At 42.7% G+C, this 144,179-nt stretch overlaps 1 pseudogene; it reads right to left on the reverse strand.

The window, feature by feature from the left end:
- Positions 1–132,238: 132,238 nt before the first annotated feature.
- Positions 132,239–132,589, reverse strand: LOC132476407 (small nuclear ribonucleoprotein Sm D2-like; annotated as a pseudogene).
- Between the last annotated feature and the right edge of the window lie 11,590 nt (positions 132,590–144,179).

Genomic DNA, 144,179 nt, shown 5'->3' on the forward strand with positions numbered 1-144,179 from the left:
TACTGCTAAATCTAGTCCTCAAGGAGCACAGCACTCAGAACATTTAATACACAATTTCCTAGCTCTAAAACAGAAATAATAATACCTGCTTGTTGTGTTTGGAAGTTATTTCAAAAAGTAATGCTAATATCAATAAAGCCCTTTATAAATGAGCTAAAGGAACTCGGTAAATATTACTTTTTTTTTCATCACTCTTCATAGCTGCCAAGCAGTAATGGCTCTATTTGTACTGAATCCCGGAAGTGTCTCTGTATCCCGGAAGTATTGCAAAGATCGTCTTCACACCTGCAAAATATTCCTGCACCGTGTACGCAAATGATTATGGCTCTGCTCTCGGGCCTCATCTAGGAACTACTGCATGTGAGGATCAAACTGATACACATTAGGGCATACTCAGCGGTCTTTGGCAAAGGCCTATAGATTACTTCGCTATCCAATTTGTTAATTGGACACAGCAGAGCCTGAGTGGAAAGAACAATGAGCTCGTCAGTTGGGAAAAGCTCCTCCAAGTATCAACAGATAAAAGCAAGGCAATCTCACTGTGCAGGTTGATTAGAACCGGGTTTGTATTTTGGACAATAAACTCCATGATAGTTTCCCAGTCATTAAGTATCTCTACTGTAAGAGAAAACTGGGGCTATTAACTTCTCCAGATAGAACCCGAGGGAAAAGTGATCATTTCTTTTATAAGCAGAAGGGAAGGTTCTGCTCAATAAAGATCAATTAAACATCTCTGTTAGGGCTTCCCTGGTGGCGCAGTGCTTGAGAGTCTGCCTGCCGCTGCAGGGGACGCGGGTTCGTGCCCCGGTCAGGGAAGATCCCACATGCCGTGGAGCGGCTGGGCCTGCGCGTCTGGAGCCTGTGCTCCGCAACAGGAGAGGCCACAACAGTGAGAGGCCCGTGTACCGCAAAAAAATAAGCAAAGCAAAACAAACAAAAAAACATCTCTGTTAAAAGACTGCTTGGAGCTGGTGCCAAAGGAAATTCCACTGGATTAACCCGTGCTCCCTCCAGCCCTCCCCACCTCTGTAGCTTGCACTGGGGAAAATTTTAAGAAGACACTGGCTATTGTAAGCTTTATAAGGTGACCGTAGCTCTCACATCCGTGGCTGAATGATCTCTGATGTTGAGTGAATTTTCATGCATTTAGCAGGGGTATTCCCAGAGGATGGCAGGCAAATCAAACGCTTCTCTGAATTCAGCTGAGCATCAGTTATCCTCATGAGGGAGTAAAAAAAAGAATATAACAGTAGGTACCTGGAAAAATGATATGGTGGTCCAAGCTACTAATTCCCAGGATGCAGGAAGAGGTTGGGGGGCCCTTGAAGATCCACTGCATAAAGAAAACCCTCCACAATCTCCACCAGCATCTTCTAGTTACCACCTCATTCTTGTCCTTTAAAATACAGTGTGTCTTGTACATTAAAATACAGTGTGCTTCTACTCTCTGGCTTAGACTGCATCCTCTCATGTAAATTCCATCTATTCTTGCTTTCTGAGTTCCCATATGGTTTTCTTACACTTCAATTATAATACCTGCCTGGCAGTTAATTTTCCAAACATCTGTCTCTCCTCCAAGATGTAAACTCCTTGTCTATCTTTTCATTCCCTAAAACCCATCCACCCCCAATATCTGGTTTGATGTTTTGCATATGACAGATGTGTTGAAATAAGCCTGCAAGTTGGTCTTGGGTAAACATTACTGCAGTTGGTAACTTGATAATCACAAACCTGAAAGGTGGGCTGTGCACACTGGCCTGAGCCACATGAGAATTCAGACGGAATGAATGAATATGGATCTAAAGGGACACATCCATCTATATTTAAACCCAGAAGTTATTGGAATTAAAAGTCCCCAGCAGTAATTCTGACATCAAAGTCCTGGGCCTCTCTGTAATAGTTTTCTATTGCCTTGTCACAAATCAGTACAAACTTAGCAGTTTGCCATATGTAACTTTATTATCTCACAGTTTCCACAGGTCAGAAGTCCAGGCATGGCATGGCATGCCCAAATTCTGTGCTGAGCTAGGAGTCTCATCGGCTGATGTCAAGGCCTTAGCCAGGGCTCCAGTTCTAACCTGGGGCTCAGTGTCTGCTTCCAAGCTCATACTGGTTGGAAGAACTCAGTTCCTTTTGGTTGTAGGACTGAGCACCCCTGTCCTTGCTGGCAGTCAGCAGGGGTGCTCTCAGCTCCTAGAGGTCATCCACCGTCCTTGCCACATGGCCCCTCCATCTGTAACTCCAGGAACGGAGACTCGTCTTCCATGTTGAAGCCTCCTCTTTGTTTAACTCTCTCTGACTTCTCTACCTCTGAATTCCAGACTCAGGTTCAAAGGGCTCCCTTGATTTGATCAGGTCCATCAGGGTGATTCCCCTATCTTAAGGTCAACTGATTTGGGACCTTAATTGCATCTGCAAAATCCCTGCAAAGTAGCACTTAAATTAGTGTGATTGGGTCATTGGAGGAAGGTGTGTATTCAGCAGGTGATGACGATCCTAGAGGCTGTCTTAGAATTCCACCTACTGCACTCACTAATGCCAAAGTGAAAGCTTTGCTTATCTGCTGGTGCCTGACTTACGTCCTCCCCTATGTGACAGAGGATGTCACAAGCCTGCATCTGACATTAAAAGTGCTGCTTCCTAAAGAGGGAGGGAAGATACAACCTTGGCTTTATCCTCTTGATGAGAGTGATGTTTCATGGTGTTGGGAAGATTTTCATTGGGTCAATTGCCTGATTGAGACATAGCCTTAGTGAGGTGACAAATAGCAGGCATTAATGTCTCTTTTTTAATGGTATGATGAATGGTCTAAGAGAAGGGTCAGCAAACTGTAGCCAGCTGCCTGTTTTTGTAAATAAATTATTGGACCACAGCCAGGCCAGTTCACTCATGACTTTTCTCTGGCTCCTTTTGCATTGAGTAGTTGTGACAGAGACCTAACGGCCCACAAAGCCAAAAATACTCCCTGTCCCCGGCCACCCCTGACCTAAGACCGTTCCCACAGTCCTCTGATGATAAGAATCACCTGGATCATTGGTTAAAAAGACAATTTCTGGGTCCAGGTTGGAGCCCCTGAGTCAGAATCTCCAGGGTAGGGGCTTTGGGAAGTAGAGTGAACAAGCTTCCCAGGTGATTCTTATCCCCAGGGAACTACTGGTCTCAGGCGTGCCTGCCTACCAGGTAAGGAGGAGGTTTTAAAAGAGGCAGTGGGGGGTGGCCTTATGGGGGGAGTTTACCTTGGAGAGCACAGGCCTCGCGATTTCACTGTTAGGATTGCATCCCAGCTCCGCTTCTCCCTGAACTTTGCCACCTCAGGTAAGTGACTTTTAACCCTGTTTCCTCTGCTGAGAAATGAGGGTAACGGTGCCCGGTTGGCAGTGTGTGTATATATATACACTGAGAGCCTAATACAGTGCTCGGTAGTGGTCACCCTCACTAAGAGAAGCAGCGCCGTGTGAACACAGAAGACCCCACTGTGGAGACACCTCCTAAACAAGACAGGCCCAGCAGGGCTTCTCAGCAGTCCACGGTGTGTAGCTGTTTTCCTCAGAAGGAAAAACTCCCTTAAAGGAATCTCCCATTATGTTCAGGACAGTATAAGGTCCTTTAGAAACTCAATTCTCCACAGAATGCTGAGTATTGCAAGAGGTTATCATTGGCTGTTTTAGGATATAGCTGAGTTTGCAAAGGAATATTTAATTTCATGATTGAAAACTCTGGTACTTAGCACGAGACATGCATATATATATATATATATATATATATATATATATATATATATATATATATATATATATATTCTGTTTCCGAGGTTAATGTTTTTAAAAACTCTTTGCCTGATGAGATCAAGCAATTTCAGCCATTCGCATAGCTGTTGAAAGACAGTTTTTAGATAAATTGCCCATAAATCCTTGCAAGATACAGGACCCAATGATACTTCAGCTTACCAGGGAGTTTCATCTTTTACTAAAAGGGAGAAAAAGTCAATCTTGAATCTTTTAGTCCGATGACCAAAGAATTGCTCCACTGATTTTGTTCAGCTACTCAGGTGGGTGTGCAGTTGATCCTGATTTGATCTTATTTAAAGTTTACTTTTTTTGGGAAGTATTAATTCGAATGTAGTATGGGTAATACTGGAATGCTAGAGCCTCTTTAAAGCCACTCTACACAGCTTGTGTAAACATCCTAGGGCAGTTTCCTCTTAACGTTTTCACAAATATAGAACTTGAGTTTGCTGTATGTTTTCCTCTTTTTAACAGAAGAGGGAGGTAAAGGCTTGGCTAAACAGTGTACCTAAAACCCAGGCTAGAGGGAAATGGATTCATATTCTTAGAGGAACAGGTAAACAAGAACAGGGTGAATTCTGCCAGGTATGAATCAGGTTTGTGAAGGAAGGAAAAAAGCACAATTGGCAAGTGAGTGTGCTTTGCTGATTTCTTTTTCTTTTTTCTTTTTTTTTTTTTTTGTGGTACACAGGCCTCTCACTGCTGTGGCCTCTCCCATTGTGGAGCACAGGCTCCGGATGTGCCGGCTCAGCGGCCATGGCTCATGGGCCCAGCCGCTCCGCGGCATGTGGGATCTTCCCAGGCCGGGGCACGAACCTGTGTCCCCTGCATCGGCCGGTGCACTCTCAACCACTGCGCCACCAGGGAAGCCCTGATTTCTTTATTTTTAAACCTAGTTTTAAAATAAAGTACCAGTGGGACCCAAGAAAAACGAATCTGCAGAGGGCAGGGGGAGGGGCATTCTTCATTTTTATCACATGCAGTGTTGGAATCGTGCTGTGCCCTGAAACACAGCTGGATGAACAGGGTAGTTCAGGGTCTGCCTGGATTAACTCCCTAAGCAAATTTCTAGGTTGCCGGGCCAGCTGGTTGAGCTCCAGGCTAGTGGCTAGTGATGCCGTGTTATTCCTTTCCGCTCACCTCAAGGTGAAAACCCGGAAGTGCCGACCACCAGTAGCTGCATGTACCCCTTTTGGGATGTCCAATGCTGAGAGATTCTCTTAGGCTCATGCCTCCTGTGCAGATGCTCCCCCCTCACACCCCCGCCAAGCTCCCAGAGTTCCCATGGCTCACACCTGGTGCCAACCAGCAGCCACGGACCTGCCTGTAGGCCCTCGTGAAGGCCTGTTGCTCATCCTGAAAACCTGCTGCTAGTAGAGAATTCAGAGGAGCTGCTCCTAATGGGGCGCCATCTTGGCTAGAGGCTGCCTGTATCTTCTGTGGGCTTTGCCTCCATGGTTTCCAAGGGGACAGATGGGAGCTGCCGGGCCTTATTTGATGGGAGACATGAATATCTGGGCTAGGTTCACTTCAGAGATTCATTATTTTCTGGATAGGTATGAGTGATAATTTTTGTTTGCTTTGATTTGTATGTGGGTGGTACCGTGGAAATACTTGGGGATGGCAGTAATTAGAGTCAGCTGAACTGAGTTTGCTGTCACTTAGCAGTGTGATCTTGGACAGGTCGTTTAACCTTTCTGGTCTCCATCTGTAGAATGGGAATTATAATACTAGTCTCATTTTCCTCTGAGATTGTCATGAAGAGACAGTGAAATACATATACAAAAGTGCTTTCAGAATGGCAATGTACTCTGTATACAGTGTGTGGCAGATAGCATCCCAGTTTGAATTTCAACGAGATTCTGAACTGTGATTAACAAGGCAAGCAGAGCCAGGATGGGGTGAGGCAGGCAGGGTGGGTAGGGCACTAAGTGAAGGAGGCGCTCCCTCATGGGGGTGTTTACATATGGTTCTGAACCAGCATGATGCTGAGAGTCGTTGTCTCCTTAAATTTTGCACTGTAGTCACCCTGCTTGCCTCAGCCAAATCCCTGTCCTGAGTGAAAGTAAAATACATGTCCATGAAAATTATACATGTGATACATTTTTGTTGTAACTAAGTCCACCAGTACCTAATTAACCTTGACAGATGTCACCGCTTGGACAATTTCTGGGGTGTCTTTCCTGGTGTTTTTCATACATGTACAACCTTAAACTAGCTTTTGTTCTCACCTCATGGGCAGCACAGAAACATGGGGGAGAAACACCAATCTGATCTGAAAACTTCATGCTGTTCTAGGTCTTTGTCATGGGTGTATTTGTAGACTCTGTGGAGGGGTCACACAGCACATGACACGGCAGAACATGTGGAACCTACATCACCCAGCTTTCCCTCCTGTACACCAAGTCTTCAGTAGCTGCTCCAGGGCCTCCCCTCCCCCATCTTTAAAAACTACAGGTACTTCTTTTCTTCCATCTCCTGGTTGGCTGGCTGGCTGGCTGCCTGCCTCTCTCATCCACTACTTCCTCTTTCATCTCTTCTCATGAAGACAAATCTGGTCATTTGAGGACTCTTTATCTCTCTTACTGTCTCCCAGATCAGCTCCATAAAGGATCTGGGTGGTAAAAAAAAGACTCCCCTTCAGGCATGGGTATGAGGGAGAAAGGTTGTCAATAGCTCCATAGGTTTTGTTCCTGACATATAATATCCATATGTACCTCTCCCCAGCCCCTCCTCCACACTTTTGAAATGTGATCACGCTGTCTCTAATGTCTTCTAACTCAGCGGCCTCTCACCTGTTCGGCACCAGGGACTTGTTTCGTGGAAGACAGTGGTTCCACGGGGGAGGGGGCTCAGGCGGTCATGCAAGTGATGGGGAGTGGCAGATGAAGCTTCGCTGCCCTGCCCGCCGCTCACCCCGGCTCCCAGCAGGCTGTGGAGCCCTGTTCTAACTGGAACTGTGTCACTTAACGATGCATCGCAGAGATCTCCAGTGGTACTTCCAAGCCAACGTCATCATTTTTAACAGCTGCCTGTATTCTACCCTGTCAGTGTGTCATAATGTAACCCCTTCTGGGCTAGGAGATGTGTGTTTCTCCTTTTTCACCCTTGCAAATAATCTGCATTGAAAATCCTCCTACACTTTTCACTTCCTTGTGTGCTTAAAAGTTTAATTTGCTGGATCAAACATGACGATGTGCATTTTGATAGCACATTATGGGAAGGTTGATTGTGAGCACAGCATGGGCTCTTTCCCTGGTATTTTTCTTCCTGTCCAACCTCCGCTAGATTCGCCTTCACATACAGTTTTCATTTACAGCTTGAGGGCTGTAACAACTGTAAGAGTTGTTTTACTAAAATACCCTCGGTAAGATATCGTGTATGGCACCAGTGTGACTGCTTTGGGAATGGTAGCTCCCAGGAGGAATGAGATGTTTCCCCCACTCCATATGGACCATCCTGCAGTTTGGCCTGCGGAGGCCTCAGGGTGCTTGAAGGCGCAGGAGACGGAGCTGTGTGGACCCAGTGCCACAGAGTGGCCGCTGAGAGGATGATGGCCTTGTTTGCAGGCTCAGGTACCAAAATCCTGGGAACTCCTAGGATTGCTTGAGGGGCATTTTAATGGAGGCTGAAGTGTGCACGAACAGCAGGGAGATGGGAGCTAGTGACATTTGGGCTACTGTTAACACTAACCCTTACCCTAGCCCATACCCTAATACTAACTTGTACACTAACACTAAAACGTACCCTAACACGTACCCTAACCCATTGTCGTACCCTAAACTGTACCCTAAACCATACCCGTTCCCTAATCTTAAACCTTACACTAACCCGTACCCTAATCCTAAACCATAGACTAACATCCATACCCTAACAAGTACCCTAATCCTAACCCATTGTCGTACCCTAACCTGTACCCTAAACCGTACCCATTCCCAAAACCTAACCCTAACCCCAACACTAACTCATACCCTAATCTTAACCCTTACACTAACACTAACACATACCTAACATGTACCCTAATCCTAACCCATTGTCATACCCTAACCTGTACCCTAAACTGTACCTGTTTCCTAAACCTAACCCTAACACTTACCCTAATTTGAACACGTACACTAACACTAAACTGTACCCTAGCACGTACCCTAACCCTAATGTGATGTAGTACCCTAAATTGTACTGAAAACCATACCAGATCTCTAACCCCAATCCTAAACCTTGTCCTAACCCATACCCTAAATCTAACCCATACCCTAACACATACCCTAACCCTAAAGCGTTGTCATACCCTAACCTGTAACCTAAACCGTACCCATTCCCTACCCCTAACCCTAAACCTTACCCTAAAACGTACCATAATCCTAACCCATACACTAACACTAACCCTTACCCTAACACATACCCTAAACATAACATGCTGTCGTACCCTAACCTGTACCCTAAACCGTACCCATTCCCTAATCTTAACCCTAACCCTAACCATTACCATACACTTAACCTAATCCTAACCCATACACAAACACTAACCTATACCCTAACACATACCCTAATGCTAACGTGTTGTCATACCCTAACTTGTAACCTAAACAGTACCCATTCCCTAACCCTAATCCAAACCCTAACCCTAACCCTAAATCGTACACTAACATGTACCCTAACCATAACCTGTTGTCGTATGCGAACCTGTACCCCAAACCATTCCCATTACCTAAACCTAACCCTAACACTTACCATAACCCGTACCCTAATCCTAACCTGTACACTAACCCTAAACTGTACCCTAACACGAACCTTAAACCTAACCAGTTGTTGTACCCTAACCTGTACCCTAAACCGTATCAGTTCCCTAACCTAAACCTTACCCTAACCCGTACCCTAATCCTAACCCATACACTAACACTAACACATACCCTAACATGTACCCTAAACCTAACAAGTTGTCATAACCTAAACTGTACCCTAAACCGTACCCGTACCCTAAACTAACCCTAACCCTAAAGCTTACCCTAAAGCTTACCCTAAACCTAACATGTACACTAACAACAACCAGTACCCTAACAGGTACCCGAACCCGAAATCATTGTCATACCCTAACCTGCACACTTAAATGTACACTAACACTAATCCTAACCCTAAACCTTACCCTAAGCCGTAACCTAATCCTAATCCATACACTAACAGTAAGCCGTAAACTAACACGTAACCTAACCCTAACCCGTTGTTGTACACTAACCTGTAGCCTAAACCGCACCCATTCCCTAAACATAACCCTAACCCTAACCCTTAACCTTACCCTAAACCTTACCCTAATCCTAACCCGTACACTAACACTAACCCTTACCCTAACAGGTACCATAAACATAACTCGTTGTTGTACCCTAACCTGTACACTAAACCATACCCATTTGCTAACCCAAACCATAACCCTAACTCTAACCATTACCCTAACCTGTACCCTAATCTTAAACCTTACACTAACACTAAACCACACCCTAACACATACCCTAACCCTAACGGGTTGTTGTATACTAACCTGTACCCTAAACTGTACCTATTCCCTAAACCTAAACCTAACACTAACCCTAAACCTTACCCTAACACTTACCCTAATCCTAACCCATACACTAACACTAAACTGTACCCTAACATGTACCCTAACCCTAAAGGGTTGTCATGCCCTAAACTGTACCCTAAACCATACATGTTCTCTAAACCTAATCTGAACCCTACCCCTAATCCTAACCCATACCATAAATCTAACCCATACCCAAGCACGTACCCTAAACCTAACACGTTGTCATACCCTAACATGTACGCTAAACCATACCCTAACCCTAACCCTTACCCTAACCTGTACCGTAATTATAACCCATACACTAACACTAACACTTACCCTAACACATACCCAGAACATAACACATTTTCGTACCCTAAACTGTACACTAAACCGTCCCCTAACCTAACCCTAAACCTTACACTAACCTGTACCGTAATTATAACCCATACACTAACACTAACACTTACCCTAACACATACCCAGAACATAACACGTTTTCGTACCCTAAACTGTACACTAAACCGTCCCCTACCCTAACCCTAAACCTTACACTAACCCTTACCCTAATCCTAAACCGTACACTAACACTAACACGTACCCTAACACATACCCGAACCCTAACACGTTGTCATACCCTAACCTGTACCCTAAACTGTACACATTCCCTAACACTAACCCTAAACCTTACCATAACCCATAACCTAATCCTAACCCATACACTAACACTAACCCATACCCTAACATGTACCCTTACCCTGACACGTTTTCGTACCCTAAACTGTACCCTAAACTGTACCCATTCCCTGACCCTAACCCTAACCCTAAACCTTACCCTAACAATACCCTAATCCTAAACCATAGACCAACACTAAATCATACCCTAACAAGTATCCTAACCCTAACCTGTTGTCATACCCTAACCTGTACCCTAAACCATACCCATTGCCAAAACCTAACCCTAACCCCAAACCTAATCCGTACCCTAATCCTAACCCTTACACTAACACATACCCTAAAATGTACCCTAACCCTAACCCATAGTCATACCCTTACCTGTATGCTAAACCATACCCGTTCCCTAAACCTAACCCTAACCATAAACCTAACCCTAACCCTTACACTAACACTTACACTAATTCGAACCCGTACACTAACCCTAAACTGTACCCTAACATGTACCTTAACCCTAACGTAATGTCATACCCTAAATTGTACCCTAAACCATACCTGTGATCTAACCTTAACCCTAACCCTAAAACTTACCCTAACCCGTACCCTGATCCTAACCTGTACCCTAAATCTAACCTATACCCTAACACATACCCTACTCCTAACATGTTGTTGTACACTAAGCTACACCTTAAACCGTACCCGTTCCCTAACACTAAACCTAACCCGAAACTTAACCCTTACCCTTACCTTAACACATACCAGTTTCTGGCCTGGAGGAAGATGGCGGAAGAGTAAGACGTGGAGATCACCTTCCTCCCCACAGATACATCAGAAATTCATCTACACGTGGAACAACTCCTACAGAACACCTACTGAATGCTGACAGAAGACCTCAGACCCCCCAAAAGGCAAGAAACTCCCCACATACCTGGGTAGGGCAAAAGAAAAAAAAGAATAAACAGAGACAATAGGATAGGGACGGGACCTGCACCAGTGGGAGGGAGCCGTGAAGGAGGGAAGGTTTCTACACACTACAAGCCCCTTCGCGGGCGGAGACTGCAGGTGGCGGAGGGGGAAAGCTTCGGAGTAGCGGAGGAGAGCACAGCAACAGGGGTGCGGAGGGCAAAGCAGAGAGATTCCGGCACAGAGGATCAGTGCCCTCAGGCACACACCAGCCCGAGAGGCTTGTCTGCTCGGCCGCCGGGGCGGGCGGGGCTGGGAGCTGAGGCTCGGGTATCGGCTTTCAGTCGGAGCGCAGGGAGAGGACTGGGGCTGGCGGCAGGAAGAGAGCCTGAAGGGGTTAGTGCACCACGGCTAGCCCGGAGGGAGTCCGGGGAAAGGGTCTGGAGCTGCCGAAGAGGCAAGAGACTTTTTTCCCTTTTGTTTCCTGGTGCACGAGGAGAGGGCATTAAGAGGGCTGCTTGGGGAAGTGCTGGAGACAGGCGCGAGCCGTGGGTAAGGCGCGGACCTCGGAGACGGGCGTGGGACGCTGGGGCTGCTGCTGCCGCCGCTGCCGCCGCCGCCGCCGCGGGGCCTGTGTGCGAGTGTGGGTCACTGTCCGCCCCGCCTTCCGGGGGGCCTGTGCACCCCGCCACTGCCGGGGTCCTGGGACCCGGGGATGGCTTTCCCGGGAAAGCGCACGGAGCGCCACGGGCTGCTGCAGGCCCGCCCCACACTGCGCGCCCCTCCCTCCCCTCTGCCTGAGTGAGCCAGAGCCCCCGAATCAGCGGCTCCTTTAAACCCGTCCTGTCTGAGCGAAGAACGGACGCCCTCCGGCGACCTACACGCAGAGGCGGGGCCAGGTCCAAGGCTGAGACCCGGGAGCTGTGAGAGCAGAGACAGGGAAATCTCTCTGTGCAGCCTCGGAGGCAGCGGATTAAAGCTCCACGGTCCATTTGATGTGCCCTGCGTCTGTGGAGTGCATGAATGGACAGCGAAACATCCCAAATTGAGGAAGTGGACTTTGAGGACAAGATTTAAGACTTTCCCCCCTTTTCCTCTTTTTACAACGAATTATCCCAAATTAAGGAGGTGGACTTAGAGAGCAAGATTTCAGACTTCTCGCCCTTTTCCTCTTTTTACAACGAATTATCCCAAATTGAGGAGGTGGACTTGGAGAGCAAGATTTTTGATTTTTGCCCCTGCTCTCTTTTTGTGAATGTGTATGTGTAATCTTCTGTGTAAGATTCTCTCTGTATAGCTTTGCTTCCACCATATGTCCCAGGGTTCTATCGGTCCGTTTTTTTTCAATAATTACTTTTTAATTTTAATAACGCTACTATATTTCATACTTTATTCTATTTTACTTTACCTGCTCTTTCTTTTTTTCCTACCTTCCCTTCCTCCCTTCCTCCCTCCGCTCCTCCTTTCCTTCTTTCTTTTTCTTTCCTCCCTCCCTCCCACCCACCCTTCTTCTTTCCACTTTTTCTTTCCTTCCTCCCTCCCTCCCTCCCTCCTTTCTTTCTTTCTTCCTTCCTTCCTTCCTTTCTTCCCTTCTTCCTTTCTCTCCCTCTCTCTTTCTTTCTTCTACTAATTCTTTCTTTCTACTTTTTCTCCCTGTTATTCTGAGCCGGGTGGATGAAAGGCTCTTGGTGCTGCAGCCAGGAGTCAGTGCTGTGCCTCTGAAGTGGGAGAGCCAACTTCAGGACACGGGTCCACAAGAGACCTCCCAGCTCCACATAATATCAAGCAGCGAAAATCTCCCAGAGACCTCCATCTCAACACCAGCACCCAGCTTCAGTCAACGACGAGCAGCCTACAGTGCTGGTCACCCTATGCCAAGCAACTAGCAAGGCAGGAACACAACCCCACCCATTAGCAGAGAGGCTACCTAAAAACATAATAAGGCCACAGGCACCCCAAAACACACCACCAGACGTGGACCTGTCCACCAGAAAGACAAGATCGAGCCTCAACCACCAGAACACAGGCATTAGTCCCCCCCACCAGGAAGCCTACACAACCTACTGAAACAACCTTAGCCACTGGGGACAGACACCAAAAACAATGGGAACTACGAATCTGCAGCCTGCAAAAAGGAGACCCCAAACACAGTAACATAAGCAAAATGAGAAGACAGAAAAACACACAGCAGGTGAAGGAGCAAGACAAAAACCTACCAGACCTAACAAATGAAGAGGTAATAAGCAGTCTACCTGAAAAAGAATTCAGAATAATGATAGTAAAGCTGATCCAAGATCCTATTTCCAAGATCCAATTTCCAAGATCCATAATCTTGGAAATAGAATAGACAAAATGCAAGAAACAGTTAACAAGGACCTAGAAGAACTAAAGATGAATCAAGCATTGATTAAAAACACAATAAATGAAATGAAAAATACTCTAGATGGGATCAATAGCAGAATAACTGAGGCAGAAGAATGGATAAGTGAGGTGGAAGATAAAATAGTGGAAATAACTGATGCAGAGCAAAATAAAGAAAAAAGAATGAAAAGAACAGAGGACAGTCTCAGAGACCTCTGGGACAACATTAAACACACCAACATTTGAATTATAGGGGTTCCAGAAGAAGAAGAGAAAAAGAAAGGGACTGAGAAAATATTTGAAGAGATTATAGTTGAAAACTTCCCTAATATGGGAAAGGAAATAGTTAATCAAGTCCAGGAGGCACAGAGAGTCCCATACAGAATAAATCCAAGGAGAAATACTCCAAGACACATATTAATCAAACTGTCAAAAATTAAACACAAAGAAATCATATTAAAAGCAGCAAGGGAAAAACAACAAATAACACACAAGGGAATCCCCATCAGGTTAACAGCTGATCTCTCAGCAGAAACTCTACAAGCCAGAAGGGAGTGGCAGGACATAATTAAAGTGATGAAGGAGAGAAACCTGCAACCAAGATTACTCTACCCAGCAAGGATCTCATTCAGATTTGATGGAGAAATTAAAACCTTTACAGACAAGCAAAAGCTGAGAGAGTTCAGCACCACCAAACCAGCTTTACAACAAATGCTAAAGGAACTTCTCTAGGCAAGAAACACAACAGAAGGAATATACCTACAATAACGAACCCAAAGCAATTAAGGAAATGGGAATAGGAACATACATATCAATAATTACCTTAAATGTAAATGGACTAAATGCTCCCACCAAAAGACACAGAGTGGCTGAATGGATACAAAAACAAGACCCATATATATGCTGTCTACAAGAGACCCACTTCAGACCTAGAGACACATACAGATTGAAAGTAAGGGGATGGAAAAAGATATTCCATGCAAATGGAAATCAAAAGAAAGCTGGAGTAGCAATTCTTATATCAGACAAAATAGTCTGTAAAATAAAGACTATTAGAAGAGACAAAGAAGGACACTACATAACGATAAAGGGATCGATCCAAGAAGAAGATATAACAATTGTAAATATTTATGCACCCAACATAGGAGCACCTCAATACATAAGGCAAATACTAACAGCCATAAAAGGGGAAATCGACAGTAACACAATCATAGTAGGGGACTTTAACACCCCACTTTCACCAATGGACAGATCATCCAAAATGAAAATAAATAAGGAAACACAAGCTTTAAATGATACATTAAACAAGATGGACTTAATTGATATTTATAGGACATTCCATCCAAAAACAACAGAATACACATTTTTCTCAAGTGCTCATGGAACATTCTCCAGGATAGATCATATCTTGGGTCACAAATCAAGCCTTGGTAAATTTAAGAAAATTGAAATTGTATCAAGTATCTTTTCCGACCACAATGCTATGAGACTAGACATCAATTACAGGAAAAGATATGTAAAAAATACAAACACATGGAGGCTAAACAATACACTACTCAATAACGAAGTGATCACTGAAGAAATCAAAGAGGAAATTAAAAAATACCTAGAAACAAATGACAATGGAGACACGACGACCCAAAACCTATGGGATGCAGGAAAAGCAGTTCTAAGGGGGAAGTTTATAGCAATACAATCCCACCTTAAGAAACAGGAAACATTTCGAGTAAACAACCTGACCCTGCACCTAAAGCAATTAGAGAAAGAAGAACAAAAAACCCCCAAAGTTAGCAGAAGGAAAGAAATCATAAAGATCAGATCAGAAATAAATGAAAAAGAAATGAAGGAAACGATAGCAAAGATCAACCAAACTAAAAGCTGGTTCTTTGAGAAGATAAACAAAATTGATAAACCATTAGCCAGACTCATCAAGAAAAGAAGGGAGAAGACTCAAATCAATAGAATTAGAAATGCAAAAGGAGAAGAAACCACTGACACTGCAGAAATACAAAAGATCATGAGAGATTACTATAAGCAACTCTATGCCAATAAAATGGACAACCTGGAAGAAATGGACAAATTCTTAGAAATGCACAACCTGCCAAGACTGACTCAGGAAGAAATAGAAAATATGAATAGACCAATCACAAGCACTGAAATTGAAACTGTGATTAAAAATCTTCCATCAAACAAAAGCCCAGGACCAGATGGCTTCACAGGTGAATTCTATCAAACATTTAGAGAAGAGCTAACACCCATCCTTCTCAAACTCTTCCAAACAATATCAGAGGAAGGAACACTCCCAAACTCATTCTACAAGGCCCCCATCACCTTGATACCAAAACCAGGCAAGGATGTCACAAAGAAAACTACAGGCCAATATCACTGATGAACATAGATGCAAAAATCCTCAACAAAATACTAGCAAACAGAATCCAACAGCACATTAAAAGGATCATACACCATGATCAAGTGGGGTTTATTCCAGGAATGCAAGGATTCTTCAATATACGCAAATCAATCAATGTGATACACCATATTAACAAATTGAAGGAGAAAAACCATATGATCATCTCAATAGATGCAGAGAAAGCTTTCGACAAAATTCAACACCCATTTATGATAAAAACCCTGCAGAAAGTAGGCAGGGAAACTTTCCTCAACATAATAAAGGCCATATATGACAAACCCACAGCCAACATTGTCCTCAATGGTGAAAAACTGAAACCATTTCCACTAAGACAAGGCTGCCCACTCTCACCACTCTTATTCAACATAGTTTTGGAAGTTTTAGCCACAGCAATCAGAGAAGAAAAGGAAATAAAAGGAATCCAAATTGGAAAAGAAGAAGTAAAGCTGTCACTGTTTGCAGATGACATGATACTATACATAGAGAATCCTAAAGATGCTACCGAAAAACTACTAGAGCTAATCAAGGAATTTGGTAAAGTAGCAGGATACAAAATTAATGTACAGAAATCTCTGGCATTCCTGTACACTAATGATGAAAAATCTGAAAATGAAATCAAGAAAACACTCCCATTTACCATTGCAACAAAAAGAATAAAATATCTGGGAATAAACCTACCTAAGGAGTCAAAAGACCTGTATGCAGAAAATTATAAGACACTGATGAAAGAAATTAAAGATGATACAAATAGATGGAGAGATATACCATGCTCCTGGATTGGAAGAATCAATATTGTGAAAATGACTCTACTACCCAAAGCAATCTACAGATTCAATGCAATCCCTATGAAACTACCACTGGCATTTTTCACAGAACTAGAATAAAAAATTTCAAAATTTGTTTGGAAAAACAAAAGACCCCGAATAGCCAAAGCAATCTTGAGAACAAAAAACGGAGCTGGAGGAATCAGGCTCCCTGACTTCAGACTATACTACAAAGCTACAGTCATTAAGACAGTGTGGTACTGGCATAAAAACAGAAAGATGGATCAGTGGATCAGGATAGAAAGCCCAGAGATAAACCCACGCACATATGGCCAACTTATCTTTGATAAAGGAGGCAGGAATGTACAGTGGAGAAAGGACAGCCTCTTCAATAAGTGGTGCTGGGAAAACTGGACAGGGACATGTAAAAGTTTGAGATTAGATCATTCCCTAACACCATACACAAAAATAAGCTCAAAATGGATTAAAGACCTAAATGTAAGGCCAGAAACTATCAAACTCTTAGAGGAAAACATAGGTAGAACACTCTATGACATAAATCACAGCAAGATCCTTTTGGACCCACCTCCTAGAGAAATGGAAATAAAAACAAAGATAAACAAATGGGACCTAATGAAACTTCAAAGCTTTTGCACAGCAAAGGAAACCATAAACAAGACCAAAAGACAACCCTCAGAATGGGAGAAAATATTTGCAAATGAAGCAACTGACAAAGGATTAATCTCCAAAATTTATAAACAGCTCATGCAGCTCAATAGCAAAAAAACAAACAACCCAATCCAAAAATGGGCAGAAGACTTAAATAGGCATTTCTCCACAGAAGATATACAGACTGCCAACAAACACATGAAAGAATGCTCAACATCATTAATCATTAGAGAAATGCAAATCAAAACTACAATGAGATATCATCTCACACCAGTCAGAATGGCCATCATCAAGAAATCTAGAAACAATAAATGCTGGAGAGGGTGTGGAGAAAAGGGAACACTCTTGCACTGCTGGTGGGAATGTGAATTGGTACAGCCACTATGGAGAACAGTATGGAGGTTCCTTAAAAAACTAAAAATAGAACTACCATATGACCCAGCAATCCCACTACTAGGCATATACCCTGAGAAAACCATAATTCAAAAAGAGACATGTACCAAAATGTTCATTGCAGCTCTATTCACAATAGCCCGGAGCTGGAAACAACCTAAGTGTCCATCATTGGATGAATGGATAAAGAAGATGTGGCACATATATACAATGGAATATTACTCAGCCATAAAAAGAAACGAAACTGAGCTATTTGTAATGAGGTGGATAGACCTAGAGTCTGTCATACAGAGTGAAGTAAGTCAGAAAGAGAAAGACAAATACCATATGCTAACACATATATATGGAATTAAAAAAAATGTCATGAAGAACCTAGGGGTAAAACGGGAATAAAGACACAGACCTACTTGAGAATGGACTTGAGGATATGGGGAGGGGGAAGGGTAAGCTGTGACAAAGCGAAAGAGAGGCATGGACATATATACACTACCAAACATAAGGTAGATAGATAGTGGGAAGCAGCCGCAGAGCACAGGGAGATCAGCTCGGTGCTTTGTGACCGCCTGGAGGGGTGGGATGGGGAGGGTGGGAGGGAGGGAGATGCAGGAGGGAAGGGATGTGGGAACAGATGTATATGTATGACTGATTCACTTTGTTATAAAGCAGAAACTAATAAAAAAAAACTCTTAGAGGAAACCATAGGCAGAACACTCTATGACATAAATCACAGCAAGATCCCTTTTGACCCACCTCCTAGAGAAATGGAAATAAAAACAAAAATAAACAAATGGGACCTAATGAAACTTAAAAGCTTTTACACTGTAAAGCAAAACATAAACGACAAAAAGACAACCCTCAGAATGGGAGAAAATATTTTCAAATGAAGCAAATGACAAAGGATTATACTCCAAAATTTACAAGCACCACATGTAGCTCAATATCACAAAAACAAACAACCCAATCCAAAAATGGGCAGAAGATCTAAATAGACATTTCTCCAAAGAAGATATACAGATTGCCAACAAACACATGAAAGGATGCTGAACATCACTAATCATTAGAGAAATGCAAATCAGAACTACAATGAGGTATCACCTCACAGCAGTCAGAATGGAAATCATCAAAATATCTACAAACAATAAATGCTGGAGAGGCATTTATTGGAGAAAAGGGAATGCTGTTGCACTGTTGGTGGGAATGTAAATTGATATGGCCACTAGGGAGAGCAGTATGGAGGTTCCTTAAAAAACTAAAAATAGAAGTACCATAGGACCCAGCAATCCAAGTACTGGGCATTTACCTTGAGAAAACCATAATTCAAAAAGACTTATGTACAACAATGTTCATTGCAGCTCTATTTACAATAGCCAGGACATGGAAGCAACCTAAGTGTCCATCGACAAATGAATGGATAAAGAAGATCTGGCACATATATACAATGGAATATTACTCAGCCATAAAAAGAAACAAAACTGAGTTATTTGTAGTGAGGTGGATGGACTTAGAGTCTGTCCTACACAGTGAAGTATGTCAGAAAGGGAAAAACAAATACTGTATGCTAACAGAGATATATGGAATCTAAAGACAAAAAAAAAAAGATTATGAAGAACCTAGGGGCAGGACAGGATTAAGGACACAGATGTAGAGAAAGGACTTGAGGACACGGGGAGGGGGAAATGTAAGCTGGGACGAAGTGAGAGAGTGGCATGGACATATGTACATTACCAAATGTAACATCGATAGCTACTGGGAAGAAGCCACATAGCACAGCGAAATCAGCTCGGTGCTTTGCGACCACTTAAGGGGTGGGAGGGAGATGCAAGAGGGAGGGGATATGGTGATATTTGTATATGTATAGCTGATTCACTTTGTTATAAAGCAGGAACTAACACTCCATTGTAAAGCAATTATACTCCAATAAAGGTGTAAAAGAAAAAAAAAAGCCCAGAGATAAACCTACACAACCATGGTCAACTAATCTATGACAAAGGAGGCAAAACTATACAATGGAGAAAAGACAGTCTCTTCAATCAGTGGTGCTGGGGAAAATGGACAGTTACATGTAAAAGAATGAAATTAGAACACTCCCCAACACCATACACAAAAATAAATTCAAAATGAATTAGAGACCTTAATGTAAGACCGGACAGTATAAAACTCTTAGAGGAAAACATAGGAAGAATACTCTGACATAAATCACAGCAAGATCTTTTTTGATCCACCTCCTAGAGTAATGCAATAAAAAAGAAAACTAAACAAATGGGACCTAATGAAACATAAAAAGCTTTTGCAAAGCAAAGGAAACTACAAACAAGACAAAAAGACAACCCTCATAATGGCAGAATATATTTGCAAATGAATCAATGGACAAAAGATTAATCTCCAATATATATAAACAGCCCATGCAGCTCAATATTAATAAAACAAACAACCCAATACAAAAATGGGTAGAAGATCTAAATAGACATTTCTTCCAAGAAGACATAGAGATGGCCAAGACGCATATGAAAAGCTGCTCAACATCACTTATTATTAGAGAAATGGAACTCAAAACTACAATTAGGTATCACCTCACACCTGTTAGAATGGGCATCATCAGAATATCTACAAACAACAAATGCTGGAGAGGGTGTGGAGAAAAGGCACCCTCTTCCACTACTGGTGGGAATGTAAATTGATACAGTCACTATGGAGAACAGTATGGAGGTTCCTTAAAAAACTAAAAATAGAATTACCATATGATCCACGAATCCCACTACTGGGCATATACCCAGAGAAAACCATAAATCAAATGGACACATTCACCACAATGTTCATTGCAGCACTATTTACAATAGCCAGGCAATGAAAGCAAACTAAATGCCCACAGACAGATGAATGGATAAAGATGTGGTACATATATAAAATGAAATAGTACTCAGCCATACAAAGAAATGAAATTGGGTCATTTGTAGAGACGTCGATGGATCTAGAGAGTGTCATACAGAGTAAAGTAAGTCAGAAAGAGAAAAACAAATATTGTATATTAATGCATATATGTGGAACCTAGAAAAAGGTTACAGATGAACCGGTTTGCAGGGCAGAAATAGAGACACAGATGTAGAGAACAAACATATGGACACCAAGGGGGGAACGCCATGGGGGGGTGGTGGTGGGATGAATTGCGAGACTGGAATCGACATGTGTACACTTATATGTATAAAATAGATATCCAATAAGAACCTGCTGTATAAAAAAATAAATTTAAAAAATTAAAAAATAAAATTAAAAAAAATAAAATAGAAAAAAGTTCTTCCCTTCACATAGATGTATTTGTATGAATGAATTATTTCCATACTTATATATATAAATACAAAAAAGAGGAATAAAATCTACCTTGAACCAAAAAAGAAAAACGAAAAAAAAAAAAAAAAGAGCCCACCAGTTATACAGAGGAAAACCCTATCAGGGCACTTGCTCCAGTGGTAAAAAATTCTGAAGTTGGTCAGAGGTGGGAAATCATCTCCCATGCAGCCAGCAGCCCACCCCCCCACAAGGAGCGTCCTCATTGCAAACCTGGGGGACCGTGCCAAGGCGTCTGTGAGTCAACGTGAGCTGAGCCCCAGGCCAGCTGCTGCTGTACTGTTTCTACCCTTCCCAGGTAAAACACCTGAATATGTACAAGGACTTGAAAGCCTAGAGGAAGGGCCGTGGGGCCACACCAACGACAGCACACAGGCCGACTTGGTGCCTGCAGGTCAGCCAGGATGATCCTGGCCCCAGAGGTTCTTCTGGAAGCTTTCCATTTCCCTGCCTGAGATACCCCTCCTGTCACGACCCCCACTGCTTTTTTACTTCCTCACCTCTGCTCAGGGAGAAATTCCAGCGGAAGGTATGTGTGACACATCCTCTTCTTTAGCAGGTGGCAGCCTGGCAACTCCTGCAGAAAGTCCAGCAGAGACCCACTCACACCGGGCCACCCAAAAAGCCATGGCCCCTCACTCCCTCCCACCAGCCCAGCCCCGACACTGCTGAAGGGGCAGAGAATATGGCGTCAGGAACAGCTGCAGGGGCTCTTGTTGCCTGGAGAGTGTTTGTATTGACCTCAACACAGGCACAGCTGGGGAGGGCTGGCAGGAAGGGTCAGGTTGCCCAGGTCAGCCAATCCTCACCCCTCAGGGTCTCACAGTTGCAGAAAATGGACTTTGCCGAACTGGCCAGTTCCAAGGAACAGGTGTGGGCTCCTGAGAGTCAGGATAGACAAGGGGCTGCAGCTCCGGCTTGTTTTCTAATCATTTTATCTGGCCCATGAGTGGGAGACAACTTCAAGAAGACCCTATCCTAATGAGAGGAACCCAGGAGTCAGGGAGAGGAGGGATGGTGGGTGGAGACCGAGGCCTGGTGTCCCGGCTGCAGTGGAAGTCTCTGGAAGACCAGGTGGAAGGAGGTCACACAGAGTGATGTCCAGATTCACAGACCTGTCAGAGCTGCTGTTTGTTAGTTCAAGTCCTGCTTTGAGGTGCTCTGTGTCAGCTCTGAGCGACAGGTGAGCTGGGGGTGCTCTACAACGCGGGCTATGTGCATGGTTCCTGTGTGCCCAGCCTTGCTGGGGTACTTGCCCGGGGGAGCTCCATATCCTGGGACGGGCCTGACTATGAGAGCCCCATGGGCTGCTGGGTAGCTGCACAGGTGAGCTCCATACCCTGGGAGGGACCTGACCATGAGAGCCCCATGGGCTGCTGGGGACCTGCCCAGGTGAGCTCCATATCCTTGGAGGGGCCTGACCATGAGAGTCCAGTGGGCTGCGGGGGCGGGGGAATCTGCCCAGGTGAGCTCCATATCCTGGGATTGACCTGACCAAGAGAGCCCCGTGGGCTGCTGGAGACCTGGTAAAGGATGTCAGGACAGTTAGTGAAGCCACCGAGGATATACATCCAGTAGTTCCTAATTCCGACACCCTGCTGGTCATTCTACCATCCACCAGGACATGGTATTCTGTATTAGACTTCAATGATGCCTTCTTCTGTATTCCATTAGTCCCAGAGTCACAAGAAATTTTGGCTTATGAGTGGCAGGGCTCAACATACAACAAAATCAATACTGCTGGGCCGTCCTGCCCCAAGGGTTCAAAAATTCCCACACCATCTTTGGGGAAACGTTAGCTAAAGACCTAAAACTTCTACCTCTGGAAAAGGGAACCCTCCTTCAATATGCAGACGACATTCTGATCACCAGCCCTAGTAAGGATGCCTCTGAACTACCTAGCCAAGAAAGGATAGAAGGTGTCCAAGAAAAAGGCTCAAATATCACAGGCTAAGATGAACTACCTGGGCTTCATTCTCACAGGAGGACGGAGAAGCCCATCCCAGGAAAGGGAAGAAGCCATTTGCAGCCTTACCTCTTCTAAAACTAGAACACAGCTTAGGGGTTCCTGGGGAGGCTGGGGTTTGCTGCATTTGGATCCTTAACTACAGTCTAATAGCTGGGCCTCTATATGAAATGCTGAAAGGAAAAGATGACGAACCTTTTGAATAGAATCCAGAAGCAGCCTTTCAAGAATGGAAAGAGCAGTCAATTCAGACACTTGCCCTGGAACTCCCTAATTTAGCTGAACCCTTTGACCTTTACATTCCCGGTCAAAGATGAATCGCCCTTGTAGCATTAGTGCAAAACCTGGGACCACTTGAAACGGAGCAAGGCAAGAATGCCCTCCAGGTAGGACAAACTATGGTCACCAAGGGCTTTGCCTGCTGCCCAATCAGGGCAGGATACTGGGGGTATCTAAAAACCTGGAAATCAGCAGCTCACAAGGACAGCTCCCTCCTAAGGGAAAAGGACCCCACGTGGTGATCCTAACCATCCACCATGCCCTGAAGTTGCAGGGGTCACTCCGTGGACACACTGACCTCGAGTGAGGAGGCCCTCCAACTCCAACCTCCAGAGAGACAACCCGGGGCAACGGGTCCCCATGACGACTCGTGTGACCATCACTTGACCTGGAGTTTCTCTCAGAAAACAAGACTGTGCCCTGAAAGAGCAGGCTACTCCTTGCAGGACTCACTGCACCCAGAGGGGATATAATAAGCTTGGTGGGGGAACGGTATATCACGCTTTCCCCATAGAAAAGCCTACAGACGCCGCTGTGACGGTGGCCAATAAGACCGGCTGGACTCCTGGCTACTTCAAAAGGCCATTGACTCAGTGGCCGTCATGGTCCTGGATCACCATCGACCCTGGACTGTCTGGGAGTTGAGCGGGCAGGGCTGTGACACCTGGTGCTGTTTGTACGTTAATTCAGGGGCCTAATTGAAGAAAGCGCAGACTACTGGTCAGAGCATCTAGGCTGGCAGAAACCGTCAGCCTAAGGTGGCCGAACAAATGTGGAGCATGGTAAAAGCTGCCCCTCCTGTGTCTCTGCGCATCTTTTTCCTGGACCCTTAAAGGTCATTAGAATCTATAACACTTCCAATGCTGGTGCTCAGGCGGACGAGCAGTGAGGCAGGAGGCCTGGGGACAATCAACCTCACCTGGAGGCTGCTGGGGAGAAGTTCTGCCCCTCCCCCCAGGGTATGAGGACTCCCAACTCAGCACGAAGCAGTTACAGAAGAGGGGTCTGCACCCTCAGCACCCCAAGAATGAGGAATGGGACAAAAAGCAGAGGAGGTGTTTGTCACCGGCAAAGCCCATTAAAAATTCCTGGGAGATAAAAATAGAATCTGGGCAATAAAATAAAGTCTAACCTTTTATTCCTTTGTGCTTCATCTAATTTCATGTGCTCCTAGGGTACCACATGCAGAGGTCCCACAACCAGCACTTCAGACCCGATTTCCTAGTGCAGAATGGCTGGTTCGACACCTCAGCTCATGGGGTCCCATGCAGACACCGCGACATAGAGCCTGAGCTGCAGCCAACCTGGCCCTCGAGAGCTCCGTCCCCTCCCTCCCGCTGTCCCTGCCAGGATCCCTACACAGCAGCCCAGCCCACAGCCCGTGGGGCAGCGCACACTCTCACATCTCCATTGTCTGATCAAAATATAAAGTTTCCTTTGCTTCTGATCCAAACTCCATCTTGATCTGTTGGCTCCATTGACACTGGGCAGGGGGACCCTTGTTGGGGCCCACTCTGGAGGATCAGTAACAGAAATTGAGAACATTGTAACTTCAATGAACAGATGTGTGAGCCAAACTAATTAACATAGAGCAGTGTATAAGGCTCGGGTAAAATAAGATGTTTTTAAGACTTCCATTTGATATTTCCATCACATTATTATAAGCAAGTCCAGTGAAGATGTTTGTCTCATTTGTCAGGTCAACATTAGAGAAATGAAGTGATTTCTTTCCAAGGATGTATATCTGATACTCTTGGCTGAAGCTTCAATCTTTTTTTTCTTTAATCTTCATTTTTATTTTTTTAAATTTATTTTATTGAAGTATAGTTGATTTACAGTGTTGTATTAATTTCTGCTGTATGGCAAAGTGATTCAGATATATATATATATATATATTCTTTTTTATTTTCTTTTCCATTATGGTTTATCACAGCATACTGAATATAGTTCCCTGTACTATACAGTAGGACTTTGTTGTTTATCCATCCTATATATAATTGTTTTCATCTGCTAATCCCGTGCTCCCTATCCATCCTTTCCCCCTCCCCCTTGGCAACCACAAGTCTGTTCTCTATGTCTGTGAGTCTGTTTCTGTTTCATTGATAAGTTCATTTGTGTCATATTTTAGATTCCACATATAAGTGATATCGTATGGTATTTGTCTTTCTCTTTCTGATTTACTTCAATTAGTATGATAATCTCTAGGTCCATCCATGTTGCTGCAAATGGCATTATTTCATTCTTTTTTATGACTGAGTAGTATCCCATTGTATATATGTACCACATCTTCTTTATCCATTCATCTGTGGATGGACATTTACGTTGCTTCCATGTCTTGGCTATTGTGAATAATGCTGCTATGACATAGGGGTGCATATATGTTTTCAAATTACAGTCTTGTCCAGATATATGCCCAGGAGTGGGATTTCAGGATCATATGGCAACTCTATTTCTAGTTTTTTAAAATTAGTTTCTGCTTTATAACAAAGTGAATCAGTCATACATATACATCTGTTCCCACATCCCTTCCCTCTTGCGTCTCCCTCCCTCCCACCCTCCCCATCCCACCCCTCCAGGCAGTCACAAAGCACCGAGCTGATCTCCCTGTGCTCTGCGGCTGCTTCCCACTATCTATCTACCTTATGTTTGGTAGTGTATATATGTCCATGCCTCTCTTTTGCTTTGTCACAGCGTACCCTCCCCCCTCCCCATATCCTTGTTTTGAATGCTTTTCAATTGATAATGATACCTCTCTTTCAGCTCCCCCATTTCTGAGAAGTATAAAATCTTATAATTTATTATTACCAAAGCAGAATGGTAGTGGGAGGGATAAATTAACATTTTGGGATTAACACATCCACACTCCTATGTATAAAATATATCATCAACAAGGAACTACTGTATAGCACAGGGAACTATGCTCAATATTTTGCAATAACCTATAAGGGGAAAAAATCTGAAAAAGAATAGATATTTTTTATCAACATCATCTATCAACGACAGATAAAATGTAACCTAAGGGAAGCTGATGGTGAGCACTTTTGACCCTGAAGACTTCAATCATCTAAGGTTTGGGCTCCGCCTACTTCCCAAGGCCCTTAATGAACATACGTGTAGCCGTAGCTTAAAAATTCCCCAGTTTGGGGTTCGGGGAGACACTGATTTGGAAAAATCCCTGGTGTTCTCCTTACATGCACGGGACCCTTCCTACTGCTAAAACATGCCTGTCACAACCAGAGAATGGTACACCGTTTGATTGGGAAGAGTTTCGAAAAGGCACCTCACCTCCTCATCTCCTGGTGCTCGGGTTCAACCCTCCAGCATCTTTCCTAACAATCTCCTCACTTGCGGATGTCAGCACCGTCAACATCCTGTTGTGCACAGTTTGGAACTTGTCCAGAGGATGAAGCGGAAGGATGAGAAACAATGAGAGAAAAGTCCTAGGTGTTCGGACAGGCACATGTCACTCTAATTTCCAATCAGGAAGACGAATTCACCAAACGCTAGGATTGTCCATGGAAACAGAATAGGGCTTGAGGAAATCCTGCTGTTTTGTGGCCAGTTTCCAAAAACACAAGTTGAAAAATGGAACTCAGGGGCATGAAAATTCAAGAAACTGCAGAGTTGAAAATATCTATCATCGAAAAATGTCTTGAGGTAAGGTACGGAAAAGGACTTGTAAGCAAGGGAGAATGGCAGGACTTGGATTTGAAGAGGTAGAAAGGACTCGCCATTGAAGCACAAGAAAACGGGCTGAACATCGCCAATGATGCAGTGGGCCAAAAAGGGCGTATGCGTTTTTTTTCTGAATATATTCAAGAAAAGAGCATACACCCTTTTTAGCCAACCAAACAGGTGGGCACTAGAAATCAATACTACAAAATGTATCCCTTCGCATCAGTCTGAAGAGCCATCCTCATAAAGTGTAAACACCAGAAATGCAGGACAGGGCGAGGAGAAAAGGGAGCACTGTGAGGCTGATAGTGGAAATGTAAATTGCCAATGGCCACTCTGGAGAAGTGTATTGTGTTTACTAAACCATCTAAAAAATGAGCTACAGAGCATAGGGCACTTGCACTCATGGGCGTGTATCTTGGGAAAAACAAAATTTGACAGGACACAGTCACCCCAACGTTTACCACCTCTCTGTTTAAAAGAGCCTCGACTAAGATATAACCTAAATGTCCCTGGAAGGAAAAAATGAATGTAAGAGATCTGGTACTTATATAGAGTGGAATATTACTCAGCCCAGAAATCAATGAAATAAGGCCAGTTGCAACAACTCTGGTGGAGATACATACGATCATTCTAAGTGACATAAGTCAAAAAGAAAAAGACACATATCATAAGATGTCACTTAAAGGTGGAATCAAAAATGGCTACACGTGAAATAAATTACAAAACAGAAACATAGTAAAATACGTAGAAAACACACATAAGGCTGCTAAAGGGGAAAGGTGGGGAGGGGTGAGGCATTATCCAGGAGGTTGAAATTAGCAAAGATACAATTCCAAATACCAAATTGATTATCAACAAGGCCTACACGGTAGCTCAAAGAACTTCACTCAGCACACTCAAGTCAACGGAAAAGAATATATATGACTGGTAAGAATCTGAAAAAGAATTTATTGATGTCTCTCAGTACGTGAATCAAGTGGATGTACAGCAGCAAGAAACAGAGCTTTGAAAATCAGCTGTAACCAATATAATAATAAATAAAAAAAAAGACTGTGAGACAGAGAAGAATTCTTACATCTTTTGCTCAGGGGCTGTGATGCAACATGGATTGAACACATCTAGACCCACAGCAGGATGAGACATAAGTCTGGAAACTGTTCACATTAAGAGAGTGAGGTTGGGTGAGGAAATGCAGACCCTTTAAAGTAATACTGCCTGGTAGTCATTCCATGGGTCCCAAATCTGCAGGTTCAAAGGAATCTTCCTACAGCTAAATGATGCATGGGAAACCCAGAGGACTGGACACCATGTGATTGGGAAAGGTGTCTAAAATGCACCTCATTTTTCATCTACTGGTGCTCGGGTTTGCCATTCCAGCCACGTTACTAACAATCTCCCCACTTGGAGAATCAGCGTCTTTAACCTCCTGTTTCGCACAGTTTGCAATTTGTGCAGAGGATGAACAGAAAGAGGGGGAACCAATGAGCGACTAGCTGTAGGTGTTTCGAAAGGGACATATCACTCCAATTTCCCATCGGGAAGAAGAATTAACCAAAGGCTCAGCCTGCTGCCCCAGAACAAGAATAGGGCCTGAAGCAATCCTGCGGTATTGCAGCCAGCTCACAAAAAAGCGAGTTGAAAAATGGAGCTCAGGGGCAGTGCAATTCACAAACCTGCAGAGTTATAAATGACAACTAACGTCCAAAAATATATTGAGGTAAGGCAATGAAGAGGATCTGAATGCAAGGCAGAATTGCAGGAAACAGATTTCAAGAGGTAGATTGGACTTGCATTTAAAGCACATGAAAAGCAGCAGAACTTTGACAAAGATGCAGTTGGCCAAAAAGGGCGTATGCGATTTTTCCTGAATATATTCAGGAAAAAACGCATACGCCCTTTTTGGGCAACCAAGCAAGCCGGCAATGCAAATGGGCACTACAAAGAAGTCTCATTTCACACTGGTCGAAAGGGCCATCTGAAAAAAGTGTAAAACCCAGAAATTCAGGACAGGCCATGGAGAACAGGGAGCCTTGTTACGCTGATGAGCGGGGTGTAAACCGCTGAGAGCCACTCTGGAGAAGTGTATGGTGTTTCCTAAAACATCTAGAAAACAGAGCTAAAGAGCATAGGGCACCTCCACTCACGGGCATATATCTTGGGAAGAGTAAAAATCAGAAAGACACAGGCACCCCAAGGTGTAGGGCTGCTCTGTTTACAAGAACCACGACTTCGGTACACCTTAAGTATCCCAGGAAAGAGAACAATGGATAAAGCAGTTGTGGTACTTATGTACAATGGAATATCACTCAGCCATGAAATCAATGTCATAAGGATAGAAGAAGCTTAATGAGTGGATTTAGGTACGATGGTTCTAAGTGAAATAAGTCACACAGAAAAAGAAACTTATCATAAGATATCACTTATAGAAGGAATGTAAACATCGCTCCACATGAACTGAATTATAAAACAGAACAGAGTCACACATTTAGAAAATACACTTATGCCTGCTTAAGGGGAAAGGTGAGGTGGGGTGATGCATAAAACAAGAGTATGAAATTAGCACAGATACTGTTCTATAAACCAAATGTGTAATATACAAGACCTACTCCTTGCTCAATGAACTGGACTCAACACCCCCTATTCATCGCAGGAGAATATATCTGACTAGTAAGAATCTTAAAACCTATGTATTGATATGTTGCTGTAGGTGAATCAAGTGTGTGTAGAGTGGCAAAAACACAGCAGTGAAAAACAGCTAAACTCCATTATAAAAATAAATTTCAAGAACAAAACACAAAGACAGCAAAAGAGAGAGAAATTCTTACAAAAATCATTCATGGGCTGTGATGCAACCTGGATGGTCCACATCTACACCCACAGCTGGATGAGACATAAGGCTGGACACGTGGGGCTGACAGAATTGGTGAGGTTGGGTGAGCAAATGCAGACCCTATAAAGCAACACTGCATGCTATCCATTCCATACGTCCCAACTCTCCAGGTTCAAGGGAATCTTCCTACAGCTAAGACATGCATGGGAAACCCAGAGGATGGTACACCATGTGATCCAGAAAGGTTTCTAAAACGCACCTTATTTTTCATTTCCTGGTGCTCGGGTTCACCATTCCAGGCACTTTACTAACAATCTCCCCAACTGGAGAGTCAGCGCCTTTAACTTCCTGTTTCGCATAGTTTGCAATTTGTGCAGAGGATGAAAGAGAAGAGGTGGAACGAATGAGAGACTAGGTGTAGGTGTTTGGATGGGCACATGTCACTCTAATTTCCCATCAGGAAGAATAATGGGCTCAGCCTGCCGCCCTGGAAACAAAATAGGGCCTAAAGCAAACCTGAGGTTTTGTGGGCAGCTCACAAAAAAGCCATTTGAAAAATGGAGCTCAGGGGTACTGCAATTCACAAACCTTCAGAGTTATAAGGGACAACTATCGTACAAAAATATGTTGTGGTAAGGCCACGTAGAGGATTTGAGAGCTAGGCAGAATTGCAGGAAACAGATTTCAAGAGGTAGATTGGAGTCACCTTTAAAGCACATGAAAGGTGGCTGAACTTAGACAATGAAGCACGTGTCCAAAAAGTGTGTATGCGTTTCTTCCTGAATATATTCAGAAAAAAATGCATACGCAATTTTTGGAAAAACAAGCAAATGGGCAATGCAAATCCGCACTACAAAGAAGTCTCAATACACACCGGAACCCTAATCCTAAGCCTGACCCTAACCCTTAACATAACCTGTACCCTAATCCTAACCCATACATTAACACTATACTATATGCTAACACGTAAGCTAAGCCTAACATGTTGTCGTACCCTAACATGTACTCTAAACCGTATCCATTCCCTAAACCTACACTAACCCTAATGGTAACCCAAAGCCTAACCCTAACCCTAAACCTTAACCTGACCCGTACCCTAATCCTAACCTGTACCCTAACACTAACCTGTACCCTAACACGTACCCTAATGCTAACACGTTGTTGTACCCTAACTTGTACCCTAAACCGTAACCGTTCCCTAACACTAACATGAACCTTAACCCGTTCCCATATCCTAAACTTTACCCTAACTCATACCCTAATCTAACCCATACACTAACACTAACCCATACACTAACACGTAACCTAACCACAACCCGTTGTTGTACCCTAACCTGTACCCTAAACCGTAACCATTCTCTAACCCTAAAATTAAACCAAAACCTAACCCAAATGCTAACACTAATCCTAAACCTAACCCTAACCCTAACCCTAACCAATTCTCTAATCCTAACCCTAACCTTAACCCTAAAAGTAACCCTAAACCTAACCCTAAACCTAAACCTTACCGTAACCCATACTCTAATACTAACATGTACACTAACACAAACATGTACCCAAACATGTGCCCTAATCCTAACCTGTTGTTGTACCCTAACCTACACCCTAAACCGTACCCGTTCCCTAACCCTAACCCTAACACTAAACCTAAGACGTAACTTAATCCTAACCAGTACAGTAACACTAACCGTACCCTAAAACATACCCTGACCATAACCTGTTGTTGTACCCTAACCTGTACCCTAAATCTTACCCATTCCCTAACCCTAACCTTAACCCTAACCCTAGCCCTTAACCTAACTCGTAACCTAAACCTATACTGTACACTAACACTAACCTGTACCCTAACACATACCCTAACCTTAACACGTTGTCATACCCTGAACTGTACACTAAACCTTACCCATTCCCTACCCTCACCCTAACCCTAAACCTAACCCTAAACCATACACTAACCCGAACCCTAATCCTAAACTGTACACTAACACTAACCTGTACCCTAACATGTACCCTAACCCTAACGTGTTGTCATACCCTAAACTGTACCCTACAACTTACCTGTTCCCTAAACCTAACCCTAACCATAATCCTAACCCTAACACTTACCCTAAAACCATAATACTAACCCATGCACTAACACTAATCCATACCCTAACACGTACCCTACATGTAAAACGTTGTTGTAACATAACCTGTACCCTAACCTGTACCCATACCCTAACCCTAAACCTTACCCTAACCTGTACCCTAATCCTAACCCATACACTAACACTAATGTGTACCCAAACACCTACCCAAACCCCAAACCGTTGTCACACCCTAACCTATACCCTAAACCATAACCGTTCCCTAACCCTAACCCTAAACCTTACCCTAACCCTTAACCTAATCCTAACATGTAGAGTAACACTAACCCGCACCCTCACACGTACCCAAACCCTAAAACTTTGTCATACCCTAACCTGTACCCTAAACCGTAGCTGTTCCATAAACCTACACCTAACCCTAACCCTAACGCTAACCCTAACCCTACACTTACCCTAACCTGTACCCTAATCCTAACCTGTACACTAACACTAACTCGTACCCAAACACGTACCTTAACCATAAACGTTGTTGCACCCTAACCTATACCTTAAACCATACCCATTTCCTAACCCTAAACCTAACTGTAACCATAACCCTTACCCTAAACTCTACCCTGATCCTAACCTGTACAGTAACACTAACCCATAACCTAACGCGTTCCATAACCCTAACCCATTGTCATACCCTAATCTGTACCATAAACCTTACCCATTTCCTAACCCTAACCCAAACCCTAAACCTAAAACTAACCCTTACTCTATAACTTACACTAACACTAACCAGTAACCTAACAGCTACCCTAACCCTAACCCGTTGTCATACCCTAACCTGTACCCTAAACAGTACCTGTTCCCTAACCCAAACCCTAAACCAAACCATAACCCTAACCCTAAACCTAACCCTAACCCGTAGCTTAATTCTAACCCATACAGTAACACTAACCTGTATCCTAAAACATACCCTAATCCTAACTTGTTGTCATACTGTAAACTGTACCCTAAACCTTACCCGTTCCCTAACCCTAACCCTAACCCTTAACCTAAACTGTACCCTAATCCTTTCCCGTACACTAACACTAACCCATACCCTAACCCTAACATGTTGTCGTACTCTAAACTGAACACTAAATGGTACCCGTTCCCTAACCCTAAACCAAACTCTAAACCTACCCCTAAACCTAACCCTAACCGGTACCCTAAACCTAACCCATACACTAACACTAAACTGTACCGTAACACATACCCTAAGCCTAATGTGTTGTCATACCTTAACATGTATCCTAACCCATACCCGTTCCATAACCCTAACTCTTACCCTAACACTAACCCTTAACCTAACAAGTACCCTAAACCTAAACCACTATCACACTCTAACCTATACCTTAAACTGTACCCATTTCCTAACCCTAACCCTAAACCTAAATCTTACACTAACCTGTACGCTAATCCTAACCCATACACTAACACTAACACATACCCTAACAAGTACCCTAACCCTAACCCGTTGTCATACCCTAACATGTACCCTAAACTTTACTCATTCCCTAACTCTAAGCCTAATCCTAACGCTACCCCTAAGCCTAACCCTTACCCTAATTCTAACCCGTACACTAACACTAATGCATACCCAAACATGTACCCTAACCCTAAACCGTTATTACACCCTAACCTATACCCTAAACTGTACCCGTTCCCTAAACCTAAACCTAAAGCTAACCCTAACACTTACCCTAGCACGTACCCTAATCCTAACCCATACACTAACACTAAACCATAGCCTCAAACATACCCTAACCCTAAACTGTTGTCATACACTAACCTGTACCGTAAACCATAATCGTTCCCTAACCCTAACCCTAAACCTAATTCTAACACTAACCCTAAACCTTACCCTAACACGTACCGTATTCCTAACCCATACACTAACACTAACCAGTACCCAAACACATACGCTAACACTAACCCGTTGTCATACCCTAACCTGTACCGTAAACTCTACCCGTTCCTTAACCCACACCCTAACCCTAATGCTAACCGTTACCCTAAACCTTACCCTAATCCTAATACCCTAACACGTACCCAAACCTTAAAGCTTTGTCTTACACTAAACTGTACCCTAAAGCTTACCCATTCCCTTAACCTAACACCTACCCTAATCCTAACCTGCAGAGTAACACTAACCTGTAACCTAACACATCCCCTAAACCTAACCCATTGTCATACCCTAAACTGTACTCTAAACCTTACCCGTTTCCTAACTATAACCCTAACCCCAAACCTAAAACTAACCCTTACTCTAAAATGTACCCTAGTTCTAAACCATACACAAACACTAACCTGTACCCTAACAGGTACCCTAATCCTAAAACGTTGTGGTACCCTAACCTGTACCATAAACTGTACTTGTTCCCTAACCCAGCCCTAACCCTAATCCTTACACTAACCCCTACCCTAGTCCTAACCCTAAACCTAACACTAACCCTTACCCTAACACAAACCCTAACCCTAAGCCATTGTCGTACATTAACCTGTAACCTAAACCTTACCCATTCCCTAACCGTAACAATAACCCTAATGCTAAACCTAACACGAAACCTTACCCTAACCTGTACACTAAACCTACCCCTTACACTAACACTAATACAAACCCTAACATGTAGCCTAAGCCTATACCGTTGTCATACCCTAACCTGTACCCTTAAACTTACTCGTTCCCAACACTAACCCTAAACCTTACCCTAACCCATACCCTATTCCTAATCCATACACTAACACTAACACTTATGCAAACACGTACCCTAAATGTAACACATTGTTGTAACCTAAAATGTACCCTAAACCGTGCCCTTTCCTTAACCCTAATAGTAAACCTAACCCTAATCCTTACCCTAGCCCGTACCCTAATCCTAACCCATACAATAACAGTAACCCATACCCTAACACGTATCCTAACCCTAAACCCTTGTCGTACCCTAAACCGTACCTGTTCCCTAAACCTAACCCTAACCCTAAACCTAACCCTAACCCTAAACCTAACCCTAAACCGTATCTTAATCCTAAACTGTACAGTAACACTAAATCATACCCTAAAATGTACCCTAATCCTAAATTGTTGTCATACCATAACCTGTACCCTAAATCATACCCGTTCCCTAACCCTAACCCTAACCCTAAATCATACCAGTTCCCTAATACTAAACCTAAACCTAACCCTAAGCCATACCCTAACTGTACGCTAATCCTAACCCGTACACTAACACTAACCTGTACCCTAACATGTACAATAAACCTAACGCGTTGTTGTCCCCTAATCTGTACCCTAAACCTTACCCATTCCCTAACCCTAACCCTATACATAACCTTAGCCCCAATCCTTACCCTAACCTGTACCATAATCCTAACCTGTACATTAACACTAAGCCATACCCTAACATGTACCCTAACCATAACACATTGCCGTAACCTAACCTGTACCCTAAACCGTACCCATTCCATAACCCTATCTCTTACCCAAAACCTTAACCTAACATGTACCCTAAACCTAACCCATACACTAACACTAACCTGTACCCTAACAGGTACACTAAACTTAATGTGTTGTCGTACCTTAACCTGTATCCTAAACCTTACCCATTCCGTAACCCTAACACGTACCCTAACCCTAAACCGCTCTTGCACCCTAAACTATACCCTAAACTGTACCCATTTCCTAACCCTAACACTAAACCTTACACTAAACCGTACCCTAATCCAAACCCGTACACTAACACTAATGTGTAACCAAACATGTACCCTAACCATAAAGTGTTGTCGCACCCTAACCCATGCCCTTAACTGTACCCTTTCCGTAACCCTAACCCTAACCCTTACCCTAACCCATACTCTAATCCTAACCCATACACTAACACTAACCTGTACCCTCACACTTACCCTAACACTAAACCTTTGTTGTACCCTAACCTGTACCCTAAACCGTACCCATTCCCTAACCCTAAACATAAACCTAATACTAACACTAACCCTAAACCTTACCCTAAACCGTACCGTATCTGTAACCCGTACACTAACACTTACCCGTACACAAACTCGTACCATAACCCTAAACCGATGGTGCAGGCTAAACTATAACATAAACTGTACCCGTTCCCTAACCCTAACCCTAACTCTAACCCTAACCCTTACCCTAACCCATACCCTAATCCTAACCCGAACACTAACACTACCCCATCCCCTAACACGTACCCTTACCCGAAGCCATTGTCATACCCTAACCTGTACCCTAAACCTTACCCATCCATAACCCTAAGCCTAACCCTAACCCTAATCCTAAACCTTACCCTAATTCTAACCCTAAACTTAACCCAAACACTAGCACTAACTTGTACTCTAACTTGTACCCTAAACCTAATGCGTTGTCGTACCCTAACCTGTAACCTAAACCTTACCCATTCCCTAACTCTAACACTAACACTAAACTTTACTCTAAACCTTACCCTAATGCTAGGCCATACACTAACTCTAAACTGTACCCTAACATGTATCCTAACCCTAAAGAATTGTCGTACGCTAAACTGTACCCTAAACCTAAGCTGTTCCCTAAGCCTAAGCCTAACCCTAAACCTGAACCTAACCCTTACCCTATCCCATCTTCTAATCCTAACCCATACACTAACAGTAACCCGTACCCTAACACGTACCCTAAGCCTAAACCATTGTCATACCCTTACCTGTACCTTAAACCGTATCTGTTCCATAACCCTAACCTAACCCTAACCCTATTCCTAACCCTAAATCTTACCCTAAACCTTACCCTAATACTAACCCGCACACTAACACTACCCTCTACCCTAACACATATCCTAACACTAATGCATTGTCATACCAAAAACTGTACTGTAAACTTCACTGGTTCCCTAACCCTAACCCTAATCCTAACCCGAACCCTAAACCTTACACTAACCCTTACCCAAATCCTAACCCGTACACTAACATTAACCTGTACCCTAACATGTACCCTTAGTCTAAGCCATTGTTGTAGCCTAACCTGTACCCTAAAACTTACCCTAACCCTAACCCTAAACCTTACCCTAACACGTACCCTAGTCCTAACCCTTACACCAACACTAAACAGTACCCTAACACATACCCTAACACAAAACCGTCATCACACCCAAACCTATACCCTAAACTGTACCCGTGCCCTAACCCTAACCCTAACTCTAAACCTTACCCTAACCTGTACCCAAATCCTAACCCGAAGATTAATACTAACACATAGCCTAACATGTACCCTAAACCTCACCCATTGTCCTACATTAACCTGTACCATAAACCTTACCCATTCTCTAACCCTAAAGTTAACACTAACCCTAAACCTAACCCTAAACCTTACCCTAATCCATACCCTAATCCTAACCCGTACACTAACACTAACCTGTACACTAAAACTTTTTCCTACCCTAACCTGTACCCTAAACCGTACCCGTTCCCTAACCCTAACCTTAACCCTAACCCTAACGCTAACCCTAACCCTAACACTTACCCTAACCTGTAGCCAATCCTAACCAGAAGAATAACACTAACCCATACCCTAACACGTACCTTAAAAATAACCTGTTGGCGTACACTAACCTGTAACTTAAACCTTACCCATTCCCTAACCCTAAAGTTAACCCTAACTCTTAACCTAAACCTAAACCTTACCCTAACCCATAACCTAATCTAACCCATACACTAACACTAAACCGTACCCTAACACGTACCCTAACCCTAAACCGTTTTCATACCCTAACCTTTACCCTAACACAAACCCGTTCCCTAACCCTAAACTTAAACCTAACCCTAACACTAACCCTAACCCTTAACCATACCCTAACCCATACCCTAATCCTAACCCTTACACTAACACTAACATGTACCCTAACACGTACCCTAGCCTTGATGCTTTGTCATACCCTAAACTGCATCCTAAACCATACCTGTTCCCTAACCCTAGACCTACACCTAACCCTAAACCTTACCCTATCCCGTACCATAATCCTAAGCCATACACTAACACTAACCCATACCCTAAAAAGTACCTTAACCCTAACCCATTGTCATACCCTAACCAGTACCTTAAAACCTTATGCATCACCTAACCCTAACACTAACCCTAAATCTTAACCTATCCTGTACCCTAAACTTAAACCATACACAAACACTAACCGGTACCCTAACATGTAACCTAAGCCTAAATCGTTGTTGTACTCTAACCTGTCCCCTAAAACTTACCCGTACCCTAATCCTAACCCTAACCCTAAGCCTAAGCCTAAACCTTACCCTTACCCTTACCTAATCCTAAACTGTATAACACTAACCTGTACTCTAACACGTACACTAACCTGAACACGTTGTCATACACTAAACTGTACCCTAAACGTTACCAATTCCATAACCCTATCCCTAACCCTAACCATACCCCTTGCCCTAACACTTAACCTAATCCTAACCCATACACTAACACTAACCTGTACCCTAACACATACACGAACCATACCATGTTGTCATACACTGACCTGTATCCTAAACCTTACCCACTCCCTAACCCTAACCCTAACACTAATCCTAACCCTAAACCTTACCCTAACCTATACCCTAATCCTAACCATAGAGCAGCATTAACCAGTACCCTAACACGTACCCTAACCCTAACCAGTTGTGGTACACAAACCTGTACCCTAAACTGTAACTGTACCCTAACCCTGACCCTAACCCTAACCCTTACCCTAACTTGTACCCTAATCCTAACCCATACACTAATACTCACGTGTCCCCTAACACGTACCCTAAACCTAACCCAATTTCGTACCCTAACCTGTACCCTAAACATTACCCGTTCCCTAACCATAACTAAACCTAACCTTAAAAATAATCCTAGGGCTTCCCTGGTGGCGCAGTGGTTGAGAGTCCGCCTGCCGATGCAGGGGACACGGGTTCGTGCCCCGATCCCGGAAGATCCCACATGCCGCGGAGCGGCTGGGCCCGCGAGCCATGGCCGCGGGGCCTGTGTGTCCGGAGCCTGTGCTCCGCAACGGGAGAGGCCGCAGCAGTGAGAGGCCTGCGTACAGCGAAAAAAAATAATAATAATCCTAACCATTAGCCTAATGCGTACCCTAATCCTAACCCATACACTGACACTAAACTGTACCCTAACACGTACCCTACGCCTAAATGGTTGTGGTATCCTAACCTGTACCCTAAACCTTACCCATTCCCTAACCCTAACCCTAACCCTTACACTAATGCTTACCCTAATCCTAGCCCATACAGTAACACTAAACCGTACCCTAACATGTACCCTAAACCTAACGCATTGCCGTACCCTAACCTGTATCTTTAACCTTAGCCATTCCCTAACCTTAACCCTAACCCTAATCCTTACCCTAACCCGTCCCCTAATCCTAACCCATACACTAACACTAACCCATACCCTAAAACGTACCCTAACCCTAACCTGTTGTCGTACCCTAACCTGTATCCTAAACCTTACCATTCCCTAATCCTAACCCTAACCCTAAACCTAACCCTAATCCTTAACCTAACCCATACCCTAATCCTAACCCATACACTAACAATATGCTAACATGTACCCTAAGCCTAAACCATTCTCATACCCTAACCTGTCCCTAAACCTTACCTGTTCCCTAACCCTAACCCTAACTCTAAACCTAATCCTAACCCTAAACCTTACCCTAATCCTAACCCGTACACTAGCACTAACCTGTACCCTAACACGTACCCTAACCCTAAACTGTTGTCGTACCCTACCCTGTACCCTAAACCGTACTGTTCCCTAACCCTAGCCCTTACCCTAATCCATACTCTAATCCTAACCCATACACTAACACATACCTTAATACGTACCCTAACCCTAACCCGTTATCGTATACTAACCTGTACCCTAAACCATACCTGTTCCCTAAACATAACACTAACCCTAACCCTAACCCTACCCCTACCCTAAACCTTATTCTATCCTAACCCGTACACTAACACTAATATGTACCCTACCATGTACCTTAACCCTAACACATTGGCATACCCTAACCTGTACCCTAAACCTTACCCGTTCCCCAACCCTAACCCTAACTGTTACCCTAACCTGTACCCTAATCCTAACCCATACACTAACACTAACACGTACCATAACTGTAACACATTGTCATAACCTAAACTTTATCCTAAACCATACCGTTCCCTAACCCTAACACTAACCCTAACCCAAACACTTACCCTAACCCGTACCCTAATCTTAACCTGTACAATAACAGTAACCTGTACTCTAACACGTACCCTAACCCTAAGCCATTGTTGAACCCTAACCTGTACCCTAAACCGTACCTGTTCCCTAACCCTAACCCTAACCCTTACCGTAACCCGTACCCTAATCCAAACCCGTACAGTAACACGAACCCGTACCCTAACCCGTACCCTAAACCTAACACTTTGTCATACCCTAACCTGTGCCCTAAACCATTCCCATTCCCTAATCCTTACCTTAACCCTAACTCTAACCCTAACCCTAACCCTAAGCCTTATCCTAAACCATACCCTAATCCTAACCCATACACTAACACTAATCCATACCCTAACACGTACCCTAAGCTTCTCCCATTGTTGTACCCTAAACTGTACCCTAAACTGTACCAGTTCCTTAAGCCTAAACCTAAACCTAACCCTAACCTGAAAACTTAACTTTTTCCCATACCCTAATCCTAACTGGTACACTAACACTGACCCGTACCCTACCACTGACCATCACCCCAACCCTTTGTCTTACCCTAACCTGTACCCTACACTGTACCCATTGCCTAACCCTAACCCTTACACTAACCCATACCCTAATCCTAAGCTGTACACTAACACTAACCTGTACCCTAACATGTACACTAAACCTAACCCATTGTCATACAATAACCTGTACCCTAAACCGTACCCATTCCCTAACCCTAACTGTAACCCTAACCCTAAACCTTACCCTAACCCGTACCCTAATCCTAACCCTAACCCTTACCCTAACACGTACCTAATCCTAACCCATACGCTAACACCAACCCATACCTGGACAAGTACTCCAACTGTAACCCGTTGTTGTACCATAACCTGTACATTAAACCGTACCCGTTCCCTAAACTGAACCCTAACCCTAACCCTAACCCTAAACCTTACCCTAACCCTTACTGTAATCCTAACCCGTACACTAACATTCACCCTAACATGTACCCTAACATTAACCCATTGTCGTACCCTAACCTGTAGCCTAAACTGTACCCATTCCCTTACCCTAACCCTAACCCTAAACCTTACTTTATCCCGTACTCTAATCCTTACCTGCACACTAACACTAACCTGTACCCTAACACGTACCCAAACCCTAACCCATTGTCGTAGCCTAAACTGTACCCTAAACCGTACCCGTTCCCTATCCCTCACCCTAACCCAACCCTAACTGTAACCCTTCCACTAACCCATACCCTAATCCTAACCCATACACTAACACTAACCCATACCCTAACACGTACCCTAACCCTAACCCCTTGTCATACCCTAACCTGTACCCTAAACCGTACCCATTCCCTAACCCTAACTGTAACCCTAACCCTAACCCTTACCCTAACCCGTACCCTAATCCTAACCTGTACAGTAACACTGTGAAGAATTTGCAATAAAATATGTGAAATACTCTTGATCTGTGAAAAATGAGCAGTGTACACAAGAGTACATCGTCTCAAACACACTCTTGTTTCTACTTTATGGTCCCACCATTTTCTTCATTCTCATATACTTAATAGAAACATATTTTGTTTTTATGTTTCTGAAGTCAATACATTTACATCATGGAAACTTGGAAAGTATCAAAAAGTATGATAAAAAAGGACCCACTATCAAGAGATAGTGACACCTCTTGCCAATGTTTTGGAGCACTTCCTTTAAGCTTTTTATTTTTTTTCTTTTTTTCTCCCTGTATGTGTTACCCTAGACTTTTCATATCTTCAGAATTTATGGAAACACTCTTGCTTTGCAATGAACATAGCTTGAATCTCCACTTCTTAATCTGGGGGCAGTCCAGGGCTTTATAAAGATATCTGGGGATTTAGTGAATTCACTCTATTTTCTCCCATTCTGACTCCAGGGATCTCTCACCCCAAAGGACACATTGGCCCCTTTCCGTGCATCTTCTCAAAAAGGCTGTGGTGTGAAAAACGGCTGGGATAAGCTCGGGTTAATTACAAAATATGCTAAATATCACTCTTCTTGGAATTCATCAGCAATTCTGTACCACTGGGAACTTCTCACTGTCATGCTCTTCTGTAAGTTCCAGGCTCCCACCAACCCAACTACTATCTTGATCAACTAGCATTCAATTAAATAATCCTATTAGTATATTCAGTGGTTTAATTCTCATGTCATTTCATTTCATCTAGACATATATAAAGATCCTTGAATTTCAAATTCAAAAATTACTATCCATCTGTACTCCCACCCTAAAGAGAAATTAGTTCTTTAATATATATTTTTATGTATTCTAGAACAACCAAAATTTAGTTTTTGAAGTGACATATATGAATATATATATACACACATACTTGTATACACACAGCACACATAAAATATATATCTATAAAATGCACACATATTTTATATATATATATATATATATATAAAGAATATATGTGTATAAATGAATTTTAATGGTCAAGCACTATATGTATTAATTTACAACTGATTTTTCACCTATTAGTTTTCATAAAATCTAGGGTATTATCAAATATAATAAATACCATTCCTTTACCCACCACTAAGAAACTAAAAAAGAAAAACCTTTGCCAAAAAAATTATGGCATGCCATTGATTATAAGACATATCCTGGCTTCAAGGATGTTACCATTTGAAAACATGTTTATCTAAGAATAAGTGAGAAAGGCTATATATCAATCAACTGTTGCCACAATAAAATGACATTAAAAACTACCCCAAACTCAACTCAATATCATACAATAATAAGGAATTTTTATTGCTTTAGCATCTGCTGGTTTGCTTGGGTGTGGGAAGGAGTCTGCTCCATGTTTGCCCTTTTGGGCCCTAGCTGAAGGGGCAATGGCAGATCACTGGAGTATAAAAGGGTGAGTCAACAAAATAAGCAGATTTTTCACCTCTGTTTATATCATCTATTGCTAACATCCCATTAGCCAAAGCAAGTTACACGGCCAATTCCAAAGCCAAGGAGTGTGTGTGGGGATATATATTCCACCCACAATGTTAAGGATGTGTATATATAATCCACTACTGAGGAGTGAAGCATTGAGACCAATAATTCGATCAATATGATATTTCAAAATATTTCAAAATCATTATGTCTTGTATCTTGCCCTTTTGTATCATATACTTGTTGGAACAAAGTAGATTATACATACATACAAACATAAAGTGCAAGAAGAAAAAAAAAAGGAAGTAAACATACCAAGATGTTAACCATGGTTGTTACAGAGAGGGGGGATGAAAGGTGGTTTTTGTTTTCTTCTTTGTCCTTTTGATTTCTCTAAGTTTCTATGATGAGTAGGTGTTACTTTTAAAAGTCAGACAATAGGGAATTCCTTGGTGGTCAAGTGGTTAGGACTCAGTGCTGTCACTGCAGGGGCCCTGGGTTTGATCCCTGGTCACTGAAATAACATCCTGCAAGTTGCATGGTGCAGCCGAAAAAAAAAATTCAAAACAAAAGTTAGACAATAAATCTACACCTTCATAATTCTTTATTTCCTTTAAGGAAGTCCACGTAGGAAGGTAGTTGCAGATAGACATAAGCAGTTATTTCAGAGGAAATTCAGAGGAACACATTGGTCTTTGGGGATGATGGCATCAGTATATACAATTAGGGTCCCCAATTTTAGAGAAAATTGGGGGTATGAGGCAGATGATTAAGATAAGAAGTTCTGATCCTGAAGAATGACAACAGGACCTGACCAATGTCTGTTAACAAGTTGAGTGTGGTCCAACACTGAGGACCATCAGAACAGTGGTTCTTAAACTTTATTGTGTATCAGCATGTACTCCAGTGATCTGGAGAGTGTGTGAAAATAGATTGCTGGGTCCCACTTCCAGAGATTCTGAGTTACTAGGTCTCAGATGTACAGAGAATGTACATTTCAAATAAGCACCAAGGGAAGGTTGTTGCTGCTGGTCCTGGGACCACATGTTGAGAACCATGTTAAGTTGCTAAGGCAACTATTTTCAGCTTGCTTGCAATTTCTACCACCTAGAGAGCTTTTAAATATCCTGGTGCCTAGGCTGCACCCCAGACCAATTAAGCCAGTATCTAGGGGTGGGACTCAGTCATCAGTAATTTTTTTTAAAGCTCCCAAGGTGAATACATTGTGCAGCCAGGGTGGAAAACTGCTGCTCTGAGGAGAATTAATTTAGTCTGTTTAACTACTGAGTACATTGGCAGAAGGTACTAAATTAGCTCTTCACCAACCACCACCCCTTTCTCTGTGGACCCAGTAGTTTGAAATTTTGCCTGTGGAAGTTTCTTGGAAGAGTGAAGCTCAAACTTGGAACTCAACCACCTTCCTGGATCCCAAGGGAAACAGACAAAACTCTTGATACTCGGTTGAGGAGAAACATGGTGAATCTTGACCTGGATATGTCCTCCTTGGAGAGGGACAAAGGTCACAGTCAGATGCAGGTTGCTTTAGTTGTAAAGGAGTGTTGTGAAGATGCTGAGGTCTTAAACACCATGTGGTATGTACCTAGCAGGTGAAAGGACTCTGTCATCCTTCTGAGTCATCTCCTTAAGTCTTCAAAGTTGCTGTGGAAGTAGTTACAACTGTGTCACACAAGATGCTTCTAGAGCTACAGCTGGAAGGAGGTGAAATTTGCCTGAAGTCCATCTTCTTTATTTCTTATTTTGTTTCCATGACACTTTCTTTCTTCCAACCCAGGCAACCACCAAATTGCATTCTCTAGAGTGGTGTTTTTGTTTTTTAATCTAAGATAGCAGCCAGCTCTTTTCCAATGAGGCATTAGCTTAAAGCATACTTCCACTCATGGGAGAAGTCTTACACCCTTTTACCTTACATCTTAATAAAGTACACCCTGGAAATCAAAGTGTCTTAGTGTGAGGAGTGACTCTCTAATGGTGAGATTACAGGCTTGGGGGCAGAAGAGGAGCTGTCTTCAGAGACTTTGTGATGGGCTGAACTGTACCCCTTCAAATTCATATGTTGTAGTTTTAACCCCCCAGTACCTTGGAATGTGATTGTATCTGGAAATAGGTTCCTTATAAAATGAGGTCATATAGATGGGCCCTCATCCAATACGACTGGTGTCCTTATCAGAAGAGGAGATTTGGACACAGACACGTACAGAGGGAAGGTGATGTGAGGACACAGGGAGAAGCTGTCCATCTATAAGTCAAGGAAGAGAGGCCTCAGAAGAAACCAATCCTGCTGACACTTCGCTCTCAGGCTGCTATTCTAAAGAACTATGAGAAAATAAATTTCCATTGTTTAAGCCACCCAATTTGTGGTACTTTGTTATGGCAGCCCTAGGAAACAAATACAGATCTGAATGGATGATTTGTTCGGGGGGATTCAATTTGTTTTCCATAGGACTGAGCTAAATGAGTGGAAATTAGAGGCAGATGGATTAGGCTCAAAATAAACATAATTGAACATTCTTGAATGGTTGCTGCTAACATAAATAATATCCCCCTTAGACATTGTTTGTCTCCATTTATGAGTATGGGAGTTTTGTAAGTGGGAGAGTAAATTTTTTTTTTTTGGTGGGAGAGAGCCATAGTGTAGGAAAGGAGAACTGAGAGGTATGGAATGATGTTTGTTCTTCATGGAGTCCCTTGGGCTTGTTTTGAACCCCTATGGAAAGAAGCATTTAGATGCATAAGTTGAAAAAATATGAAAAAGTTGATGTAACCTATTTTAAGTCCTTCCTTGGCACAATTCCTGATACACAGAAACACTCAAAAATGTTATGTAACAGCTTGTTCACTGTCCCCTTCTCCTCCTATATTTTTTGTAGCAGACACATTTTGGTGGGTCTTACCTTTTGACAAAAGTCACTTTTCCTCTGAAAACTTCCCATCTCCATCCAGAGAATCATAAGGGCAAATCCTAATAGCCTGATGGTGCTGCTGTGTGATCTGAGTCCTCTGGCTGTGGCTGATTGGACCAGGAGGGCTCACCTGATCCCAGCTGGGCCAATCATGGACTCTTCACATGGAATTTGGAGTTGGACTTAAAAAGGCTATAGTCTCTATCAAGCTGGTCTATAGAAGCTCAGGGACTGAGGTGTACCTATTATTATGGTTGTTGTTGTTGTCAATATTGTTGTTATTATTATTGTTTGTAATGCGTACTGTAGGTGTGCAGGGAAAGAATGTCTCTGAGAACTGTCTTTTCGACTTGTTTATGTTTTCCTTTGCTGTGCAAAAGCTTTTAAGTTTCTTTAGGTTCCATTTGTTTATTTTTGTTTTTATTTCCATTTCTCTAGGAGATGTGTCAAAAAAGATCTTGCTGTGATTTATGTCATGGAGTGTTCTGCCTATGTTTTCCTCTAAGAGTTTTATATTTAGGTCTTTAATCCATTTTGAGTTTATTTTTGTGTATGGTATTAGGGAGTGTTTTAATTTCATTCTTTTACATGTAGCTGTCCAGTTTTCCCAGTACCACTTAGTGAAGTAAGTATTTACTTACTTCACTTATTGTATTTATACATTGTATATTCTTGCCTCCTTTATCAAAGATAAGGTCATCATATGTGCATGTGTTTATCTCTGGGGTTTCTATCCTGTTCCATTGATCTATATTTCTGTTTTTGTGCCAGTACCATACTGTCTTGATTACTGTAGCTTTATAGTATAGTCTGAAGTCAGGGAGACTGATTTCTCCAGCTCCATTTTTCTTTCTCAAGATTGCTTTGGCTATTCGGGGTCTTTTGTGTTTCCATACAAATTGTGAAATGTTTTGTTCTAGTTCTGTGAAAAAATGCCATTTGTAGCTTGATAGGGATTGCACTGAATCTGTAGATTGCTTTGGGTAGTAGAGTCATTTTCACAATGTTGATTTTTCCAATCCAAGAACATGGTATATCTCTCTATCTGTTTGTATCATCTTTAATTTCTTTCATCAGTGTCTTATAGTTTTCTGCATAGAGGTCTTTCGTCTCCTTAGGTAGGTTTATTCCTAGGTATTTTATTCTTTCTGTTGCAGTGGTACATGGGAGTGTTTCCTGAATTTCTCTTTCAGCTTTTTGATCATTAGTGTATAGGAATGGAAGATATTTCTCTGCATTAATTTTGTATCCTTCTACTTTAACAAATTCATTGATTAGCTCCAGTAGTTTTCTGGTAGCATCTTTAGGATTCTCTATGTATAGTATCATGTAATCTGCAAACAGTGACAGTTTTACTTCTTCTTTTACGATTTGGATTCCTTTTTCTTCTCTGATTGCTGTGGCTAAAACTTCCAAAATTACGTTGAATAAGAGTGGTGAGAGTGGGCAACCTTGTCTTGTTCCTGATCTTAGTGTAAAAGGTTTCAGTTTTTCAACATTGAGAATGATGTTGGCTGTGGGTTTGTCATATATGGCCTTTATTATGTTGAGATAAGTTCCCTCTATGCCTTTCTGCAGGGTTTTTATCATAAGTGGGTGTTGAATTTTGTCAGAAGCTTTTTCTGCATCTATTGAGCCGATCATATGGTTTTTCTCCTTCAGTTTGTTAATATGGTGTATCACATTGATTGATTTGTGTATATTGAAGAATCCTTGCATTCCTGGGATAAACCCCACTTGATCATGGTGTATGATTGTTTGGATTCATGTGCTGTTGGATTCTGTTTGTTAGTATTTTGTTGAGGATTTTTGCATCTATGTTCATCAGTGATACTGGCCTGTAGTTTGTGACATCTTTGATTTTGGTATCAGGGTGATGGTGGCCTCGGAGAATGAGCTTGGGAGTGTTCCTCCCTCTGCTGTATTTTGCAAGAGTTTGAGAAGGATAGGTGTTAGTGCATCTCTAAATGTTTGATAGAATTTGCCTGTGAAGCCATCTGGTCCTGGGCTTTTGTTTGTTGGAAGGTTTTTAATAACAGTTTCAATTTCAGTGCTTGTGATTGGTCTTTTTATATTTTCTATTTCTTCCTGGTTCAGTCTTGGCAGGTTGTGCTTTTCTAAGAATTTGTCCATTTCTTCCAGGTTATCCATTTTATTGGCACGTATTTGCTTGTAGTAATCTCTCGTGATCCTTTGTATTTCTGCCGTGTCAGTTGTTACTTCTTTTTCATTTCTAATTCTGTTGATTTGAGACTTTTTCCTTTTTTTCTTGATGAGTCTAGCTAATGTTTTATCAATTTTGTTTATCTTCTCAAAGAACCAGCTTTTAGTTTTATTGAGCTTTGCTATTGTTTCCTTCATTTGTTTTTCATTTATTTCTGATCTGATCTTTATGATTTCTTTCCTTCTGCTAACTTTGTTTTTTTTTCTTCTTTCTCTAATTGCTTTAGGTGTAAGGTTAGGTGGTTTATTTGAGATTTTTCTTGTTTCTTGTGTAGAATTTTAATGCTATAATCTTGCCTTTGGAACTTCTTTTGCTACATCCCATAGGTTTTTGGTCGTTGTGTTTTCATTGTCATTTGTTTCTAGGTATTTTTTGATTTCCTATTTGATTTCTTCAGTGATCTCTTGGTTATTTAGTAGTGTATTATTTAGCCTCCATGTGTTTCTAGTTTTTATAGATTTTTTTCCTGTAACTGATGTCTAGTCTCATAGTGTTGTGGTCAGAAAAGATAGTTGATATGATTTCAATTTTCTTAAATTTACCAAGGCTTGATTTGTGACCCAAGATATGATCTATTCTGGAGAATTTTCCATAAACACCGGAGAAGAAAGTGTAATCTGCTGTTTTGGGATGGAATGTCCTACAAATATCAATTAAGTCCATCTTGTTTAATGTATCATTTAAAGCTTGTGTTTCCTTATTTTTTTTCATTTTGAATGATCTGTCCACTGGTGAAAGTAGGGTGTTAAAGTCCCCTACTATTATTGTGTTACTGTCAATTTCCCTTTTTATGGCTGTTAGCATTTGCCGTATATATTGAGGTGCTCCTATGTTGGGTGCATAAATATTTACAATTGTTATATCTTCTTCTTGGATTGATCCCTTGATCATTATGCAGTGTCCTTCTTTGTCTCTTATAATAGTCTTTATTTTAAAGTCTATTTTGTCTGATATGAGAATTGCTACTACAGCTTTCTTTTGATTTCCATTTGCATGGAATATCTTTTTCCATCCCTCACTTTCAGTCTGTATGTGTCCCTAGGTCTGAAGTGGGTCTGTTGTAGACAGTATATGTGTGGGTCTTGTTTTTGTATCCATTCAGCCAGTCTATGTTTTTTGGTTGGAGCATTTAAACCATTTACATTTAAGGTGATTATCGATATGTATGTTCCTATTACCATTTTCTTAATGGTTTAGGGTTTGTTATTGTAGGTCTTTTCCTTCTGTTGTGTTTCCTGCCTAGAGAAGTTCCTTTAGCATTTGTTTTAAAGCTGGTTTGGTGGTGCTGAATTCTCTTAAAAATTTTTTTGTGTGTGGTATACGGGCCTCTCACTGCTGTGGCCTCTCCCATTGTGGAGCACAGGCTCCAGACATGCAGGCTCAGCGGCCATGCCTCACGGGCCCAGCCAATCCACGGCATGTGGGATCTTCCTGGACTGGGGCATGAACCTGTGTCCCCTGCATTGCCAGGTGGACTCTCAACCACTGCGCCACCAGGGAAGCCCTCTCTTAGCTTTTGCTTGTCTGTAAAGGTTTTAATTTCTCCATTGATTCTGAATCTGAATGAGATCCTTGTTGGGTAGATTAATCTTGGTTGTAGGTTTTTCCCTTTCATAACTTTAAATATGTCCTGCCACTCCCTTCTGGCTTGCAGAGTTTCTGCTGAAAGATCAGCTATTAACCTTATGGGGATTCCCTTGTATGTTAATTGTTGCCTTTCCCTTGCTGCTTTTAATATTTTTTCTTTCAATTTAATTTTTGATAGTTTGATTAATATATGTCTGGTATGTTTCTCCTTGGTTTATCCTGTATGGGACTCTCTGCACTTCCTGGACTTGGTTGACTGTTTCCTTACCCGTATTGGGGAAGTTTTCAGCTATAATCTCTTGAAATATTTTCTCAGTACATTTTTTTCCTTTTCTTCTTCTGGGACCCCTATAATTCAAATGTTGGTGCATTTAATGTTGTCCCAGGGTCTCTGAGATTGTCCTCAATTCTTTTCATTCTTTTTTCTTTATTCTGCTCTGCAGTAGTTATTTGCACTATTTTATCTTCCAGGTCACTTATCCGTTCTTCTGCCTCAGTTATTCTGCTATTGATTCCTTCTAGAAAGTTTTAAATTTCATTTATTGTGTTGTTCATCATTGTTTGTTTGCTCTTTAGTTCTTCTAGGTCCTTGTTAAACGTTTCTTGTATTTTCTCCATTCTATTTCCAAGTTTTTGGATCATCCTTACTATCATTACTCTGAATTATTTTTCAAGTAGACTGCCTATTTCCTCTTCATTTGTTTGGTCTGGTGGGATTTTACCTTGCTCCTTCATCTGCTGTGTATTTCTCTGTCTTCTCATTTTGCTTAACTTATGGTGTTTGGGGTCTCCTTTTCACAGGTTGCAGGTTCATTGTTTGTATTGTTTTTGGTGTCTGCTCCCAGTGGGTAAGGTTTGTTCAGTGGGTTGTGTATGCTTACTGGTGGAGGGGACTGGTGCCTGTGTTCTGGTGGATGAGGCTGGATCTTGTCTTTCTGGTGGGCAGGACCACGCCTGGTGGTGTGTTTTGGGGTGTCTGTGACCATATTATGATTTTAGGCAGCCTCTCTGCTAATGTGTGGGGTTGTGTTCCTATCTTGCCAGTTGTTTGGCATAGGGTGTCCAGCACTGTAGCTTGCTGGTCGTTGAGTGGAGCTGGATCATAGCATTGAGATGGAGATATCTGGGAGAGCTTTTGCTGTTTGAAATTACATGGGGCTGGGAGGTCTCTGGTGGACCAATGTCCTGACCTCGGCTCTCCCACCTCAGAGGCTCAGGCCTGACACCCGGCCAGAGCACCAAGACACTGTCAGCCCAGAAGAAAACGGAGGAAAGAAAGAAAGAAAGAAAGAAAGAAAGAAAGAAAGAAAGAAAGAAAGAAAGGGAGAGAGAGAGAGAGAGAGAGAGAGAGAGAGAGAGAGAGAGAGAGAGAGAGAAAGGGAGGAAGAAAGAAAATGAAATAAAGTTATTAAAATAAAAGAAATTATTAAAAATAAAAAGTAAGGAAAAAAGACAGAGAGAAAGAAAGAAGAGAGCAACCAAACCAAAAAACAAATCCACCAATGATAACAAGCGCTAAAAAGTTTCCAAAAACAAAATACAAAAAAAGGACAGTCAGAACCCTAGGACAAATGGCAAAAGCAAAACTATACTGACAAAATCACACAAAAAAGCACACGCATACACTCACAAAAAGAGAAAAAGGAAAAAAAATATTTTTATAAAAACGAAGAGAGCAAACAAATCAACAAACAAATCTACCAGTGATAATAAGCTCTAAATACTAAACTAAGATAAACATAAAACCAGAAACAAATTAGATGTGGAAAGCAAACCCCAAGTCTACAGTTGATCCCAAAATCCACCACTCCAATTTTGGGATTATTCTTTGTTTATTCAGGTATTCCACAGATGCAGGGTACATCAAGTTGATTGTGGAGATTCAATCCGCTGCTCCTGAGGCTGCTGGGATAGATTTCCCTTTCTCTTCTTTGTTCCCACAGCTCCTGGTGTTCAGCTTTGGATTTGGCCCCACCTCTGCGTGTAGGTTGCCTGAGGGCATCTGTTCTTCGCTCAGACAGGACGGGGTTAAAGGAGCAGCTGATTAGGGGGCTCTGGCTCACTCAGGCCAGGGGAGGGAGGGGTACGTAATGCTGGGCGAGCCTGTGGCGGCAGAGGCTGGCATGACTTTGCAACAGCCTGAGGTGCACTGCGTATTCTCCTGGGGAAGTTGTCCCTGGATCACAGGACCCTGGCAGTAGCGGGCTGCACAGGCTCCCGGGGGTGGTGTGTTGTGGATAGTGACCTGTGCTTGAACACAGGCTTCTTGGTGGCTTCAGCATCAGCCTTAGTGTTTCATGCCTGTCTCTGGGGTCCCTGCTGATAGCTGCAGCTCACGCCCATCTCTGGAGCTCGTTTAGGCAGTGCTCTGAATCCCCTCTCCTGGTGCACCCCCAAAACAATGGTCTCTTGCCTCTTAGGCAGTTCCAGACATTTCCTGGACTCTCTCCCAGCTATCTGTGGCACACTAGCCCCCCTCAGGCTGTGTTCACGCAGCCAACCTCAGTCCTCTCCCTGGGATCTGTCCTCCGAAACCCAAGCCTCAGCTCCCAGCACGCACCCATCCCAGCGGGTGAGCAGACAAGCCTCTCGGGCTGGTGAGTGCTGGTCAGCACTGATCCTCTGTGAAGGAATCTCTCCGCTTTGCCCTCTGCACCCTTGATGCTGCTCTCTCCTCCGTGGCTCCAAAGCTTCCCCTCATCCACATCCCCATCTCTGCCAGTGAAGGGTCTTCCTAGTGTGTGGAAACTTTTCCTCCTTCACAGCTCCATCCCAGACGTGCATGTCCCATCCCTATTCTTTTGTCTCTGTTTTTCCTTTTTTCTTTTGCCCTACTCAGGTACGTGCGGAGTTTCTTGCTTTTTCGGAAGTCTCAGGTCTTCTGCCAGCATTCAGTAGGTGTTCTGTAGGAGTTGTTCCACATGTAGTTGTAGTTTTGATGTATTTGTGGGGAGGAAGGTGATCTCCACGTCTTATTCCTCCGCCATCTTGAAGGCGTCTCCTCACTGGTGGATTTTCATTTTACAGCTTCTTCCCATGGCCTCACTAGATTCTTGCCCTTTGAACCTATAGCAGAACCCTGAGCACTTACAATACAATACATTCCCATTTGACTGAAGTCCCTCCATCATGACTCTTTACTGAACTTTTGTAAAACTTTGCTTGATGGGTATGAAGACTATCATTTATTCATCTTCTTATCTGCATGATGAGGTAGACCAGATTACTGTTCTCTGCAACTTAAGAGCACTGACTTAGAATTCCTCTGTACCCTCCTGACCAGGCTGAGATGGCCTCCACTCATTCCCAGAAGCGCTACCTTTGCTGCTTCCTCTACTGAAGACTGACCATAGATTTGCAGAGTAGCTCAATAATCACATGTATTCTTAGTAAAGAAACTGGGGAAACTGGGGGTCCCTTTTTAAAATTAGGGATTCGGGGGCTTCCCTGGTGGCGCAGTGGTTGAGAGTCCACCTGCCGATGCAGGGGATACGGGTTCGTGCCCCGGTCTGGGAAGATCCCACATGCCGCAGAGAGGCTGGGCCCGTGAGCCATGGCCGCTGGGCCTGTGCGTCCGGAGCCTGTGCTCCGCAATGGGGGAGGCCACAACAGTGAGAGGCCCGCGTACAGCAAAAAATAAAATAAAATAAAATAAAATAAAATAAAATAAAATTAGGGATTCGGGGTGCCCTTTCAGTCATGGACTCTGTTGCAATCCAGACTTAGACCATAAGTCACTTGATTTGGCCTAAGAGGCTAATTAGGTTTGATTCATAATTTATTCCAATCTGTAAAGTTTAAATACCCAACTTGACCCCACAGCTGGATGCTCCTAAACTTTAATCCCTCCTGGTGGCCAATTAGCAATTTCTTTGTAGAAATACCTTGTGGGTGGCTGACTCACACATCATGAATCACATGATGTTAACTCATCTGACTCTCATTGTGTTTCTGAATCTCTAAAATGAGGCTATGATGTTATGGGACTAGAACTCCTTGTATGAGTTAAGTTAGGTGAGGCCACAAAGAAGACATCCCAGGTTTGCCACCACAGATCATTCTTCCCCACTGTCTTGGTGCCAGGAGGGAGCATAGAGGATTGATGGATAGACCAGGTTGGTAGATTTTGTCTGTCCCATTTCCAAAGCTGAGGATTAACTGGACCCACAAGTTGGAACCTGACATGAGGCTTTATATCTCCTTGCCTGGGGAGGTGGTCATATATTTAAGTCTTCTGGCCAAGGAATCTTTCAACGTCAGTTATTCAGCTGCTTCCTGTTGCACTGAATCAGCTATTTCCCAAGAAGAGCAGATGGGCCAGGTGGATGGGTTTGTAAGAAAAGTGTGTTTGTAGCTGTGTATGTCTCTCTCAATTTGTTTATCTCTGTATCTCTTCTCATGTCTCTGTGTGTGTTTGTTTTCTTTTTTCTCTTTGTCTCTCCTGTGTCCATTTGGTGGGCTCGTGAATATTCCTTGAGTGTGTCTGTGTCCATGTGTATATGTCTCAGTGTGTGAGATTCTTTGTTTACCTATGGTGATCACATCAGACTTGTGAAAATAAAACCCTTATCCAAAATGAGGACCTAGTACCCTCTCTACTCCTTTGTAAAGAAACATGGGAGTTCTCTGGCGGTCCAGTGATTAAGACTCTGTGCTTCCACTTCCGGGGGAGTGGGTTTGATCCCTGGTTGGGGAACTAAGATTCAGCATGCTACGTGGTGTGGCCAAAAAAGAAAAAGAAACTCACATGGTTAGGGGATAGATAAATTAGGAGCTTGGTTTCAACATATACACACTACTATATATAAAATAGATAACCAACAAGGACCTACTGCATAGCACAGGGAATTATACTCAATATTTTGTAATAACCTATAAGGGAAAAGAATCTGAAAAAATGTATAAGAATATACATATGTATATACATACATTCTTATACATATATACCTATATGTATAACAGAATCACTGTGCTGTACACCTGAAACTAACACGGCATTATAAATAAATCAACTATACTTTGATAAAAAATAAAAATAAATAAAAAATTTAAAAAATAATAAATAATAATAAAAAAGAAAGAAACTCATTTGTTTTGCCACCTTCTTCATCTTTTTAAAGACTAAATAAGGTAGTTATTTCTTTGCTGGTGTAGGGATTTTGATAAAGATTTTTGATAATCACTTTCCCGAAAGTTCTTTTAGAAGAATGCTTTGAATCTTCCCATTCTAGGGTTTCCCTTATAGCCAGAGATAAAACACCTTGATCAAGCTTCCATAAAAACACACATCACATCCATTAACAGATATTGCCAGGGGCAGGCTCCTTGTTCAACATCTGCTATTTTATTACCAGCAGCACCAGCAGAATATATTATAGAGAGCGTGTCCACGGGTTTCTGCTGGCCTCCGAGAGTGCACAGAGATTTCCACTAGGCCTGCTCACTTTTGAAATGAACCACACTGACACTCCATGTTGAACACATGGGTGGCACATTTTCCTCTCCCATTCTGGCAAAACCATAAAGACTAATGTTATTATGGTGGTGGTGGAGGCTTGGTCTATATCTTCTAGGAGCTTGTTTTCACAAAAGTCATCAAGACCAAGAAATAATGATAATGAGTGGTAGTGAGGTGGAGCAGGTCCTTATGGTCCTTGCCCCCCATGTCCTCCACCTGCCTGTGGAAAGGTTTAGCCTTAGGTTTTAGGTTTCTGTGGAAAAACTTTAGCCAAAGAATAAGTTTAATCAGAGAAGTGAGAGAATGCAGAAACAAAGGAAAACAGTCCAACAAGACTAAATAATAATAGTTTAGTCAGTAAGCAAAGTCAAGGACATTTTCGTTCCCTCTCAAGGGCTATAGATAATATTCTGAGCCATACCCTGTGAGCTGTCTTACAGATACTGAAACCCCCACCAGGTGGAAGAAGTTTACTACATGATGACTAGACTGCAGCCACAATTCCGAGAACTGGCCTCAAAGAAATGGGAACAAAGCGACCCTGGAACTGAAGATTAACTGTACTTTTAACAGTCAAGATAACGCTGATCAGCCCACTGCATTACCCATTTCAAGATGACTGTCAGAGCTGTCTGTGCTGTTTCTGCATGTAGCCCCCTCCCTCCACTTGTGCACCCCTGAAACTCCCCTTTAAAAGCTCTTGTTCACTGGTTGTCAGTGGGGGGTGGGGGAGTCAGCCTTTGGACGGAATCTGCCCTGCCTCAGAGGTTGCCAGCCTCTGAAATAAAGCTAACCTTCTTTTCCACCAACCTTGCCTCTTTATTGGCTTTTGAGGGGCGAGCAGCCAGACCCCTGCTTTTGGTAAGAGTAAGAGCTATATTTCTTGAGCATTTACTGAATGTTGGTCACTGAGTTAGGTTCTTTACATGCATCATCTCACTGGACATTAAATCAATCTTACAGGGAGGCATTATTATTCATTTTGAAGATGAGGAAGCTGGGCATAGAAAGTTCATGTATGTTCCTCAAGGTCACATAGGTAGTGAGTGGCCATAGTGGACAGTGAGAGTTCTTTGTTTCCATGCCCCCTTCTTTTGGAAATGAGCCTCGCCTTTGGACCTGAGGATTGGGCATGTGATGTAGGCCACACTCATCATCTTCTGGGCAATCTTGGCTGATTGGTGTGTACACTGGCCCAGTATGTCCAATGACAATCCATTTCTGGGATTAAGGTTCAGATGCTGGGAGGAAGAAGGAGTCTTTTCCCTCTAGGATTGCTAAGCTGAATGCCAGTGGTTATTTTGCTCAGCATGTGGAGATGTTCTTTCTGCCTTAGGGAAAAAAGAGACCAACAGGCAAAGATAATCAGAGCAAACAAAAATGAGAAACAGATGGAGAGAGAATCAGAGTAGTATAGTGTTCAGTCCCCACTTCCTTTCCCAGGACTTGGTTTATGGAGTACTTCAGTCCACACTGAAGCCAACAAATCCCCTTTGTGGTTCAAGCATGCTTGAGGTGGGTTTGGTGTTTTAAAAATATCCACAAAGTGATACTCCTCCATTCAAGAGGTAGAGTTTAATTCTTTTTTTCCTTGCCTATGGAATGGATTTAGTGACTCACTTCTAACAGATACAATAAAGTGGAAGTAATGGTGTACTTTGGAGACTGGGTCATAAAAGCACTGCAGCTTTCTTCTTGCTCTTCTCTTTCTTAAACCACTCACTTGAGGTCAAGGTTGCCATGTTGTAAGGACACTCAAGCAGCTCTGTGGAGAGGGCCACACACTAAGTAACTGAGGCCTCCAGCCAACAGCCATGGGCATGAGCCATCTTGGAAGTGCATCTTCCAGCCTTGAGATGAATGCAGCCCCCCATTGACACCCACACTGCAACCTCATGAGAGACCCTGATTTCTGACCCATAGAAACTGTGAAGTAATAAATGCTTGTTGTCCTGAACTGCTAAATTTCAGGGTAATTTTTTATGCAGCAGTAGCTAACTGACACAATGGGTTTCTGTTACTTAAAATAGACAAGTTGGAAGGGATTAAATGGATGCTTATTGTTTGTTTCACCCATATCCATTTCCCTTTCTGTCACAGAGTTGTGACTTTCCCTGGGGTAAATTAGCATCTTACCTGTTCTCAGTTGTGCACTTTGGGTGGGACTGACTCTGATGTTAGGGGTTGTCTGTGATTGGTTTAAGCAAGTGCATTCCATTTCCTGGCTACAGTGATTGGTTTTGGGATGGGCACCTCATCCCCAAAATGCCAATGAGATGCAAGGAGATACTTTTTGAACCTTCAGGGGAAATTTTTATTCTCTTCTGGAGAAGCCTTCATAAAATTCTTGCTTTCCTTCCCTGGAAGATGTGGTAAGAGGGTGTAAGGGTAGATGCTGCTACGGCCATTTTGCTGCCATGAGGCAGTGTCCAGTACAGGTACTACAGCATCTGTGAGAGAAGAAAGACTGAGAGATACAAGGTCTTTAGTGATATTGCTGGTCTCACTAGCACAACCCTTACCTGAAGCCATCCTGTAGACGTTTTAGTCACTTGAATCTATGAATTCTCTTTATTGCTTAATACACTTTAGTTTGGATTTTCTGTTCCATGAAACAAAAAAAATTCATAACTGACACACAAACCCAGGTCTTTCTGAATTCAATGCTCATACCTAAACTGCCAGGAAGTATATGGTAACAGACTGAACATGATCAATGGACTTCTCTTTAAATATTGTATTAGACACAATCCTTTCTAATTTCATATTAAAAAATTCCTAGAAGACATAGAAAAATGGAAATTCACACAGCCCTGAAAACCAAAGCTGGGGCTTCCCTGGTGGTGCAGTGGTTAAGAATCCGCCTGCCAATGCAGGGGACATGGATTTGAGCCCTGGTCTGGGAAGATCCCACATGCCACAGAGCAACTAGGCCCGTGAGCCACAACTACTGAGCCTGCACTTCTGGAGCCTGTGCCCCACAATAAGAGAGGCTGCAACAGTGAAAGGCCCACGCACCGCGATGAAGAGTGGCCCCCTCTTGCCACAACTAGAGAAAGCCCTCATACAGAAACGAAGACCCAACACAGCCAAAAATAAATATAAATTAATTTTTTAAAAAAGAGTATGCCCTGCTTGCCACAACTAGAGAAAGCCCATGCACAGCAATGAAGACCCAACACAGCCAAAAATAAATAAATAAATAAATAAATAAACAAATAAATTTATACTAAAAAAAACCAAAAACAACCAAGGCTGATACTGAACCTGTTGTCAAAACCTGCAAGAACATTCCACTAATGCTAAGACTTATGGAGCCAAATTGAGAACTACATAATTATGGTTGACACATATTTTGATATCTAGAACAGGACAAACTTGATATCTATACACAGTGAAGGCGAAATGATTTTTTCCTCCTACTTCACAGCCTAATGACTACATGACAATGGATGATCTCTGCTTTGTGAATGCTGATTGTCATGACAGAACATTGTTGAAAAAGTTTTTTTTTAATCTTTTTATATTTTATGTTAAAGTAAATGGTTAGTTTTGGTTATGCAATGGCTTAGAAAAAATAAATCTATTTCTTTTTTTTGGATAAATTTATTTTATTTATTTATTTTTGGCTGCATTGGGTCTTCATTGCTGTGCACGGGCTTTCTCTAGCTGTGGTGAGCGGGGGCTACTCTTTGTTGTTGTGGTGTGCAGGCTTCTCATTGCAGTGGTTTCTCTTGTTGTAGAGCACAGGTTCTGGGGCACACAAGCTTCAGAAATTGTGGCATGTGGGCTCAGTAGCTGTGGCTCGCAGGCTCTAGAGTTCAGGCTCAGTAGTTGTGGTGCTCGGGCTTAGTTGCTCTGTGGCATGTGGGATCTTCCCGGACCAGGGCTCAAACCTGTGTCCCCTGCATTGGCAGGCGGATTCTTAACCACTGTGCCACCAGGAAGCCCTGTCTGTTTCTTTAAAACAATACTTCAAGATACACTCTAGCCAACTGGGAGAGTAATTAAAGCAGAAAATGCAAGACTGAGAATATTTTGGTATAAAAGAACTGGCAATAAAATTCATTATAAATGTTGATACACTTTTTGAAAGACAAGCGAGGTATTGGGGAAAACAAAAGGAAGCATCATGGGAAAGAAAATCATGCTAATAGTTTTCCTACACAGAGGAGGTCAACAAATACCATTTCATTCTAGTCTTTGATAAATAATATTAATAATAATAGTAATTTACAAATAGAAATTATTAGATCCTTATTTTGTTCTATGTACTATGCTAAATATTTCACAAGGAAAATCTTATTTAAGAAATATATGTTGGGAATTCCCTGGCGGTCCAGTGGTTAGGACTCAGCACTTTCACTGCCAGGGCCCGGGTTTGACCCCTGGTCAGGGAACTAAGTTCCCACAAGTCATGCAGTGCAACCAAAAAAAAAAAAAAGTTAAATTATGTTTTTAACTAACTTAAATGTAATGCATCACATAATGAAGTCAAATAAATACTATGATAGACCCAACTTGACTGAGGGGCATATTTGAAAGAATGTATCTTTTTTTTAAATGAGAAGATTAAATTTTATTAAGGTGTCAATTATTTGAAAATTTATATATAGGTTCTCAATATCCCAATCAAAATCCTATAGGGGCTTTCAAAGATCTTTCAAAAATCATTCTAAAGTCCATCTGGAAGAATTAATGGGTGAGATTATCTAAAGACGTTTTGAAAGGAGAAAAATGAAAATCCAATGACATTTTGAAAACAAATGTACTTGCCTGACCAGGTCTTAAAATGTTTTATAAAACTGTAATAATTGAAACATGGTGGTATTGGTACAAGGAACAATCAATGGAATAAAAGAAATACTACTGACTAAAACCTGAGCATACGTATCATATAAAAATACAACAAAGAAAGCGTCATAAGCCAATGGGAAACAAGTACTTTCTCCTGTTAGGAGAAACAGTTGTTTAGGGAAAAAGAAGCAAGTTAGATCTTCACAATTATATTATGCTCCCAAATATATTCCAAATGAATTAAAGAGGTAAATGTGAAAAAAAACCTTGTAAAAACTGAAAAAAATAGAATCAAATGCAGATAAATATTAATCTCATTTTGAGCTATGATTTTTCCAAGCATGAAACTCATAGAAGAAATTACAAGAAAAATACTAACAGATTCAATTTTAAAAATTGAGAACTTTGTATAAGTTCTGGGGATCTAATCTATAGCATGGTTAAAAAAAATCTGAGAACTTTGTGCAACAAAGCACTTTGAGTCAAATTAAAGGGCAGTTTGCACACCCAACTTCGTTGATGTCATAGACTGTAAAAGTGGAATTTGGCTTGTGTACTGTTAAACAGGTCACCAGTTAGCTAGTTCAAGAGCCTTCTTACTGGTCCTCTGCCTTACTCCTATGGATCTCTTTTCTGAATCCATTCTACAAAACAGCTAAAACGATCTTTAAAAATGTTCGGAAGATCACAATACCCCCTCAATGAAATTCTCTCACGCTTTCATCACATTTATAATGAAATCCAAATTCCTCATCACAACCTACAAAGCTCTTGGTAATCTGACCTCCTGTCCCGATTTACAAAGTCAAGTTATTCTTTGCTCTCCCTTTAACCACTTCCCGTTGGGGAGGAGCAAGTTTAGAGAAAAGGTGAGGGAACTTTTAAATTTTATTCTATGTACTTGTATTTGTTAATATATTTTGTAATTGGAGATCTATTCAAATAACATGCACATTTAAAATAAAAGGAGAAAGACGAGGTGTTATTGAAATTTGTAGTTTCACGCCGATGAGACCAGTGGGATGTATTCCATTAGTTTCACCCGCACCACCTGCATCAGAATTCCTGGGGGGTGGGGTGGGGGAGGGGAGTTCTGTATCTATGGAGATTCTGGATCACATAAATCAGTTTCTGGAGTAGGACCCTGGGAATCTGTAGGTCTGTCTATTAAATTTCTAGGATCACTGAAGGTCCAGGGAAAGTGAGTTTTGCTTGCTTTGGCTTCCAGGGACAAAACCAATTTCCACGCCATAGTACAGGTGGAATAAAAGCCCAGACTGGGGGAAGTGAGAGCCTCGTCCAAAAGGAAGGGGAGCAGGATGACAGCAGTTCCGTTAGAGGTGGATGCTTAAGACTGAAGGAGACTTGATGGGAGAAGGAAGGGCCTATTTTGCACCACCCTCTGTGCTCTGAGTGTAATTGTAATGGTCTGAGGGTCAGAGCTGGTTCTTTCGGTCTGCCTGGGTCTGTACTAACTCCTGGACAGCCTGGTGCAGCATGGTGGCCTTGGGTACCTGCTGTCTTGCACAAAGAAACAAATAAAATTGTTGTACAAATAATGATCCCTGCTCTACCCATCTGACAGGGTTATGGATTAACCCAAATGAGATAACACACCTGCTGGTGCTGTGTTAAATGCAAATAGGAGTAACTGTGAGTCATGCATTCCTGGCTGGGTCTATGCAGCATGTCAGTCAAGTGGCTTAACCCAGGGTGGCAGAATGTCCCTTAGTTTTAGCAGAGCCAGGTCCCTCGTTAGTGTTTTCTGGGGCTGACAGGGCTGCACTCATTCTTGGCTGTTGACCTGGGGGTCAGTCCTTTGTCACTCTGAGAGCTGCCGCCGTGGGGAGATAGAAACTCACTTCTTGGTGAAGCTTTGCAAAATTCCCTGAGTCAAACAGACCCTGCCTGCCACAGGATTGAGCAGCTAGTTGGGGGTGAGGCCCTCTGATGACCATCCATGGCTGCAGGAAGGAAGGGTGAACAAATGTCTGATTAAGGGGACTCCAGGTTGGAATCACTCCTGCTCTGTCTAAATACGTTCTTGGAAACAGAACTTTATTCCAACACTGGCGTTTCTTCTGTAGCCTTGACAGAAGATGGCAATTCATCTGAATTTAGTCCATTTCGAGGGTTTTTTCAATAGCAACCATGTGAAGGAACGGGTTGACCTTTAATTTATAATCCCCGTGTCATAGAGTTTAGCAGAGCTTAACCTACGTCGGTTGTAGTTCGAAATCATCTGCCTTGCTTTGGAAAAGGCAGGCTATGCTTTCAGTGTCAGTTTGAAAAAAAAATAAAAAAGAGGAACCAAGTGGGATAATAGGCCTTTATTACAAAAGGCGGAGGAAGGCTAGTCAGAGAAGGGAAAACTGTCCAGAAAGAAGGAAACCTGGGATGTGGAAGAAGTTCTGGAAAACGAGCTGGAAGCTGATAAAGAAAAATGTTTGTGGCACTTGGTAACTTGAGAGCCACCAAACAGAACCAAGGTGATGTCAGGGGCCAGAAGCTGAAATGGAAAGGCTGATGAGAGGGGCCGAGGTCTCATCAAGAAGAGATTTGGTACAACGTTTTGCATTCAGTGTTAATTAAGATGCGTCCTGTCTTTTTGAGGGATGCTCAGATGCTTGGCTCAGATGCCCCCTCTGGCATGAAGCCTTGTTCTCCTGGCGGCTGGGGGTGCTGCCTGGGGTGATCCTCAGCTGTCAGCCCTCTCTGAGGATCATCTCAGCTGAAAAAACCTGCCTCACGCAAGGTAACACCCTCTCCCAGGGACTCCCTCATCCCGGCACTGATATTAAGGCCCGCTGCCCTCACCTAGCTTGGGACATACCTGACGGGCATCCCAGTTCCAGAGTGGAGTTGCCTGGGCCTTTGTTGGGCCCGCATCACAGCTGCGAGTTTCCCTCTGTCCAGGTCCTGCTTCCTTCCCCACCTTTCAGCAGGTGTTGCTCCCTAGAGCACCCCCTGATACGGGTACTTCCCACTGATCTCCATCCTAGACTCTGCTGCTCAGGACCCCACCTGTGACAAGGTTCTACTTGGTACCTAGTTTCTAAAAGTGATGCTAAGATAGATGCTGAACTCTTGGTGAATGCATCCCACTATAGATGGAAATCATAAGTGGTGTGGTAGGCATACTCATGATCCTGTCAATATGTTACCTTCCATGGCAAAGGGAAATTAAGGTTGGAGGAGAAATTAAGGTTTGCAAACCAACTGAACATAAAATGGAGAGATGATACCAGGTTATCTGGGTGGGCCCAATGTCATCACAAATGTCCTTAAAGTCGAAAGAGAGAGGTAGAAGAGGAATGTCAGAGGGTAGAAGAGGAGGATAGAAACAGGGTCAGAGAGATGCTGCCCTGCTGGCTTTGACCAGGAGGTGGTCACGAGCCAAGGGATGCGGGTAGCTTTGAGAAGCTGGGGAAAAAGCAAGACAACAGATTTCTCTCTTAGAGCCTCCAGAGGGAATATGGCCCTGCCAACACCTTGATTTTGGTGCATTGAGATCCATGCTGGACTTCTAACCTATAGGAATGTAAGATAATAAATTTATTTTGTTGTAAACCACTAAGTTTGTGGTAATTTGTCACAACAGCGATAGAAAATTACTACAAGTGGTATGACACTTTTTGGAAAGGTAAAGGAGAGTATGCATCAAAAGTCATAAAAATAGGGCTTCCCTGGTGGCGCAGTGGTTGAAAGTCCGCCTGCCGATGCAGGGGACACGGGTTCGTGCCCAGGTCTGGGAAGATCCCACATGCCGCGGAGCGGCTGGGCCTGTGAGCCATGGCCGCTGAGCCTGCGTGTCCGGAGCCTGTGCTCCGCAACGGGAGAGGCCCCAACAGTGAGAGGCCCGCGTACCGCAAAAAAAAAAAAAAAAAAAAAAAAGTCATAAAAATAGTTCTAACTTTTTACCCCTCAGTTATGTACCCAAGTACGGCTTACACCTGATATTTATCATTAAGGAAATAATGGAAGAAAAAGGTATACATGCTTGATATGGATTATAGCATGATTTTGATATTCTAAATAAAATATTCTCTAGCCAAATTTTGTTAATTATGAAAGCCAAGTTGAATCTGATGTTGTCAAGCATTTCAGAGCCAACAGGGTGGGGAGTATTGTGGATGGGGAAAATACTCTAGGACTCAAGTTATACCATGAATACATCTGCACAGGTCTGGAGGTGATCCTGAAGGATAGCAAAGTGATGGGAAAAGGCGAACTTTTTCCTCTTAAAACTTTCAGGACTCTCTGCCTCATCCTAAGGAGTTTTCATCAACTTTCTATCTTGTGGTTTCCTTCACTAGATCTGACTGCTCCTGAAATAGGTCCTTATCTTTGAAAATGCAGGGTACATTTTGGCCTTAGATCCACATGAATAATAACTGAAATGATGCATAGTTAACTACTTTGCACATCAATATCAATCTGCAATATTGATTGCTTAAATATTTCAGAACCAATGTTTTTATTTATATATAGGTGTGTGTATGAACATATATATACTATAAATATGTATTAAAAATACAAATTATTAAGTCCTTCTTCTGAGTCTGGTGCCCAACTCTTGCAGTACATGGGCCTCTCACTGTCGTGGCCTCTCCCGGAGCACAGGCTCAGCAGCCATGGCTCACGGGCCCAGCCGCTCCGCGGCATGTGGGATCTTCCCGGATTGGGGCACGAACCTGTGTCCCCTGCATCGGCAGGCGGACTCTCAACCACTGTGCCACCAGGGAAACCTGTGGTGCCCAAATCTTGAGAAGGCCAACCAAGCTTCCACAAAGTGGAAAAGTTCTTTCCAAATTCACCTTCAAGGCATAGGATATGGAGTGTAGTGAAGACTTGGAAGCAATAAGGGTAAATTAAATGAACAGGTTCTCCATGTGGGAGGAAAATGTCTTCAGGCCTGCTTCTAGTGCTATAACCCAACTGTCTGATGGGATACCAAATATTTCCTCTTCTTTGATTTCATCCAGAAATATCTACTTTGGGGTCTCCTCCTTCCTCACCCCCCAGCATCTTAACTGATCAATGAATGAGAAAACTGGAGAACAACTGCTTTACTGTTAAAATTATAGACTCTCAGTTTCCATCACCCAGAGATTTGGGCTCTGTAGGCCTGAGGCTGGGCGTAAGAATCTGAATTTTTATCAGGCACCCTGGGAAATTCTGATTCAGCTAGTTTGTGTACCACACTTTATGAAACTCTTCCCTGCTGGAATCCCAAAACAATTTCATGTGCAGGATTCCTTTGTAAAAGTAGCTGATGAATTGACTTTCACTGTTAAGTAGGGAGTTGGAGACCCCCTCTTAGCTTCCTCTCTAGGGAGTCAGGTGAGTTAATCCATCCCATAAATAAAACCTTGGTTGAAAGTCAAATATTTATTTCCTCTGTGGACTAGTAGAGAACCTCTTTTCTATTAAGCCTCATCATGACACGCCTTGGAATGGTGCCGATGGAAAGTGATTGCACTCGGGGAGATTTTTATTATGTGATTTTGCCTAACAAAGGGAAGAGAAAAATCCAATTAAATTCCAGGAAGGAATGACAGAGAGTGATTGTAATGGAGCCATAGTGTTCCAAGCATGTTCCCCTGCCAGAGCAGAGACCCTGGGCAGAGCTAACTCATCTGCAGACTGTGGGGGATGGAGGGAAAGCGGCCAGGAAGGAGACCAGCCAGCGGGGATCGTGGCCACTCAGAGGAGGGAGTGACTGAAGTCGGAACGACACCGGCAAAGTGTCACCATGTTTCAAAAAAGTCATGAGATTCAGAAACTTAAGTGTAAAAAAGGATTTTAATATAATTTAGACTGTGGAGATGCTGCATGCTCATCCTGGAAAGACAAGGGCTAGGAATGGAGGACTCTGACCTATTTAAACTTGAAGGAAGAAAACAAGTGATTTCTGAGCAAGGACACAGGGATCTATGGGTGGGGGTGGATTTCTGCCTTTTTTTTTTTTTGGCTGCATCATATAGCTTGTGGGATCTTCGTTTCCCAGACAGGGATTGAACCTGGGCCCCTGGCAGTGAGAGCGCAGAGTCCTAACCACTGGACTGCCAGAGAATTCCTGGGATTTCTGATTTATTAAGGAGAGTAACTGATAGTGAGGGTGATGATGGAGATGATGAAGGAAACGATGACAATAATTTACACCTGCGATAGTGCACTTGGCAATGGATGGGGATTTAGCTGGGGGCTCTGGATGCTGTAGGACACAAGGTGCTCTGTGTTCATGCCGTGGGAAGAAAGAGGCTCTCAAGACAACAGGCTGTAGGTAGGAAACCATTACTGGGGAGCGTATCTTGGCCCCTGGAAGGCTTCACGGGGTTGGAACGTCAGCACTGATGGAGTCTGGGCAGAGACCTGTGGTACCAAGTAAGGATGAGTAAGGATGGGTCTTGGAGTTTCCAACACAAAGAGTAGAAGTCAGGAGGCAACAGAGCCTATGGTGAGTGGTGCCTTTGGGGCTTTGGAGAGGACAGGACTTGAATATATTTGCTTCCTAGAAACTGAGTCTGGGGAACTGCTGTGTGGTCATCAATGGCAGCCTTAGAAGATAAGGAGAAACTCAGGCCTGGTGAAAGATACCCTTGAATGTCCAGGCCTGGGGTCAACCCAAGTAACAGGTAGCATCTCTCTAGTGCCTTCAAGTGCATTCCCTTTATCTCATTTGTTTTGCATTTATAATAAAAAGCACATCTCTAATCAAAGCAGTAGATGCACATTGCAAAACAATCCAAATTATACACAAGGCTTATAATGAATGACAATGATCCTTCCCCTAACCCTTTCCATTGCTTAGTCCTTATCTTTGGAGCCAACCATTCCTTTGGCTCTTTGTCCTGGGTCTGGAGCATTGCTTGATGTTCAGAGATGCCAGGTGCTATGGCACTTATTTTATGGAGACACTGGACCCAACACAGGATCCATTGGACATGGGCTGTTCTCTCTGATGGGGGCAGAAAGAACAGGGCTTGGCAAAGGAAGGACCCTATAATTACTATGAATTTCTGCGCTTAAAATTTTTCTTGACTTTTTGAGCCTCTAAGGACTGCCAGAAATTAGTATCATATTTTTCACAGGAGGGAGTTCAGGTCCAGAGGGATTGGATATATTCCCCGATCATTCTGGTAGATTATGCAGTCAGGATTTGAGCCCCAGAATCCTGACTTCTAAGCCCATTTTCATCCTTCTTTCACCACTCCTCCACTGACAAATGGAAAAAAAGTCTGAGGAGTCAGGTGATGAACCCATGTTCATACAACTTGGGGGGGTGATGGATCTCATTCTAGAACAGAGGTCTTCAGACTCCAAATTTGGGGGCCTTTCCAACAGGCTACTTCCCTCATCAGAGTCTAATTTCTGAACCACTTCCTTTGAGCCAGAAGAACTTTAGAAGAATCCAAGGAAATTAAAGAATGGAGTCCAGGTCACTGGCCTCTCCCTGGTGTACTTAAGTAAGCTGTGGAGGAGGCCAAGCCATTTATTTTCAGGAATAGCCTAATGACCACCCAGCAAGTCTAGTTACAGATGTGGTCCATCAGGCCACCTGGATATACTAGTGCATAAAGCTCAGAGTCCGTCTCAGGCTGATGGATTGCTCGAGTTATTAATACGGAAAAGGAGGGAGATTTACTTTCGGTAGTGGAATTAAGGTGCTTCTGTGCACCCTGGACTAGTTGTTTTAAAATAACAGGGGACTGAGTTTCTCTTGGAAAAAGACTTAATTTTTATTGAAAACCTACCACCTTCAAATGGCCAGGAAGTTGAAGAACTATAAAACTGTCAAACAGTCCCATTATTAAAAGCTTTATTTGACAAATCTTCCACTGCTGTGGTAACTCATGCGTTTTCCCTCCTCTCGCAGAAGAAATAAAACCACTCACTTATGCAAACTGCTGACAAGGAATGGAAACAAATGGACTTCTAAACACAAGCAGAGACACCCCGGCCCCTTCCCGCAGCCTAATGGAAGTGCAAGCCATTCATAAATCCATGGCCGCTTGGGCAGAATGGTGGTTCTGTAACTTCTCATCTGACTGCACTCAGGGCTGAGGAAAATGTCCTTGTTTCTGGAAGGCTCTGCATTAGTGGGAGGGATTAGAGGGCAAGAAGAAGTGCTTAACTAAGGCAGCCCTCCTAAACCAACTCACATTTATTATCCCATGGCTTCTGTGGATCAGGGGTCCAGGCACAACTGGGATGGGGCCTTTGCTTATGAACTCACGAGGCTGCAACCCAACCAGGGTTGAATTCCTATCTGGAGGCTCAGCTGGGGAAGGGGTCATTTCCCCATCGGTGGTGTAGTTGGCAGCATTCAGTTCGTTGATATTGCAGCTTACGTTTTTTTGTTTTATTCTGTTTTGCTCTTTGCTGGCTATTGTTCAGAGGCCACTCACCCTCAGCTCTTAACCCAAAGTTCCTTGCCACATGAACTTCTCCAACATGGTCACTTACGTCATCAAGCCAGAAAGAAGAGTCCTTAGTGAGTTGCTTTGCAAGATGCAGTCTTGCATGATGCAACATCATTACAGAAGGGATGGCCCATCACCTCTGCCATGTTCTATTAGTTAGAAGCAAGTCACAATCTTGCCCATACTCAGGGAGAGGGGATTATGCAAGAGTGTGGATACAAGAAGGTAGGAACCATGGTGTTCTCCTTGGAGTCTGTCCACCTTGCCTCCCTGACCCACCCTCATGGGCTGATCAAGTTGAGTATATTTCACCTGAGCTGCTGGGAGAGAAAGAAAGAAGGAAGAGATGGAGGGAGGGAGGCATATTTATGGGGTGCTTTGAACATATAAGTAAGCAGTGGTCCTGTTTAGAATACTGTCCAAGAAGAAATGAAATTTTTTTCTTGGCCAGGTCTACTTCTGAGTTTATATACTAATGAATGAGATGAATGAAATGTCAGTTCTAGGTGTCCAAGCCAATCTGATAAGATTCCATGAGTTTAGAGAAGCTTCTCTGCACCTTTAAAACAGAGCATTTATCATTACAATTTCTACATAGTTTATGTGGTCTGGAAAATTGTGTCTTCCAATCCATGTTTTTGGAATAGTCTTCTCGGTGGCAATCATTCTCTGCCTGCCCACTCTGCACGTGTTTGATCAGAAACTCTCATGAGCACTTAGAACATTGCAACTCCTAAATAAATGATCAGGGAATTAGCAGGGGTAGGTGTTTTTCTTTTTGGGTAAGTGACTGAGCAGATGAATTAGGAAGCAGATGAGGAGCAAAGGTGAAGACAGAGATGGAGGGAGAGGCACAACCAACCTTCTCACACACATTTGATAAAATTCAGGGTTTCTCAGCCTCAGCTCGATTGACATTTGGGGCCAGATAATTCTTTGTTGGGGGGTGGATTAGAATGTTTAGCAGCATCTCTGGCCTCTACCCACTAGGTGCCATTAGCACACACTCCACAACCCTCTCCAGACACTGCCAACTATTCCTTGGGGAGGAGAGCAAAATCTCCCCCACTGGAGATGCCCTGATATAATTCTAGCACAAAGCAAATGACACTGATTTTTTTTTAGGGGGCTTGAGTTGTTTTACCCGGACCAATATAGAGATGTTTAGGTTTTTACAAATGCTACATGTGTCTCATGGAATGCCCCCTCTTGTTGGGATTCAGTAGCTGGATAACGACATGGGTTTTGGAGTTTTGGATGTGAACTTTCTAGTTTTGAATGCTGGTTCTACCACTTACAGGCTGTGTGACTGGGGGCAAATTTTAAAAATGGCCTCTGTTTCGGTCTCCTTATCTGCAAAATGGAGATGATAAGTCCTCTACCTGCTGCTGTGAGTATACATAATATACATAAAAACCCCAGTACAGGGGTCATGTGCAAAAAAAAAAAAAAAAAAGAAGATGCACAATGTGTTAGTTATTCTTTAGAATGCCTTTAGAATATTCAGACATTTGGGCTATCTTCGGTTGGCTGTTTTCTTCCTTCGCTCCCTCTCGATTTAGGATCTCATTGGGATAAAACAATGGGAACAGAAGAGTCTTAATTGTGGGCTCAGCTACCTTGCTCAGGTGACGATGATTGGCAGGTACTGGGATATAGGGCAGGCCAGCTTTGATGAGGAGAGGAGGCGTGTTTGGGGGAAGTCACTGAGATATCCAGATACCCTCTATTGCTGGGGGTATTTTTCTGGGATTGCATTTCTAAGAATTCCCTCCTTTCTTTCTAGGGGACCTTGCTTTCTGTTGGATGCAAACTAATCTTTATGATCCCATTGATAGGGAGTATTTTCATGCATTGGCTCATAATGCGGTAGCGATGTATTATTATAGTAAAATACACACAACATAAAATTTACTATATTAACCATTTTAAAATGTACAGTTCTGTGGCTTTAAGTGTGTTCATGTTGTCATGCAAGCATCACCGCCATCCATCTCCAGAACTCTTTTCATCATCTCAAACTGAAACTCTGTACCCATTAAACAGTAACTCCCATCCCCCACTCCCAGCTCCTGGCAACCACACTTCTACTTTCTGTCTCTGTGACTTAGACCACTCTAAGGTGCCTCATATAAGTGGAATCATACAATAGTTGTCCTTTTGTGGTTGTCTTCTTTCACTTAGCTTAATGTCCTCAAGGTTCATCCATGTTGTAGCATGTGTCAAAATTTCCTTCTTTTTTAACCTGAATGATACTCCATTGCATGTATAGACCACATTTTATTTATCCATTCACCTGTCGATGGACACTTGGGTTACCTCCACCTTTTGGCTACTGTGCATAATGCTGCTATTTTCATGGGCATACAAGTATTTGAGTCACTGCTTTCACTTCTTTTGGGTATATTCCCAGGAGTAGAATTGCTGGATTATATGGTAATTCTATGTTTAATCTTTTTGAGGAACAACCATGCCATTTTCCACAGCAGCTGCATCATTTACATTCCCACCAGCCAAGCACAAGGGTTCAAATTTCTCCATATCCTTGTGGTTTTGGTTTGCATTTCCCTAATGACTAGTGATATTGAACCTATTTTCATGTTTGCATTTATATTTTAACAAAGAATTTGGAAAACTTCCTACTGGAATTTCAGGCAGCTATAAGGAAGAGACAATTTGAGACAGTGAGACCTCCCCACTTCCAAATACCCCTACGTCCAGACGTGCACATGATGTCTGTTTAGTGCCTGCATGAGGTCGTTCCGATGCTCCGAAAACTCCCCAGTATATGCTCTGCTCATTTATCTTGGTTTTCAACTGATATCCTGCCTACAAAGTCTGCTGAGGAAAGCATGTCCAGCTGCCTTCTCTTTAATATTTAGAAATCTGCCTTAATAAATCCTGGCTCTTCCCGCATGTTGCTATCTGTATTCGTGGTCTCCAGTTTTCTGGGAATTCAGTGGGATGGTTTCTTATCTGTTAGCTTGTCACAAACAGGCGTGAGGACGATCAAACATTCATCTATTCACATCTGGTGTTCCGCGGGGAACAGAGTTTATACCCCTACCATGTTTAACTGTATAAATAGTTTCTATCTATCACCTAAATCAGAACTGCTTACATGCAGAGCAAACTGTAGCGGATAGAGATCCACACAGGATCCATGTTACAGAGAGGGCAGACTATCTGCCCTCTTTGAACGTGGGAACTCATAGAATTCTCACCATCATTCTCTCTTACTCTTCCCATCCTGATTTCTAGTTGAAGTTTAGTTTTTAATTATTGCACTGTGTGATGCATATTTGTGTGTGTGCGCATGCATCCAAGCAAAAGTACACACGTAGGTCTATGTATGTCTGCATCTTGTATTTCTCACTGTGTCTGTCTGTATTTGCGCTTTTGTATATTTGTGTCCTCCATCATCTCCTGCATGTGTGTATGGGTTTCTCTGTGGATGCGTTTTGCGTGGTGTTTTGGTGTCTGTATATCTCACTGCCTGTCTTTGTGTCTCTCTGTGCCTGCATATCTGTTTGTAACTGTGATAAGCTGTCTCTGGGGGTCTCTCTTGGTGTATGGGTTTTGCGTGTGTGTATCCATGTCACTTGAATCCTTTCTCTTTTTGCAGCATCCCTGTTTGTCCATGGATGGAAGCAGACCATTCGTTTTCAAGCTTGAGGAGAATGATGGGCTTGGACGATTAGGGCATCAGGCAGCCATCCTTGGGATGTGTCTGAGACTTGGCCTGCAGGGTCGCTCAGGACAGCTCCAACCCTCCACTCTGTTCAGCCGTGTGCCGAAAACACACTAATAGGGCAGAATTACCTGTTTTGAAATCAATGCCTCTTTTCTTTCTGCTGCTAACAAGGCCCACACACAGGTGCCTTCGCAAACACCTACACTATTCCCCACGAAGGAAGGGGTTTGGAGGCAGTTGAAACAATCCGTTCTTCTGCCAGCTCCGGGTGGCTCCCTGCCCTGAAATCTTATTTCCAGGCAAAACAGCACTATTCCTTCAGCTGCCCAAGTTCCTGTCTCGTTGTTAACCAGCTTTCCCTCTGCTGTTACCCTGGTTTTCCCCTTTGAGCCCCCTTGGAGGGTTTACTCTTCCCATCCTATTATGTTATCAAGGGTCAGGAGGATGGTGACATCATCATCATCACCATCAGCACCACCATCATCATCACCAACATCATCAATCTCCACTTAGGTATAAGTGACACTGTATAGAGTACGAAGGTCTAGCCATTACCCATTACCTCCTTTAATTCCCAAGGGATTAATGTCCTTTAAACCCATGACCCAAGTAAAAGAATTTCCATTTTCCCAGAAGCAAAACTGGTACTGACGGGGTGAGTCAGATGTGATGTTCAGCCCTTTACATGAGTTAAACTACGTCACATGGACCACAACCCCAGGAAGCAGTTATTGTTATTTTCTCCATTTGACAGACAGGAAAAATGATACCAAGAGAGGTTAAGTAATTTGTCTGAGGTCACACAGTTAGCAAATGGTAGATCTAGGAAAGGAACCCAGCCATGTTAGGTACAGAGCCCATGTTCTTAACCTCTTGGGAGTAGAGAGATTTCGATCTGGCCGAGCTCCTGGGTTATAGCTGGTCTTCTCCCTTGACTTTCTTGGGACCTGTATCACCAAGTATTGTCTCATAGCTTTGGGTAGTGCTTGGGCTTTTGATCCAGCAAAGCACTTTCTTCCCAGATGCCTCCATGTTCTTGCAGATTGGCTGTCGGTTTACCCATTCATTCTCCCTCTTCCTCTCTCTCTTCCTCTTTCTCTCTCCCCCACCCCCTCCCGAGGTCCAGGTCCAGAACTTCAGTGTCACCTTTGACGCCTCTTTTTCTGATATCTCCCATCTGGTACAGTATTGAATCCTGCCAGCTCTACCTTCAAGATACATCCAGAATCCAACAACTCCTCTCCACCCCATGGCCACCACCTTGCTGGACACCATCATCATCTCTCTTCTGGTAATAGCCTCTGATCTGGTCATCTTGGTCCTGGTATTCCCCCTATTTTCCATTCTCCATACAGAAGCCAGAGTGAACACTGATGCTAAAGCATTAAGTCTGATCACATCACTTCGCTCCTCCAAGCCCTCCATGGCTCCCATTTCACCCAAAGTAAAAGCCAAACTCCCTCCTGCAGGACCCAAATGATCTGACCCACGGCACCTTTCTGACCTCATTAGCCATGCCCACCCCCCGCCCTGCTCCTAAGCCACATGGATCTCACCCACCCTCAGACATGCCCAGAACACGATCCATCACAGTGTGGTCCCAGCTCCTCCTGGATGGACTGCCTCCCCCTATACCCATCCGACTGTCTCTCCTCACTTTCTTTACTCAACAGTAACTGGCCATCAAGTTTCAACCCCTCTTCACCAATGCATGGCCCACAACTTTGTTTTATTTTTTTCTCCTTACATGTATGACTGGCATATGTGATGACATATTTAATTTATTTATCTTGTTTATTTTCTATCTCTGTACCAGCAGGGCTTAGGGATTGTTGTCTGTTGATTACTTCCATGTACTTGCACATAACAGGTACTTAGTTTAGATTGGCTGAATGATATATATATGGCAACACATGCATGTAACACAAAATTAAAAGGGTAGGGGAAGGAAATTTTTCTTTCCTACTACTCTCCTTTAGACATGTCTTTTCACTCCCTGAAAGCAACTGCTATGACTGATTATCCTGTATCCTGAATCCTTCCAGAGATATTCTATACAGAGAAACATCTGTGTGTCTGTGTGTCTTTATCTCTGTCTCTCTCTCCATACTTATCCTTATCCCTATCCCTGGCTCTATCGTCTCTACTTTGACCTCTACCTATGTATCTATATCTGTCACAGCATCATATATAGACTGTTTACACCCTTCTTTCTTAATATCTTGGCAAACCTTTTGCATCAAGATGTGAAGAATCACTTTGATCTTTTTAATGTCTGCCTATTACGTAATTGTCTGAGCAGGCATATATTCCTTTTCTAAAATTTCTTTATTTTAGGCTGTGTTGGGTCTTCATTGCTGCGTGCGGGCTTTCTCTAGTTGTGGCGAGTGGGGGCTACTCTTCGTTGCGGTGCGCGGGCTTCTCATTGCAGTGGCTTCTCTTTTTGCAGAGGACAGGTTCTAGGCAAGGGGGCTTCAGTAGTTGTGGCACGTGGGCTCAGTAGTTGTGGCTTGCAGGCTTAGTTGCTCAGCGGCATGTGGGATCTTCCCAGACCAGGGCTCGAACCTGTGTCCCCTGCATTGGCAGGCAGATCCTTAACCACTGTGCCACCAGGGAAGCCCACACATATATTCTTTTACAGTCCCCTACTGACGGACTTTTGGGCAGTTCCCAACACAGTGCTTACATAATTTCTCACAAATGCGACTATATCTGTGGGATGGATTCCTAGAAGTGAAATTGTGTTGGCTTATTTAAAAAAAAAATCAATGCTTGGCAAGCTCAGTTTTCTCGAGAGGGGTGTTCATGGCAATGCTGATCCAGAGGGTAGTGGTGCTACTTGGTTTCATAACGTCAGAATTTAAAATGGACTCATTATAGAAATAATGCCAATTGCAGCAACATGGATGGACCTAGAGATGATCATACTAAGTGAAGTAAGTCAGAGAAAGACAGATACCTTATGATATCACTTATATGTGGAATCTAAAATATGACACAAATGAACGTATCTATGAAACAGAAACAGACTCACAGACATAGAGAACAGACTTGCGGTTGCCAAGGGGGAGGGGGAGTAAGGGCGGAATGGACTGGGAGTTTGGGATTAGTAGATGCAAACTATTATATGTAAGATGGATAAACAACAACGTCCTACTGCATAGCACAGGGAACTATATTAAATATCCTGTAATAAACCATAATGGAAAAGAATATGAAAAGAATATGTATATACATGTATAACTGAATCACTTTGCTGTACAGCAGAAATGAACACAACATTGTAAATCAACTGTAGTGCAATAAAATAAATTTTAAAAATCAACTCTATTATATAGTTAATGGAGAACTCATGATGACTGCTAAGCTGGAAGCCCAACCCTAACCTCTTACCCCACTCTCCACCTTGAGAAGGTGCCAGGAGTCTCAGAGGCCACACATGGCAGGGAGTTTCATAGGATGATTTTCCATTAACAGGAGCACTAGACCTACTTTTCTTTAAAAGCAGCCCTGAAGTCGGGGTTATCTTCTATACTATAAACATCTCTAATTTTGACTTTGTCTATGGTCTCAGAGCTTATTTTTACTCCCCTTGTGCTGTTAGATTAAGGGGATAGGGTGGGGTGTGGTTAGTATGGCTACTTCTCGCAGAAAGTCAGCCATGTTTAAGCTTTGAGTGAAGTTCTGGATGTTACAGTTTCCCTTTCTGTAAAATGGGGATCATAATATCTACCCTTCCTGGACTGTTCTGAGGATTTAATTAGCTCATGTAGTCATTTGCTAAAATATGTTCATTAAATACCAACCATGCATGAGGCTCAGGGAATGTAGACCTAAAAAGCAATTCACACAACTCCTTGACTCCCTGGACATTATCAGCACGTGTAGTACTCTGCATTATGCCTGGTGTATATTAGAGGCTCTAGTGTGTGGGTGTTTCTGGCATTTATCCTCATCAGAGTGTAGAGAGAGACTCATTCTATTTGGGGGGATTGGAGCAGAGGGGTAGGTATGTGAATTTGCCTTAAAGGATGAGAACATGAGTTTTCAGGAAGGGAAGGGAGTCGGGTGCTTGGACTTTCAAGGCAGAAGGCACAGTATGGGAAAAGGGATGGGGGAGGCAGAACACTGGGGCATTTGCAAACCTGAAGAATCTGGTCCAAATGAAGCATAGGGGGTAACCCCCCCCATCCTGATGCCATGCTGTTCCCAGATCTCTAGGTTGCCCCCAACCATGATTAATGATGGATTCCATGCTCTCAGTCTGGTGTCTTATCTCCCAATGTGCAGTTTTTTCTTTGCTCCAACCTCAGCCTGAGCAGTTCTGACCCACTGCTCCCCATATACCACTGAGCTTCATTCTACATAACACCCCATGTATTTCCTCTTTCCCTTCATACTCTATGACCTGGTATTTCATCGAAGTAACCGAAGAAAGGCCAAGTTTTGCTCATGTGTGTTCTTCGTCTGTTTCCTTATGGTTTTTAATCCTTCTCTTTTGATTTGATAAATGAGCCTTGGCTTCCCCCAACATTCCTAAAGACCCAGGGTAAAAAAAACATCCTTGCTGGTAGCTATTGCAGTTGTGAGGGGAAAATGAGCCTCCTCTGTAGTCAATAAATCACTTTGTCACCTTAATCTTTTATTGATCTCAATAAAAGTTGTATTTTGTTTCTTAACAAAAATCCACCAGGGAAGACATCCTGTACAGGTGGGGGCACGATGAAAGTAGTGGTCAAGCCATCACCTCACATTGTTATTTATGGGAGAGCAATTGATTTGAGGGGGCCAAAAGCTGGTGGGTGGAAGAGACCAAGAAACCATTCTTGCAAGTGATGCATCATATTTTAAAAAACACACTTGACTCCAGGTAGCATACTCACAGATAAGACTCTGAAGCTGTATTTTATGCAGACTTTTTAAACAGGTCATAAACATCCCATTTCTCCAGGTCAGGAAGGGAGCCATTCTTTCTTGCTTGCAAGTAATTCATCTATGCGGTCAGTTAAATTTAGAATATAGCAATCACTGTGCTCAGACATGGCTTGATCTCTAGGGGAGGATTATCAACACAAGTTACTCATGGAGGAATGAGTAACATTTCATCAAGGCTTGGAATCAAGCTTTCTTTAAAGCTTGGAATAAATATATTTCCCCCTCAGTGCAGAGGTAAAGACATACTAATAAAAAATGGTCTCCATTGCTAATGTTTGTGTCTTGCACATATATCACCCCAGGGTATGGGTAGAGGGAGGGTTTGGTGATTCAGGCTTGGAAAAAAAAAAGAAGAAAAAAGGGCAGCACATACACACAATCCTTTTTTCTCTTGCCCATTTTCTTTAAGACTCGACTCAGTTGCCAACTCTATGAGTGCTTCATCCCTGGGACCTCGATATTTATTCTCCCCCAGTATCCTGTGATTTCCTCTGTCATTGTGTTATCACATTCTAGTGTATGGATCAGGCAAGGTCCCTGCCTTTATGGAGTTTACATTATCTGGTGGAAAATATACAACTAAAGCAGAAAGCTTGGTACATTGTAGGTGCTCAAAACATGGAAGTTCAAGTTTATCTTCATTCCCTTCATCTGTTAGATAGTTGTCACAGCATCTCTGACCACTCAAAAAAATTTTTTTTTCTTGGTGTAGGAATTAAGGGCCCTTATCTCTTAAAGGAAAGATGTGAACCAAATGATCTCCAGAGAACAATTTTAACTCCTGGTATAATAATAGCTAACATTAACTGACTGCTTTCATGGTGCCAGGCTCCATGGGATCTTATGAATAGTAGATGGCATTTATTGTGTGTTTACCATGCACTTTGCTAAGTGCTTTTTATGTGTTCATCTTTTAATCTTCATAACAATCCTAGGATGTTAGTACTACTCTTATCCCTTTTTGCCAAAGAGGAAACCATCTACAGAGAGGTTAAGAAACACGTCCAATAGAGAACAGACTTGTGGTTGCCAAGGGGGAGAGGGGGAGGGGGATGGATGGATTGGGAGTTTGGGATTAGTAGATGCAAACTATTATATAGAGGATGGATAAACAACAAGGTCCTACTGTATAGCACAGGGAACTACATTCAATATCCTGTGATAAACTATAATGGAAAAGAATATATATTATATATGTGTAACTGAATCACTTTGCTGTACAGCAGAAATGAACACAACATTGTAAATCAACTATAGTGCAATAAAATAAATTAAACAACAACAACAACAAAAAAAAGAAGCACGTCCAAAGTCCCCCAACTGACAAGGGCAGGGTCAGGGTAGCAGCCCAGGTGACCTGGCTCAACAGTCCATGCTGCTCATCTTTGCTCCATCCCTCTAAAATGTTATTATCCTAATTCTCCTAAAGGGAACACTTGCACTATTAGTTCAACTACTCACCTCTCATCTTTAATATCCAAACCAGGAAAAGGGGATCTGTTCTGGCATCAACTTGACCAATCTAGGACATTGGATAGGAACATATTTACATCTTCAAGCTTGATCTCCTTCGATCAAATGGGCCTTAGAGCCCATGAGCACTGGATGCATCTTTACAACTGGGTTTAATGTGGATGTTACTTGAGCACGTTTGACTGTGAAAAGGAAAGATACTCCAGTGGGACCCATCCAAACATCAATTAAAGGGAAGATTCCACAAGCCCCCAAATACAATGCTCTCACTGAAGAGCATTATTTCCTCTTATCTCTTCTCTGATCTACAGGAAGTGGGATGGTATGTGTAAACAAATTAGCACATTTAGCATGGGGTATGCCAGTGAATAGGGAAATGGCTCTAGAAGATTTTTGGTTGTCTTCCTCCCCCCATCCACATGCAGTGATTTTTTCCCACTTGCAGATTGTGGAAAGCCCAGGCCTGTGTACATTCAGAAAAATATAAAGCACTACATAAAACAAAGGGAACTGTTAGTAAAACAGATGCAGTGTTAATTGCACTTGTGAGAGCAGCATAAATAAAACAATACATGTACTAGAAAATCCTTTTATGATGCTCAGATTTTACAGAACTGTCTTTCCTGCAAAGGTAAAGAAAAAAATAATAGCAGAATGACTAGAATTACATCTTTTAAAAGATTATTCAGATTGATGCTAACGGAGTCAATGATTTTCAATGTCTTATTCATTTTTCTATGCATCAAATATTTACTAAAGGTCTGCTATATGCCAGCCTGGATGTTTGGTGCTTATGAGAATAAAGAAGAATATTGAGACCTGTCCTCAAAGGGCTACGAGTTTAAAGGCCCAAATAAATATTTAGGGCAGCAGTTCTCATTGGGTGGGGGTGGGCAAAGGGAATTTGTCAATATCTGGAGACATTTTTGGCTGATACAACTGGGGACAGTGTGTTATCTAGTGGGTAGAGTCCTAGGTTGCTTCTAAACATCCTACAGTATACAGGACAGTTCTCAGAACAAAAAGTTATTTGGCCCCAAATGCCAGTAGTGCTAAGGTTGAGAAGTCCTGCTTCAGAATCTTAGTTAATGAGTTCTACCATAAAGGCACATGCAAAAGCACATATAGGAATACAGAATGAGAGCAACTAAATTGGCCTCTGGCATGGGGAAAGTTTTTATGAAGAATGTGGTATTACAGACATAGAAAACAAACTTATGGTTACCAAAGGGGAAAGGGGGAGGAGGGTTAAACTGGGAGTTTGGGATTAACAGGTACACACTACTATATACAAAAGAGGGCTTCCCTGGTGGCACAGTGTTTAAGAATCTCCCTACCAATGCAGGGGACACAGGTTCGAGCCCTAGTCCAGGAAGATCCCACATGCCGTGGAGCAAATAAGCCCGTGCACCACAACTACTGAGCCTGCACTCTAGAGCCCAAGAGCCACAACTGCTGAGCCCATGAGTCACAACTACTGAAGCCCATGTGCCTAGAGCCTGTGCTCTGCAACAACAGAAGCCGCTGCAAGGAGAAGCCCGCACACTGCAACGAAGGGTAGCCCCCACTCTCCACAACTAGAGAAAGACCATGTGCAACAATGAAGACCCAATGCAGCCAAAAATAAATAAATAAAATAAATAAATAAATAAAAATTAAAAAGATAAAAAAATAGTTTAAAAAAGCTAATTGGCTGGGTTACAGGTATGTTTGTATTAATTTTTTTTCCATGTAATCCGAAATATTTATTGTCTGTGGCTGCTTTCACTACAGCAGCAGAGTCGAATTGTTGTGGCAGAGACCATATGGCTGGCAAAACCTAAAATATTTACTATATGGCCCTTGACGGAAAAAGTTTGTGGATGCCTGAGTTAGAAAATAGAGAATAATGTGATCACACTACAGAAATCACTATCACATCTTCCAGGTTTGGAAGATGACCTGGAAGTTTAGAAGTTGAGGTGGAAACTATTGGTATCCAAGTAAGATATTTATAAAGGAAATGTATCAGTCAGGATAAGCTAGGTTGTGCTGTGGTAACAAGCAAGCCCTCAAGTCTCCATGGCTTTCAAGACTGGTTTCTCATTAAAAATGCACCCCCATCATAGGCTATCTGGGTTTCTTCTCCATACCTCCCTCATTCCAGGATCCAAGCTGGGAGAGAGGCTTCCTGGAACATTCCAGCTATTGCAGCAGAAGGAAAAATGGACATTGTGAATCACTTACTGGCTCTTAAAGGTTTTGCCTGAGGGACACACAATGCTCCCACTGATAATCCATTTGTCAAAGCACGTCTTGTTACTCTTGGGTGCAACAGAACAAGAATATACAATCCTCCACTAGGGATGGGCCCCAAAGGTAGTAGAATTAACAGAGATATGGAGACTTAGCCTCTAGCCATTCCAGAGAGACAGTGCATTAGAAAGAGAAGGAGAGGGCCGAGTCTAGGGGACATCCAGTTTGCTTCCTTTAATGCTTTGGTGCCTGGTGATAACATTCACTGAGGATGGACAACCCAAGAGGAGAGGCTGGGAAGTAAGATGGTGAGTTCATTCAGGGCAAAGTGAATCTGGGGTGCCTGTGGGATATGAGGTGAGGGTACCTCGTTAGGCAGCTGAGGAAGTAGCTGCCCAGCAAGAAACTGGAGATTGCCATCCATCCTACTCCCCCCTCGTGGTTGTAGAAAGGGATTCTCTTCTCAAATTAGATGACAAGGAAGGAATGTGCTTAGCACAGTGCCTGGCATAGAAAAAGGTGTCGTTAAAGACTTTAGCAATAATTCTTTTTCTTATGAAACAAGTGGAACCATGGAAACAATGGGAACAACCATTAATGATTTACAGGCACACCTTGTTTTATCGTACTTCTCAGATACTGCTTTTTTTTTTTTTTTTACATATTGAAGGTTGGTGGCAACCCTGCCTTGAACAAGTCTATTGGCACCATTTTTTCCAATGGCATTTGCTCATTTCATGTCTCTGTGTCATAGCTGGTATTTCTTGCAATATTTCCAGCTTTTAAAAAATTGTATTTGTGATCTGTGATCAGTGATCTTTGATGTTACTACTGAAAAGGACTACGACTTACTGAAGGCTCATATGGTGGTATTTTTTTAGCAATAAGCTATTTTAAAATTGAGGTGTGTACATATGCTATTGCACACTTAATAGACTACATTAGAGTGTAAATATATCTTTTCTATGCACTGGGAAACCAACATATTCATGTGACTCAGTTTCTTGCAATAGTTGCTTTATTTCAGTGGTCTAGAACGGAATCCACAATATCTCTGACGTCTGCCTGTACCTTGACTAACTTTGGTTATTCTAGTAAAACCACTTGACTCTACACACATTTTTGTCAGTTTCTCCTGACCTGGAGCTGATGTTACTAAGCACACGGTTAGCTCACCTACATATTCATACTCAACTTATAGTCACTTCCGTGTTTGTGTGGGACCACAGTGCTATTAACCTAGAGCAGATTTCTGAATCATGTGAATTCTGTTAGGATTTGTATCTTTCCAATAAAGAAAATACTGGGTCCACCACTGTGCTTGAGAACTCCAAAGCTTGGGGGATACTTCAGTGTTCAGGAACCATCTATACCTTGTGTTCCCCAACAGCTTAGGGAGAGAAACACAAAGCAGTCCAAATCTTAACACTGTTTGGTTACCCTGGGAAGGGCGGGGTTTCACCTCTGCTGGAAATAGGAGGCTTAGTGGAATGTTAGTTAAACTGAGCAAAATTAGTAAAAACTAGAGTTGTAGATATACACACACATTCACACCTCAGTATTGGTTTTAGCTTTCTAAAGCTACTCTAAAGCTAACTTCATTCATTCATTCATTCAACAAATACTTGAGTTCCCACTATATGCCAGGTCATTGATCCAAGATTTGGAGAAAAAGTGGTAACTGAGACAAATTCCCTGCTCTTACTTTCTAGAGAAGGAGACAGCTCTTAACAGGTAAACAAATAAAAACGTCATATAATGTTAGGTTATGACAACTTTGAAGAAGAATAAAAAAGGGAGGGCAAAGTGTTTACATGATGTGGGAAGCAGTGTGCAAAGTGTTTACATGAATGTGGGAAGCAGTGTGCAGCTGTGTGTGGTGTCCAAGGGTCTCTGTGTAACTTTAAACAGGAAGAGCAGGAAAGCTCTCACTGAGAAGGTACCACTTAGGCAGAAATCTGAATGCAGAAGGATTGAACCATGCTGCTATTTTGGGGAGAATTGCTCTAATCAGAGAAAAGAAAACGTGCAAAGGTCCTGGAGTAGGAAGTTACTTGGCATGTTCTGGGAAAAGCAGAGAGACCCGTGTCCCTGGGGCAGGCTGAGCTGAAGGGAAGATGTGGGAGGTGAGCTCATGAATGGTACCAGGGAGCAGGTCAGGGGAAGGAGCCTCATTTGATGAAGGTCAGTGGAAAGTGATTGGAGGATTGAGAGCAGGGAAGGGCCATGATCTGATTCTCATTTCAGAAGGACCAACTGCCTTGGCTGCTCTGTGGGGAGGAGATTTTAGGAGGCAAAGGTGGAAACAGAAAGGTCAGTGTTGTTTCTGTAATTGCCCAATGATGAGGATCATTGTGGAGGAGGTGAGAAGTACATTTGGAGACATATTCTGAAGTTAGAATAAAAATAATTTGCTGAGGGATAGTATGTGGAGTTTGGGACAATGAGAGGCATCGAAAATGACTCCATGATTTTTAGCCAGAGCAACTAGGTGCTGTCATCTACAGAAATAAGGACCATTGAGGGAAGAGCAGACTTTTCTGGGTCAGGAGCTCTGCAGTCCTCCATGTAAGGAGGGCCATGTATCCAGGAATGGCTCATATCCTTACAACACTTGACATTTTGCAAAAACAATTTCACGTCCACCTTACAAGCTGGGCACGAGTGATGCTATTTGTTTCCATTTTGTGAATGAAAATAACCAAGGCTCAGAAAAAGTAAGCCAGCGAGTATAGTAGACCAGACCATTTTGAAACGGGGTACCGAAAACCACTCCAGCTAACACAACCACAAAAGAAAATGTGTTGGCTCTTGCAAGGAAGGGATCTAAGGATGTAGTTGGCACTAGTCTTGGCTAGGATTGATGGCAAGTTCTGTCCATTCCTCTGTTCGTCTGTCTGTCCAAGATGGTACCTCCTAAGCCCAGATGCATGTTCTGAGCCCTCAGAACTCAGAAGACTCTGCATATATTCTTCCAGGCTGACCTCCCTTTCACTTGCTGAAAGACTCCTGCAGTAATGTCATGGCAAGACCCATAAAGATGGAAGATTGAGTGTTCAGCAGGTTGGCTGACAGCCTTTAGTTTCATTCTGATGTGGGAGAGGGGAATCCATCACAACCCTGTCACCTCACTGCCAGAAGAGATTGTCTTCTTTCTGCTCTAGAAAGATAAAGAACTCTCCCCCTCCCAGAGAAGCATTTTCCCTGAAGCTGATCACTGCCAGCCCTTCTGGGACAGAAATCCCTTGGACTCAGCTCCAGCCGGAGCCAGGCTTACAGGGAGGGCACTGCTGTGCCATGTTGTGATTGGAAGTGGTCTCAGCCAGATGTCTCGGTACTTGGAATTCTACCAGTCAAAAATGACTCCTGAGGTCTTCAACCGTTATAGTTTCCTCTGCCTACTCCTCTTGAAAGACAGAAATGCCCAAAACTTCATGCCTTGTTGTGATTTACATTCTTACATACATTCTTCTAAACACTGCCTCTTCTTTGGATCTCCATGATGCCACAACCAGTTCATTTTTTTCCCTACCTCATTGGCTATTCATTCTCAGACTTCTTTGCTGATGTTTCCCCTCCCTAACTTCAAAATATTGGTGATCTTCAGGCAGCAGTCCTGGGTCTTCTTCTCAACTCTATCTGGTCTCCCCATAGATGAGATGTCTTCTATTCCCTGTGATAGAGACTACTGGCCACCTACCTGATAGTCATTCCCCCTTCCTCTCTGTTAACAAAATTCCATTTGGTTTAAGTCTGGGCAGGCATAGGTTCAGAGAAAGTGGGCTTCCATCCCTAGTGGATGGTCCGTGATGGAATCTAAGCCAATCACGGTAACCTTATTATCCTTTGCCAATTATTGGTTTAGGGATGAACATGTGATTCAATTCTGGCCAATGGGATCTTAAAGGAATCGGGGGATTCCTAACTGATAGGAAGCCTTTCCTCTCTCCCAGGGCTTCAGGGTGTCTCCGTTTTCTCTCTTTCCATGTGTCTGTCTTATGCTCCTTGTCCTGAAGATGACTGTTCTCTGTTTCCTCATCAGCTGGCATATTTGATTGCTTATATTCTCTATACTCTACATCATGATCTTTCTGCTTCAAGTTCCAGCTTTGAGTGTCCTTCCAATTTCTGAGGAGATGAATCTCCTTGGCCTCAGCCAAGGATGAGCTCTCTTTGCATTGAATACTTATCTGTAGTCTAATCAGCTGTGGCAGCTCTCATGGGTGGGGCTGGGGGTAGTAGCATTATTATAAAATACTCACTCTCCATCTCCTACAGCTCCTTCTTACTGAGTGTCTGTGGGGGGTTCTTATTTTCACTTCATTGATAGCAGCTTGGCCATGTCACTGGCTTCAGCTAATGATATGTGAATGAAGTAACATGAGGGACATCGCAGAGGAAGTTCTAAGTGCCTTCTGGCATCACTCTTTTCCCTCTGTCATGAGCATAGTAATGTCCTAGACAGGGCTGCTCTTTCAGATGAGGAAGGGGAGCCACAGCTGGCCCTCCACCAACTTGTAACACGAGTGAGACATAAAACTTTGCTGTCAAAAGTCAATGAGATTTGGGGGTGTTTTGTTACTGCAGCATAACCTAGAGAAAGCTGACTAATACAAGGATATCAGGTACATATTAGAGTCTGTGATGGGGGCAGATTCTCAGGTGAGAGGACAAGGTAAAACAGGTAACCCCGAACATTTTCAATAAAGATGCTTACTATTTCCTGGTAGAGTCTCTACATGGTTGAATTAAAATAATAAATAGAGTTTAAAGTGAGACTTGGCATTAGGAGACACTCTACAAATGTTGGTACCCTTTCTCCCTATGACAGTGTCATATCAGTTATTCTTTACATCCAAGGTTGTATACATTAAAAAGGTTGAGGTTCAAACTGCTAAGACTCAAATTCTGGCTTCATCCCTTACTCTCTGGCCAAGTAATTTAATTTCTTTTTGCTCCAGGTTTCTCATTTGTAAAACGAAGATAATAATGGTATCTCTCTGATAGGGTTATTGCGGGGAATACATGAGATGATTTATGTAATGTGCTTTGTTGATGCCTGGCACAGTTAAAGCACTCTAAGGTGGAACCATTATTTTTATTTATTATTATTAATAAATTTATTTATTTATTTTATTTATTTATTTTTTGGCTGTGTTGGGTCTTCATTGCTGCACATGGGTTTTCTCTAACTGAGGTGAATGGGGGCTACTCTTCATTGCGGTGCATGGGCTTCTCATTGCGGTGGCTTCTCTTGTTGCAGAGCATGGGCTCTAGGCAAGTGGGCTTCAGTAGTTGTGGCACAACAGTTATGGCTTGCGGGCTCTAGAGCGCAGGCTCAGTAGTTATGGCTCATGAGCTTAGCTGCTCCACGGCATGTGGGATCTTCCTGGACCAGGGCTCGAACCCATGTGCCCTGCATTGGCAGGCGGATTCTTAACCACTGAGCCACCAGGGAAGCCCCATTATTTTTATTCTTATCAATAAACTTATGGATCAGAAACAAAATTATTCGATAAAGCATTCACATGTTGATGAAATTTGGCCACTGCAGCCATGGTCCACCAGATCGACCAGGGACACATATTCTGGAAATGTCTCAGGCAAGGTACACACCCTGTAACTCAACCCAACACTCATTTAATTACTGCCCTCCACGTGCCAGATAGTAGGTGAGGCTCATTTCCCACTCTCCAATTTAAATGTCTACCAAGCAATGAGCCCTGTCTTTAATCCAGATTGAGTTACCTATCATTCCTATTAGTTTGTAAAGAAAAGCCTCAAAGACTGGTTGGTATAGGGTATATTGTATATAAATCCCTTAGAACAGTGTCTTGTATGTCATAATTGCTATGTAAGTATGGCTATTGTTACTATAATTGTTATTATTACAATTGCTCTTATTATTACTACTATCATTATTACTATTACTGCTACTATTATTATTTTTGCTATTTTTACATTACTATTGTTATTATTATGATTACTATTACATTATTATTAATATTATTATCTACTGAGGTCTTATGATTTGCTTTTTCCCTCTCTTTCCCCTGCTATTTGATACATTTCATCTCCAAGGTGCGTGTTCTTGATTGCTTCTTTAGATCCTCTGGATTTAGGGCTCACTCTGTCTCATGAGCATTTGATCTCCAATCTCCTGGTTGCCTCTGTGGTCTCCTTGTCACCTGATTTCTCCCTGTTCCCATGTCGACTGGCAGAACCATCCCTCCCTCACCTGAGTTTCTTGAACCGAGTTCTGGACTCTTCTAGAGGGGATGGAAGAAGGGAGGACACACTCAGACAAGAAGATCAAATACCAATGAGCTCTCTTTCTTCAGAGGATAGAAGTGCTTCTCCTCAACACTGTCTTCCCCAAGGCAGGAGCACAAAAAGAAGGTTAATTTCCAGGCAGCTTTCTGAAGATGCTACCTCACCATCTTCTCTCCAAAATGTAATCTGGAGAAGGCATCACTGAAATATTACAGTAACCTATATTGGTGGTAAACTTTCCCACCCTCCCAGGAGAGGACTGGTGAGCTATGAGACTCCCCCATACAGATGGCTTTTTAGGACACCCTCCCCTTCCAAAAAAAAAAAAAAAAAAAGGCAGCGACTTGTTTGGTACCACTTGGACTCCAAAGTAATATTCAGTTTACAATCCTCTCCCCTCCTCCAAAAGTGGGTTATTTGCCAGATCCCAAATGGTCCACGGTTGATGGATGGTGGGTGATTTCTACATCAGCACAACTTGGAGCCCCAGAGCTAACCCTCTGACAGCGTTAACATAAAAGATTTACATTTATGTTATGAGGGCCACATAAGAATAATAATTTTAAGATACATTGCCTTGGCTGCTGGTGCACCCTGGGAAATCTAGCAGCGGCAGCGCCGAGCCACACTATAATTACAAAATGGCGGTGCAAGAGTGGGTTCCTGGAGACAAGCAGCTAGAGACCAAAGCCATCTGCTTGATTTGGTGGACTGAAATTACAGTAATATATGAAGACATTACCTGAAAAACCCGGCACTATTTAAATGATTTACTCTTCACCCCTAGCTAGCTTTAATTTAAGGATAAAGTCGTTCAGAAAGCTAATCTGAAAGGGGAGGCATTATTTCATACAGTTAAGTTAATTTACAGTAGCTGATGGTTGTGGTTGCTTTCGGTATTATTATCTTCCTACAAACAGCTGATCTGCCAGACAGAAGCAATATACTGTTTAACGCACTGTCTTAATTCAGCAGGCAAGCTATCTGTGATAAAGGTTTTGTTTATAAGTGAAAATAGGAAAGTCCTTTTGAGGCCATGCTGATAACACTGATGAGAACTATTTTTTAAGGGGAAAACGCACAATTGAATAAATAAATGAATCAGCAAGCCCTGTACTCGTGGGTCTGTTTGTCTAGAATGGCTGTTCTGAGTGGTCATTTTCCATTGGCATGACCCTCTTCCCCTCCTTCATGAGTTTCCTGCCCTGTGGTCCTCTGCACATTTACCCCAAATTGTCCTCATGCCTAGCAACCACTTCTTCCCTATTGCCAAATGGATTTCTCTGCCAAAGCTTCAAGAAAACCACATCTTGGGAGCCCAGTGAATTCAGCTGCCCAGCCAGCTACCTGTTTTCCAAGGAAAAAGTGAGCTTTGATATTTATCTTTAATGGGTCATTTTTTATCTTCAAAAGACCAAGAGCATGTTCACTTATGGATGTTGAGGTAGAAAAACATCAAGAAGTGGGTATTTGAAAGGAAGCTAACAGACTGGAGGGTGAAATTGGAGATTTTGAAAGGGTTCGATAAAAACCAACTTGCCAAGGGGGAGGTGGGTGGGGAAGGGATGGATTGGGAGTTTGGGATTAGCGGATGCAAACTATTATATATAGGATGGATCAACAACACAATCCTACTGTATAGCACAGGGAACTATACTCAATATCCTGTGATAAACCAGAATGAAAAAAATATGAAAAAGTATATATATATATATATATATATATATATATATATATATATATATATAAAACAATCACTTTGCAGATATTAACACAGCATTGTAAATAAACTATACTTCAATAAAATAAATTAAAAAAAAACAACTTGCCATTTGCTTGGTGAAACTAGGAAAGGGCAATCATCATATGTTGACTCAGGATGTTGAGGTGATTCAAGAAATCTATTAGCAGGAACATTGGTCTAATGGATTTGCCTTCATCTGCTTAGAAGGTTTTCTTTAAAGATAAACATTCTCTTGTCACCTCATGAGTTTATCTCAGTAGGAAAGGCATAACTTTTGGAAAGGGGCAGAGGAAATGCTACCCAAGGGATCTGGAAAAATCACTTGCCAGGGGTCTAAGAAAGGAGTTTGTAAGGTAAGTATCTGTCAGAAAGGAAAAGCCACAGGGTCATAAAGGTGAAACGGGATGAGTTCAACCCACTTGCAAGTAGCTACTACGTCTTGAGTTCTTATTATGGACCAAGATGAATATTATTCAATTTCATCTCCAGTTTATAGAGGAATAATCCAGATTCAAGACTGTACATAACTTTAATCAAAACAGAGAGCAGGTACCCCAATGTTCATTGCAGCACTATTTACAATAGCCAAGACATGGAAGCAACCTGAACGTCCACGAACAGATGAATGGATAAAGAAGATGTGGTATATATGCACAAAGGAATATTACTCAGCCAAAAAAAAAGAATGAAATAATGCCACTTATGGCAACATGAATGGACTTAGGGATTAGGGATTATTATACTAAGTGAAGTAAGACAGAGAAAGACAAACATCATATGCCACACATGTGGAATCTTAAATATGATACAAATGAACTTATTTACAAAACATAAATAGACCCACAGACATAAAAATCAAACTTATGGTTACCAAAGGAGAAAGCAGGGGATGGGGAGGGATAAATTAAGAGTTTGGGATTAACAGATACACACTACTATGTATAAAATAGATAAAATACAAGGACCTACTGGGTAGCACAGGGAACTATATTCAATATCTTGTAATAAACTATAATGGAAAACAATCTGAAAAAGAATATATATATATATATATATATATATATATATATATATATATATATATATATATATATATATATATATAACTGAATCACTTTGCTGTACACCTGAAGCTAACACTTGTCAACCAACTATACTTCAGTAGTAAAACAAAATAACACAGAGAACAGGATGAGTCACTTTATGTGTATATGACAGGTAGCTTTCAAATGTGGCCTCAATAATTCCCACCACCTGGTATTCATACTGTGTAGTCCTCTCCCCTTGTGTGTGGGCTGGATCTGATTACTTTCTTCTAATGAGTAGAACACAGAAAAAGTAATGAGCTATCATTTCTATGATTAGGTTACAAAAGACTGAGACTTCCTTCTTGCTCCTATTCTCTCCTATTGCCTTCTCAGTGTGCATGCTGATGAAGTGAGCTGCCGTGTAGGAGAGACCCACTTGGCAGAGAACTAAGGGTGGCCTTCAGCCTCCAGTCAGTGAGGAGTTGAACTATGCCAACAACCACAGGAGTGGGCTTGGAAGTGGACCTTTCTCCAGTCGAGCCTTCAGATGACTGCAGCCCCAGCTGACACATCATGATTACAGCCTGTGAGGGACCCTGAAGCAGAGGCCCCAGCAAATCCGCACCTGGATTCCTGACCCACAGAAGCTGTGTGATAATAAATGTTGTTATTTAGAGCCACTATGTTGGGGGTCATTTTTTAGTCAGCAATAGACAACTTAAAAAAAAAGTGCATTTTCAAGAAGATGGCGTAGTGTGATACAAGGAATTTGACAGACCTGGGTGAAAAAATCAGCATCTTGAGCAAATTGCTTCCCCTCACTTAGCCTTATCTGTAAACTGGGGCTGGCAAAACCTGGATGAGCTCCTCAACTTCCCATTGTACTTCTCCCAATGAATCTACTTTATGATGTGTTAGAGAGTAATGCTGCCTTTTCTGAATGTTTTATACGGGAGCCAGAGGGGGTGTTGACATTGCACACATCACAAAACACAATTTATTCCCTATCTGATATTTCCCTTCATCCCAAAGTCCCTCTTCAGTGAGGTCATCAGGAGAGATGTTCTTCAGTCCTTCCCTACAGAGTGATTAGTTCTGCGCTCTGCTTTCCACCTGCTCCTGGAGTGTTAAATCCACCCCTCCGCACCCCCCGCCAAACCAATCAAACACGGCATTTTCTCTCTCTCTTATTAGACCTGGTGCCAGGCCGTAGACACTTATATCTAACCTATAGCACGCTTATCAATTTATGTCAATAATGGTGACTCTCTCTCCATCCCTTCTGCTAAAAAAAAAAAGACAATGTCTTCATAATTACCCAAATCACTGAGCAAGGGTCTGGCTCATATTAAGTATGCATAAATATCAATTCCCTTAACCCATATATGAAGGCATGCAGTATAAGGGAAAAAAATTAAAAACAGAGATTAGAGAAGGCATCAGAAAGCAGTGGGGACCCCCTTCTCCAGGGATGGAGAAGGAAATTACTTGCTTTGCACTTGAACGGTTGTCATTCAGTCCTGCATGATTTCTATCAGTGGGGGCTACAGGCTTTAAAATAAGATTTGGTTCCATTCCAAGCACCTCTCTTCAGCCTTCAGGGGAGGAAATGGATCTGGGGAAGAAAGGCTGATGGAAATTGCCCACACTGGACCCTGCTACATAAATTTTGAGACTGGTTAGTCCTCTAGTTACACACTCTTGGTCCAAGTACATGCTGGTTGATCTTGATTTCTGGCCTGATTACCTAAGCAAGGGAAGAAAGTATCTCACAGGACTTGGAGAAGTTAGCATGACCAAGCTTTTCCTGGGAAAAGGAAAGTTTTCCTCTTGAGCAGGGACACAGGTGCCTGACCCAATGCAAGATCTTTTCCCAACCTGTTCTTCCAGCCAGGTGTCAACCAGCATACAGTCTGTACCAGGAAATGTGCTTTTAAAATCAACTGTCTCTGTGCCAGACTATAATTTCTGCGAGGACAGGCTGTCTGTTATATATACCATTGTTTCCCCAGGGTCCAGCACTACCCCTGGCATATGGTGACCAGCCAGTTCTCCCAACCCTCAGGCACTTCTCTATAGTGACAGCTCAGAAATTCTTAAAAGGATGCCTTTGGCTAACCCTGACTCCCCATCTCCCCTCCCCCAGCACTTCCCTATCATCCTCCTCCATAAGTTTTGCAAGCTACATTCACCAGCACCCTGGCAGTCTCCCTGGTCTGAAAGGCTGTGATTGTCCCATCAGTTGAGTTCTATTAAATATGAGACCCAATACATTCAGAAGCACCAACCTCTGTTCCACACACCATGTCCATTTGACAAGAGTGAAGTGGATTAATTAACGTGGTGGGTCTATCTTCTACCCAGCTGTCTTGTGTTGCAATGGAGACCAAGAAAAATCCATTAGATTATACTGAGAGATAGCTGAAAGGAAGCTTAGATTAAATTTATCTCTCAAGGCAATTTTATTAGATAGATTAAGTTTCTGTTCATCTCTCCAAAGATCGTAGTAATAATCAGTGTCATGACTTTCAAATCCTTTGGACTGCAGAGGGTAATCAAACATGGTTGTCTTTTTATCCCCCTCTTTCACTTCTTAGTATTCTACAATCCTGCCTCGTTCATCTGTCAAAGGGATAGTATTAAGGGGATCAATGTTGACAAGTGATAGTACAAATTATGTAATGCTGATGACATTTCACTGTCTCCTTTTGATCTGCAATTCCCACTCTCAATCACTCCTTATTCTAGAAAAGCATTGAAAGAGAAAGACAGCTATGGAAGCCATGGGCTCGAGTCCCTGAGCTCCAGGGGCAAAACGGGGTGAATTTGAAGTGCACAGAATTAGACACAGGGCCTGGGAAGATGGCCTGACTGACAGAAGAGGAAATTGAGGTCATCTTCTTACAACACGCCTTTGGCAGCTGCCACTTGGGACCATGCCACAGCCTTTGGTCGTGCTGTAGTCCCGTGAAGTACTTGATGTGTCTGGCCCACGATGGCAATGGCTTTTCTATTCCAAGAATATACCCTTTGACTTCTCCTCCATGGGGATTCCACCCTTCCTTTTGGGGAACTGATGGAGGATAATTCAAAAGGAAGAACTAAGCTGGTTTTGTAAAAGAAGAAGTCTAGGATGACAGGTACAGACAGAGGAAGGGCTGTCTTTCCTGGGGTGGAGGATGGGGTATTAAGTTTTGGGCCTGGTAACAAAAGATCAAATAAGAAGAAATAGGTTCAAAGTACAGCAGAAGAGACTTTTGTGGGGAAGGGGGGCATCTTCCATCCTCATAATGTTTCCATCCACGTGGAAGAATCTCTGTTAGTATAACATGCCTGGACTTTCTCCTCTCTCTCTCCCTATCCCCTTAAACACACCTAAAGAAATACAGCTCTTCACAAACATGAGCTCTGGTTTGACAGATGTGCCACTTTCTAGTTGTGACCTTAGACAGTTACTCAGGCCTATGAATCATGGTTTTCTCATTTTCAAAATAAAACAATAGTACCAATCTTGCAGGGATGCTATAGTAGTTAGGAGAATTCAGAAATCTTGAAGAAAATCTCTCTTGTGGAGTCAGATTTGGTATGGGTTTTACCTGATTCCCATGTTCTGACACATGTCATGTGACTATAAAATATTTTATGATTCTTTTAGACAAATGGACTTTGCCTTCCTTCCTAAAATCCCAGAGTAATGGGTGAATGGGATGAGGTTTGATAGCTTTAGCCTAGTTTATTGCCTAACTTTTCCAGTAGATCTATTCATTCCACAAACATTTATTGGTCACATAACTAGGTATTGGGTATTTTCCTAGGCACCAGGGACCTAATGGTAAACAATACATATAAAGTCTTGATTGTCAGCAGTTTGTCAGTTCATTGATGGGATAGCCCTGGTTCACTCATGTTGGTATTTCATGACCTGTCATGGTATCTGCAACATGGTGGATACTCAAATAATGTTTCCTGAATAGATGAATAGATGAATGTGTACAAACCACTCATCTCTCTAACCACTAAAATAAAGTTGCTGAGAGGCTGAGCCCTTATTGGAAAAGTTTTTCAAGACATGAGAAAACCCGATCACTCAAGACCAGCAGTCAAGGCTAGGAGGAAGAAATAAGATTCAAGACCACATTTCAACATGAAGTATTCTTTAGAATGTAAAATAAAAACAAATAGAATTTTATTAATTTATTTTCACCTACAGCCTGGAAAAGCCCTTATGTCAAAAATACCCGCCTCTAAATTATGCTTTGTCTTCCCATTATAAATGTTATTAACCACTCTTTTATTAGCAATCTTATTACAGTTGATCTGCACATGAATAGAAACAATTTACAAATGATCAGGGTTGGATTAGAGAAACCATAAACTCAATGCAAATTGTTACAACTTATTTACTGGCTTAGCACAAATCTGCATATAGATTGACGAAGTCAATCAGAAAGGTACCTTCAGGTATTCTTCACAAGATACGATTGTGAAGATAGTTGCAGACTGGTATGCATCGTGCAGAATAGAAATGAAAATAAATAGACACATTTGTCAAATACACTTAGGTGTGGGTCTCCGCATTTAATCAGAACTTTGGAGCACTGGATATCAGGGAAAATTGAGAAAAGGTAATGGGGGGTGTTGAATGTGGGCTTACTCTAAGTATAAGGTCAAGAATCAGATCTAAAGGGATTTTGGAAAAACAAAAAGGAGAGACATTGATCTAACGCATCAGAGGCTGACAGAATATTTCTCATGTTGCATCTCATGAATCTTCCAGCAATTCTATGAAATAAGGAGAACCATTGCTGCTGTTTCTCAGTGGAGAGAACTGAGGTTTCATAACCAGGCTAAGGTCACATATCCATCAGGACTTGAATCTTCAACCTCCACCTCCACGTGGCAGGATCAATCAATGGAAGCATTGCCTTTGTCCTTGAAACTGCCTTTTCAGGGTTGGTGTTTCTTGGGAATAGCTCTGAAGCCTTAACTCTCTGAAGCGCCGGAAGACTTGAATTAATCTAGCTTGTCCCTTTGCTTCTCCTTTATGAGAAGGATGGTGTGAGGAGGTGGCATGATTTAATGCAAAGAACCAAGGGTTGGGCATTTGGAGGGGTAAGCTCTTCTACCCAACTTGCTATGTGACCTCAGACAGTTCTTTTACCATTTCAATGACTTGGTTTTCTCAGGGGATAGGATTAGGTTTCTCTAAATTCTCGGAAATTTTACTAAATTTCAACCCAAGACCCAAAGACGTGAACATTAGTATGTATTCTCTACAGCCTCATACCAGCCCTTGGCAAGGGGGAAACTGGGTAAAGTTGGAGTTCCTACCTCTTATTCTCACCTTTTGGTGATGCATTACTTATGTCTTGTCTCTAATATTTCAGTTTTCCTGCTTCAGTCAAAAACTGCCCTTTGGTTGTTTTCATTCCTAGTAACTCAACTCTCTCCCATGAATATTTGGCTTTTAATGGAGATCAAAGTCTTTACCTAAATGGTGAAACTCTTCATGGTGACATTTCAGATCTTTCCTTTCTATGGGAATCATTTTTCAGGACTCAGGGACTTCTCAGAGCCCTGAAAATTCAGCTATATATTCTGAATTTATTCTTTTAGATTCCATGTACAGCACTGTGGAGCTGCAGGGGTGAGGATGGAGATGAAGGCAGTACCATTTCACCTCTTCCACTGAAGAAATTTTATTTCCCCTCTTTGCTGCCGTTGCACTGTGACAATGATGAGCATAAGAAACACTAAAGTGGGAGACGTTCTCCCCTTTCTATTTCCTGACCAGCTGGGGGACCCACATCACTTCATATGAAAAATGAGCATAATCATAATATTGATGGTCACAAGAGCAACATTTAAAAACTGTTAACCATGGGCCAGCCATGAGCTCATAGCTTTATGTGCTGTATTTTATGGAATAAATAGCTCTATGACCTGGGATTCTATTATCATCCAATTTTACAGACAAGGAAATAGGTGGGGATGATTCATTTAATTACCTACATCTAGGAAATGGAAGAAATGGGACTCTATCTCAGTTCTGTCTGACACCAAAGTCTACATCCTTAACAAATAAACTGCATTAATCTTAAGAGTTTGAAATACATGGTAGTGGACCAGATAACCTTGATAGATCTTTCCCATCTCAAAGATATAATTGGTAATTCTTGGAGTTAGACAATTCTTTTGAGAGCTTCTGGTCCAACACCCTATGTTACAGATAAAGACGTGGGGCCATGAGACAGGGATTTTTTTACAAACACAATTTTTTTTTACAGGAATAACATTGGGAGCAATAGGGAAATGGGCATGCAGAATATCTTGACTCTTCTCTCATCCAGATCCTCCACATATAGTGAACTGTTGTGCCCTGCACAACTCCACTGGGTGCCATTTGCATTGATGGTTGGTGACATACTGTCTTTTCTTCAGTTCTTCTATGCTGTCATATGTGACTAGGACGTTTTCTTATCTTCCTATAATTTTATTTCATAACCATTTCAAAGACAGAGGAGAGCTATAACTCCTCTGTCTTTTCTTTTTTTCTTTTTCCTGAAAGAGAAGCTGAGAGCTTGCAGAAACTAGGGTTGCTGGCATCACTGACTTTGGAGGTTGCTAGCTAATCAATCAGAGCTGCATTGTGAATGCTTGGCATGGATTTTCTTTTTTCTTTGTGGGGTGTGTGCGTGTGTGTCTGTGTGTGTATGTGCAGGTGCCTTTGCACCAGCAAAGGACTCAGGAGCTGGATATAATTAAACAGCAGCAGTATACTGTGTTCAGCCTTGCTTTGTACCCAGATCTTCTCCCTGGCTCCATTTACAAATGCCCCTCTAGCTCTGTGCTCTGTATTCATTAAACATCCTTGCACCTGGAATGTTTCAGAGCCTGCTGACTGGTCTCCCCAAGACGGCGATCCAGAGTCTGGGCCCCATAAGGAATTCCAGGCAGTGGTTAGCAATCTTCTAGGCCGTTCTGAGGTTATTCAGAATGAACTGAGCAAAGTCAATAGGATGTCTGCAGGGACTTCTGGTGGTGACACCGGTGGCTGAGACTTTGTTCCTCTCGGAACGCTCAAAGTCCTCAGGAGTTGAATTCGGATAAAACTGAAAGGTAAACTAATTATAGTGGGGCTGTTTGTGCTTTTGTGGTTCAGCTTATGTCAGCATTTCCAGGCTAAACTGAGTTCTTTGGGGATTTCAGACTCTGCTTTAAATATCTTTTTTTCCACCCTTATTACGATTCTCCTTGGTTCTGAATCCAGTTCCATTATAGGTTCTGATATTTAGAAAAATGGACTTTGTCACCACTCTTTTGTGTGGCTCAGGTGCAAATTTGTTTCACACCCACACACACACTCATTAAAAAACAAACACGGATGCTGTATTCACTGAAGATGGTTTCAGTTCTAAGTGATAGAAGCCCAAATCAAACTGGCTAAAAGGAAATGTATGGATTTGCACAAGTGAGAAGTCCAAGGGTGAATCAGACTGTCTGATCCTGAAACTCAAACACGTTATTGGCACTTTGTCTCTCTGACTCTGTATTTCGCAAATCTGCTTGTGTCAGCCTGACATCATTCTTCACAGGGGAAATCACTTCATGGTAAGCAAGATGGCTGCCGGCAGCCATGGAGTAGAAAGTGCCCTTCCCTCATAAACCCTGACAAAGATAATGATTGACCTTGTCTGGGATCATGTGCCCAACCCTGAGCCAATCACAGTAGCTGTGGGAGGATTAAGGATTGGCTGGCCTGTGTTATACACCGAGGGAGTGTGATTGGCAGTTCTGCCAGGACCACAGGAAGTGGAGAAATTAGGGCTCTGTTGCTTCCTGGTGGTATGACTGGGCAATGATCTTAAATTTTCTGGTTTTTAGTTTCTCCAAATGTGGAAAGGGTGGCATGCCATTCATCTTACAGGGACCATTAAGGATGAAATGAAATAATGATACATATAATAGCCACTTATAGGGGAGTCACTAACGGTAGACACTAGACACTTAATAAGCATTTTCTTGTTGAGCTAGTCATCCCTAGAGCATGTAGCATGGGATGTAAATAAGAAAGGTACAGTGCTCATATATGTGTGTGTGCAAAATAAGCAGGTTTCTTTACTAGAGGACTACTCAGAGTCTTTAGCATGACTATCCAAAATCAACTGCCAAACCAATTTTAACCTGGATGGATCCACTTGGGATAATAGTGTTTTACATGACCCAGTTTTAGAAGCTTGTTTTCTATATTGTAAAGTCTAAATTCTAACGAAAGGGAGACCAGGGAGCTTTGTACTTGGCATCTTTCTTTGGCCCCTCCTCACTATTTGTACTGAATTTCTCTTTGACAGACATTTCACTGTAAGATATGGAACCTAGACTTAAAACCAGTTAATGTATTTATTGTGGGATGTGGTTGAGGTCATAAAACAGTGTTCCCATCAGGACAAACTTCTCTCAGGCTTCAGTATCAGGGAAATGTGCACCTTACCCAAGCATTTTAATTTTCTGGAAACTGTTTCCCTCTTTGCTTTGGCCGCCAGGAGGCTCAAAGTCAAATGAAAGCCCCACTTCGAGCAAGTGCACAGAACTTCGGCCATGCATTTTGTGTATAAATCTGTCCCTGACTGTATCTTTCCTTCCTACTCCTTCTATTATGCTTACTCTGATTTTTAAAAATTGTATTTATTTTACTTTATTTCTCTAAGTGACTCAGATCTTTGTGGGGTTGGGATGGGGCTAAATAAATAAATAAATGCAATAAATGCGGGTGGAATCTCAGGGGCCTTTTTCTGCAAAGATAATGTTGCCCGTGCTAATGCCCTTTCTCCTTCACTGCTAATGTCTTGGCTCTGCTTGGAGCCACTTGTTCAATTACAGCGCCAAGCTCCTGTTTTACAAGGCTTCCTTTGAGCACATCTAATCGGGAACAGCTCCTCACTGCAGTCTTTTTGTTCACTGACTGGAACCTTGAATGCCTCGCTTTGCCTAATAAATAACCCAGGGGCTCAAACTTGGCCTTATCCTTTATTTAGAAAATGGAACTGGTGAAGCTCTGAAGCATATTCAAAGCCAAGGCCTTTGGAAGGTCAGGCATCTCTCAGGCACTTTGGGAAGGTTGAATACTGCTCCGTTCCCCGCCCCACCCCCCCACCCCAGTTATTGGACAATTTATTTTTTCACTGAGCGCTCTGCTTGCTCCTGTGTTAGGCACAGACAGCAGTGGATAAATCCGCCTGGTGTAGGGATTACTCAGTGGCTCGTTATTTCTACTCCTGGGTGTGAACTCAAAAGGTAATGCCAGCAATGTGCAAGGTTGGGTTAAGTCTAAGGGACCATCCGTGAAGTCTTGATTACTTTCATTTTTCTGTTTTTTCTACTTTGCATGTCAGATGACAACTGTCAAAGGGACCCGGAAGAGTGAGCGATATCCCTCAGAAAGAGGACACAATCTGAAACGGGCCCCCTTGCTTGCTCCAGCCCTAAGTTCAGATCTTAGCTTCATTGTTATCTGCTATGTGATCTTGGACAAATTAATCTTAAGTCTCTAAGTTTCAATTTCTGCATCTCTAAAGGACCTCCCTTACAGTGTTGTGAAGTTAACTGAGTTGTGCACCTTCTCCTCTCGCCCTCAGTGACCTGGTAACCTCTATCTGCTCTCTTGAACTCTTGGTTTAGGAGATGCTATTTCATGGGAAGTCTTCCTTGATCTTTCTGGATGGGGCATATCGGCTTCTTACCAGTTCCCACTGTACTGAGTACCCCTCTTCTTGATACCTGTCACAGTGGCAGTTGGACATTTGCTCACACAATTATTTAATGCCTGTCTTTCCCAGCAGCCTGGAGCCTCCATGAGGGCAGGCACTGGAGTGACTTCTGTTCCCCACTGTATCCCTAGCGCTTGCCTCTGGGATGGACACATAAGAAGGGCTCAGTAAAGACTGTGCAGGGACTTCCGTGGCAGTCCAGTGGTTAAGACTCTGCACTTCTACTGCAGTGGGCATGGGTTCAATCCCTGGTTGGGGAACCAAGATCCCGCATGATGCACGGTGTGGCCAAAAAGCAAGCAAACAAACAAAGACTGTGCAGTGAATGAATGAATGATGTTGGTGGGTTGAACCATCAATCAGGATCTGCAGGAGGGAGAGAAGAGGGTGCTAATTAGGACATCTACTGACTGCAAACCAGGCACGGTACTACATGCCTTACCCAGGACAACACATGTAAAATCCAACACAACCCTATGAGGCAGGGATTGTGTTGTGTTCATGTCAGATCCCCAGAACCACACTGAACACAAACATAAAGGCCAACGAATGTGTTCTGAATCCAAACATTAAATAAATAAGCAAACACATCTCTATGACATGTATGGAGCTGAAAAGTCACCTACAAAATAATTTCAGCATTGCTAGGATGTAGATTTGAGTCACCCTGGAACCCCATTTCTTGGAGGTCCCAGGCTAAAAATCAACAGGTCCTAACTCAAAACGCTGCCACCCTACCACTTGCCTAAGCCCAGCTCATGTGAGATGCTGGAGGTGGTGTGCTCTTCACTTATTATACATGTCTGTGTATTGAGATAATTGGGTTGTATAATATGGCACACAGACTAATCTGAGAATGATTTCTGCTGAATAGAAATTACTTATTTTGATTCCTCGGGGGTTTGTTTTGTCAAAACTCATGTAGTATTTAGCAAAGTAATCATTGTTCAATTGCCGAGCACAGGAAGTGTAAAATTATCCTAATAAGAATGAAAAGAATCAAGGGAAGGAGTGTGGCTGACCTCGTCAACTTGATTAGTGATGGTGTTTCATCACATTCTCAAAGCCTAACCTCAGACGCTGCCTGCAAAGATCACCATGTGCCTCTTTATCTCACCGGCCCTAATTACATATGCAATTTGTCATATGGTTGTTCAACCAGAATAGAAACCAAAAAGAGAGAGAGAGAGAGAGAGAGAGAGAGAGAGAGAGAGAGAGAGAGAGAGAAGAAGAAGGAGGTTATTACTGAAAAGTCTTAAGAAAACTGCTCAACAGCAACCAATACGCAACCAATACCCCAACTGGAAGGGGAATTTTGAAAGCAAGGAGACTGGGTTTTCCAAATATAGATACATGCTGTTTGACCTTGAATTAGTCACTTAACCTCCCTGAACCCAAATTCCTTATCTGTCAGACGGGGTCAGTAATAATATGTACCTTATGTTAGCTTCTTAAAATTTTTTTTTTAATTTTAAAATGCTGTATTTTTTTTAAAAGAGAAGTTTTATGTTGACAACAAAATTGAGGGAAAGATAGATTTCCCATCTACCCCCTGCTCCCACACATGCACAGCCTCCCTCATAATCAACACCCCCCACCCCCTGTCAGATGCTACATTTGGCACAGCTGAAGAACCTACACTGACACATTGTTATCACCCAGAGTCCGTATTTTACATGAGGATTCACTCTTGGTGTTGTACGTATGGACAAGTGTATAATGACATGGATCCATCATTATAGCGTCATACAGAGCATCTTCACTGCCCTGGAAATCCTCTGTGCTCCACCTATTTATCCCGCCCCCTCCCACCCCAACCCCTGGCAACTGATCTATGTTAGTTTCTTATAGCCAGGATCTTGTCTTGGTCATCTGCCTCATTTCAGAGGATTCTTGCTCATTTGGCTCCTTCTTGCTTTGTGGGCAGCTTTGAAGTAAAATACATCCTTGTGGAGATCCTGAGGCTCCATATTAGAAAAAGTCCATGTGGGGAAAATAGTGAAGTTTTCCTTTGATATCTTCATGGGTAAATCAAAGTAGAATCACAATTAACAAGAGTGCTTCATATAAACTCTCTCATTTCACACACGTGAAGTGATTCTGAGAGGGGCTGGATGGTCTTGCTCAAGGTCACACAAGGAGAAAGTGGGATTCAAACCTAAGATCTTCTATTTCTGTCTGTTGCCCTGACTGGCACTGATAATATGGAGCCCTTCTGATGCTTCAGATAAAGTGATTCTTCTGTGTGTTTAAGGAATTGTTGTCAAGAGCTCTGAAAGGTGAGGCATCATGACAGAATAACACACCTACATGGCAGGTGTAGGAATAGTTAAGAGGACAAACTCTGGAGTTTCAAAGCCTGCATTTGAATCTTGGCTCTCTTTAAGTGTCTGTTTGCAGAGGGTGAAAGTAAAGTCTGCAAATTTTTTGCCACCCTTTCCATTGAGACATGGGCTCTGTGTTCTCTTCCCTTGAATCTTATAGGTTCAAATAACAAAGTGCAGAGGAATGACTCAAGGGACTTTCAAGGTGAGGTCATAAGAAGCCAAGTAGCTGTTGCCGGCTCACTCAGAGGCCACCATATTGTGCTTGGACCACATGGAGAGGCCACATATGGTTGCTGCAGTTGACAGCTCCCTGGAGTTGAGCCTTCAACTCATCCAGTCCATGTGTCAGATGTGAGTGAAGATACCTCCAGTTATTTCCACACATGAGTCACCTCCCAGCCCATCAAGTCTTCCCAGCTGAATCCCCCAACATGACAGAGCAGAGACAAACCATCTCTGTTGTGCTCCATCTAAATTCTTGTCTCATTGAATCTATGAGGATTACAAAATGGTTGTTGTATCACATCCTAAGATTTAGGGTTGTTTATTAGGCAGGAATAGTAACAAGAACCCCGTATGACTCTCCATATCCTCACGAGTATAATAAAGGTAATAATAATGTCTTTCTTATATGATAGTTGAGAACTGGATGTTAAAGAGCTTAACATCATAACTTACACATAGTAAGTGCTCAGTAGATGTTAAAAACAATATTAATTAATTAATAAATTAATTAATTTTGTGATGAAGGGAAGTGCAGTGTTTATTGCAGGACACCAAGGAAGGAGTTCAGGACAGCTAGTGCTCAAAAAGCCCAAACTCTCCAATGGGTTTCAGGAGAGCATTTAAATTTTTTTTTTTTTTTTTTTTCGGTACACGGGCCTCTCACTGTTGTGGCCTCTCCTGTTGCGGAGCACAGGCTCCGGACATGCAGGCTCAGTGGCCATGGCTCACGGGCCTAGCTGCTCCGCAGCATGTGAGATATTCCCAGACCGGGACACAAATTCATGTCCCCTGCATCGGCAGGCAGACTCTCAACCACTGCACTACCAGGGAAGCCCTAAAAAATTTATTTATTTATTTATTTAAATGAAGTATAGTTGCTTCACAATATTGTGTATAGGTGTACAGCAAACTGATTCAGTTATACATATCTCTCTATTCTTTTTCAGATTATTTTCCCTTATGTGTTATTACAAAATATTGACTATTGTTCCCTGTGCTATGCAGTGGGTCCTTGTTGGTTATCCATTGTATATATAGTAGTGTGTATATGTTAATCCCAAACTCCTAATTTATCCCTCTCCCTACTTTTGGTAACCATAAGTTTGTTTTCTATGTCCGTGGGCCTATTTCTGTTTTGTATATAAATTCATTTGTATCATTTTTTAAAAGATTTCACATATAAGTGATATCATATGATATTTGTCTTTCTCTGTCTGGCTTATTTCACTTAGTCTGATCATCTGTAGGTCCATCCCTGTTGCTGCAAATGGCATGATTTCATTCTTTTTTATGGCTGAGTAATATTCCATAATAACAATGTTACTATTAATGCTATTGTTATCATCATCTGTGCTGTGGAGAGATAATTTTTCAGGCTATTGAGGATGGGAGTTAGGAAGCCTGGAATGCGCTTGGCTGGGGTATTGTAACTGGGACAAGGAGGCAGATCGTGGGCAAAGAAGCAACACCAGCTGTCAGAGGCCTTTGTTGTCTTGCCTCTGCCTCCTAGGAAATAATGTGGCCTCCACAAATGCCCAGGACAAGCAAAACCAGAGTATTCACTATGACTTCAAAAGTTTCCCAAGGAGGCAACCTGGTTCATTCACAAACCATACCATCTTGAATGATCACCAACGTGGTACCAAGTGAGGGAATTTCATTTCTCTTAGTTTCACCCCAAACACCATGCTAACAAACTCCAGCAGGTTGGTCTGTATTCTCGGCAGCAGGAAACTCAGCTGGGGATATTCACCAGCTATTATCTCTCCCTCCACAGACTTAGCCTCCTGACAGATTCTCCTGATGCTTCTCAGCCTCAGCAGTGGGATTTAGGATTTTTTTTTCCCATCCAGGCCAGCTGTCCCCTGGGGTGTCCAGCAGTGCTGTGAGGTCTCATTATAAAGACCAGAACCTTCCATGTTTGTTTCAGGGTGTGTTTCTTGGCATCTCTTTGCAGTGGAGATTTTGGCCATCTTTGCAACTCATGGTATTTCACTAGGTTACATTACCTGCTTTTTCCTTGGTACACGGATGCTTTGATTATGGCCAGGCTGTGGCTGGACCAATGTTTCTCCTCCTAAACCAAATGCAGGCTTGAGAATGAGACTCAACATGAAATCCTTCGAACTCAGCCTTGGCCACCTTCCCATAACCAGCTTTCAATCCTGGGATCCATAACACTGTTTCCCATGCCGTTGTGCTTGGTCAACTTGCAGTCATTCTCACTTTTTTTCTGTGGTGACAGAGTCTAAGATGTGATAAATGTTGGTCAGAAAAAAGTCAATCATCCTATTTATCTGTAACAAGGGTACCAAGGCACCTTTCTTTCAAGAGATAGAAGCAAAGAGCTTCAAGGTATTATTTCTCCCCAAGCCGACACTTCCTAAATGTGTCAGACACTGTTCTGAGCATGGTCCTTGGGTTCTCTTGTTGAATCTTCTCAATAATCTGTACTTTCAATGCCTATTTTAAAGATGGGGAAGCTGAGGCTTAGAGAGGAAAAGTAACTTGCCAAAGCTCAGATGTTGTGGTGTTAGGAATTGCACAAAGATAACCTAGCTGCAGAGATGAGAATTGTTTTCTACTCTACAATGCAGCCTCATGATCCCAGATACTTAAACCTGCTCTCACCCCATGTCCCCCATTAATGTGACTCTGGTCTTGTAATGGTTGTCATTCATCTCTGCATTCCTTGAGCCTAATTCAAGGCCAGGCTGACAGAAAGCATTGGACAAGTGTTTGTTGAATGAATGGGTGACTATGGAGGGACCGCAAAATGATGTGACTGGAAGAAGGATTTCTGGCTGAATACATGAGTTATTCACAGGGTCCAGGGCTTTTGAGGAGTCATCTTAGCTGCTGGTACAATCCCATTGGAACTGGAATAAGAAAATAAAAGATGAGAGGGTAGGGGATTGCTGAAAGATATCAAAGCCTCTCAGCCAGAATCAGGAACCAGGACTGGAAAGGCAACAAAACTCCCTGGTCTCTTTTTTATGATTCTCTCTGTAGATATGATCAATTTTTCTCTCTCCACAGGGGAATTTTTTTTTTTTTTGCTTCTTTGCCCATCTCTGGGCAAAGGATGACCTCCAGAGTTCTCCTGTCTTAGTTCAAGTCCCAATTCCAAATTCCTGGGAGAGAAAATCCAATTTCTCCAGATTTGTTGAGATATTCACCACTGGTCTGATTAACATTATCTGGGGGGTGAGGAGTATGATGTCCACTACAAGTTTGGTTGCCAGAAACCTTGTTCCTGAAGCTGAGGGAATAATTTCGGAGGGGGAAGATGTGCCCAGCTATGAAGACCCAAGGCTGTGCACCAATTTCAAAGTGTATGTGACTTAGGATGGCTGAGTTGGAGAGTAAGGAAATATTTTGCTCAAGTTAGCCTTTCTTTGTAATAGAAATGTACCAACACACCTTGGGAAATGTGGTACCCAAGAGAGGAGGTCCTTCAGAACGTGCCAAGATCAGCTGAGAAACTGAGAGATTTGGAGACCATCTTTAAAATTAGTTTCTCACCCCAGGGATACATGGTGATGTGTGAACAGTTTTCAACAGTTACTCTTAGGGAACCCTCCGGGAGATAAAGTCTTTGATGGCAGGGACCATACTCATGACAGTAATCTCAGCCAACCCGCATGCATGGAGTACAGTAGGTATGTATGCATATTAGACAAATAGGAATTTATTTGTGAGGCCCGACTGCATTTCAGCCTCCGATACCAGGCATATTTTAACTTAACCTTCATCAGACGGCCTTATGCTTCCTAGTTAGTATTTTCTTCCCACTTTATTGATGAGGGATTGGAAGCTCAGAGAAGTCAAGCAACTTGACCATGATCAGATGCTGTATGTTATAGGGTTTAAATTTCAGTTTATCTAAACATGTATCCCAGCCTCTTTTTGAAATGCAGCAGGACCCTATGGTCCTTCCCCCTCACCCCCATGTCCTCCGCCTGTCTTTTGTCTGTAGAAAAATTTTAGTCAAAGAATAAATTTTAATTGGAGAGTAAGAAAATGCAGAAGCAAAGGAAAGCAGTCAAATAGGACAAAATAATAATGGTTTAGGCATTAAACAAAGTCAAGGACACTTAGTTCCTCCTCAAGGGCTATAGATAATATTCTGAGCTATATTCTTTGAGCTGTTTTACAGTTAACTGAAACCTCCACCAGGTGAAGAAGTTAATTACATGATGACCAGACTGTAGCCATGACATAAGCTGCCACAATTCCGAGAACTGGCCTCAAAGAAATGGGAACAAATTGACCCTGGAACCAAAGATTAACAGTACTTAAAGCAATCAAGATGACGCTGATCAGACCACTGCAGGACCAATTTCAAGATGACTGTCAGAGCTGACTGTGCTGTTTCTGCATGTAGCCGCCTCCCTCTGCCTATACACCCTTGAAACTTCCCTTTAAAAGCTCTTGCCCACTAATTGTCAAGGGGGAGTTGGTCTTTGGACATGAGTCCACACTCTCCCCCAGTTTCCTGCCTCCAAAGTAAAGCAAACTTTCCTTTCCACCAACTTTGCCTCTCGAATAGTGGTTTGAGAGTGGTGAGTAGCCAGACTCCAGTTTCAGTAACATTTTCACTACTTCACAAAGTCTCTTTCATCCAAAACGAGTGTCTTGCAGGGGAAAAAAAAAAAAGAAAGTAATTTATCTTCCATGATAGCTGCTGGAGGAGGTGAGGGGCCTCCAGGTACCTTAGCACCAAGCATATGGGAGGAGACGCTGATAGAGATCTGGTCTAATTAAGCTCAGCTCTAATCACTGGTGCTTTGGCTCTGGAGTGAAAAGCCATGCATATCTAAAAACTCAGGGTAAACAGGGTGGATGCCAGGGCTGGCTCCGTTGTCAGCAGGAAGTCTAAAAAGGCAAGTTTAATTCTGATGAAGGTAAAACACCCAGAGGATAGAGAGAGCTGATCCGCAAACGATCAGTACTGTATCCGAGGAAGGAAGGATGGTAAGAAAGGACGCCAGAAACTGGATGGAAAGACGATGTGCTCGTATTCAATGCCTAGATTCCAAGGAAAGCTGAACTGCAGTAGATGTGATGAGAATTAAAACCATGAGCCTGTGTCTTTGAAAGCATTTCCAAGGTGCTGGCGCTGCTATTCAGCTCTGATATTCATTTTCTTGGAACTTTCCCCATTTCGTTAGAGCATCTTAAGAGACACAAGAGTGGATTTGCCCTGGACCAGTTCCTGGAGAAGGACCCAATTCCTCAGTGGGCTTCAGAACGACTCTTTTAGAAGTTATTATCAAGCCAATTCATCATCCAGGGAATCATCTTTATACAATTATTCTGATTGGCTGAGTAATTATTGCTAAAGTTACATGGTACAGGAATGATTATGGAAGTATTAGTACTATTTGATAGGTTTCTTATAAAACTGGTGGTTTTCATAAGTGCTATGTTTGGTATGCTGGGGATCCAGTTGCTTGAATGAGGTAGAGTATGTGGCTTTTGAGAGTCAGTCTCCAAGTATAAAAAAATCATACAGTCATCTTTAGCTCAAAGGATTCTCAAAAGGATTCTATGGAGTAATGGATGTCATCAGCCAGCCCAATAAATGGTTCATGATGGTTCTCAAACTTACTGGGCTTCCCTCCAGATGCATTTATTTTATTTAGCCCTTACATAATGTTTACTAGGTGTCAGACACATTACAGATATTAACCCACTTATACCAAGTGGTTGGTATTAACCAAGATATTAACCACAGCTCATACCAACCCTTGGAAGTGTAACTGAGCAGGACCCTATAGGGCCTTCCCAGAACAGGACCCTCTGCTTCCCCCATGTCCTCTGCCTTTCTGGAAAGTCATTTTGCTCATGTGCAAGGCAGGCTGGTTGTGCCAGGGAATTAATAGCCCCAGGAGCAGTCCTCACCCAATGTCTGATGGGAGTGGGTATGTATATATAACCCAGCTCCCCAACACTAAGGCATGCATTTTACACCTTTCTGCAAAGTTTTCCTGTGGGATTAAGCTTCAGTCGCCCACTGTGGAAATGGGGTTGTTAATGTACCTTTTATCGGTTGCTTTTCTTCCCCTGTATTATTTCTCCACTTTCAGTCCAGTGTTCCATGAACTTTCAGTAAAACAGCTTGCACTCAGATTACTGTCTCAGGGGTCTGCTTCTGGGGGAACCCAAACAAAGGCATGCTCCAATTCTGCCCCAACATTCAGTCTTGCTCTCCCAAGGATTCCTGAGTAAGGAAAGTACAGTACGTGCAAAAAGCAACAGCTAAATGGGAAAGAAAGTACTGCCTTTTAAATAGCTGGGTAAGCACCCCAAACCCCCTAGTGCATGGCAATAAAATGCTAGGCGGGGAATGTGGATTAAGCCCAGAGGAGGGTTCGTTGAAGTCCCCTGCTTGCTATATCCTGTCTAGATGTGCTGACAATGGGGGTGGAAAACCAGAGGGAGATCCACTCAAGGATGCAGACCTTTAAGGCCCAATAACTACATCCAGCAGTGAACGTGGCTCAGCGGAAGTACCGGGCTCAGAGCAATCAAATGAGCAACTCATCCTCTCTTAGGGGAGCCAGTTGGGGGTGTCAGCAGAGGGTCTGAGATGTGGGGAGAAAGATGAATGTCTCCATTCCCTAGAGGGGCTGAGGACTTGAGGTGGGTCCTCACACCTGCTTGGGTTTGTCTTCTTCCTTTGTTCTTCTTCAGCATCTTGTGGTCATTGATTTGCCCAGTGAGATGTTGAGCTCATTTCTCTAATGTCTTGGCCTTTTCTTGGGTGTAATTAGGGGGAGTTCAGTAGTATTCTCAACATTTATGCAGGTTGGTCTCTCTGCACTCTCATCAGGTGTTGTGAGCATTTGTGGAGGTTTTTTTGCATATTAATGTGTTGGTTCTGTATAAGTTGTGAAGAAGCCACAAAAATAGAAATGGTAAAGATTATGACAATAGCGACGATGACGATTGATAAATAGCAAGGACTTGCCTTTGTCGTCTGCTTGCTGTGTTCCAGGCACCAGGAGAAGGGCTTTGCATGTAACTCATGAACATTCACAGCAAGTCCATGAGGTCAGTCAGACTGTCTTCATTGTGTAGATGAGGAAGCTGATATTTTAAGAGGCTAAATAAGTTGCTTATTGTCACGAGGTTCATTGTATGAGCCTCCTGGAATGTTCGGGAATATGTCCAGGCCTTTTCTCGACCTGGACATAATCAAGATTATGGAGAATTCAGGTATAAGGTGCTTGATTATGGAGAATTCAGGTATAAGGGGCTGGCGGAAGAGCTGTATGCACGTGTGCGAAAAGTTGCCTTGTGATATTTTGCTTGAGATTTTTCATCACACCCTCCCTTAATGAGACAACTTATAAAGAAATGTCATTACTCTGTTAGCTTCCCCACTATGAATTCCATGAAGACCAGGGTGGTGGTCATCCACAGAATAGGGGGAATGTCACTTAATAGAATGGATGAATAAATGAAAGTGTCATTATTCTCATATTTAATCCAAATATGTCTTAAACTCGGAACTTCCTGAGGGTGCAAAGAACACCTCCATGAAAATGGTTCTGAAGAGCTAGTGCACAACTGGCCATTTTTCAGGATGAGTTGGGTAGGGCTGGGCAAAGGATGTGTTTTAGAAGACACTGCAGAGTCCTCGACCAATCTTTGCAAGGGCATCCCAGTTTTGTCTCTCTTCTTGCTCTGAAAAGAACTAAATCTAATACTTTCTTTCCCTTTTTATTGTTTATATAAACTTTAGGGGAAGAAGATCATGATACAAGCAGACATCATTTTATTGCACTCAGCTTTATTGTGATTTGCTGATATTGTGTTTCTTACAAGTTGAAGGTTTGTGGTAACCCTGCATCAAGCAAGTCTTTTGGCACCATTTTTCCAACAACATTTGTTCACTTCATGTCTCTCTGCCACATTTTGGTAATTCATGCAATATTTCAAACTTTTTCATTATTAGTATATCTGTTATGATGATCTGTGATCAGGGATCTCTGAAGTTACTATTGCAAAAGGATTATGACTTGAAGTCTCAGATGATGGTTAACATTTTTAGCAATCAAGTATTTTAAAGTAAGGTGTATACATCATTATTTTTAGACATAAGGCTATTGCACACATAATGGACTACAGTATAGTGTAAACATAACTTTTATATGCACTAGGAAACCAAAAATTCACGTGACTCACTTTCTTGCAATATCTACTTTATTGGGGTGGTCTGGAACTGAATCACCTCAATATCTCTAAGGTCTGTCTGTGTTTTCATTTCAAAAAAGTTACTGGAATTAGAGAAAGAAGAAAAAAAAACCCCCAAAGTTAGCAGAAGGAAAGAAATCATAAAGATCAGATCAGAAATAAATGAAAAAGAAATGAAGGAAACAATAACAAAGATCAATAAAACTAAAAGATGGTTCTTTGAGAAGATAAACAAAATCAATAAAACATTAGCCAGACTCATCAAGAAAAAAAGGGAGAAGACTCAAGTCAACAGAATTAGAAATGAAAAAGAAGTAACAACTGACACTGCAGAAATACAAAGGATCACGAGAGATTACTACAAGCAAATACATGCCAATAAAATGGATAACCTGGAAGAAATGGACAAATTCTTAGAAAAGCACAACCTTCCAAGACTGAACCAGGAAGAAATAGAAAATATAAACAGACCAATCACAAGCACTGAAATTGAAACTGTTATTAAAAACCTTCCAACAAACAAAAGCCCAGGACCAGATGGCTTCACAGGTGAATTCTATCAAACATTTAGAGAAGCACTAACACGTATCCTTCTCAAACTCTTGAAAAATGTAGCAGAGGGAGGAACACTCCCAAACTCATTCTCCGAGGCCACCATCACCCTGATGCCAAAACCAGACAAAAATGTCACAAAGAAAGAAAACTACAGGCCAATATCACTGATGAATATAGATGCAAAAATCCTCAACAAAATACTAGCAAACAGAATCCAACAGCACATTAAAAGGATCATACACCACAATCAAGTGGGGTTTATCCCAGGAATGCAAGGATTCTTCAATATATGCAAATCAATCAATGTGATACACCATGTCAACAAACTGAAGGATAAAAACCATATGATCATCTCAGTAGATGCAGAAAAAGCTGTGGACAAAATTCAACACCGATTTATGATAAAAACCCTCCAGAAAGTAGGCATAGAGGGAACTTACCTCAGCATAATAAAGGCCATATATGACAAACCCACAGCCAACATCATTCTCAATGGTGAAAAACTGAAGCCATTTCCTCTACGATCAGGAATAAGAAAAGGTTGTCCACTCTCACCGCTATTATTCAACATAGTTTTGGAAGTTTTAGCCACAGCAATCAGAGAAGAAAGAGAAATAAAAGGAATCCAAATTGGAAAAGAAGAAGTAAAGCTGTCACTGTTTGCAGATGACATGATACTATACATAGAGAATCCTAAAAATGCTACCAGAAAACTACTGGAGCTAATCAATGAATTTGGTAAAGTATCAGGATACAAAATTAATGCACAGAAATCTCTCCCATTCCTATACACTAATGATCAAAAAGCTGAAAGAGAAATTAAGGTAACATTCCCATGTACCACTGCAACAGAAAGAATAAAGTACCTAGGAATAAACCTACTTAAGGAGACAAAAGACCTGTATGAAGAAAACTATAAGACACTGATGAAAGAAATTAAAGATGATACAAACAGATGGAGAGATATACCATGTTCTTGGATTGGAAGAATCAACCTTGTGAAAATGACTCTACTACCCAAAGCAATCTACAGATTCAATGCAATCCCTATCAAACTACCAATGCCATTTTTCAAAGAACCAGAGCAAAGAATTTCACAATTTGTATGGAAACACAAAAGCCCCGAATAGCCAAAGCAATCTTGAGAAAGAAAAACGGAGCTGGAGGAATCAGGCTCCCGGACTTCAGACTATACTACAAAGCTACAGTAATCAAGACAACATAGTACTTGCACAAAAACAGAAATATAGATCAATGGAACAGAATAGAAAGCCCAGAGATAAACCCATTCACATATGGTCACCTTATTTTTGATAAAGGAAGCAAGAATGTACAATGGAGAAAAGACAGCCTCTTCAATAAGTGGTGCTGGGAAACCTGGACAGCTACACATAAAAGAATGAAATTAGAACACTCCTTAACACCATACACAAAAATAAACCCATTGTATATATGTGGCACATATATACAATGGAATATTACTCAGCCATAAAAAGAAATGAAATTGAGTTATCTGTAGTGAGGTGGATGGACCTAGAGTCTGTCATACAGAGTGAAGTAAGTCAGAAAGAGAAAAACAAGTACCGTATGCTAACACATATATATGGAACCTAAAAAAGAAAAAAAAAATTCTGAAGAACCTAGGGACAGGACAGGAATAAAGACACAGATGTAGAGAATGGACTTGCATACACGGGGAGGGGGAAGGGTAAGCTGGGATGAAGTGAGAGACTAGCATGGACATATATACACGACCAAATGTAAAATAGATAGCTAGTGGGAAGCAGCCACATAGCACAGGGAGATCAATTCGGTGTTTTGTGACCACCTAGAGGGGTGGGATAGGGAGGATGGGAGGCGGACACAAGAGGGAGACGATATGGGGATATATGTATATGTATAGCTGATTCACTTTGTTATAAAGCAGAAACTAAGACACCATTGTAAAGCAACTATACTCCAATAAAGATGTAAAACAAAAAAAGTTGTTGGGAAATACATATAAGAGGAAAGGACCTAAGTGGTAGCTCTCCAAGCTTGGCATAACCAAATGCATTTTTGGTGCTTTTAAGGGCAAAAGAGAGTTCTTTGCAGCCGTTGCTGCACTGGCACTGCTCGTTGTCCTGAGTTCTTTTCCGTTTGCCTGCTGGAAATGTTGGAATGCGAGGAGGATTAGGGGCGGGTAGCAATTAAAATGAGCAAACCATCTGTGGAGGATCTGGGGCTGGAGTTGAGTTCTCCCATTTATCAACGTCTTCGGCAAGAAGTCCTTGTCTCCCCTCGTCACCCAGACAGCTCCCTGAGCCATTTCAGTCCCCACCACGGTGGCTGGCTGAGCCCTGCATGCTGATTAAAAACCTGGTGAGTAATGTGGACAACACACGTCTCTGTTGCTTGGGTAGATCTAAGCCAGTTAATAACCTTCTTTAAAGTGAAAGAAAATCAAGTTCTATTTTAAACATTTTATTGACAAGCACAAAAAGGCTGCTGTTTGTTGTCCAGGTAAATTTATCACTCAGTTTTGTTACTTGTTTCTGACTCATGCAATGGACAAGAGCATTTAATTCATCCAAAGCCTCCCATTGTTACGAGACAAGGGAAAATGTCGGAGCAAGGAGAATGGGGTGAAAGGGAGACAACTCGGATTTCTCGAGTTCCTTTCCTAGGACCAGGACTTGTCTGGGTACTTTCCTTACACTGACTCATCTGATACTCAGATAGTCCTTCATGGTGCTATTATTTTTTTCCTGTTTTACAGTTGCGGACATTGAGGTGTCAGGCATGAAATGCCTTGCTCCCAATCGTATGGCAGTGGGGGAGCCAGGATTCAAAGCTTCATCTGGCATTTGCATTCACACTGCAACAGTCAGGGCCCTAAGACAAAACAGGTGACATGCAAAAGTTGGGGACGTCATAGGAGACTTAGTTAAGGGACCACTTCCGTAAGTGAGGGTGAAGTTTAGGGAACCATAGGGATGGTGCTGTAGCCCAGAGCTAGGAATAGTAGAACGGTTATACCACTCCTAAATCTGGAGGGCAAGGGAAGGGAGCAGTTACTGAAACCCTGGAAAACGTCATGCAGTGGAGGCTGTTTTGAGAGGAATAGTGGTTTTCAGTCCAAGGACAGCGTTAGTCGAATGTGATTTTCCATGGAGAGCGCCAGGGAGGAAGGCCATTGGCTGACCCATCCAGAAGCCAGGGATCCCACTGATGTGGTCCATTTTGGGCAGCCTCCCAGTGCGGAGGACAGGGTGCACAAGGGTCCAGCACATCGCCTCACTCTTCTGCTCCAGCAGATGCCCCAGAATATTTTTTTTTCACAGAAGGTAATAGCCTTCAAGCCATACCAGGAAAAATCCCCCTTCTAAAGAAAGCTGATAAATATCAAAGCATTTCTCCTTACATGCAATTGAAATAATCTCAAAGCACGTTACTTAGATTTTGGCCATGACCTAGAACCTATAAAGAGTCCATCTCAAGTAACATGTTATATTCATAAAGATATCCGCCCAGCAGAGGGGAGGAAACACACAGGCTGACAGCTGCGTGGGTCGTTAAAACTCACCTCCTCTATATCTCCAAATACCCTGGGGCAGGCAGGGGAGAGTTTCTATAAACTGTCTATGTTACAAGTAGGCCTTCAGAAGAGGAAATAAATGCCATTCTTCCTCCTCAAAGGAGAGTCATCTTGTAGTATTAGGTCAGCTGTGTTGCTGATCAGATGGTTTTGGGAGCTCTCTGCCACTAGTACAGGGGATTTGGGGAGAAAAAACCCTCAGTCCTCCCCTACCTCATTGCTGCTTCTCTTTCTACCACCCTTTCATATGACATATCCCAGGATAATGGCCTCTTTGTTTCACGATTAGGAGCCTAGGCTTCAAAGCACCAGTAACAGTGTTTTCCATCTAAAATCAGCATTTGGAGGACCTCCTGTGTGCCAGGCCCTCGGCTAAGTTTTGTAGATGCAGAAATGAACACAACATTGTGCATTGGCAGAGAGCATGGGCTAATGATGGAGAGATACTTCCATCAATTACAAATGAACAGTCTAGGGATGAGGTGTGATACAGTGTTCTGGAAATGTGGAGGAGGACGGAGCGATTGCCTTTGTCCTGGATGGTCAGGGATGTTACATGGTTCAGGTGATACTGAGCCTTGGGGGAGGGATTCCTGAGGCAGAGATGGAGAAGGAGTGTTGTAGACACAGGCAGAGGCAGGGATATGGCCTTAAAGATGTGTGAGGGAGCAACCAGTCAAAAGACGCATCTGGAGCAAGGATGTGCGGAGTAGAATTCGAAATAGGAGCTGTGCCCCAATGCTTATTAAGGTTGGATTTTGAACGGCATTGATGCTTTGCCAATGGTTATTGCCTTTGGGCAGCAGGGAATTATGCAAAGTTTTTAAGCAGGGAAGTGATAGAGTTAGATCTGTGTTTGAGAGCGATTGCTCTGGCATTATTGCTTAAGGCGGGTTGAAAGGGAAATGTCTGAATGTGTGGAAATCAGGAGACGCTACATCAGGATCAAGTGGGCTGAGACTAGATTGTGAAAGGCCTTGAATGTCAGGGCAGGGATGTCAGATTCTATTTCTCTCTAGGAGGGACTTTTAAGCTGGAGCCCACTGACTGATTTCAAGGGGGTCCATGATATCGTAGTTGATGTGTTGGGGACCCATTCAGATGTGCTCTACTGGGGCAGTGCATCTACCCAAAGAGAGTGTTGGGTGAAACTATTAAAAGATACACGCAGTGCTGTGCCAGTAACTGGTAACAACCAGGTTTCCAAGGGAAGAAATAAATCCCCTGATGTGTAGCTTTGGCCTATTTCTGTGGTGTAAATCCTCCCACTGTAGCTGATTCCAAACTGCTAAGATGATGCCACCCAGTGCAGCACTGGAATGAGATGCACCTAACTGAGTTCTGTGAGTGAGTGAGAGCTGATTCCAGCACATCACTGGAGAATTTATCCTTCTGTGGAGAGTTGCTCTTGGCCAATGGATGCTGCCTTTTCTACAAATGCCATGAAAGAAAAAGACATATAGCCAATGACTGAATATAGGAGGATACAGAAGATCTCCCTCTTTGCTTCACAGTGGGACCATTCACTGGTCATAAACACACTCCAGAGCCTCTTGTGGGATCAGGTTGAACCTACACTTCAGTTGAACCAATTTCTTTGCTTAGATTCTTTCCCTGCCCCATCCTGCTTCCTTCATTTCCTTTCAAGTTTGTCCCAAGAGCTCTCCATCCATATAAGTCACTTACACAAGGACTCCCCACCTCAGATTCTGCTTTTAGGGAGTCCAATCACAGTCATCAACCCTAGGAATTGCATGCAAAGTCTCTCATGCATTCTCATGTGTGTGTCTATGTCTGGGAGAAAGTCAGTGGCTTTCATCAGATTCCCCAAGGAGTTCATGACCCAGAAAAGGTTTGAAATCTCTGCAGTAGGTGATAATGTACACTTTGCTTCCAGCCTGTGACTTACCCTCAGTGAGCCCAACTTTCTGGAAGATTGAGGGAAGAAGGTTCTCATTAACAAGAACCACCCTGTAGAGGGTGGGCTTTGTCACTTGGAATCTCAGCCCAATCCCCAAGGTCTGAGTGTAGAGAGAGGGATGATGCTTGAATTCACAGAGACCCTTGTGAAGGGAGAGGGAAATAGCAGTTCCAGGCAAGGCAGAAGGTATTAAGCTGCCCTTTTAAATCTTAATCAAATGCAAGCAAAATCATTTTCAAAAGCAGGAGTAATTAGTGGTCAAACAAAGCTTCTTTTTAAACCATGAATGTTTCCCCACACCTAGGGACTCTTGACAGCCTTCTTCCAGGATTTTCTACCACAGCTACTTAAAGTTGCAGTATCCATTCTTCAGTGGTACCCAGCTGAGACATGAAACATAGTGTGAACTTGGGGCAGGTCCCTGGTGAATCTTTAGTTGTTCTCAGGATCAGTGGTGTCACAAGGTTGGCCAAGGAGGCTAGGAGGTGGGCTGTTTTGCACAAGTCCACACACACACACACACACACACACACACACCGTACAACTGTAGACACTCATGCTCTGCCTATGCCAACATCCTCACACCCAACTCCATCACAAACATCACCTTCTCATCACACACCTACATCATTCACACACTCACCAGCCTCCTCTTCTACCCCCTGACACACTTATCACAAGCTTAACACAGCTCTGTTTATAGACTCACACAACCCACCATAAACACACATTCACCATTCACTCACATTTACGCACTCACTTCTCTCAATGATTTCTCACCCCATCTTTGTCTCTCCTTCATGTTTCCCTCTCCCCCCACTCTCTCACCCACTCTTCCCACATCTACAACCCCTCACACACTTTCTCCACACCCTCACCATGCCCAACACACACCATCACACCTCTTTCCAGAAGGACCCTTGCACAGAACCTTAACCCTAATAAAAATTTCACTGTGAAAGAATTGCTCTCCTGGCTCCTCTAAATTCTTTTCTTCTCTCTTCTGGACACTCTTTGTAACACAGAGGTATTCCTGATGGCCGTTTTGGGTATGCTGCACATCCTTTATCGGCTACCTTGACTGTTCAGTACGGCATATTGGGTAAAAGCACCAGGTTCAGCCAGCTGGGATCACCACCCTTTAAAGGCTGCCTCATGTTGGATCAGCTACCCCTTTCCAAACCTCAGTTTTCTGATCTGTGAAATGGAGACACCAAAAGTATCTACCTCTTAGGACTGAAGATCAAATGAGGAGGATAATGTAAAGCCCTTAAATCAGCTCTAGGTGTGTAATAAAAGGTGGATGAAAGTTAGCCCTTGATATTATTATTATTATTATTATTATTATTATTATTGAAGTATAGTTGATTTACAATGTTGTGTTAGTTTCAGGTGTACAGCAAAGTGATTTAATTATATTTATGTATACATATATACATATATATATACACACATATATAAATATATATATATATTCATTTTCAGATTCTTTTCCATTATAGATCATGACAAGATATTGAACATAGTTTCCTGTGCTATACAGTAGGTCCTTGTTGTTTATCTAGTATTTTGTATATAGTAGTGTGTATCTGTTAATTCCAAACTCCTAATTTAACCCTCCCTCCACCAGCCACTGATATTATTTAGTGATGTCCAGCACTTGAAAGCAGGTTTCCATGAAAACTCCAAGCCCTGCAACAGGCCTGGGTTTGTGGATCTGACAAGGGAAGGCCTTATGTTTTCCATCTAGATCAGTCTCTGTGCAGTGGGTCCCTGGGAGCCAAACATGGTGGTGTCCCAGCAGGGATGTTGAAGTGAGTCCCTGCAGCAACAAATTAAGGCTTGGAGAAATTTGAGGAACTCTCATTTTTAAAGCTTGGAGTCAAATAAAGCACAAGTTTGTGCCAGAAGATTTGGACATATAGGCCAGCCCTGCGAGAAATTTTTGGCAAGTGCACTTAGTATGTATTTGCACCTAAGTGCCTTGGGTGAAGCTGAGTTTGGGATTCTGGGGGAAACGTTTTGGATGTATGAGGGTGTGGGGAGTGGGGAGCAGTGACAAAGACTCTCTCCTTGACCAAACTAGTCAGGCTCCTCTGAATTCTCTTCTCAACTAGTCCTGACTTTGGGGCCTCTGTGTTCATCTCTGCATTGTCCAGTTTTAACAGGAATCCTGATGAGTCAGTTTAGCCAGAATCCCCCATCCTCAATAACTCATCACTCTCGATATCCAATCAAACTCCTCACACCCCACCATCCCCCAGGTGATGTCTGATTACCCTGGCCTGCTTTCAGCAAGAATCCTGTTAGGTCGGTTTCGCCAGAATTCTCCCCACCCTGATATTTCCTCTTAGTAATTTTCCATTCAGTGATCCCCACACTGCTCCTTGGCTATCAATTCCTATTTTTCCCTTGTTGTATTTGTAGTTGAGCCCAATCTCTGCAAAACCCTATCACATGGTCCCTTCACCTATCACGACAGAACCCATGAATGAAGTCTGCCCGCAGTTCTTTAACAAGTGTCGGGTATCAATCCTGTGGGAAGCTGGTCTCCTCCTCCTGGGACAGGGAACACTCTGATCATCACATTGTAAGGCAACCTGAGCCTCTGGGTGGAGGGGTGGGGTGTCTTTCATGATTCAACCTACTTGCTTTTCTTCACCAGTAATAGTAAGAGCTGCCGCCCTTTATTAAGTGCTGACTACTTTCTAGGGATTGTGCTAAATGAATGCTCAGTGAGTCCTCAGAGCCATGCTGGGAGGTGGACATGTCTCGTATTACCGTTGGGAGGACCATGGTTCAAAGATGAAGTAAACTGCCTCTTCTTGGTAGGACGTTCGTATGTGACAAAGTGGGTTACCTGGAGCCATAAATGCTGATGGAACTGGAGCCGAAGGGACTGATGGGCAAGAGGCAGAGGGTCAATGGGGACACACAGTGGTGAGGGCAAGTCACTTGCCATGTGCCTCTACAAGGATTAAATCATGAGCCGCGATAGCTCTGACCTTCAACACCCCCTGAAAGGAGTTCAGGGTGGAGGTCAGGAATGAGGCACTCTGTGCTCTGGGAAAAACTGGGAGAACAGTTCTTCAGATAGTTAGATATTTTCAGGAGATTTTATGAGCCCAATTCTTGCATCTAGAAAAGCACTAAAATCCTTCACGGTGATGTCTGCTCCTTGTGACCAGCAGTGACCGTCTGAGACCAGCAGAAACCTTCTGCAAAAACTACATGCTGATTGCATGCACTCCCCCTTCACCAAAATCGCATGTATAATGACCTTCCCCCGTACCTCTTCGGAGCAGTTTCTCAGAGCTATCTGAGATGCTACCTCCCGGGCTATAGTCCTCGTTTTGCCTCAAATAAAACTTAGCTCACAACTCTCACGTTGTGCATTTTTTTCTAGTCGTCAGTGACTTGGTTGCTAGACATGTGGGGCCATCTCGTCTGACCCTTCACACCCCTCTCTTAGCACCGGGCTTACCTCCCCTTGCTCCCACGGATGGGTTTCTGGGAGGTGTGCTCTGTTACAGATCTTGTTCCTGCGCTGTCATTCTGCCTCTTTAAGAGCAATACAGAACAGCTTGGAGTGTCACCAGCTCTGTCAGTCCCAGCCCTCACCCACCCCGTTTACACAGGGAGAGACAATACAGTCAGTGCCTGGGGTCAGCGCTTAGAGCACCTGCCCTGCCTGCCTTCCAGTCCCAGCCTTTCAGACACCTGCACCTGCTCTCCTGCATCTCCAGACTCAGCTTCCAGCCCCTTTCTATCTTTCACCAGGAACATCGTTCAGCAGGCAGGAATAGAGCTTCAAACGTTTCAATCTCAGCTCTTATATTGCCCCCCCTGTGACTTTGGACAAGTCCCCATCAACAATCTCGATCCTTAGTTTTTCGTCTGTAAAATGGAATAATCCTAATAAAAATAATAAGTAATAAAAATGCCTATGTGTCCTCGGGTTGTCTGAAGTGTGAAATGATCTTCATCTGCAAATGGCATTTTTTTTTTTTTTTGCGGCACGTGGGACTCTCACTGTTGTGGCCTCTCCCGTTGTGGAGCACAGGCTCCGGACGTGCAGGCTCAGCGGCCATGGCTCACGGGCCCAGCTGCTCCACGGCATGTGGGATCTTCCTGGACCGGGGCACGAACCTGTGTCCCCTGCATCGACAGGTGTACTCTCAACCACTGCGCCACCAGGGAAGCCCTGCAAATGGCATTTTAATCATGATTTCACCCAACTTAGTGGCAGAAATATTAATGTAAAGGTTTTGACCCTGAAAAGATGGCTGCTCCATAGTCTTCCTTCTGACCGCCAGGCCAGGATTCTGAGGGCTGCCCAGCAAGGCTGCAGGAGAGAATGAGCCAGTCCACTGGCCACGGAGGAGGCTGAGGCCCATGAGTTCAAGGGGGATTGTTCAAGACCTCCCAGAAAATTGGTGGGAAAGCTGGGGGTTCGGATCCAGGACCCCTCCTACCTAATGCAGGGGGTTTCCAGGAACATCGAACAACTGGGCTGTGATTATCATAAAAAAAATAACAGTTGCTGATTGCAATCTTCCCCCAACCCCATCGCCCCAGCCTCAATTTTTGAACAAACATTTTCTACATGTCAAGCACTATGTTAACGTTTGCATGGATCATCTCAATTAAGCATCATGGCTCTTGGGAGTAGCAACTGTGATCATCTCCGTTCTGCTTAGGGAGGCTAAGAATTGGTCCAAGATTACAAGACTAGGAATTGATGGAGTAGGGAGGCAAACCAAGGTCATTTGCGTTCCAAGTCCATCTTATATGAAAAACTTGAGGTGACTTAGGTTCAGGGTATGGATGAACCTGACTTAATTGAAGGAGAAAGCTCCATGGGCCCCAGAGGCTTTCTTTAATCTTCTTCCCAGGACACTGGTTTTTCTCTCAGTGGCTTTGCTAGGGATAATTCTAGCCAGAGACTGGCAGGTCCCTGTGTGCTGACCTGGCCCACAGCCACTGCATTCTCTTTCCTGTCATGTACAGCTTGAGTGATAGACTCCCAAGCCTCCGGTATGATTCTCTCTGACACTCTTCCAAAACTGCCCCGAAAATAGTTCTCCTTCTTTGCCTCAGTTCTTCCTTTATTTAAACCCTTGAGCCTCCAGTTTTTACTCTCTTTTCTTTTTTAGGTGGGTGCTGAGGATCTAATATTTTCTGTTTCTTTGTCTCTCCTGCCATCCTCCACTTCTTTTTTTTTTTTTTTTTTTTTGCTGTATGCGGGCCTCTCACTGCTGTGGCCTCTCCCGTTGCGGAGCACAGGCTCCGGACACACAGGCTCCGCGGCCATGGCTCGCGGGCCCAGCCGCTCCGCGGCATGTGGGATCTTCCGGGATCGGGGCACGAACCCGTGTCCCCTGCATCGGCAGGCGGACTCTCAACCACTGCGCCACCAGGGAAGCCCCCTCCACTTCTTTTTATCACCTGATTCCTGTACTTCATGTGCACACAATGAACTCGATCCTTTTCAATCTATGACATACTATTAGAATCAGATTTTGCACTGATCCGATTTTATTTTATTATTTATCCCTTTATCATCCCCACCCTCCTCTTGTTCTCCCAATTCACAGGCACTGTCTATATTGTCTAATTGTATGACTTCCCACTCTAGTGTTCCTATATTTAGTTAGATATGTGTGCATCATTGGATTTTGCTTTGGGTGGGTTTTTTTGAAATTTCGCATAAATGGCATTGCATTTTAATTCTCCTCTTCTGATTGGCTCCGTGTTGTATTTGAGATCCATCCTAGTTCCCATGTGTAAATCTACATCATACTTCTGAATGCTTCATGGTATTTCACAATCCCTTATACCAGATTTATCTGTTTCCCTAGAGATGGACTTCTAGGTTTCTTCCAACCACGCTACCACAAGCAAAGCTGAATTGATTGTCCTCCTATGTGTTTCTTTATGGACCTCTGTAAGGATTTCTCCAGAATACGTATACAAGAGTTGGTTTGCTGGATCATAGGCAATAAAGCCTAGTTACTCTAATACTGCCAGTTTGGGGAACTGTAGGAATTTATACTGTCATTGGTGATACGGCGAGAGTTGCCATTTCCCCATACAGAATATCCTCCCCAGAGAGAATTTTTGCCCATCTGAAGGATATAAAATGCCATCTCATTGTTGCTTTCACTTTTATTTCCCTAAATACTGGAAGTTGTGGTCTCCTAGTATACGCATTCTCATCAATTTCTTTTCTCCTGTGATATTGACAATATCTTCTCCCAGTTGGCCAGCTGTCATTGATGTCCTCCCTTGAAAACAGGTCTTAAATTTGTCATGGAGTTAAAAAATTCAGTAATACCCCTGCCCAAAATGTGTGCTTTTGAGGCTCCACCTAAGAAATCACTCTATCTCCTGAGGTCACAAACGTATTTACATTTTTCTTTTGTTTAAATAGGAAAGGCATACCTTGAATGTATTTGGAGCTTGTTTTTGTGCATGGTATGTGGTCGTGATTCAACCTTCTCTATAAATAAATTTATTATATGTGTAATAATTGCCAAATAGCCTAAATGTTTATAAAGTAATCCATTATTTTCCTCCATAGATCTGTGATTCTACTCTCTCTCTCTCTCTCTTCCTCTAGCTCTCTGTCATGTACTATATATTCTATCCCACTGGCCTATTTGTTTTTGTGTGAGTACCATCTTGTTTATATTACTATGATTTTTGTAAGATGTCATAATAACAGGTTGGGTGAGTCACCCTCTCTCCCCTCTCTTTTTTAACCTCCCAAATGTCCTTAGCTATTTTTGAAGTTTCATCCTTATATACACATTTTAAAGCAGTTTGTCAAGTTTCTTACCAAGTCCTGTTGTGAGAAAGTCTACCCCATGGGGTTGGTTGGGTGAGTGAATGAGATAATGGATAAAAAGGGCCTTGCAAACTGCTAAAGAGTCTAGAAAAGTTGGTACTGTATTGAGATAAGAACAGGGCTTTGGGGTCAGCCAGATGTGAGCTGAAGTCCCTTGGAACTTGGAAAAATCATCTAATTCCTCTGTTTCTCAGTGTCTCTATATGATTGAAGTTGATATTAACCAGCTCTCAGGCTTGTGTGTGGGAGGGCAGTGATGATGTGAGGCACCATAGCCCAGTGCATGGTCAGGCTGGGGGACTCAGCCGTGGGGATGGGACTATCTTAGGGATGGGGGAGGAAGATGAGGGTGCTGAGCCAGGCTTCGTGCAAAGGATCAGGGCTGCTGTTGACGTGGGACAGGCTGCCAGGTTAATGAGATCATTCATCAACATTATGTTCAGGGCCATGATGGATTTACCCAGCTCCCCTGCCTGAATCTTCTGGGGGAAAGGACATTAATGGTGACATCTTTGAGCACAGGGATGTGTGTCAGGCTCCTGGAGTGCTGGTGGGGAGAGGACTTGTCTCACTCCCCCAAACTCTTTCTGCTTCAACACCTTAAACTCAGCAATGCCTGATGGGACCTGCTGGGTTATTACTGATCTGCCCTAGAATCAGCCAGCCATGGGAGGAGTGTCTGCTGTTAAATGCTCAGACAATGCTAGCAGGCAAAAAGGTAGAGTGGAAAGGGCACCAGGTTTGGAAGCACATGCAATTAGGTCTGAGCCTGAGCTCTCCCACTTCATGGCTGGCTGTGTGACCTTGGGCAAGTCATTTTGCCTAGTAATTGTACCTACCACGTAGGATGTTGAGAGGATCATGTGATATGATGAATGTCAAAGGAATATGATAAATGATAATGTACCACAGAGATGTAAGACACTGCAATCATTTCAAAAAAAATAATCATGTGCTGCCTTTCAGGTGATTGTTTCCTTGCAGTTTTAACACAGCCCTGTCACTAACTGGCTGCTGTAATACTTACCTGGAAAAAATTGTGGACTCCAACAACTGGCTTGGATAATATCATTTAATGACACCCAAAAGTTGGCGTGTGTGTTTATGTGTGTGTGTGTGTGTGTGTGTGTGTTTATTGGGGGGAAGGAGAGTTGTAAGATGAGAGGTTATTAGGGATAAGAAAAATTATAGCCAAAAGGGTTTAAGGGAAAATCAAATTAATTTGGACTTTTCATTTAAGAAGTGCAGCTGATGATTTTGAATCTAGAATGGCCTTATGACTAATAACAATGATGACTAGCAAAAACAATAACAATAGCTCAATATGCTCCAAATACTCAATTGATTAGTATCCATTGTCCCATTTACCTTTACATCACAAATCCCAATCTTACAGAAGAGGAAGCTGAGGCTTCCAAGGTTAAAGTGACACGGTGGGTAGGTTGTTGGAACCGGGAATCAAACCCGGGTCTGTCTGTCTCCAATACCCAGGTTCTTCATAACTTGGAATGGCCTGTCAGTTACACTGGGAAATTCATATGGGGTTCTTGTCTCTGTCAAGAGCACAATGCTCCAACAATGTCATTTCTGAAAACAGCAATTTCTGGAACTGACACCTCAGTTTTTCAGATTGGGAGGCTGACACTTGAGATGAGGCAACAGGCTAGAGCATGTCACCCACCCCCCACCCCGTCACCATCACAGTTGTAGAGGTGCTTGTTGCACAAAGAGCAGTGAGTGAGGCAGCCAGCTAGAAAATCAGAAAAGAAAAACGTGGCTTCACTTGGCAGACAGTTTGTATTTTCTTTGGTTCACCAGGGCCAGATACCTTTCCTGGTAACTTTCCACTCAACTCTCATTGGAAGATAGCCTCTTCTTAGGTCATTGGATCTTATGCGGAATCACCTCCCCGCCCCCAGTGGCTTCTCCTGCCATAGACTTTGACTGCAGAATAGAGCAGGCTATTTTCACGTGACCAAGAATTTATTTTACTATTATTAAAAATATTTCCATCATCACACCACCTTAAAAAATTGACTTGGGGCAAAAGAAAGAGAATAAAAATGATTCGCCAATCTTAACTGCCAGAAGGCATCTTGGCTTAGTGTAAAGGTGAGGACTCTGGAATGAAGCAGATAGTCAAATCCACACTCTGCTACTCCCCAGCTGAGTAATCTCAGGGAAGCTTCTTTATCCCTCTGAGAAGAACTAATATATCGCCCAACTCTAGGGGGCACCACTCCCTCTGAATTCCTGGGAGTGCTTTCACTGAGAACAGCCTGTTCATGGCTCCTCCTGGAGTTGGTGTAGCACAATTTCCCTGTCTCTGAACATCACAGTCTTCATTTATAAAATGAGGATGATCCAATAATAGCTTCTTCATAAGGGTTGTTTTCAGAATTAGGCAGGATAATGACCACAAGAGGTTAAGAGTGGCCGGCACCAGCGTAAGTGTTGAACAGGATTCATTCCCACCTGATTTTTCAGAACTGGGAGGAAATGGAGATAAATAAGATACCTACAGTACCATCCAGTGCTTGGGAAATCAAGCATCAAGATAAATGATGATATCAAAGTTTGTGAAACAATATGAAACAGGAGATTACAAAGTGATACTTGTCTAAATAATAGATAAATGACCTTGTGAATAAGTATTATGACTTCCTAAGAGAGAGGCTGTCTTAGGTGAGGGTCCTCAGAAGCAGATTCTGAGATGAGGATTTATCTGCAGATGATACAGAAATGGTCCTGGCAGAAGGAGTGGGGACAGCAGGGTAAGGTGGGGAGGACGCCAACTAAGGGTGTGACTTCAGTGAAGCTGCAGCCTGGGCCTAATCCTGCAGAGAAGCTCTGGAATGTAGATTGCATCTCTGAGTTTGCCTCTCATTGCAACAAGGAGATTTCATACTCCTGCCCAGACCTAGGAGGGCTACATTCCTGGACACTCCTGGATCTCTCTGAAGTTCTCCAAAGAGTCACAAGTGTCAGCCATTAAAAAGAAAGCACACAGGGCTTCCCTGGTGGCACAGTGGTTGAGAATCTGCCTGCCAATGCAGGGGACACGGGTTCGAGCCCTGGTCTGGGAGGATCCCACATGCCGCGGAGCAACTAGGCCCGTGAGCCACAATTACTGAGCCTGCGCGTCTGGAGCCTGTGCTCTGCAAAAAGAGAGGCCGCGATAGTGAGAGGCCCGCGCACCGCGATGAAGAGTGGCCCCGCTTGCCACAACTAGAGAAAGCCCTCGCACAGAAATGAAGACCCAACGCAGCCAAAAAAAAAAATATATATATATATATATATATATAAAAAGAAAGTACACAGAAGTTGATGAGGGGATTATGTTCCAAAATCCTATTTCCCCAAAATGGCCACAGCAGTATTTCCCATCCCTTAAACTCTTCAAGGATTTTACTACTACCCTTGAAGAGCTACAGATAGTCTACTAACTTGAGGCAATAGTGACTGCCATGATGAATAGACAACAGCAGAAGCAATGCTATGTGACTTATGAGGCTGGGACATATGAAGTTATAGAGCTCTCTCTTGGAACACTTGCCCTTAGAACCAGCCACAATGCTTTAAAGCAGCTCAGGCCACGTGGAGACATGTAGAGGGAAATCAAGAACTCCAGCCCTCAGCCCTGGTGAAGCTCCTACTGACAGCCAGCCCTAGTTTACCAACCATGTGAGTGAGACTTCTTGGAAGTGTATCCTCTGGTTGAGTCACGCGCCTGATGCTGCATGGAGCCAGGGTGAGCCTCCCATGCTGTGCCCTGCCCAAGCTGCAGAATCAGGAGCAAACTAAATGATGGTTCTTGTCTGAAGCCACTGTTTGGGGGTGACTATTTTTTGCAGCAGTAACTGGAACAGTGTATAAGAAAATGGTAGAAGGAATCCCAGAATCTGGGTGAAGCACTTACAGTGTCATAGATGGTTCTGGGGTCAGGTTAGGATTCTCTTTACCATGCTGGTATGCCCATCTCCCAGATCCTGGGAGTGGCAGCGGTTGTCCTCTTTTGGAGAATTGCCCGGGGTCTGAAGGGAGTCACCTTTCCTTTCCCAGAGGTATCCTTTCCTCTGGGAAGAACACAGCCAGCAGGTGACTCACATAGTGGTACTAAAAGGATGGTCCCTTTTCTCAAGGTAGAACCAACTTGGTGGAGCCATTGTGCTTCAGGGCTTCCCATGGAATCACACTGAATGTGGTCTCCTCACCCTTGTCTAGGTTTTTTCCCTGCCCTACCTCTCTTCCCCTTGTGAGTACTGCATTAATAAATCACTTGCATAAGAATCATCCTCCAACTCAGGCTGTGCTCCTAGGGAACTTGACTTAGTACAGACAGTTCCAGAGACATTTTCTACAGAGACATTATTATAGGACTAACATATAATAAAAAGTGTAAGTTTCGTATACAATACAATGCAAGATGATGATGATGATCATTACTGTTGCTGTTGTAATCTGATAAGATGTTTTAGCAGAAATTTTATCAGTGTGTATTTAAAATACCCTGAAGAGGTATAGGATGAGGACGTCTTGATAGCTGGGAAAAGACAGGGATCTTTGTGTCCTAAGTCTGGTCTGTGCAACACTGGATTTAGAGGCTTCTGGTTCAGCACAATGACTTGTGCGCAGCACCCACCCCAAGGCTCATGGGCAAAGCACATACAATTAATGTGATTTCCAGTTCAGCACCACAACATGCAAAAAGCAGATGCCTCAATTAAAGGGCGACTCTTTCTAGTAAGTCTTGGTTGTAAGGTCTTATGCTATTTTTCACATCTCAAGCCCTTCTCCCTTGACACCATCAGGATATTAGAAAAATCCCAGGGCCTGCCAGGGGATTACTCTGTTTATTAAATTTAGCTTCCCAAACAGAGATGCACTGCACTTTGTATCACCCTGGAGAACTTGAGCATCAAGGCATTCTATTGGCTTGAAACCCAGCAATTTCACAAGACAATAAAACAATGTATGTTCTTTTCATTTTTTTCCTGTATACTTTATTTGCTAAGGGAAGTAAAACATAGTGCAATGATACACCATTATGTGATATGGAACCTCTCTGCTGAAATTAAACCTCACTATTACAGGGTGAATATCCAAATCTGTGGAGTTAGCACTTTCACTTTGTGCATGCTAGTAGCTGCAACTTGATGGGTTAGGCACTTCGTTCCACTAGTGTTTTGGTAGCCTTTGTTCTAGTCTGGAAGTTTGCAAATGAGGTGAGTGCAGAGCTTAATGCTCAGAGAATCATAGGATGCAGAATTGGAGGAAACCTCGGTGACAGTTCAGCTTAGAGATTTCCTTTTTAAAGGTTAGGAGACTGATGAGAAACAAAAATGTTTTGCCTACAGTTACGAGGTTAGTGAGTCAATAAGCCAAGTGTTCTGACTCCAAGTTCCATGGTTTTCCTGAAGGTCACACAGCCTTCTGTCACTCCTATCCTTCATGTGTAAGTAGCTACACCATGAGGGCTGCTCTAATTTATTTATTGTCTGGTAACTATTGCAGTTGGACAAACGAGACCTTGTTCCATGTAGGCTCAAACTGGTTGGCTGTGTAAGTCCCAGGGGAGGTGAGGAGTTTGGACACCGTAAACATATTTCCCTCAAATACTATAATATGTCCTGCCTTCATGGCCACTGCTATTCAATGCCAGACATGAAAGCTATGGAGAATTTGCTGAAGATGATATTCTAAGACATTGTAATAACACCATTCTAGCATGTTGACATAGGAATTCCTCATATTTGCAGAGAAAAATGTTCAAGAATTCAGGATTTTCAAGAGTCTGCCCATCTTTAAAAAGCTGAGGCATGGACAATGGACTTTGTAGTTCAATAGTTAGTACTCAGGGTAGACTTGTATACTGGTCATAATGAGATCAAGCCTTTGTAGAGTCCCTTAATTTACATAAGGCCTGGGTCATAATAACATAGTGGTTTATCCTATAGGCTTGGAAGTCTGACAGCTGGTGTTTGAATCTGTTCCCTATACTTGTTCTTGGGTAGGTTATTTAAACTCTTTAAGCTTCAGTTTCCTATATGAATATTGAGGATAATTTTAGTAATGCCTATAGCATGTGGTAATTTTGTGGATTAAATAAGATCATTGATGTAAAGCCCTTTGGTAGTGTACCTCACTTTTCAACAGTACTCCATAGCATACTCACTTTGTAGATGAGAGAAGGTCACAAGGGCTTAGTAGGAGTCATGAGATGAGTCATGACTAGACCCCAAGGCCCCAGGTCTTCAGGCTAATCATCCATCCACTGTGGCACCCTGCCATCTTTCCCATCCCCAGGACCCTCTTAGCATTTATCAGCCAGACAGGTTGGGACACTTTGTATTTCATTGTTAAGACCTCCTCTTCATCAACTAGAGGTTTTCCCTTCCTCCTACACTCTCTTCTCCTTCCTTCTTATGACAGCCCCATCTGTTGCTGAATCCATCACCAGGGTGACAGCGTTCTGATGATGTATTCACATAATACATTATCAAAGTGCCAGTCCTGATGGCCCTGTGATGTATGAAGCTGGCGTTTGTCAATGCCCTGCAGTTCCAACAGAACCATCCATCACAACAGTGTCCTCTTCATGGGGGCACTACACAGAGACACCTTCTTAGGGAGATGAGGAACGGAGTAATCAGGTGAATGTAACACCAGGGAGGCATCCAGTGAGATGGGTAGAATGCATATATTAATCCTGAATTGGAAAGGAGTGTGTTATGGGCTACCCTTGCTGAGCCTAGCGTTCATTCAAATGCATTCATCCAAATACATCAAGCCAGGTGCTCTTCTGGATGTTGAGGATCAAATGATAATAGTGATAACAATCCATGTTGCTTGAGCTCTTCTTATTCATCAGACACTGTGGTAAATTCTTTATAGATGTTATTGCGTTGCATGCCCCCTGTAATCCCACTTACACAATGGCTCCATTTTCAGATGAGAAAATAGAGGCCCAGAGACACTAAACACCTAGACGTGGTGGCTCCAGCATTTGAACCTCAAATACTGACCTCAGAATCTATCCCCTTACCCATTAAGCCTAACAGGAGGGACAGGCCCTCACATAAGGTAAGTGCTTGGTACTAGGTGTGCAATGTATGTACACTCTAATGCTAACAGCAACCTGCAAAAGTAGGTTTTATTAATGCCATTTTGCAGATGAGGACACTCAGAGGGGTCACACTGCTGGGAAATGGTAGAATTTGATCTTGCATCAGTCTGACTTCAAATCCACTCATCTTAGATTGCAAAGCACAGTGGGTGGGCAAGAGTGAGGGGTCTAGACTCAGACCTGGCTTCAAACCCAACTCCACCACTATCCAGCTGTGTGACAGTGCAAAAAGTAATGAGCTCCTCTGGGATAATAAAACAGATTAAAATATTAGAGGATTAGAATGGTGCCTGGCACATAGTAAGCACTCAAGCGAAGTTATTATGTTGCTACTACTACTATTATAATTCCTGCCACCATCACCACTGTTAATACCACCGGTCCTGCTACTAGAATACAACACCACTTCCCTGCAGGCTGATTGGTTTGCTGATTGACTGATTGACTCAAACATGAAAAATCAAGAGAAAGTGGTACAAGAGGAAAGAAAGGGTCTATGAACAGAAGAGAAAATGAAGGTTGGGCCATGGTTTCTCATCAGAAAAATAAAGCTCTGTTGACCTCTCTCTATCTTGCTTAATGTGAACTGTGGATCTGATGGGACTTTGCAGGCAGATAGATTTACCATTCTTCAGGTCCTTTTAGGCCTAGTTGGCCAAAAAGAGCTTTCTCTTTGTCTGGGAGCCAGAATGATCAAATGACTTCCAAAATAAACAAATCAGAAATCAGACTATCTTTTCCATTGGTAACAAGTCCTGGCAAATAGAATGCTGAGATTTCAATTGCTTTCTTTCTAGGGATACTAGATCACCTACAAGACAAAGTATGAATCTTTTCTCTTCAGTGATTAGGACCCTGCCAACCTTAGCACATGTCTGCCCGTGTATTATGTGAGGTTACCCATGAGATGTAATTTAAGGTGCTTTCTTATGACCTACTTAAGGAACTGCCCTGGTTTCTAAAATTTCACCACTAAATACGCATCCTTTTTGGTCTTAAAGTTGTGTCATCTTTAAGAACCTTCTCGAAAATGTGTGTAACTCAACAAAGAGATTTTCTAGAAGACACAATTCTCAAGCTGCACTCATTTCTCTTAACTCAGTCCATCCTCACAACAATCCCATTTTGCAAATGAGAAAACTGATGAAGTGAAGTGAAGCGGGTTGCACCTGTGTATTAGCCCAGTCCATACTTGAACTTGGGTCTCTTCAGCTACAAAGGCTTTTCCATTCTTTCACGTGGATTTGGAGAGAGGAACTCCTAGGAAGGGTGAGGCAGAAGATAAAGACTTATTGAGATTTTTAGATGAGAAACAGCATAGGAATAAAAGTCTTATAGATTTGGATTTTAGACTCAGCCCTTACTAGCCCTATGACCACAGTAAGGCCATTTAACTCTCAGAACTAAAATTCCTCCCTGTAGAGGGGAGTTTGGGGGAAAATGTTTACATGTATATGTATAGCTGAGTTGCTTTACTGTGCACCTGAAACTATCACAACATTGTTAACCAGCTATACACCAATATAAAATAAAAAGTTAGGGGCTTCCCTGGTGGCGCAGTGGTTGAGAGTCCACCTGCCGATGCAGGGGACACGGGTTCATGCCCCGGTCCGGGAGGATCCCACCTGCCGCAGAGCGGCTGGGTCCGTCAGCCATGGCCACTGGGCTTGTGCGTCCGGAGCCTGTGCTCTGCAGGGAGAGAGGCCACAATAGTGAGAGGCCCGCGTAATGCAAAAAAAAAAAAAAAAAAAAGTTAAAAAAAAATTCCTCCCTGTAAAATAATGGTGACAATAATAATCAATTCATGGGATGGCTGGAGAGATTAAATGGTTTATTATGTGATGGTGTTGGTTCCACTCTTAACCCATAGGAGGCGGTCACTAAATATTTCCTTTTCTTTTTCTTTTTCTTTTTTTAGAAAAAAACACATGACTTTATTATTCCCAGCACAAAGGGCAGGTCTTCGCAGAACGAGGGGGCAAGTTCTGACGGCCGGGAGGAGGCCCCTACTTGCATGCGATGAGCAGGTTCCGCAGGACCACAGTGACCGAGTCCCCACGTGGGCACATCTTTGAGATGTAGCAGTCCTTGTTGACTGGCTTGGATTTCTTCTTGCCCTTACCATTCTTGGGGACTTCGGTCCACAACTCTTTCACATTCTCCAGCACCATGTTGCAGTGCCTGTTGAAGGCCTTCACATGGCCCAGGAGCTTCTTGTTGTGGCAGTTGAGCACTTGGGTGTTGTTCTTGACCCACTGGGTGAGCATGGAGAGTGGCCGCGTGTTAAACTTCTCCTCCTCCCGCTTCTACGGCTCCGCCGGGGTCATCTCACCCTTGGGCTTGTTGGTGAGGCTCATGCTGGCGGCGGTGGTGGCCACGCTCTCAAGTCGCTACTGTCTCCTCTGCGTTGCTTCATCCTCTTTTAACTTTTCACTGCCTGCTTCTCTGAATTCTAAAAGTACAAATTCTGAACTAGATCAATAATGTAGATTAGCCTCATGGCATCCCAGAAAGTGACTCCCAGCACTGAGATACTTTGTCAATGGATGCAATGCATGGCCTCTTTCTACCTAGAGCAAAGACAGAGTTGACACGCTGCTGTTGATTTCACCTTTCACTAAAGCTAAGGAATCTGCCTGCCTTTGAACTGGTCATCACGGCCGAGAACCACGCACCACCTTTAGAAGAGGTCTGGTCTCCAAGAAAATCTCAAATATCATGGGGCCACAGCTGCGGAGATGCCTCTTACCTGGACAGGGTGGAATGATTTATATCTGATTTGTCAGAGGTCACCAAGCAGCTCAAAGCTAAACTGAAAGATTAAGAATTAATCCAGATGTAATAACAACCCTGACTAGACATCCAGGCGTCCACTGGCGGCCCTGAAGGCACTAGGCAGGCGTCCTCAGCTTGCAGAAGGTGGGGCATGCTCTGGAGCTGTCCTGGGGTGCACACAGAATCTGAATTCTGAATTCTGAATTCTGAATTCTTGTGTGATAAAGTTGTTTCTTTTGAGGCAAAGGAAGCTCTGAAGGGACTTGTAGTTGCTTCATTCATTTGTCCGACCTTATACTGAGAATTACACACCTTATCTTGCACTAGACTCACCGTCCCAGGCAGAATTCTGAATGTGAAGTCTATGGAATCTTGGTGGAGGGTGTTCAGTAACTCCCTTTTCACAAATCTAATGCAAAGTGGGGCATTCTTATTCACTGGCTCTGCTATCTGGTCACCTCGGTTCCTAAACCAGTTTGGCCTCAATTCCTTAATTTAGAAAATGAGGCTAATAGTAATATCTACCTCTGGACCTGAATAGGTACTTCTCCAAAGAAGATGTACAAATGGCCAAAAAGCATATGAAAAGATGTTCAATGTCACTGGTCAGGTAAGGAAATGCAAATTGGGTGGGGAGGGATAAATAAAGAGTATAAGATTAACAGATACACATTACCATATATAAAATAGATAAGCAACAAGGATTTACTGGGTAGCACAGGGAACTACATTCAATATCTTGTAATAAACAATAATGGAAAAGAATCAAAAGAAAGGATATTGTGTATATATAAAATCGAATCACTTTGCTGTACACCTGAAACTAACATAATATTGTAAGTCAACTGTACTTCAATTAAAACAAAAAGAAAATGCAAATCAAAGCCACAATGAGCTACTACTTCACACTCACTAGGATGGCTATAACAACAATATAGAAACAGAAAATAACAAGTGTTGGTAAGAATATGAAGAAATAAGAACCCTTGGACATTGTTGATGGGGATGTAAAAATGGTACAGCCACTGTGGAAAACTGTTTGGGGGTTCCTCAAAGAGTTAAACATAGAATTACCCTATGATGCAACAATTTCACTCCTAGGGAAATGAAAACATATGTCCACATAGAAATCTCTAAATGTTTATTTCATTTTATGGTGTATACCATAAAATGAAATATTATTCAGCCATAAAAAGAAATGAAATACTGTTACATGCTACAACGTGGATGAACCTTGAAAATGTTATGCTAAATAAAAGAGGTCAGGCACAAAAGGTCACAAATTGTACTATTCCTTTTGTATAAAAGGTCCAGAATTGTCAAATCCATAGAGACAGAAAGCGTATTCCTGGTAGTCCCTGGGGGGTGAAGGAAGGGGAATGGGAGTGATTATTTAAAGAAGATGGAATGTTCATCTGGGGTGATGAGATGGAGTTGGTAGCTAGTAGTATCTTAGTAATCATTTTGCAATTTACAAATGCATCAAATCAACTCATTGTACACCTTCAACTTACACAGTTTTATGTATCAATTATATCTCAGTAAATCTGAAAAAATTAAATTAAATTTAAAAAGTTTTGAAACTAGAGAGAGGTGGTGGTTATACAACATTGTGATGCATTCAATGCCACTGAATTGTACACTTTAAAATGGTTAATTGTATGTTATATGTTATCACAATGAAAAAACAGTAATGTGAACCTTTAAAAGTTGTTGCAAAAATTTAATAAACTAATACATGTATCTGGATAAATAAATACTAATATTGTTATTTTAATACATAAATATTGTTTTAATGATTATTATGATAATATTTACTTTTTCTGGAGAAGTTTCCAAGTGTCTCATCAGATTCTCAGAAAGATCCTCAGCCCCCAAATATTGAAATAGACAAATGAAACATTGGCCTGGGAGTGTGGATTGGTGCAGCCATTCTGAAGAACTGTTTGGTAACACTTGGTCAGTTAACATGGAAACATATATGCCCCACTTCCTGACAAATGCATTTCTGGGTATGTATCTTCAAGAGATTCTCAACTGGGCTCCTAAGGGTTATGCGCAGAGATATTTACTCTGACATTGTGAGATGGGGGCTGGAGCCCAAGTGGACCTGGTCCCTAGGGGATGCGTGCATTTGGTGAATCTTTTTTTTTTTGGCTGTGTTGGGTCTTCGTTGATGCATGTGGGCTTTTCTCTAGTTGCAGCAAGCGGGGGCTACTCTTCGTTGCGGCGTGCAGGCTTCTCATTGCGGTGGCTTCCCTCGTTGTGGAGCAAGGGCTCTAGGTGTGCAGGCTTCCGTAGTTGTGGCTTGCGGGCTCTAGAGCACAGGCTCAGTAGTTGTGGTACACAGGCTTAGTTACTCCCTGGCACATGGGATCTTCCCGGACCAGGGACTGAATCCATGTCCCCTGCATTGGCAGGCGGATTCTTATCCACTGCACCACCAGGGAAGTCCTTCTGTGAATCTTTAGAATGATGATCAGGAATTCTGGTACCAACATAGTGTTCTTAAAAACATAGCTCTGGGACATCTTTCATAGCAGACTCTACTGATGTAGTTACAATACTCTAGGGGAGTGAGTGATTTAAGGAAAATCACTAAAACTGCCCAATAACCTTTTCCAAAGAGGTCACTTAGATGTTGTTTTTGAAGTGTACGTGTATGTGTGTGTGTATGCACATGTATGGGATTTTTCTGGGGGGGGAGGGTGGAATTCATTAAGAAGTAAAGTTAAAAGGAATTTCAATTTTTATATGGTCAAACGAAATCAAGATCTTCCCAATTTTACTCAGCATAGTACTTGGTCTTAATAAAGTGTAATTTGTAGAGTACTGAGAAAAACCAAAAAACAAAATCCCCCCAACCCCCCCCCCCAAAAAAAACATAGCGCTTGGTTCAGAGAAGAAAGGCACAGAATGAAATCCATAGCCCTTGACCACATATGCAATTGAAATGGTGAGCAAACCCTAAAAATGCAACTGATAGGGCCACAAAAAAGGACAGGCTACACAGTGAACACAGGAGCGTGATCACCAAAGGAGGGGGAGTGACATTGGGATGAGGAATAAAGGGCATAAATGAAGAAAGCAAAAGAGAGATCTGCCCGAGCACAGTGATGGCTTCTTGTCATGAACTGAATAAGAATAACTCAAACTTCTGCACCCAAAGTCAAACAACACAGCAAACAGTAAACAAAGACCCATTGGTCTAGGTGGCCAACATATTTAAGGGCAATCACAATCTGGTTGTGGGTCAGTCATCAACCCTGGCTGTTAATTACCTTCACCTGGGATTCCCAGACCAATGCCATCAGGCTCTCCAGGAAGTGGGGTTGGGTTCTGCGACCTCTAGACGCTTCCTAGGTGCTTCTAATGTGTAGATGCGGTGAGAAGCACCGTGTTAAGTGTCCAAGGTGAAGGGGAACCCAAGGAGCTGCAAGGATGCTGCAGCAGGATAAGCCATGGGAGAGGAGGATGGAGAGGGAGAGGTGAGGTTGAGAGATGGTCATGGCCAGATGCTGGGGGGTAAGGCCTCTGGAGTCTTTTCCAGAATTTCAAGGAGGAAACATTGGGAGAGCTTTAGCTGGGGAGCAACACAACCAGATTTGCACGTTAGAACATTCTGGAGGACTGTCTAGGATGGAAGCGTGGGTAGGAAGGAGGAAGGGACCCCAAAATTGTCAAAATGCTCCAGGTAAGATGGTCAGAGTCTGGACTTAAGGCAGGGAGGGTAGGCAGTAAATATAAGGCAAGGAACAACCGTCCCATTTGATCGATGGGCAAACAAGGGCTGAGGGGATTTAAACAGCTCTCACCCCATAGTCTGAATTGGACTCGATAAAGGTCTCTTCCCCTCGAGCCTGGTGCACTAGTTCCAGTCTGAGTGCGTGCTCAGTGGACAGTTTCACATTTCGGTGCACTTTTCACATCCAGGAAATGACTGGAGTATTACTGCTTGGGCTGCCATATAGAACATAACCAGATCCCTGTTACATTCATCAGTAGCCCAGGATTGGGCTGGGGCTGCCATAGCACAGAGATTAATGGAGTGAAGTAAATAAAGCCATGTGCCTCTTGGGCTACAGAGAGCTTTCAGATCCACCCTGTACCTGCTCATGGCTGGGCCAGCATTTATCTCTATCCACATGCAAACCCATTGATCAAGTGGAAAGTTACTAGTACTGAATGATGGTTGGAAGAAGGATGGCCGTGTTGGACCTGACTGTCAAGGTGATGAGAAAATACTAGCTAACATTTATGGGTTGCTTATATAGTGCCTGGTACCATTCTTTACATATATTGTCCCATCTAATCATTTCAATAACCCAGTGAGGTGAGCTGGTCCTGTCAAACCCAAGTCAGTGTGATGTCCAAAGCAAGACTCTGGAGCATTTACTGTTTGCCTAGAGTTGGTGGCAGAACTGGCACAAGAACTGGGCTTTTCTGGCCCCCAGCCCATTTCCGTCATAGCTCCATAAGCCATAGATCAACATGATCAGATATCGCCAGCCATTTAAAAGTGTTATTCCCTGCAATGCTTTGTCTCTATTCTAATCCAAGAGGAGAGATGAGCCTCATCTTCAGATTTGCCAGGGTCTGTAATGGATGCTCTGAGTGCTTTTGAGAATTTCTAAACTGAATCATCAGGTTGGCAAACCTGGGATTGTGCCATTTGGTCCTCTACGAAATGAGGGCAGAGGAGACTGCTTGGGGGACAATTTAAGAGCTTCCAGGAAAAACAAAAAGAACGGTTCCCAGAAGAATGCGGGGGCTTTCGCTGTCACAACGGGGCTGCCCGAAAGACCCCACATTGCTATGGAAACGGTGCATTTCTTTTTTTATGGAGCAGGCACATAAAACTCCCAGAATTTGTCATGAAATAAGTTACTACTGTCCCGAGGCTGCCAAAGATGTACACCCTCGTTAGGGGAGCGATGTGACAGTTTGGGGATTATAATGAACGGTTTGCAAGCTCAGAGGCTGAGCTAAGGTTACCCTGTTGGGATCACACCCTCTTGGTTTTGGGGACTAAAGGGGGCCCCTTCCTCAAGGTTTCCACAGACCAGAGACCCAGCTTCTGTGCTGGAGCAAGATGGCCAGGTGATGTAATTATGGTGCCTGCGCATCTCATTTACATGCAACCGGTGAACAAATTCTGGCGTTTCTGTAAAGACATTCCTACTGAAATGAAGTGTTTTATCACCTTCTTTTCACCTGGAGCCCTTAATTGGGTAGCTCTGCTCTCCTCAGAGTTTTATTTACCTGGTAATATGCAGATGTTAGTTGGCCAGCTTAGAAATAGAAAGGAATTCCAAAGGAGAGGAAGCAGAGAGACCGCACGGGTGTGTTTCCCCCTTCGACCTGGGATGATGCGGTCCTTGACTGTAAGCATCGTCGGAAGTCTTTTCTACCATCTTTCAGAATCTATTGTGTTTCTTGTTGATTGACAGCGTCTCTAATAGTGCTCTTGAGAAAGATGAGCTTGTTTTAGGAAACAGATTGTGCAGTGTGGGAGGTGAGGAGGAAGGAGGCAAGACAATAAAACTCAGAGAGCGCCTGGACTGTATTGTCAATACATCCTGGATAAACTTGAAGGATTTGTCATGGAGGAGGCGATGACCAGCAGTGTCCAAAGGTGATGAAGACAGGGCCAGGGGCACCACGAGGGATGACTTCTGGAGCCATAAAGAAATAGTTGCTTTAATAAAAATAATACCTAGACACTCACAGGATGACAATAGAACATCTCCCTTGGGGGATTTCTCACTAAGCAGGGGGCAGTATAGCAAAATGATTATGAGCTTGGATGCTGGAGTTGAAACACCTGGGTTCAATTTTCTGCCCTGCTCCATCAGTATTTCTGAGTGCCAGGCATCATCCTTGCCTGGATGTTATGATCTCGAGTGAGCTCTTCAACCTCCCTAAGCCTCACTTTCTTAATCTGTAAAATGGGAATAGCAATCATACCTCCCTCACTGGCTTATTGTGATGGTTGAATGAAAGCATGTACTCAAAAGGCTTATTACAATGTCAACAATGAATGTTCAGTCTTGTGCTTACTTCTGCTACTATCAGTGTTGGGTTTGGGAAAGCAGGAGTGACTCAGTTATCCTCTTTTAATAGTGACTCTGCAGTGAAAAAAGGACATTTTTCTTTTATGACCCCTAGTATGCCTGGGGCCAGGTCAGAATGTCCAGTGAAGTCTTACTAAGACTCAGCAATGCCAAGACAGAAATTAATAATAATAATAATAATGACTCCTGCAAATCTGGCTTTCCAGCTACGGTTTAAACTATGGTTGCTTTTTAAAAAATCTTAGCTCCTGGATGACCCAGCTCCTAGATGTGACAGAAATGATGGTGGTGATGATGATGATGATGGTGCTGGTGATGATGACGATGATGATGATGGGGATGACGGGATAATGACGGTGTTGATAATGATGGTTTAGTTATTTATTGAGTGCTTACTACACACTTAGTTGATAATTTTGCACTCTATCTCATTTAATTTTCTTGACAGTATCAGTTAAGTGCTATATATTCGTTTCACAGGTGAGGGGGACTGAGGCTTAGTTGCAGTTACCCCCCACCACCAAGAGCTCAAATTCTGGTTATCTGGACATCTAGAAGGATAGCAATCCCAGGGGAAGGCTAGAGAATTATGTCCACCACTCTAACTAGGATTTGCCTTCTGAGAGTGGTTTAATTTCTGAAGTCTCACATCCATTTGTGCAGATCTTGACACAAGGAAGAAGCACTTCTGTGTGGGGAGGTCACATTTATACACGAAATATGAGCACGGGATGCAGTATACCCCAAAATTCATCCACACGGTAGGAGGAGGTGGCTCTGTCATAGCATCTAATGAAGGTTTGCACTGAGTAAGAGAGACTCTCCGACCATCTAAAACCAGGTAATGTCTCGCTTTCCTGTGTTTGGGCCTCATGACAGCTTCTTGACCTTAAGTACCCATGATCATAAGCTCCTTGAATATCGGGGAAACTCAAAAGTCTTAAAAAGTTAAATGATCTTGCTCATGTCATTGCACAAGTTGGTGAATCCATGTCAAATCCTTGTATTTTCAGTCTCCTGCATCACATGGCCTTTCCTGGGGAGAGTTCTTGTGTAGGAAACCCGGATGGATCTTTTGCTTGGCTGAGGTCACTGGTATACAAAGAGTTAAAAATGTACCAAATGCAGATTCTGCCACTGCCTCCCTGTAACACTGGGTAGTGCGTTTAACTGCTCTGACCTCAGTTTTGTCACCTGTAAAATGGGGCATAATGTTTATTGTCTCCTGACATACTGTTTTAAGAATGAGAAAGTGATAGTGAGAGCACTTTGGAAGCTGCATCTTTCTGAACAAAGTGTTTCAAATAATTTTAATACAGGATGGGCCCCTGAGCTGGTGAATGGCTATATTCCATACCCCCTCTCCATGTTTGCATTTCTTCTCTCCATTCTACTCTGGGACCTGGGAGGCTGACCTCTAGGGATTATATGAACTGTCTCTCTTGCTCTCTAGCTTCTAACTGGGTTTGCCTGATGGGAGGAAATGGCAGGAGAGCTGAGGTTTGGAGGAGAGTAAGCTTTGGGTATGTATTTCCCAATTCTCTTCCTGCCAGGACACGGTAGGTTGGACCCGTCCCCCTACTGAAGGCACAGCGCCTATCAGGCAATCCTTTCATATGCCCCCTCACTTGCAACTGTGGGCTTAAGGTTAGTAACATCTCCTTCTGTAACTATCCCCAGGCTACTGGACTGTGCTTTACTGCTTTCCATAAATCCTGCCTCTTCTTTTGTAACTATCCATTTGTTAAACCTTCCCCAGTTGGAGTATGCAATGTCTGCTAATATTGGCCCTTCGAGATAACTGAAGCAGACTACATACCCCGATTTACAGACGGGACCCCCAAATTACAACTGAAACCCATCCAGGTAAAGAAACTTGCCCAAAGTCACCCCACAAATCAGTGGAAGATTTCCGAATACTAACCCGAGTATTCTGATTCTCAGCCAGGGATTTTGTCCAGAATATCAAACTTCCTTCCAATAGAAAGTAACCCCACGGGGCTTGGGAAATTTACAAGGAAAAGAACAGAACTAATTGCAAGGCCTGCAGACATCTCTTTGATGAGACATTGAATATAAAAAGAGACAATGGCCAGGCCATATGTAAAAATAGAACTCTCACCCACAACCTGAAGCAACCACCCTACGAAGCCAGTTATTGCAGCCATTGGCCCCAAATGGCCAGTACGTACTCAATAACTGACAGCTTCCTTAAGTTTTGTCCCCACTTCCTAATTAGCACAAACTGGAGAGAGCCAAATATTTGCCCCTAAGCAATCACATAGGATGCCCCGCTTCTAGTTAGACTGCTTCCAGCTTCCCCATGCCAACAGCGTCCATACCCAAAACCTTCTTTTTTTTCTTTTTCCCACTGTAAAGCTTTCCCGCTCCCTTGCCTGCCTTGGAGTCTCTGCCAAAAATAGATGATGGTGGCTGACTCCTTTGCTAGAGCAAGCTCTGGATAAATAGTCTTTGCTTGTTCTCATTTGGATAGTCTTTATTTCTACATTGGGATTCATCCTTTTAAAACCAAACTGACTCCATAATGTACCATCAAACCGGCTGACAGACAAGCTTGAAACTCTTAGCAAATTGGTCAACCCACTGAGGGTTACTGGCTGCCATGCTGTGGCTGTCAGCAGTTAGGTTATCCCGTTTGGTAAGTGTTCATTGAGTATAAGTATGCTGCTACCAAGTGGCAGTTAAGAAACAATTGCACAGTCCAAGGAGGGTGGGAAGGATAACCCAGTTATTGAGCACTCACTAAGTGAATCACTTTTCCCACATGATCTTTTTGAACTTGCACAACACCACAGTCTATGACAGGCACCATTATTTCCATTTTAGTTGAGGAAGCTCAGGCTTAGAGAGTTGATGTGATTTGTTCAAGGTCAAATCACACCAGAGTGTCTGGGCTAAAGTTCAAACCTGCCTTTAATGCCTATGTTGTCTTGTCTTCATTTCTGTCCTGGGTGATTAGGAATAATCCTGAACACCAGATAATTTTGGTCAAAATTAGAATTCTCCTTGAATTAACTAAAGTAGACCAATTCTTAAGTATTGTTAAGAGCTTTATCTTAATATTCTATAGAACAATGACTGTAACTATATATAAACATTCTGATGTATTCAGTTATTTTTTTTTAAGTTCATGCCCAGTTTTACAGAAAGCATTTTTTTTTTCTTCTTAAACCAGTGGTTATCTACTGGGGGTGATTTTGCATGTCAATTGTCAATGTCTGGAGACATTTTTGTTGTCACCACTTGGGATGGATGTGTTACTGGCGTGTGGTGGGTGGAGGCCTGAGATGCTGCAGGCCTACAATGCACAGAACAGCCCCACACAACAAAGAGTTATCCAGCCCCCAAAAGTCAATAGTGCCAAGTGTGGGAAACCCTGGTTTAAACTCACTGAAGGTAAACTTAATATTGAACAAGGCATCTCAGGTCTAGCAGAAGGGTTTATTTTCATAAACTGGAATGATTTCTCTTACCACTAAAATACAAAATGGTGCCACCATAATGACTTCGGCCTTGGAGTCTGAATAAAATCTCTTGATCTGCTTGGACCAGCTGAGTATCCTTGGGCAGGGTGATTAATCACTCTGAATTTCACCTTTTCTGTAAGGTGGGGGTATTTTAATACTTCTATCACTGGGACTCTGTGAGGATTAAGTGAAAAAAGTGTATAAATACATCATACAAGGCACAATATATAAGAGGTGATTAATAATTTTGGAACCTTCCTCCCTTTCCCCTTTGAGACAGATTCTATAACATCCTCATTTAATTTTAAAAAAATTTAAAAATACATGGTGCCCCCCTGCACTATGTGTTTGAATCAGGTAACATTGTAAACGTTAGTTCTAACTTGGTTATGGAAAATGGAGTTAAAAACTCACAGGGTGAAGTTACAACAGGACTGAAATCGGGCAGGTTCCAATTTATCTCATTGCACTGTGCCAAGTTCTGAACTAGACTGCAGGGAGATAAGAGGAAGAAATAAGTCATGATTATGGTCATCAGACAACCAGCTATGAAAGGACAGTGGAAGCCGATGGAGAGGACACAGGAGGACAGAGTTAAATTGATTCTTGGGATAAGCTAGGATCCAACAAGGGGAAAAAAATTCATCCATTTAGGAACCAAATAGAATGATCTCACCATGAAAGTGAGGCTATAAAATTTACGAATCTCCCTTTTTATTTTTCCTGGTTAAACAACAAAAACAGACAATGCTGAATGCGTTTTAAATCCCAGCTGGGCTGAGAATAGGATCAAAAGTGGAGACATCAAATAAACTTCATGGTGAGGTATTGAATATTTCCAAACCAGGCAAGGGGCTTGAACCTCTTCTGGCTGAAACCTCACCAGTGTGAAGGTCCTTTCTAGCATTTTGATAAACGTTCCAAGATATTTTTGGGGGTTTTTTGGTAATGTTTTGCCTGGATTGGAAACACCTCACCATTAATTTATTTGTTATTTTTTGTATGTTTAGATGCTTACACAATTTGGATTAGCATGCACTTTCCACTTATTACCTACTTTTCACTTCAGTGAACAACATTCTCTTATAATGGAAGTTCCATAATTGACTTTCAACTATTCCTTTATTGAGAGGCACTTGGATAATTTCCAATCTGGGGCTATTATAAACAGAAAGCAGTGACTATTCATGTGCCTATATCTTTCTTACTTTATGAGAGGCAAACTCTACGATGACGCCCAATGATCCTCACCTCCTGGTAGTCTGGTAGTCATGACCTTTTATAATGCCCTCCCCTTGAGTAACTTGCTTTTAACCAATAGAATGTGGCAATGTGGAGGGGGTGTCATTTCTGTTATTAGATCGCAGGAGATTTTGACTTCTCTCTCGCTGGAAGACCCTTTCTATTGCCTTCTCAGTTTGCATGCTTTGTTGAAGCATGATGCCACTGAGGATGGTCCAACAGCAAGGAACTGAGGCCCTCACACCAATAGCTCTTGAGGAACAATAACCACCGACTGAATTTGGAAGCAGATCTTTTCCCAGTAGAGCCTTCGGATGAGACCCCAGCCCTGGGTAACATGTTGATTGCAACCTTATGAGAGACTGTCA

Source organism: Mesoplodon densirostris, chromosome 16, assembly GCF_025265405.1.
Source record: "Mesoplodon densirostris isolate mMesDen1 chromosome 16, mMesDen1 primary haplotype, whole genome shotgun sequence".
NCBI classification, from domain to species: domain Eukaryota; kingdom Metazoa; phylum Chordata; class Mammalia; order Artiodactyla; family Ziphiidae; genus Mesoplodon; species Mesoplodon densirostris.